The sequence below is a fragment of the Leucoraja erinacea genome, chromosome 31 (assembly GCF_028641065.1).
Source record: "Leucoraja erinacea ecotype New England chromosome 31, Leri_hhj_1, whole genome shotgun sequence".
NCBI lineage: Eukaryota > Metazoa > Chordata > Chondrichthyes > Rajiformes > Rajidae > Leucoraja > Leucoraja erinaceus.
In genome coordinates, this window is record NC_073407.1 from 9,738,545 (window position 1) to 9,863,739 (window position 125,195).

Sequence of the window (125,195 nt, forward strand, 5' to 3'; positions counted from 1 at the left end):
CAAAATACAATAGATATTGCAGATTTATCAGCCTTATAGGCAGATACGAAAGTGGGGTTTAAGAGGCTTTTAAATAGGCACATGGATACGCAGGAAATGAAGGGATATGGATCACGTGCAGGCAGAGGAGATTAGTTTAACTTTCCGTCATGGTCGGCATGAATGTTAGGGGCCAAAGGGCCTGTTCCTGTGCTGTACTGTCCCATGTCTTGTAACATTATTGTATAATATATAGTTTCCAATGTTGCACATTTCCTACTCAACCCCATCCCATATGACATGAATTGAAAGTACTTTTACCCTAAGCTTTGTGTAAGAAAGGCAATGACAGATACACATTTTAATTGACAAATAATTTTATTGTTATGCATGCAAATACATTCAAGTACTGCAAACTGTCCCATCAATCATCTTTCAAACACTGAAATTCATGATACTCTATTCTAGTGTACATCCCAAGCTATTAGCTCTGCAGTTCAGTACTACAGCGAACAAGGTTTTGTACACAGAATGCAAACTTTGCTATCCAGTATCACAAAACTAATCCATTACAGACCCAAATGGCCTAGCATTCATATTCCATTCTATTCCTAAAACAAAAAAATAGGATAATGGATTACCAACAATTTGGAAGTCAAATTGAAATTAACAAATGGAATAGAATTTATTCCCTATTTAATTTACAGAGCATTTTCTTAAAAATTATACATTTTAAATAAGCCAAGTAGGTGTAGTAAAAATGACCATTAAATCCATCTTATTGATGGTGCCTCCTTTATACATGACGGTGTACCATCTTAAATTTCATTTACAATTCAATCGAACAATAGATTTGCAAAGAAAATGTCTAATACAGACGTAAAATATTCACACACCAGCTCCACAATTGGTTGTACAATTGACAAAACAGGCCTCTTTTCCCAACTTTTCCAGCTAAGCAATTTTTCTAAAAAACGTCATTTTGCAGCAAGAAAACTTTTGTCCTCTCATAACTTCCAGGGAAAAGAATATGCAAAACGGCATAAATGCAGACCGCAAATGCTGCAAGCTAACCACAATGCTTCAAGTGGCTGTACAGTGGGCACGTGTAGTACAAAGAAGAACCATGTGTGTTGTATCACAACTACAGTATAATGTACTTTTTTGTGCCCAGCTAAGGAACTGCATGCATTTCCATGCCTTTGATTAACCGAGGCCTTCACTGAATAGGTTAATGGGATATGTGCAGGTGACCAAATTCTTTAAGTAATTCTTGGACCCATGCAGCAGTAACTGCACAGGAGAGAATTCCACCTTCGAAATAAAAACTAACGCTGGTGAACCTCAAAATTATAATTCGTTCTCACTGTTAACGTGCATTATTTGTTTAAAATAAAACAACCAGTTTCCCCAAACCCCTCCAGCAGAACACAACCAAGCTTTATTTTTTTTGGTAAAAGTATGCAACTTTAAACTCGAACAAAAGTTAAAGTACTAATTAATTTGTGTGATATTTATTCACCCTCAATCTTCTGTAGATGTTACTTGTAGTTTTGTAGCATAGAGGGTTATTATTTCCATGAGGACTGCGATTTAAAAAAAAAAAAGCTAGTCAAATAATCCTGGGCTTCTGTTACATCTTGGTCATCTTCAGGTATTAGCAAAACTAGTAACATGTGGAAATACCTCAAAATTAACACAATTTAAGAAGTGATCCATATGTTTAGTCTCTGGATTCCTACAAGTGGTGGTGGTTGTGGTAAAGGGGGAGGGAGGGAAGAATGGGAATGTTGGTGGGAGAGCTCTCATAAAATTAGGTTGTCGAGGAATCAGGTTGTCGTGTTGGTGAAAATGTATCTAACAGGACCAGCTTGCTACCTACCATTCGAGGAATAAAGCAACCATTTCCAATTCACTGATGCCCCTAGGTGGCAGGGAATATGTATTACAGCAATAATTGATTTTTTACTCCAAGGCTAGTTCATTTCTCGAGGAAAATGTGGACCAAAATAACTCCGGCAGGGATAACAAAGCACGTTTAAACCACCCTTGCTTCTATATTTGCGGGTCTATCAGTGATTTGGAGCTTGGCCCATATTTTCCATTACCTATGCCTGAGTTTAGTCCTTCCTGCGAGAAAGCCTCACACACAGAGTTAAAACTTTTATTATTTGTGAAAAATAAATAGATTGCTCAATTAGGCATTTACCTGTTACAGCAACAAAGCAACTATTATTTATAATTAACACATCCATAAGCAATAATCAGTAATGTGTGCAACTCTGGTGGTTACTGAGTATTTGAGTTATGAAGACTTTCAAATCTGTTTATTGATAATGTATCTAGACAGCTAAACTAAAACTGGAAATTTTAGATGAAAATACAACACGTATCACTGGGAAACATTGTTTTTCTTACAGAAAATTTACATTGAATATTGTTCCTATGCTACTTATGTTCATGACTTACACCAGCTGCTAAATGCATGGTGCATGTTTTGGTTTATGTGAATTCACATCATTCTGAGCAGCTTTGGTTGAAAATTAAATGACTGCATTGGAGGAGAGTTTGCAAAATGGTTTGCAGTTGCTTTAGATTGCTTATTATCAGCTATCATGCCAGCATCCAGATCTTAAAATTTCTGCATGTCCAGACGTGGACTAAAACAATATAATCAAAGATTGATATTTCAGACTAAAATAGGTGCATAGATCCCAAAATCTAAGCTTCAGTATAGAATACTGAGCATGGAGGCCCACAAAAAATCTAAATGGACAATATCACTCCTTCATTACAAAAACCGATATAAATCCTATTATAAATAGGAAAAGATTTCATGGTGCTGCCTAATGGAATCATAAACATCAAGCAGCAATCTGTCTCATCACTCTGTGCAATTAACCTCCAGAAAAAAAGTCAACCCTCAGGCAAGTGCACAAAACTTTTCTTTAAAAACTCCGACACTTTGTTGTGGTATTATGTAGCATTTTAACAACTCCGATGACCAAAAACATGATCTTGCAGAAGTTGTTGCCCAGCAGAACACCTCCTTTGCAGCTACCTGGTGAAAATCATGCTTAGTTTAAAATATCCCAGTACGATTTTCAGAACAATCAACTTCACAGAAGTCATCAACAACCAAATCTCAAAATGTAAAAGCAAAAACAGTAGTTCAACAGAGATAGAGACTGGAGGGCACTGTTAAATTAAGCCAATAGCCAACAGCAAACTTGCAGAAAAGAACTTACATGAAACAGCTTTTTTTTATTATTTTTTTAAGTGTAGGAATCGCTAACACACTGCTAACAATTGCTGTTTAATTTGCAATGGTTTGATCCAAAACACACAAAGTTAACAAGATGAACACAGACTAGAAAAATCAAAAGAATTGTTTAAAAAAAAAACTAATCTTTTATCATCTTTTCCAAACAAATGCTCTAGTTACTCCCTCCAAAAAAAAAAATGCTGGTCTTAGTTATGTAAACTAAGCCAATTTAACTTCTCAAAGAACTGGAATATAAATTTAATTATAAAGTAGATCATTTAATGAATAGAGGAGAGCCAGAGAGCTTTTCTGTTTTTCTTCAGTTAAGCAATTACTCAGAAGTGCATGTTTAAAAAAAAGCTATGAAGTTAAAACAAACATAATGCCCTTAACTTCTTAAATCTCACAGCTGCAAATTATTGTAAACAATATTAAAATATTTCCACTGTCAGTGCCCAGGGATTATATAATAAATCCATCACTCTCCCAGAATCCAGTGAACGTGCAAAGTGGCAGAGATAAATTATCCCCAAGTTTAAACAAAACATCATGATTATTGCAGATCGCATCACCTTCAAATACAACTATTACCATTTTTTTGGTATTTACTTTTGATCAAATGGAGGACGTTTACATGAACTGGATTGTGTGAGGCAGGACTTTGGATTGCTCAAATTTATTACAGTACTTTTAGACACTTGTAGCAATATATTGAACCATTATGAAGAAAGTACACAGTGCAAGCCATCAGAAGTTCTTAGGCGAGTTAGGGCAGGAAAGAGGCCAGTAAGTACACTGGCTTATCATTCAGTGCAAACACCACACAATGCAGGAGTTCCAAAATAAAGTCTTCACCTTGCTCAGTGCACACCACATATAGCGTCAGGAAAAATCAGAATCGTTCTGTAAAACAATTAAAAATACTACATATACAACTATGACCTACTCTATCAAAATCACTGTCGTACTTATGAAAACCAATTGTAGAGATGTCTTCTGTCATAATTTAACATTGGCAATCAAGCAACTCTAAATTCATGGCTTATCACAGGGAATTAGTATCTGGGTACTAATTGTTGAGGAATTCAGGAATCAAAACCTCTATAACAACATAAAGGATTGAGGCAGGAACTAATGAGCTGGGAACAATTTGCAATTTTGTCTTTGGTGTGCTTTTGGGGAGAGGGCAGAAGTGGTAGTTCCACTACTTGCTCTTCAGTATCTGCAGCTGGTCAGTGTGCTCCATACAAACTACAAAGTACAGCGATATCAAATTAACTTCCCATTACTACTAATCTTAGCACTAATGGATATATTTGCATTCTATGAGCATGAAGAAATGTCTTTAAGTGTAAAATGACTGATTTCTTTTTATACTTTAGATGCTTAGTGTGAATCATTAGTACAAAGAACGAGGAAAGCATTTGGTCACGAAGCACAAGGCAAAATAATGCAGGTGCTATAAACTTGAAGTACAAACTATATATGTTGGAAAAGCTCAAATCGGTCGGTAATAGTGAAGAGAGCAAGGAGATAACTCAGTTACTGAAAATGTTAATTCTATTTCTCTCTCCACAGATGCATTCTGATCGGAGTATATCCAGCTCGAAGCCATTTAATTACTACTTTAACCAGTGTGTAGTTGATGCTCGGCAGATATTCAGATTCATCCTAAGGCACAACTTGACTATTCAATGTGACTATAACACATTGCTTCAGTATTACCACCCCAATTTTTAACATTTCATGTATAGAAATAACCTAAACACTAAGCTAGAGACATTTCCAGGGTGAATCTTTTGTTCATATTGTAGCCCACAGAATTTATTGGATACTATATTTTGAAACTCTAATTATGCATTTAAAAAAGCTGAAAAGCATCCTCCTTCCACCGTCTAATAAAACAAGTTCTTAATAAAAGTGCAACAATGCCATGAATACATCTTACAATAACAGCTCAAAAATACAGTTTTCCAAGCCATTACCTTCTTACAATTTTGTGTGAATTGTACACAAAGGTTTATAAATAAATTGAAGAGGAGGTAAAATTATGGTTAATTTTCACCAGGTGTGTTGCTGCAATGCCCTGCTGGTCAACAACTGAGTTGTTTACGTTCCACATTAGCCATTGTGAATAAGAACGGCTAGATTAATGCACTGGCTCACAACAGACTCATAAAAGGCTGCATTAAAGCATTAAGTAGAATAATGTCCAAATCCCAAGGTTCACTGGAATTTAAACTAGTGTCTGACTAAAGTTAATTGTACTGTCAAAATGGTTAATGCTAGAGGGCTTTTATAGTATCAAAAAAGTCCACAGGAATTTGATGCCCTCACATTGTTCTTTAAAAAAATACATAATATAATATGTACACAAGAAATGTGTTATATATTATATTATATAGAAAGCAAAATTAATTGCTTTTAGGTGTTGGTGCAAACGCAGACTGCTTCAGCTCCCATTAACTAGAGCCTCGCCATTAGTTGTCACATTCATATCTTCTGCTAGCTTGACTGCAGATGTTTTCAGGGCCAAGTTATTGATGCTGAAGGAAGAAGTCACAGCGGGGGCGGTAATGAAGCCAACCGAGGCTGTGATGGGCTGGTTAAAGCCAGATGTCATAGGCATCATCTTCTGTTCCTCCCTATCATAAAAGGAAAAAATAAATTAAAAAAGCTCATTAAAACAAACAGTGTTGTGTTGATTTAGGATGCTGAACTTGCATTTTTCATCCTCGTCTCTAAAAACAGTAAAACAAACCACACAAGGAAAAACGGAGAACAAGGAGCCGGAAAAGGCCCCTAATTCCTGTCCTGTATTCAACTCCTCATCCATGCCTGTTCCCCATTATCCTCAGTTCCCCAATATTTTTTAATATTTATCTTTCTCCACTTTAATATATTTAATGATCTGGCCTCAATGGCCCTCAGGAAGAGAACTTCAGAAATTTGCAACAGAGAAATTCCTATGTACCTCATTTTTAAATTACGTCCATGAGCGGAAAAGACTGCAAAAGGTTGTGACCACTGCCCTGTCCATCACCGGCTTTGACCTCCCCACCATCGAAGGGATCTATTGAATTCGCTGCCTCAAAAATGCAGCCAACATCATCAAACACCCACACCATCATGGCCGCACACTCATTTCACCATTGCCATCGGGAAGAAGGTACAGGAGCCTGAAAACTGTAATGTCCAAGTTCAGGAACAGCTGCTTCCCTACAGCCATTAGGCTATTAAACACGACAACAAATAAGCTCTGAACTGCAACAGACTATTATTGTTATTGCACTATATTTGTTATTTATTGAGTATGTGTGCATGTGTGTACACACACTGAACTTTATTTCTTCTCCCGTTATTCTGTTGTGCTGCAGCAAGTAAGAATTTCATTGTCCTATCTGGGACATATGACAATAAAACACTCTTGACTCATGACTTGTCTTGATTTGAAGCTACTGGCCTCTTACTTTGAAGCTGTGTTCTCTTGTTTAAAGCCCCCTAGGATCTTTAGATGTTTGAATAAACGTATCCATTATTTTAAATACCGAGGAACACGGGCCCAAAATGTTTAGCCTTTCTTGGTAGGCCAATCTTTGATTCCAGCAATCACAGTGCCCTCTATAATGTTTGGGACAAAGACCCATCATTTATTTATTTATTTGCCTCTGTACTCCACAATTTGAGATTTGTAATAGAAAAAAAAATCACATGTGGTTAAAGTGCACACTGTCAGATTTTATTAAGGCCATTTTCATACATTTTGGTTTCACCATGTAGAAATTACAGCTGTGTTTATACATAGTCCCTCCATTTCAGGGCACCATGATGTTTGGGACACATGGCTTCACAGGTGTTTGTAATTGCTCACGTGTGTTTAATTGCCTTCATAATGCATGTATAAGAGAGCTCTCAACACCTAGTCTTTCCTCCAGTCTTTCCGTCACCTGGAGTACAAAGGCAAATAAACAAATGATGGGTCTTTGTCCCAAACATTGTGGAAGGCACTGTAGCTTAGCAAATCTTCTCCCAATGTTACGCATGCCCAACTTTTGTGTTCTATATATTTGAATGAGCTCCCATAATATTTGATGTACATACACAGAGCTGCCAACTCTCACACATTGAGCGCGAGACTCACGCATTTTGCCCAATTCTCTCGCTCTGTTGTGAGAAATTCTGTGATCAACGAGAATTTCAAAACTAATATCAATTGCTTGTCAAGACAGCAGCATTCTTATTCTCTGTTATTCTCACTTGACCGAACTGTCACACACCTCCAAACCATGTCTCCATGCAAATTTACATTGAAAGACACGGACCCGGCAGAGAATGAGTGTCACCCAGTACAACAGATAAGGCCATGTCGTGCTCCCGGTGTCAGTCGGAATTTAAGGATTTGGGGGAAGCGGCTGACATGAGCGAGGATGAGACGCTGCTGTGCTCTGAGCAACCTGGTCGTGGATGTTGGAGAGCCGAGGCGGAGGGAGAGATGGAAGCAGAAGCAGAGGTGGGGGCAGATGCGGACGGGGAGCCGGGGCTGGCGAGTATTTGCAGGGCTTGCGAATCGCTTGCTGCAGTTCCGGCCATGGAGCAGCCTCAGTGCAAGAGTCCCGGGTCGTCGGAGGCATCGGAAGCTTTGCGCTACGGCCGTGAGAGTCTCTGTGCCAAATTCGCCCTGGTGACCGGCATGGACCAAGTGCACCTCGGTGCATCCTGGAGGACAAACAGTGGCTGCTGTAAGTATGTACCAAGCACTGGGTAGAAGAGGTGGAAGATAATGGCCTTCAAATGGGGTTGGTTGGAGAAAGCATCCTGTTTGCCTGCTAGATTTTTACTTACTGTAGCTGCAGGAAAAAAGTTCCCGATGTTGGGGGAGTTCAGAACCAGGGGTTACAGTTTAAGGATAAGGGGTCGGCCATTTAGGACTGAGATGAGGACAAACTTTTTTCACCCAGAGAGTTGTGAATCTGTGGAATTCTCTGCCACAGAAGGCAGTGGAGGCCAATACACTGGATGTTTTCAAGAGAGAGTTACATTTAGCTCTTGGTGCTAGCGAAATCAAGGGATGCGAGGGAAAAACAGGAAAGAGGTACTGATTTTAGATGAACAGCCATGATCATATTGAATGGCTGTGCTGGCTCGAAGGGCCGAATGGCTTATCCCTGCACCTATTTTCTATGTTTCTATGCTTGAGCATATGGCAATAAAACTTGACCACTTGATTTTGAAGCATTCATGCATGGTGGAGGTATAATGTAGTCATAGAGTGATACAGTGTGAAAACAGGCCTTTAGCCCAACTTGCCCACACCCGCCAACATGTCCCAGCTACGCTACCTGCTTTTGGTCCATATCCTTCCAAACCTGTCCTATCCATGTATCAGTCTAACTGTTTCTTAAATGTTGGGATAGTCCCTGCCTCAACTACCTCCTCTGGCAGCTTGTTCCATACACCCACCACCCTTTGTGTGGAAAAAGTTATCCCTTAAAAATTTACCTCTTAAAATACTTTAAACAAAAAACATTGAAATCACAGTTCTACAATGCATTAAAACATGATTTTAATACATCAACTTTCAAAAAGCACCCCTCCCCCACTCGGTCACTCCACTGCCTCGCCGGGTACCCCCAAGGCCTGTGATCAGTGAGCGCTCAGCCCCCCTACTTTCAAAAATGCTCTGCGGCCCCTGGTTCAGACAGAGAGCACTGCCAGATGTGAGCGGGGAACGGAGGCCAGTTATCCATGATGTCTGGATCCCAATGCTCAGCGCTTTAGTGAGTTGGTTAATGTTATTGATTTGTAATTAGCCTGTTTTGTAATTAGTTGACAAAATCTTGATTTATGAATCCGGAATATCCAGGGGGATGGGATAAGTTTAATATTAAAATGACATGCAAGGTGTCAGGCTGTCTGTCACAACATACAGCCCCGATAACCCATTATTTCCTTCAGTTAAATATTGGTAAGGTAGCACTATTGTCATTTGACACTCAACTATTATGTTTGTTTACCTCACTGACTATTTCTAAGCCCCCCCCACCCCCAAATTCCTTTGACAGGTTGAATAGAAATGTCCCCAATCTCATTATTTTATTAATTGAACACGTAGATGAACACCCTCAAGGAGTGTAATCAGATGGAAACCAATTCAGATGCAATGTTTAAGAGCTTGTTCAAAAAGGGGCATATTTTAAAGGAGTAACAGAGATACTTGCAGGGGAATGTGCGAGGAGGTTATTATTTGTCTTTAGTTTTAGCTTGAACCAGGACATCTGAAGATTCAAAGTTTAATATAGTAATTGTGCTGATACTGACTCCAACCACGAAAAGGCACTGTGCAAGTGCAATAAATGGTGCATGATGTTGTGATCTTCACTTAAGTATCAGAATAAGAGTTAAGCAGATAGTGGGATATGTGTAATCATATTTTGAGTACATGCCCCAAGCTGAGCATTACAAAGCCCCACTGCTCCAGGGAACCAGGTCCATATTGCCTTGAGTTTGAGTGTTGTCTGTGGGGATTTTGCGTTTTCTCTCCACTGTTAATGGGGTTTCCCCTGGGCTTCAGTTTCCTCCCATATCTCAAATATTGTTAGGTTAATTGGTTACTGTAAGTAGCCACTTAGCATTGGCGAATGGCAAAAACAATGAAAAGGAAGTTGACGGACATGGGAAAATGAATGCCATGGTGCGATGGGAAATGAGGGCATGCCATTGACGGGATGGTTCCGTTTCACTGTTGTTGCATATTTTTCTGAATGGTTTTCAGACTTCTCCCATTGTATCCAAAATGTCAAATGTATTTAATGAAATAAAATTGGAAAACGTCATAACTTTTGAGTCTTACTTGATCGCAATTTGCTCTGCAATCCTGCGGCCCTGCTCCTCCTGCTCTTTACCTTGGTGTTTATGATGTCCATTTTCAGACATTACGTCAATAGTCAGATCACCTTGAGAGCCGATAACTAGAACATCCTATGAATACACAGGAACGATGTGGAATTAAGCCTAGTATCAACTTTTATCCAATAAAGTTTTACAGCAACAGATATCACAAAATATTCCAGTCTATCACACAGAAATATTTTTGCTCCAATGTCTTTCACTAAGCTTGCAAGTATAACCTTTTACAAAATGAAAATCATTTGTTGGTCTTCTCCACCAACTCAGGATTCAGAATATATAAACTCATAAAATACAAAATGACGGAGGAACTTGGGTCAGACGGCATTCAGTCTGAAGAAGAGTCTTGACCCAAAACATCATTTGTTCATTGCCCTCCAGGAATCCTGCTTGTCCCACTGAATACCTCCAGAATTGTGTCCTTTGTTCAAGATTCCTGCATTTTGTCTCTTATCTCTATTCAGCAGAACATGTTTGGTTAACGGTGACCCAAAATTCCAAACAGTATGGGATTTATTTGAAAACTTAAGAGTTACTCTGATGGTTCCTTCAAAATTTTGAGCATACTATAATATAAAATACTAGAATGTAAAACATAGAACTACACAGCACAAGAAGAGGTGCTTCTGCTCACAATGACTATGCAGAACATGATGCAAACTTAAACAAATCTCCTTTGCCTACATATGATCCTTATCCCTACTTTCCCTGCATTTCCATGTGTCTGTCTAAAAGCATTTTGTAAACAACCATTTAAAAGCCTTTTAAATGCGACTCTTGTATCTGCCACCATCACCAACCTTGGAAGCTTGTTCCAGATACCTACCATCACTATATAAACAATTTATCCCGTACTGCTCATTTAAACTTTGTCCCTCTCAACTTAAAGCTATGCCCTCTAGTCTTTAACATTTCCATCCTGGGAAAAAAGGTTCTGATTATCTACACCTCTCATCATTTCATATCAGGTCTCCCCTCAGGTATTGGTTTATTATTGTCGTGCACCGAGGTGCAATGAAAAGCTTTGTGTGCTATCCAGTCAAATCATACTATACACAAGTACAATCAAGCCGTAAACATTGACGACTGCATCAGGGCTACCTCCCACACCCATGCAGAACTCATGGACTTCATTAACTTCAATACTAATTTCCATCCTGCACTCAAATTTACTTAGGTCATCTCCGACATCTCCCCATCATTTCTTGATCTCACCGTCTCCATCACACGAGAGATATCTATTATAAACCCTCTGACTCCCACAGCTATCTGGACTACACTTCTTCCCACCCTGCCACCTGTAAAGACTCTATCCCCTATTTCCGACTCCTCCATCTACAATGCATGTGCGCCCGAGATGAGGTGTTTTGCACCAGGATTTCTGACATTTCCTTATTCTTTAGGGATCGGGAGTTCCCCTTGTCCATCATAGATGAGGCCTTCACAAGGGTCTCAGTATTCCGCAGCTCTGCTCTTGCTCCCCCTCCCCCCAGTCACAACAGGGACAGTCCCCCTGAATGCTGTAGATTCAGGTCCCATTTTGTGGATTTAAGTGTAAAGATGTATGTATAACCATATAACAATTACAGCACGGAAACAGGCCATCTCGGCCCTTCTAGTCTGTGCCGAACACGTATTCTCCCCTAGTTCCATCTACCTGCACTCAGACCATAACCCTCCATTCCTTTCCCATTCAAATATAACTATCCAATTTATTTTTAAATGATAAAATCGAACCTGCCTCCACCACCTTCACTGGAAGCTCATTCCACACAGCTACTACTCTCTGAGTAAAGAAGTTCCCCCTCATGTTACCCCTAAACTTCTGTCCCTTAATTCTCATCATGTCCTCTTGTTTGAATCTTCCCTACTCTCGGTGGGAAAAGCTTATCCACGTCAGCTCTGTCTATCCCTCTCATCATTTTAAAGACCTCTATCAAGTCCCCCCTTAACCTTCTGCGCTCCAAAGAATAAAGACCTAACTTGTTCAACCTTTCTCTGTAACTTAGTTGCTGAAACCCAGGCAACATTCTAGTAAATCTCCTCTGTACTCTCTCTATTTTGTTGACATCCTTCCTATAATTAGGCGACCAAAATTGTACACCATGCTCCAGAATTGGCCTCACCAATGCCTTGTACAATTTTAACATTACATCCCAACTTCTATACTCAATGCTCTGATTTATAAAGACCAGCACACCAAAAGCTTTCTTTACCACCCTATCTACATGAGATTCCACCTTCAGGGAACTGTGCACAGTTATTCCTAGATCCCTCTGTTCAACTGCATTCCTCAATTCACTACCATTTACCATGTACGTCCTATTATGATTTGTCCTGCCAAGATGTAGCACCTCACACTTATCAGCATTAAACTCCATCTGCCATCTTTCAGCCCACTCTTCCAACTGGCCTAAATCTCTCTGTAGACTTTGAAAATCTACTTCATTATCCACAATGAAGGCTCACGTGCATTTTCAGTTGAGACTTTAAAGCCACTCCCCCTCTCAGGTGGAAGTAAATTACAGCACAATTTCAATGGAGTGAGATGTTGGGTCAGAATGGGAGGAGGGTGAGGGTATTTCTCTGGTGGGCCGGCCTACGTCTAATCCTTCAATTAGTATCACTAAAGATCACCATGCTGGTTATGACTTTTATACAAATTAACAACTAATTAAAACTGCACTGGCTACTACACTTCACTGGCTGTGAGGCAAGGTGTAACATCATTATTAGGTGCTGTATATTTAACTGCTCCGTTCCTTACCTCTATTCCTTCATCTTGATCCACGTCAGTTTCCAAAGCGGAAAGCTCCAATTCTATATCTTGATCATCTGCAGAAACCTCTGTAAATTCCCTCTATTAGTAAGCAAACAAATTTATGATTGCCTGCCTGGCACCGGCAGGAGAACTGACCACAAGTATTCACATATAGCAAGGTGTGAAATATTTTATAATATGATATTTATCGTGTTTTAATCTTATTAATTATGAGGCATTTAATGTAACAGTATATTTAACCACAAATGTCAGTAGCAGGTATAAAGGTCCTGAAGAAGTGTCACTCCATGGAACACCTTTATTTAAAAGTTGTTGGAATTTAAAAAATTGACTAGATATTTTGTACACTGATCAGATCACATCTGGGCACTAACTTTATCAAGGCCTTGAAATGGCCTCAAATTATGGACAAATGCAGCCTCAAGTTATGGACAAGCTCCAGAAACATTACGAGAGCACCGTGTACAGTCTTGTCGCCGCTACACCAGAAGTGTGATGAAACTGGAGATGGTTCAGGAGAAGAATGACAAGTTATTGTCTGGGCCGGAGAATTTTAGAAATGAGGAAAGATTGACTGGTTGGGAATTGTTTCCTTTGGAATAAAGCAGGCCAAGACAGAAGTGCAAATGCATAAACCAAACTAAGCCGAGACAGAGTGATCAGAGGGTGGGTAAGAACTAGGAGATACAGATAAATGGTGGAAGGATTAGAGGGCAGATGGCAATATTGAATTTGCTTAAAGAGAAAGGGAGGGGGAGGGGGACAGGGGCAGGAACTTATTCCACAAACAGGCGGAAGCGTTAATCTCAAGTGACTGTGGTATTTTAATGCCACAACTACAAATCTACACACTGAAAGTCTAGATGTGGGAAAAGCCTGAATAATATGAATATGACAGTTGAACATCCATTTCTAGGACCATAAACCTCGATGATATATGTACTACGCAAGGTCGACAGCAGATCAAAGATATTTAGGATGATAAAAAGAGGGATATTTTAATCTGGAAAGCTGCATCTGGCCTCTACACAAGGGGTCGTAAATGTAACAGCAAAATTATTTAAACTCCTTTTACTTGCTTCAGCCGCAAGTATGAACATTTCATTTTTATTACGATAATAAATAAACCACTTCCTATTGATTCTCTATGTTCTGGATTACAGCACAAAAGAACAAGTAGAACAAATGTCAGAAGAACAAATTGTTGCTGTCAAGAGTAAATGGTCAAGGGACAAATACATTCACGTCCCTTCTTTGCGTCGTGCAAAGTGTAACAAAGTAAAAATGGAATCAAAATTCTGTAGCAGAGCTTTGTTTGAATGTGTAGAAAGGAACTGCAGATGCTGGTATATATCAAAGATAGGCACAAAGTGCTGGAGTAACTCAACAGGTTAGATGGCATATTTGGAGAAAAAGGATGGGTAATGTTTCAGGTCAGACCCTTCTTCATGCTGGACATTTCGGGTTGGGACCTTTCTTCAAACTGAAGAAGGGTCCCGACCAGAAACATCACCCAGGGGCGTAGCAGTAGAGCTACTGCCTTACAGCGCCAGAGACCTGGGTTAGATCTTGCCTATGGGTGCTTGTCTGTCCAGCGATTGTACGTTCTCCCAGGGACCTGCGTGGGTTTTCTCCGAGATCTTTGGTTTCCTCCCACACTCCAATGGCGTACAGGTTTGCCTTGGTATAAATGTAAAATTGTCCCTAGTGTGTGTAGGGTAGCGTTAATTTGCGGCGATTGCTGGCCAGTGCGGACTCGGTGGGCCGAAGGGCCAGTTTCCGCGTGGTATCTCTAAACTGAAACAAAATCACCCATCCTTTTTTCCCCCAGAGATGCTGCCTGACCCACAGAGTTACTCCAGCACTTTGTGTCTATCTTTGTTAGAATGGTGTGTGCAAAATGGGCCAATAACTTAAAAAAAAACCAGAAATCATTGGATAGTTCTGTTCCACAAGTTGATTGGTCGGTTTACATTTTAGCAATGATGTGCATCAGTCACCGATCCAGGAACTTTTCAGTTATTTCTAAGCAAACACTTTGACCATAAAACTAACTGCATCCAGGAAGAACCATTTACAGTGCCCTCCATAATGTTTGGGACAAAGACCCATCATTTATTTATTTGTCTCTGTACTCCACAATTTGAGATTTGTAATAGAAATCACACGTGGTTAAAGTGCACATTGTCAGATTTTTTTGATTAAAAAAAAAAAAAAATTTAAGAGTATTTTTATACATTTTGGTTTCACCATGTAGAAATTACGGCTGCGTTTATACATCGCCCCCCCCCCCCCATTTCAGGACACCATAATGTTTAGGACACATGGCCTCACAGGTGTTTGTAATTGCTCAGCTGTGTTTAAATGCCTCCTTAATGCAGTTATAAGAGAGCTCTCAGCACCTTGTCTTTCCTCTAGTCTTTCCATCACCTTTGGAAACATTTATTGCTGTTTATCAACATGATGACCAAAGTTGTGCCAATGAAAGTCATATAAGCCATTATGAGACCGAGAAACAAGAATAAAATTGTTAGAGAATCAGCAACACCTTAGGCTTACCAACATCAACTGTTTCGAACATCATTAAGAAGAGAGTACCGGTGAGCTTACAAATCGCCAAGAAATTGGCAGGCCAAGGGAAACCTCCATAGCTGATGACAGAAGAATTCTCTCTATAATAAAGAAAAATCCCCAAACACCTGTCTGACAGATTAGAAACACTCTTCAGGAGTCAGGTGTGGATTTGTCAATGACCACTGTCCGCTGAAGACTTCATGAACAGAAATACAGAGGCTACACTGCAAAATGCAAACCACTAGTTAGCCGCAAAAATAGGATGGCCAGGTTACAATTTGCCAAGAAGTACTTAAAAGAGCAACCACAGTTCTGGAAAAGTGTTTTGTGGACAGATGAGATGAAGACTAACTTATATCAGAGTGACTGCAAGAGCAAATTATGGAGGAGAGAAGGAACTGCCCAAGATCCAAAGCTTACCACCTCATCTGTGAAACACGGTGGTGGGGGTGTTATGGCCTGGGCATGTATGGCTGCTGAAGCTACTGCCTCACTTATCTTCATTGATAATGGTATTAGCATAATGAATTCTGATGTGCTTAGACACATCATATCTGCTCAAGTTCAAACAAATGCCTCAAAATGCATTGGCCGGCAGTTCATTCTACAGCAAGACAATAATCCCAAACATACTGCTCAAGCAACAAAGGAGTTTGTCAACGCTAAAAAATGGCCAATTCTTGAGTGGCCAAGTCAATCACCTGATCTGATTGAACATGCCTTTTATATGCTGAAGAGAAAACTGAAGGGGATTAGCCCCCAAAACAAGCATAAGCTAAAGATGGCTGCAATACAGGCCTGGCAGAGCATCACCAGAGAAGACACCCATCAACTAGTGATGTCCATGAATCGTGGACTTCAAGCAGTCATTGCATGCAAAGGATATGCAACAAAATACTAAACATAACCACTTCCATTTACATGACATTGCTGTGTCCCAAACATTATGGTGCCCTGAAATTGGGGGGGGGGGGGGGGAACAGCCCAATGTATAAACACTGCTGTAATTTCTACATGGTGAAACCAAAATGTATAAAAATACCCTTTATTAAAATCTGACAATGTGCACTTTAACCACATGTGATTTTTCTATTACAAATCTCAAATTGTGGAGTACAGAGGCAAATAAATAAATAATGGACCTTTGTCAGAAACATTCTGGAGGGCAATGTAAGTGGCATTACACATGTACTGTAGAACAGATCATTAAAATGTGATATTTAAAATGAATAGCAAAACAAAGACCACAATTCTCCGGAGGAAAATGATACATTATAAATCCACACAAACATACTTTTTTTGACATAATTATAATGGCAAATTCTTTCCTAATAATGAACACATTTCAAGGAAGTGATTACATCTTAAGAATTTTATGAATAAGGGGTAAGCCATTTAGAACGGAGACGAGGAAACACTTTTGCTCACAGAGAGTTGTGAGTGCGGAATTCTCTGCCTCAGGTGGAGGCCGGTTCTCTGGATACTTTCAAGAGAGAGCTAGATAGGGCTCTTAAAGATAGCGGAGTCAGGGGATATGGGGAGAAGGCAGGAACGGGGTACTGATTGGGGATGATCAGCCATGATCACATTGAACGGCGGTGCTGTCTCGAAGGGACGAATGGCCTACTCCTGCACCTATTGTCTATTGTCTATCTGAAGTTATCCCATGTACAATAATAATTCTAGAATCTAAATTAGCAAGTGATTTCATGCAGAGGAATTCTAAGATGTAAATTTCAAGATCGTGGCTATTACTTCCTTACCTGGTGTAGTTCAACATTTAATTGATCTCCACCATTAGGATGTTGCCTATGGACAGATATATCCATCAATCTGTTCCTGCAAAAGTAAATATCAAATATGAACCAAAGTCTTCAATAATACTAACCAGCTGCATCATATACTGGAGGTACGATGGGTTCAAGAGCATAACACACAATTTTCAACATGACCAAATAAAAAAGGTGCAAAAAACCCATGATCTTCTTAACGTCATGGAGTTCTTGCACAACTCCTAAGTGTAGTGTAGTAGAATTATGGGAAAAGTATTCTGCCCAGCTTCCCGAAGGAAACCTTAAAAGTTGCAAAAATATTTAAGACATACCATTTTATTTCTGAATTTATGTCTTCATTGAAGCATAGAATGGACGTCAAGTTACCAAGTGAATCAATGATTAGTTTCAATACATTGTACAAACTGTTTGATACAAAATTTTGAAAGTTAGTTGTTTCAAATTTGTCAGATTAAAAAACTTTTATTGAGAGGTGCTAATCCATATCACAGAAAGCATACATATACACCACTCAACAATGTTAATTTGTGAAAGAAAACAATATCACAAGGGAAAGCCACAATGCATATATCTGAAAGATCTGTAGTAATGCAATTAATTAAAGCCTGATCAAAATCAGATGAGTATTTTTCCACTTAAGGATACTCCTGTGTGCCACAAACAGCCTGTTTTTTCTATCATGACAGCAAATCATACCCAGACTCTCAATAACAATAAAAGTGGACAATGTCAAAAATATCAACCTAAAAAGACTCTAGTTTATTAATAATTTACTAAATAATAAATACAATTTTTGAGAGCATGATTGATGGATCCCTCACCCACATCTCCATTTTGTTCTCACTTCACCTCCCCTATGACCAAAGGGAGATGGAGCACCATAGGTCTTAATCTTTCAGCCCATGCACCTCTGCATTCAGCACATCATACTTTGATATTTCTGCCAGCTACAACTTGATCCTACCACATCTACCCCTTCCCGCCAATTTCTGCTTTACGCAAGGACTACTCTCACCATAATTACCTGGGTTTCTGATCTTTCCCCTTCCCCAAACACTTCCCTCTGCAACCATAACATGTGTAAAGCTTGACCCACCTCCTCCCTTATCACCATCCAGGGACCCAAACAGCCCTCCAGATGAGGCAGAGATTCATATGCACTTTCTGCAACCTTGTCTTTTGCATTCGGTGCTCTCGACGTGATCTCCTCTACATTGGTGAGTATAAATGTGGATAGGCAAGCGGTTTGCTGAGTACCTGCTCTGTGTCCCCCCATGGACGCCTGGAGCTCCTTGTTTTACACCATTTTAATTCCCCTCCCCATTTCCACACTGACTTGTCTGTCCTCTGCCGTCTCCTATCTAAACGACTAAACGTAAAGTGGAGGATCAGAACCTCATATTCCAGGTCGTTTACAAATCAAAGACATGAACACTGAACTCTCATTTATGGTTCTCTGTCTCTTTTGCTCTCCTAATGTACCCAGATCCTTCCACACACTTTGTTCCAACCTCTGCTTCCCTCTCCCCAGCCGTCTATAGTACAGTTTTTCTCCTCTACCCCACCTCTACCTTCTGCCCATCACCCACACACTCCTCCAAAAAGGTTCCGTCCTCTGTTGTTTGCTTCCATGCTCCATGTCCCTTTCCCATCAGATTCCATCATTCCAAGTCTCTGCCCATCATTCTCATTTGCTAGCTCCATCCTTCCCGACTCTACCTTCCTCTACTCCTTGCCAGCACTTGCCTCCCCCCCCCGCCCACACCAAATTTAATCGGCAATCTACTCTTTCAGTCCAGTTGAAGGATAGCATTAACTGTCTATTTCCCTCCACATATACTGCCTGATTCTTCGAGTTCCTGCAGCAGTTTGTTTTTTACACCATTTTTATGGCAAATTTTCATACAAATTCACACAAATTTACCATCAGATGTGTTCCTCCATTATTTCCAAAGTCATCCAAATTTGTGTGGGTGAAAGTGAGAAAAGAGAAAAAGGAAAAGGGAAAATACCCAATTACTGCTTTCCGTTTTGAAACCACCGATATATTTCAGTGTTTCTTGACAAAGATGCTCATCATTATTCCATCTAGTACCCACACAGGGAGAATAATTACTGCACTATAATTTACATCCAAACCAAAAAGATTGGATGTATAGTATGGAAAATTGTTACAAGTTCTCCTATGCATTATGAATAAGGCTACTTTTTACAATAAGGGTTTTGAAACAAGGCTTTTAGAAGTCAAATAAGTTATTTAAAATGCCTATAAACCTTTTATTAAAAAAGGTGTGGCATTTTAAAAACAAAGTGATCACATATTCATTCACAAGTTAAAGTGGCAATATGAAAGACAAAATAGACATCATTTATATTAACTGTATTTCAGGGTACCTGTTTAAGTATTGACCAGTAGTGGAATTTGATCCATATGAAAGGACTTGAGAACTCCAGCTACTAGAATCAGCGTGACTCACATGCGGACTATAGTCTGTGAAAAAGATGCAAATTTCACCAACATGTACATAGTTTTTTTAATCTATCAGAAATCCATGGTTGACCTCTCAAAACAATGCAATATAAAAAGGGAAAATGTTTGAAATACTCAGCATGCCAAGTCACATTTGTTGGATTTGTTTCAGAACACAAATCAAAAAGCGTAACACAGAAACAGGCCCTTTGGCCCACAATGTCTGTGTCAAACATGATGTCAAATTAAATGAATCTCCTCTCCCTACACGATCTATACCCCTCCATTCTTTGCATAATCTATGTGCCTATCTAGAAGCCTCTTAAAAGCCGCTATTGTATCTGCCTACACAACCATCCCTGCCAGCGTGTTCCAGACACACACACGTCACTCTGTGTAAAAAAGAGTTGCCTGACACATCTCCTTTAAACTATCACCTTAAAGCAATGCTCTCTAGTCTTTGATATTTCCACCCTGGGGAAAAAGGTTCCGATTGCCTACTCTATCTATCTATACCTCGTAATGTTATGTACTTCTCACATCTCTCCTCTTAACCTCTGGTCTTCCAGAGAAAATAATACAAGTCTGTTCAACCTCACATCATAGCTAATATAGCACCCTCCATAATGTTTGGGACAAAGACCAGTCATTTATTCATTTGCCTCTGTGCTCCACAATTTGAGATTTGTAATAGAAAAATATCACATGTGGTTAAAGTGCATATTGTCAGATTTTAATAAAGGCCATTTCAATACATTTTGGTTTCATCATGTACAAATTACAGCTGTGTTTATACATAGTCCCCCCATTTCAGGGCACCATAATGCTTGTGACAAAGCAATGTCATGTAAATGAAAGTAGTCATGTTTAGTATTTTGTAGCATATCCTTTGCATGCAATAACTGCTGAAGTCTGCGATTCATGGACATCACCAGTTGCTGGGTGTCATCTCTGGTGATGCTCTGCCAGACCTGTATTGCAGCCATAATTAGGTTATGCTTGTTTTGGGGGCTAGTCCCCTTCAGTTTTCTCTTCAGCTTATAAAAGACATGCTCAATTGGGTTCAGATCGGGTGATTGACATGGCCACTGAAGAATTCACCATTGTTTAGCTTTGAAAAACTCCTTTGTTGCTTTAGTAGTGTTTGGGATCATTGTCTTGCTGTAGAATGAACCGCCGGCCAATGAGTTTTGAGGCATTTGTTTGAACTTGAGCAGATAGGATGGGTCTATACATTTCAGAATTCATTATGCTATTACCATCAGCAGTTGTATAATCAATCAGTGAGCCAGTACCTTCAGCAGCCATATATGCCCAGGCCATAACACCCCCACCACCGGGTTGCACAGATGAGGTGGTATGCTTTGGATCTTGGGCAGTTCCATCTCTCCTCCATACTTTGCTCTTGCTATCACTCTGATATGTTAATCTTTGTTTCATCTGTCTACAAGATCTTTTTCCAGAACTGTGGTTACTCTTTTAAGCACTTATTGGCAAACCGTAAACTGACAATCCTATTTTTGCGACTAACTAGTGGTTTACATCTTGTAGTGTAGCCTCTGTATTTCTGTTCATGAAGTTTTCTGAGGACTGTGGTCATTGACAAATCCACACTTGACACCTGAAGAGTGTTTCTGATCTGTCGGAGAAGTGTTTGGGGATTCTTCTTTACTAGAGAGAGAATTCTCCTGTCATCAGCTGTGGAGGTTTTCCTTGGCCTGCCAGTTCCTTTGCAATTAGTTAGCTCACCAGTGCTCCCTTTGTTCTTAATGATGTTCCAAACAGTTGATGTTTGGACATTGATCATCTGTGCCACCTGCACTGGCTGTTCAATGTCCAAATGTGCCGACTTAAGACGGTCCATGGTCTAGTCTCGTGCCTACCGCCCATGTTGATTATAAAAGTCGAGGTGCTGTGTTGCAGTACCCGGAAATGTCCCTCGTAAAGGCCTTTGTAGTGGCGTACGGTGAGAATCGCGGTGAAGGAAAACATACTGGCAGTCTGTGAGGGCGGGTGGGATGTACGTGGTGGGATGTACGGCAGGACAGAAGAGAGCGTGCCCACCTTCTCCCGGAGGCGCGTCAGCATGGTTATGAGCGGTTCCCGATGTCATTGTGCCACCGGGATGAAATCCTCTGTGACCGTAAGCAGGGCGCCGTACACCAGCTCGGCTGAGGAAATTGCCAGGTCCTCCTTCGAGGTAGTGGTATGCCCAGCAGGACCCACGGCAACTCGTCCATCCAGTCCGGGCCCGTGAGCCGTGCTGTTAAGGATGCCTTCAGGTGCCGGTGAAAATGCTCCACTATGCCGTTGGCTTGCGGGTGGTAGGCCGTAGTGGGGTTCAGCTGAGCGCCAAGCAGCCGGGCCATTGCTGAGCACAACTCGGAGGTGAACAGCTCACCTCTGTCGGAAGAGGTCCACCAGTGCACCAAAACGGGCGATCCGGTGGGCAGTGAGGGCACGTGCACCCGTTGCAGCGGAGGTATCTGAGAGCGGGATGGCTTCCAGCCATCTCGTGATCGGTCCATAATGTTGAGAAGCTGGGTGACACGATTTTGACATGGATATGGTTGAAATACCGGTGTGGCAGGGCGAAATTCTGCAAGGGCACCTTGATGTGATGCTGAACCTTTGAAGTTTGACAGGGGATGCACGCCCTTGCCCAGTTGCCGACCTGCTTGTGCAACCCATGCCACATGAACTTGATTGGCTGCGACCAGAACCATTGTTGCTCGTACGGATGGGCGAGCCAGACGATGAACCATGTTGAAAATCCGGCGGCGCCAAGCTGTGGGGATGATGGGTCTTGGCTGTCCAGTAGACATGTCGCAAAGGAGTGTGCTGTCAGTGGGCCCGAATCGCACATCCTCAAACAACAGGCCTGAAATGGCAGTGCAGTAGGCGAGCATCTCCTCATTCTCCCGCTGTGCAGCCGCCAGGGCCGTGTAGTTAATGCCTGGGGCCAAAACGTGGATGACATTGATGGTGGTGCGGGACAACGCATCTGCGACATGGTTGCTCTTGCCTGCGATGTGCTGAACGCATGTCGTGTACTCAAGAGATGTGGGCCAAGTGACGCTGCTGCCGAGATGATCAGGATCAGACACCTTTGCAAAGGCAAACGTGAGTGGGTTGTGATCGGTGAAAGAAGTGAAACCCCATAGCGGAAATGCCACATGGCCAGGTAGAACGCATAGAGCACTCGATCAAAAGCGCTGTACTTCTCTCGGGAGGTATCAGGTGACAACTGAAAAAGGCTAGGGGCTGCCAGCTTCCATATTACAGTTGTTCCAGCACTCCGCCCACGGCTGTGCCAGATGCATCAACCATGAGAGTGGTCGGCGCGTTGGCCCGTGGACCAGCATCGTCACCTTTGCCATCACCTCTTTGGCATTGTTGTAAGCGGTCGGGACTGCATCGTCCCGAACAAGGTCTTTCTGCTTGCTGGCCTGGACCTTGAACAGCTGCTGGCACGAAACAGTGATCAAAATTCACCATGCCGACAAACTCTTGAAGTCCCCTCACCGTATAGGGTTTGGGAACCTGGCGAATAGACTCTACCTTGGTCGGGTGCGGGACAGCACCATACTGAGAAAACTGATGGAAGGGAGGCCAAACTGGCACTTAGCAAGATTGATGGCCAGGCCATGCTCGCTGAGCCGCTGGCAGGGCAGCTGGAGGTGTGCACAGTACTCCTGGCGAGAGCAGCTGGCGACGAGGATGTCGTCAAGGTAAACGAACAGGAAATCCAGCCCGCGGCCCACCATGTCCATGAGCCGTTGGAAAGCCTAGGCAGCATTCTTGAGGCCAAAATGCATCCGCAGGAACTCGAAGAGCCCGAAGGGGTGATGATAGCTGCCTTGGGAATGTTATCCAGGTGGATTAGAATTTGATGGTAGCCACGCACCAGGACAATTTTGGAAAATATATCTTGGCACCATCCAAATAGGCCATAAAGTCCTGGATGTGAGGGACAGGGTACCAGATGGCGGTAGTCCCCACAGAGACTCCAGCCCCCAGACGCTTTGGGGACCATGTGAAGCGGAGATGCCCACGGACTGTCTGAGTGGCGCACAATGCCCATTTCCTCCATCCTGCGGAACTCGTCCCTGGTCAGTTGGAGCTTGTCGGGGGCCAGCCTGCGTGCGTGCGTGTGCATGGAGTGGCGGTCTGGTGGTGGGGATATGGTGCTTTACCCCATGCTTGGGGCTGGCCGTTGTGAACTGGGGGGGGGGGGGGGGGGGGGGTTAGGATGTCAGGGAAATCGGCCAAGATTCGGGCGTACTCGTTATCGGAGGGTCACCGAGCCGAGATGCAGCGCAGTCAAGTCAGCGTGGCGCAAGGCAATTGAAGGTCTCAGAATGGACGAGACTTATCCCTTCATGTTGACCAGCAAGGAGTGTGCCCAGAGGAAAAACACCGTCCAGCAGCGGTTGGGCGACGTCAGCGATAGTGAGAGGCCAGATGAAATGACAGGAGTCGAAAGTGAGTGGGATCGTGCAGACTACGTACGTCCTGATGTTGCAGGAGTGTCAGCTCCCGATGGGGGGGGAAAAACGCTGACCTCTGCTCCCGTGTTCACAAGAAAATGCCGCTCTGAATGACGGTCCCAGGTGTAGAGGAGGCGATGCTTCTGGCCGGCCGCAGTAGCCACTACTGGAGGCCGGCTGAGGTGTTTCCCGGATGCGCACAGGGTGGTTGGCATCGGCGGGCCTCAGAACCCCACCTTTGGTGGGAGTACACCACGTACCTTTGCTGGCATCGCTCGTGGCCGGCCTCACTTTGGTGGAGGCTGGGACCAGTCGTTTGAACCCGCCGAGGCACCGCCGACACCCGACCGATGGTGGCGCCACCATGCTGTTTCGCCTGTCACAGCCACCGTCGGTGAAATCCTCATCCGCGAGGAGCAGGCGAACGTCATCAGGCAACTTTGTTCAAATAGGAGGCAGGGCTCGTGGCAGTTCAGCAAGGCGAGCAATTCGTTCATAAGCATGGACGGCTTGCGGTCGCCGATGCCATCCATGTAAAGGAGTTTGGCTGCCCTATCACGGCGGCTGAGACCAAAAGTGCGCAAAAGGTGCATTTTGAGGCCCTCGTACTTGCCTACAGCTGGCGAAGGTAATCGATTAGGTGCCCGGCAGTGTCCTGATCCAGAGCACTGACCACATAGTAGTATTTAGTCGCATCGGCAGTAATCTGTCAAATGGGGAACTGGGCTTCAGCCTGTTCGAGCCTCAGGTGGGGCTGTGATGTCCAGAAAATGGACAGTTTGATGGAAACTGCATTATGCTGGTCTAGATTGTCGGCTGCAAATATGGTAAAATCCAAAATAAGCCGTTTCGGATCATCGGTGTCACCACTGTAGAAGTCCAGGCATTGTGTACACACTGTGTGTCTTTATTAATAGATACATCCCCGGCACTCACGTGCATTCAGTAAATATATTTAACCAAAATCCTTGCTGTAGTTTGTGAGCACACCAGTTAACCTTCAACTCCTTTGTTCTCAAATCTCACCAACCGTCCGCCCCCTTTACCGCGTGATTGGTCGGCACAGATCACGTGAAAGTTCGAGCGCGATAATCAAAGGTTTGAGAACAAATGGCTTGGAGACAAGATGGCGCCACACTCAGTCTCATAATGGCTTCCTTGACTTTCATTGGCACAACTTTCATTGTCCTCATGTTGATAAGCAGCAATAAAAGTTTCCAAAGGTGATGGAAAGACTGGAGGAAAGACTAGGTGCTGAGAGCTCTCTGCATTACCTGCATTAAGGAGGCAATTAAACACACCTGAGCAATTACAAACGCTTATGAAGCCATGTGTCCCAAACATTATGGTGCCCTGAAATGGTGGGGCTATGTATAAACACAGTTGTGATTTCTACATGGTGAAACAAAAATGTATAAAAATACCCTTTAATAAAATCTGACAATGTGTACTTTAACCACATACGATTTTTTGCTATTACAGATCTCAAATTGTGGAGTACAGAGGCAAATAAATAAATGATGGGTCTTTGTCCCAAACATTATGGAGGGCACTGTATACTTGAATCAAGGCAGTATTCTGGTAAATCTCTTCTGCACACTCTCCAAAGCTTCACCTCCTCTGTTTTTCAGTGACCAGAACTGCACACAATACTCCTAACCAGTCCTATTAAAGTTATATCATGACTTCCTGACACATATACTCTATGCCCAGACCAATGAAGGCAAGCATACCATACTCCTCCTCTACCATTATCTATTTATGCTGTTACTTTCAACTGGCCTTTAAATAGAAACATAGAAACATAGAAAGTAGGTGCGAGAGTAGACCACCAGGTCCATCGAGCCCGCACCGCCATTCGCTCATGGCTGAACACTAAACAGACACACTTACCCACAAACAGTAGACACAAGACACAGAACACAAGACACTACCCTCCCCTTTATACCGCTATCACCCCTCTCCACCCCAAGAACCTCGTGATCTCCTGGGGGAGGCAAAAAAACGGATAAAAACCCAGGTCCAATTCGGGAAAAAAATCCGGGAAATTCCTCTCCGACCCCAATCTAGGCGATCGACACTTGTCCAGGAGATCACTCAGGTCTTACTATACTAACCATACCTAGGTCCATATCCCTGCCCTCTCCCCGTAGCCCCTTATCCCCTTGGCAGCTAAAAAACCATCTATTTTAGTCTTAAATATATTTAAAGTTTCTGCTTCCACTGCTCCCTGGGGCAGTGAATTCCATAAATTAACCACCCTCTGGGTGAAGAAGTTCTTCCACATCTCAGTTTTAAAAGAGCTCCCCCTTATTCTGCAACTATGTCCCCTAGTTCTAGTTTCCCCGATCATTGGGAACATCCTCGGTGCATCCACCCGATCAAGGCCCCTCACGATCTTATATGTTTCAATGAGATCGCCTCTCATTCTTCTAAACTCCAAAGAGTAGAGTTCCAGCCTACTTAACCTTTCCTCATATGTCAATCCCCTCATTGCAGGAATTAATCTTGTAAACCTTCGCTGCACTGCCTCCAGGGCTAGTACATCCTTTCTTAAGTATGGACCCCAGAACTGTACACAGTATTCCAAATGTGGTCTCACTAATACTGTGTACAGCTGCAGCAAGACCTCCGTGTTTTTATACTCAATCCCCCTAGCAATAAAGGCCAAAACTCCATTGGCCTTCCTGATTGCTTGCTGCACCTGCATACTAACTTTCAGTGATTCATGTACTAATACCCCTAGATCCCTTTGCGTTGCATTACAACGCAGCTCCTCCTCATTTAGAAAATAACTTGCCCTATCATTTTTTTTCCCCAAAGTGAATGACTTCACATTTATTAGTATTAAATTTCATCTGCCAAGTTGTTGCCCACTCACCTAGCTTATCTATATCCTTTTGCAGACTCTTCCTATCCTCCTCATCCCCTACTTTTCCTCCCATTTTTGTATCGTCCGCAAATTTTGATATATTACACTTGGTTCCCTCCTCCAAATCATTTATATAAATTGTGAACAACTGGGGTCCCAGCACCGACCCTTGCGGAACCCCGCTAGTTACCGGTTGCCATCCCGAGTATGAACCATTTATCCCCACTCTCTGCTTCCTATTTGTTAGCCAATCCTCTACCCATGCTAATATATTACCCCCAATCCCATAATTTTTTATTTTTAGCAATAGTCTCTTATGTGGCACCTTGTCAAAAGCCTTTTGGAAGTCCAAGTATACCACATCCACCGGTTCCCCTTTATCCACCCGGGTTGTTACTTCCTCAAAGAATTCGAGCAGATTCGTTAAACAGGACTTCCCCTTCACAAAACCATGCTGGTTCTGTCCGATGAAGTCATGTTTATCCAAGTGCCCCGTTAGTGTTTCTTTAATAATTGTCTCTAACATTGTTACCCACCTCCGATGTTATACTCTCCGGTCTATAGTTACCCGCCTTCTGTTTACTTCCTTTTTTAAATATAGGTGTTACATTGGCCATTTTCCAATCCACTGGGACCGTTCCTGCCTCCAGGGAGTTTTGGAAAATTATCACCAATGCATCCACAATCCCCACCGCTATCTCCCTCAAGACCCTTGGATGTAATCCATCAGGCCCAGGGGATTTATCCTCCTTCAGTCTCATTAATTTCCCTAATACCACCTCCTTGGTGATCTAAATATAGTATTTAGCTCCTCCATTCCTACCGCCCCCTGTTTATCCAGCGTTGGAATATTTTTTGTGTCTTCTATGGTGAAGACTGATACAAAATACTCGTTTAATGCCTTTGCCATTTCCATGTTCCCCACCAACAACTCTCCAGTCTCACCCTCCAATGGACCAACGTTCACCTTAGCCACCCTTTTTCTTTTTATATAGCTATAAAAACTCTTACTATTAGTTTTTATGTTGTTCGCTAAATTCCTTTCATAGTCTATTTTCCCCGTCTTAATTAATCTCTTAGTTATTTTTTGCTGACCTTTAAATGCTTCCCAATCCACTACCCTCCCACTATCTCTGGCTACCTTATATGCCCTTGCCTTCAGCCGAATACTATCCTTTATAGTTTTACTGAGCCATGGCTGACTGTTCTTACCCTTACCCCTTTTTTTCTTCATAGGAATAAATTTTTCTTGAAGGTTATACAGTATACCCTTAAACGTACACCACTGCTCATGTACCGTCTTATTCTTGAGTCTGCTATCCCAGTCAACTTTGATCAGCTCAGTCCTCATACCTTCATAATCCCCCTTATTTAGACTGAGCACCCTAGCCTGAGTTTCAACCTGCTCCCCTTCTATTTGAATATGGAATTCGACCATATTGTGGTCACTTGTTCCCAACGAGTCCCTAACTATGACATTTTTAATTAATCCTGCTTCATTACACAGGACCAGATCCAAGATTGCCTCCCCCCTTGTCGGTTCTGTGACATACTGTTCTAGGAATCCGTCTCTAATACATTCTATAAACTCTTCCTCTAGTCTACCCTGCCCAGTTTGGTTTGCCCAATTAATATGAAAATTGAAGTCCCCCATGATTACAGCAGTTCCCTTTTTACATGCGTCAACTATTTGCAGATTTATGTTCTGACTAACAGCGTCACAGCTATTTGGAGGTCTATAAATTACACCCACTAGTGTTTTTTCCCCCTTATTATTCTCTATCTGTACCCAAGCTGTTTCACTATCCTGATCCTTCAACGCAATATCCTTCCTCTCTATTGCCGTTATTCCCTCCCTTATTAAAAGGGCCACCCCTCCTCCCTTTCTTTCCTGTCTATCTTTCCTAATTGTCGAGTACCCCTCTATATTTAACTCCCAGTCCTGATCCCCTTGCAGCCATGTCTCCGTAATGGCCACGATATCATAACTATATATACTTAATTGCACCGTTAATTCATTTATCTTATTACGAATACTCCGTGCATTTAGATAAAGCACTTTCAGATGATTTTTACTACCCTTCCTTTCCGTTTTTGCCCCTTTTACATCTAAAGCTTTATCTTCACACATTCTGTCTCCTGTCACATTTTGACTTTCCGCTTCCCCACTGATACCCTGCTCTATTTCCTCTACCCCTGCCGTTATTACCCCCCTTGATACCTCCCCCCCGCTACTTAGTTTAAAGACCTCTCTACTGCCCTAGTTATATGATTTGCCAGGACCCCAGTCCCAGCACCGTTCAGGTGAAGTCCGTCCTTACAGAACAGATCCCCCCTGTCCCAGTACTGGTGCCAGTGGCCCAAGAAACCAAACCCATTATTCCCACACCAGTCTTTGAGCCACGCATTTAGCTTTTTAATTTTACGTACCCTCGCCGATTTGGCCCGTGGCTCAGGTAGCAAATGCCCACATGTCAGATGTGAACTCACCTACCAACAATTGATCCCAATTTACTCTCTCAGTCCTGCCTAATAATGTTGTAATTTGCATTACTCCAATGTAGTACCTTTCCACAAGTTTCATTCAAAGCCATCTTAAAACATATGGAGTTTTAATTTTAGATTTCTAACATCTAGACTTTTTTTAAACTTTCAATATTTCAGACACAGTTTTTGAGATTAAATAAAAGATTATTATTTGTCAATAATTATGTTGTCAGAACTTGAACTGATGGCTTTTTTCTTTTTTTTTTTAATCATTCACCATTTCCAAATAGTATAACTACATTTAAGGAACATAGATGAAAAATGCATTACATGTCCTGGAACCCACAGACTCCAATTGAAATTTGAAAAAGAGTTTATCTATCCTGCCTGGGGTTATTAGCTATTAGGTAAGTCTATTAGCTAACTTAAAAACAATACAGATCGACTCTGCCTCAAAAATAAACAGTTAGATCTGTCAGTATTTATTTTGTTCAAGAACAAAGAACTACTAAAATAAATGTTTTTTAGTAATCACTTGCCTTTTGTGATGTTACTACTTTAGAGATAAATGCACGTTTTAAAACAGTTTTATTGCATTGACCAATTAAGAAACCAGCTTTCTAGAAATAACAGAAATTCCTTTGGACTGAAGACTTAAGAAACCAGCTTTCCAGAAATAACAGAAATTCCTTTATCTGCCTGCAACCTGAATTGAAGAGTTGACATTTATTAAACTATATAATTTTCCTAAAACAATTAACCAAAGCCACAATATAAACATCTTGCAGTTTAGAAATGGGTCTGAGTGATCCAAATTATGCAGTTATCCTTACTTTAGCAGCACATATCCTTTTTTCTTTACCGCCCACTTTAGCTTAAAGTATACCATAATATTTACATTTACAATGTTCTAAATATATTTAGTTGCTTAAAGCAATGATATCTAATAGGAAACACAACTAACCTGTTACACTAATGGGCTTTGTAGCACTTCCTTGGGAAGCTGTAGCCTGGACTGGGTCTGTGTTGTTATAACCTGTGCGGGCAGACCTGGAAATTGCACCCCATTTAGAGATGATCGGTCCGTCACCAAATGGAATTATAGGATCTTCATCCTTTCCCCTTTTTTGAGGGCCAAACATATTTAGACTTCGTTTCACATTAAGGTCCTGAAAGAAGGCAAGAAAGATGTGAAAAATAAAATGTTTAAAATATACAGTTAATAAAAGATTAACAAGGTCGATGACAAATATGTACTTCCAATATGAAGATATTAGTGAATAGGCGACCTTCCCCCACATTACAGCCTTTTAAGAAATGGAAATTCCCCCTTACAGAATACACAGATCACTACCCAATATGCAATAAATGTGCTCTCGTGGAACATGAAAAAACATGTTTTACAAGTGTTTTTTGACAGGTGATGTGGCTTTGTGTAGTACAAAAAAAAACACTTATTTTAAAAAAATCACAGTATGGACCATTTTCAAGGAATACAACCTTCATAATGCAATGGTCACCTGTATGATCAAATTTTAAATCCAATCATTGTTGCTGAAACCTAGATATCTGGATTCTGATCCCCTTCTTCAATTGAAATGATGCCTATGATTCTTGTGCCAAAATTTATGCTCAAAACACAAAACATGTACCATTAGAACACACAAAAAAGCTGCAGAACATTGAACAGTTGATGTGAAATTACTAAAAGGAAACTATGTATGGGTGAGTGGAAGAAAATATATGGAAGGTTATCAAATATTGGTGGAGGCTCACACAAATCAGTATAGATAGATTAGTTGAATGTTTTTATGCTGCAAGTTGTTTACAATACATCAGTGGTTTTCCATAAGGAAATTATGGCATGAAGAGGCATTCTGAATGTAAGATAAATTTACAAGGGAGGTAATAATGACAGGAACTCTCCAGACAACAACCAACCACCTCCTTACAACATATTCTTTCTGGAGCAATGAGGCACCTGAGAGCTGGCCCCTTGCCAATTGCTCAGCTAGATAATATAGAGCAAAGATCAACATTGTAATAAATGGTGTCTGGATCTGTACATAAACTAATAATCATTCCAACCACATTCAGTTCTTTTTTTCACTGTGATAGCAGATAATTAAAAAAAAAAATCAGCTTTCAAAGGCTATTCATAGGACATGATATAATGCAAACTCTGAACACCCAACAGAGTAAGCCAAGGCCCATATAACATGATTTTTAATAACAAAATATATATTAATGAAAGATGATATGGACTCATTGTCAGTCATGTTATTTCATCAAAGGCACTTCCATGCACATGATCTTTACCATCACCTGGAAGGGAAAGATCAGCAGGCACATGGGAATAGCACCCCATTCTGGAATTATAAAGGGACACAGATTTTCAAAGAAATGTCACTGAGAACTTCAAAGAAATGGTTCCTAGTGGACCTACATTTTTCCACAGGTTATAGAAAGCTCAGGAAGCGTAAAAAATTAAATATTAGGGCGGCATAGTAGCGCAGCTGGCAGAGCAGCCTCCTCACAGCGCCAGAGATCCAGATTCAATCCAGACCTCGGGTGTTGTCTGTGTGGAGGTTGCATGTTTTCCCTCGGAATGTGAAGGTTTCAGAATGAATGCCCTGGGTTTCCTCCCACATGTCAAAGGCATGCGAGTTTGTAGGTTAATTGCATTCTGTAAATTGCCCCTGGTGTGCTGGGAGTAGATGCGAAAGTTTGGATAATATAGAACTAGTGTGCACAGATGATTGTTGGTCGTCGAGGAATCGGTGGGCCCAAGGCCCCATTTCCATGCCTTGTCATTAAACTAAATGAAATAGAAGTCTTCCTTTGGTTATTCATTACTTAACACTTGAAACAAAAATATCAGTAAATAACATACAATATACTGAAACTTCGAGAAGCTTGGGAACACCTTCATATAATTATTTCAAGAATCATGAAGAAAATGATCAAATATTAAGTAACTGCTTATTCGAAAACTTGAGAGATTTATACTACTGTAGATCTAAATATCTAATTTACTTAAGACTAGTAAGGTGGCTATTTGATTATTTGATTATGATAGAGCATTCCCTTCGGTCCCAATCTGCTAATTTCTTCCTCTGTAATCCATTACACCCAATACGCATCAACTCTACCAGATATTTCTGCCGTACCCTATAATAGGGCTAATTTACTGTACCATTAACCTATTAATATTTATTTAGCTTGTGGAAGGAAACTGGAGCACGCAGGGGAAGCCAATCATAGGAAGAAGGTTAGAAATCCATAAAAGGACAGTATCAAAGCCAGATTTCTATGGACAATGGTGCACATTGATAAAAGCCATGCAAAAATATTTTATTTTACTTGCATTTACACAAGTATCAATATAAAAATTCTTGAATTGTACTATGTACAATTACATTTCCATCAAATAATACTGAAGGACACAATTACACTAACATACTTTCTTACACATCAACTTGAAATTCTATGCACACATTTCCTTGCTTTGAAAATGAAAGCAGAAAAAATATAAATAGAATTTAATGAAGGACGCATTTTGTTATACTACTTTGGAAATTAATCAAGGTTTCACACTACAGAATCTTGGCAGTAAAATGGTTTCAAGAGCAAAATTAGGGAAGATATTAGTGGTTTCATTTTTCAATCCATTAAGTTTAAAGGAACACTTCAAAATTTGTAGTCACAAGTCATTTAATGTCAATTACAATAATGAAAAAAGATTTTTTGAAAGAGATCAACTGGCTTACCAATATCTCTACGTTGGTGGTTGCCATGACATTCTTGGGATCAGACTCCATTGCACTAATACAAGAACTAATTGTCCCACAGGACCATGGAGAGTAGTGGGACATGTTGTCATCATCAATTTTGGTGCTGACACACAAGTCACTCGTATTCTCAGAGAACTGTTAAAAGACAAGCAAATATATTACTATTCTAATAGGTAATATTTGTAATAATTTACAACTTCACCAAAATTCATTCAGTATGCATGTGTACATAGACACACACTTTGCTAGGGTCCGCATGAAATTTGAATAACTGAATGATAAATGGTTTGGGGTCTATTGAGGAGGGGGGGAGAAAAATGAGGATGGGGACATGTGCTTTAAACTATTAACATATTTTCCTAAAGCAAATGGTAAATATTAAAAAATATACAATTATATTAATATCATCATTAAGAGAATATTCTTAAAAATGTTTTTCTTGAATCAGTCACTGAAATTAGTATAGTAGAAGTATACTTCCATAGTGGTGGCTTTATTTTTAAACAAGCTAAATGTTGGCAAGCCCAAGATGACTAAACACGATAGATCTCAAGTGGTGCTATTGTAGCTGTCATGGAGATAAGCACGTCACACACACTGACTAAATAGCAGAGCATGTGAGAAGCAGGGCACGTTAGGTGAAGCTAATACACATATACTGAAGAGGAAGAAAGCAAAAGGCCAACCCAAATTTAAAATAATATCCTTCTTTCATACTTTACCATTTACAAATGCCGCTAACAATGTTTTATAACTAATTCCACACTCACAGAAAATGCAAAAATACCAATATATTTTTCCTGTTATATTCTTCAACTCAGATCAGCCTCAGAAGATCCAACATTACTGAAGCATATTGGAATTTTATTGCAATCAGCTGAGTAAAACGATATCAGAGAAAGAAAATACAAAAGGTACAAATTACTGGAGTAACTCAGCAGGTCAGGCAGCATTGCAGGAGAACATGGACAGGTAAAATTTCAAACACAAAGTAAGCCTTGCTCTTTAACTACAGCTTTATAATAAGGAGTGTCTGTGGATAAATATTCACAATATTTTGTTTTCTATTACGTGTACAATGTATGCTCAAATTTAATGTTAAATAAATACTGTTCATTGTTGTTTAACAATAGGCTAGTTTCTTGAGCAGATACTTCTGTATTCAAAAAGGTGTCCCAACTAGAAATTAGAATGACAGTGAAACAAGAGCTTTGCTGCTCACTGAAAGAGGAAGCTGAAGCATTCCACCATAATTTGAAGAAACAGTGAACTTCCTAAAAAGATGAAAATACATGATAATGCATAAAACATGTATTTAGTAGGAGTGGATTCTGTAGTAACAATGCAATGTACTATTACTATTTATTTCAAAATTAACAAGTGGTTATTAGACCTAACAAGTAATTGTTACTATTACATAAGAGTCAAAATAAAGGGAAATAATATGGACGTTCTTTATGTTAGGCAATATAAAATGTCAAACCTTTGTGGAAAAGCAAGTTTCATAAGTTCATAAATGATAGGAGCAGAGTTAGTCCATTCGGCCCATCAAGTTACTCCGCCATTCAATCATGGTTGATCTATCTCTCCCATCTAACCCCATTCCTCTGCCTTCTCTCCATAACCTCTGACATCCGTACTAACCAAGAATCTATCTATATCTGCCTTAAAAACATCATCTATAACCTTCTGTGGCAAAGAATTTCACAGACCACTGACTAAAAAAAATAAATCCTCATCTCATCTCCTTCCTAAAGGAACGTCCTTTAATTCTGAGGCTATGACCTCTGGTCCTAGACTCTACCACTGGTGGAAACATCCTCTCCACATCCACTATGCATTTTTAACATTATCACATAAGTTATGCTTTAAAACGTCATGCAATACTATCACAGATCACCTCAAAAGTAAAGAATTACTTGTAATATCGTAGATCGAACAACTTTCTATAGCTAATATTGCACCAAATTCATAAATTTAAACTAAATGCTTATAGCGGATCATTTGCCAAGAGTCACAGAATTGAAGTAGAGCCGAGCTGAATCACTGTACAAATAATCTGGGACAAATACCGTACGTACTCCATTGACACAAGAGCAAAAGCTAGCCTTAATATTTTCATTTGTCATTAATCAATAAAAAGTAAAGAACAGTTGTACCACTGGTGGTGAATCTGTGGAATTTATTGCCACACATGGCTGGGGAGGACAAGTCATTGGGTATTTTAAAAGTAGAGATTGATAGGTTCTCGATTAGTAAGGGCGTCAAAGGTCACGGGGAGAAGGCAGAAGAATGGGGTGGAGAGGGGAAAATAGACCATGATCAAATGGCGCAGACTCGATGAGCCGAATAGCCTAATTCTGTTCCGCTTATGGCCTATGGAGGCAAAGATTTGGTCCATTGACCCTGCCACAGCTCCCAGTACAGCACTCTCATCAATCCTACTAATCCAAAATATTTCTAGAGGCTGCAGAGAGTGGTGGGCTCAGCTAACCCATCACAGGCACGGTCGTTCCCACCATCAAAAACATCTACACGTGGCACTTCCAAAATAAGGCAGCATCGATCATCAAGGATCCCAGCAAACTGGGCCATACCCTCCACTCACTGCTACCATTGGGTCACTAGAGAGGTATGCTGTCACAGCTGTAGATGTGTTGCTTTGGCCATAATGTTTCCAAGCAGCATCTCTAAACTAAACTAAGGTGGAACAGATGCCCAAAATCCAACACCACCAGGTTCAGGAACAGCTACTCTCCTACAACTATCAGGATCTTGAACAAACCTACACAACCCTAATCTTACCTAGACAACAGAACATTATGACCCAAGCTTGCACTACTTTTAGTTTAGTTTTACAGCACGGAAACAGGTCCTTCGGCCCACAGAGTCCGCACCACCCGAGATGCCTGCACATTTGCACCACCCACACACACACACACACACGGGACAATTTACACTTATACCAAGCCAATCAACCTACAAACCTCTACGTCTTTGGAGTGTGGGAGGTAACCGAAGATCTCGGAGAAAACCCACGCAGTTCACGGAGAGAATGTACAAACTGCGTACAGACAAGCACCGTAGTCAGGATTGAACCCAGGTCTCTGGGGTGTAAGGCAGCAACTCTAACGCTGCGCCACCGCTAAGTCTATTAGACTATTTTCTATTATGTTTTTGCACTCATGTCCGTATTTTTACTCAGTTATTTTTCTTTTACAAACATTAAGTAATTTATGTTTAGTTTGTTCGTGCCTGTTAGTCCGATTCTACAGTATATGCATGCGATCCTGCTGCAAGCAAAACTTTTAATGTGCCTGTACCTCACCATACTCGTGCATATGACAAGAAATCAACTTGACTTCATTACTATCATTTTAAACTCCGATTTGACTTGCATACCTCTGAGCTGAAATCCACACTGAACAAGGGGGATGGAGGAGCTGAGGGTTGTGCTACTGTAGACAAAGCAGAAGAGACAAGTGGAGGCTTCTGAGTAGAATATTGAGCCCATTGATCTTGTTTCCGTCTTAACAGGTCATCGAAGCCTGGCTGCTGCATCCGGCTGTACGCTTCCTGCAAGGAAGATACAAGTGACAAATAACCTTTAATTCATAACTTCAAAACTCTAAACACAAGACAATGTATCTTCTTACCAATGCACTTAATTTTTAAACAATATTCAGAATCCAAATGAAATATTGCATAACTTCTCTCCAATTGGCATAATAAGTAAATAAGCATAACCTAACATTAAACATTAAGATTAGGGTTGTGTAGAAACAAGGAACTGTAGATTCTGGTTTACCAACAAAAGTGCTGGAGTAACAGCGGGTAAGGCAGCATCCCTGGAGAACATGGATAGGTGGCATTTCGGGTCTGAACCGTTCAGTCTGAAGAACGGTCCTGATCCAAAACTTCACCTATCCACGTTCTCCAGTGATGCTGCCGCCTGATCCAACATATTGCTCTTAAATTATGAAGCTACTTTATTTTGTTTACCAGTATAGTTGAGTACCATTATAATAGGCTTAACTTGCAAAATAGACTACATCCCATCAAAATGAAACCATTACAATAGCAAATAATTCTTTATTTATTGAAGGATCACAATTGTTGCCGATATGTTAAAAAAAAAAAAGCAAAAATATTCCAAACTATCCTACTCTCTGCATGGCGATGCTCCTCTGTTCATTTGATGGTTGCCCAGCCATAGAACAATATCCATCAAGTGAGCTGTATCGTTCTCGTGGTGGATGCTGGTAGGTGGCTGAAGGTACCACATCCATCGGAGGCAAAGAATTACTCCGCATGACATCATCCCGTGGATACATCTGTGGCCTCCACATGCGTCTGCTATCATAGACTGGGGCATACATTCCAGAAGGGACCGCAGGAACAGAACCATACTGCTGGGGTGGGCCTGTCGGGTAGGGCGAGGATGCTAGTCGTTCTCGTGGTGGATATGCATTGTAGTGGTCCGTGAATGGCACAGTGGGTGGGAGAGGGGATTCTGGCATACTGTTGGGACGTACATAGCGGGGAAGACAAGCAGACACACCAGATGGTAGACCAGTATGTGGAGGGTAATATCCTCCTGTGTGAAATTAAAAGAACAAAGAAAAAGGTACACAAATATCAAGTTAAACTATTTGTCATCTAGAACAGATTATACAACCTTAAGTCAAACATTAGTAAGTGCATTAGAGGTACCGTTGCCCAGCAGATTTGTAATAATCAACTTTCTCAATTTTTTATGCTATGTGGAACATTATGATATAATTTAAAAAAAACACATTATGAATTAAAAGATTGTTTGTTAAGAAATGGCTGCATATTAATCTATAAAATTGATTGTTCTGTATTAAGTGGTGGGAGGGAGTGGAAGCGCCTTCTTTACTTAAAATAAACCATTAATAGGTCCTAAAATCTCAAATTATTTTGCAATTTAAAAGGCTGAGAAATTTAAATTAAATATATTCCTACAAGAAACAAATAGAATAAGGTGATTAAGGTCAAAACTGAACTGACACTTTGAAGTGCGTGATGTGAATAAGTTACTCAGCCTTAATGCCTGCTGCTGAAGAAGGCGGGTAGGCATTGGAGATCTTTTAAATTGCTGGAATACATAATTTTAAAAGATTGAGACCTGTGCATTATTGGTAAAGCCAGCATTTATTGCCCATCTCTAATTGGCATAATGGAGAGCGTGGTGAACCATTACAGTCCTTCTACTGAAGCACTTCCTCACTGTTGTTCAGGAAGGTGTTCCAGAATTTTGAACAAATGACAATGAAGGAGCAGTGATATCTCAGAGTCATGATGTGGTGTTACTTGCAGAGGAACATGTATTTGAACCACTTGTACTTGTTGGTATGCGACTCAAGTTGGAGATGTGCTGTCAAAAATAGTTGGTTAACAAATGCATTTCATTTTGTAAATAATGTACGTTGCAGCTATTATGCATCAGTGGGGGGGGGGGGGGGGCAAAGATAAAGGTTTAGGATAGTGTATGGGTTACCAAATCAAATGGTATTCTTTGTCCTGGGTGGTATTCAGCTTCACAGTTGTTGTGGACTGCACCTACCCAGAAGCTTATAGATGGTGGAAAGGCTTTGTGGTATTAGGAGAAATATTACTTGCCCCAGATACCCAATTTTCTGTGTTTCTGCAGCCAATTTTTTAATGTAGCTGGCTCACTTAGGTTACTGACAGATATTATTGGTGGGAAATCCGGTGATTGCAATGCCTATTAAATGTGCTTGAATTATCCCTGGCAGGTATTGGCAGATGGTGAATCCGCTACCCCTGTTCAGAAAGAAAGGAGTAAGCCAGCCAAGAATTTAAGCTAGTGAAAAATAAAATCACAAAAACTACAGTTGGTGGAAATCTGAAATAACAGAAAACGCTGGAACTTAGTTCTCACGTATTCCTTTGTTCACCCATCCCTCCCTTGTATTCTCTGCCACCAAAATCTAATTTGTTTTCTCATTCCTATTTTTAATAAAGGATCTCAAAACTGAAACGTAATGGTTTATCTTTCCACAAATGATGAGTAAACCGAGCATTTTGCTTTTAAATTAATTCCAGATCTAAGTAAAATTCTTAAGAAATCATAACCTGAGATAAAAAAGGAAATCAGGACCTGTTAACACAACCCTGTTAAAGTTATAATTGTGAAAATTCAATGTCTTTATTCAATGAGTAATTGACTAGATAAATGGCAATGCAGCATCATGGTGATCAAGTTGAGTAACAAAGTTACAGGTAAAGACATATCCACGTTTTCTCCTAATTTAAAGAAAGAGATGTACAGACTAAACCTCAATATCAAAATTTACAGGGGTGCTATAAGATTGCGAAACACCAGGAGTGGCTGTGAAAGAGAAAAGGTTTAGAAATACAAAGTTATGTAGAAATACAAGGTAGTGTGTGCAGTACTGTTCACCACATTATGAGAATTATAGGGTGACACATGTGTACGGTGGTAAAGTTGCTGCCTTAGAATGTCAGAGGCCCGGGTTCGATTCTGACAATGGGTGCTGTTTGAACGGAATTTGTACGTACTCCCTGTGACTGCATGGTTGTTTGCCCACATTCCAAAGACATGTAATTAACCAGGTTTGTAGATTAATTGGCTGTAAATTTCCCCTAGAGTGTAGTAAATAGAACTAGTGCAGGGGTGAATGTTGGTCGACGTGGACTTGGTGTGCCAAAGGGCTTGATTCCACATTGTATCTCTAAATTCAATTAAGGAATGTGGAGGGTTTGGAAAGTATGTAGGAGAGAATTATCATGATTACAGGGTATTAGCCATGAGAGATAGGAGTGTCAGAGGCTGAGAGACGACCTGATAGAAGTATATAAAATTATGAGGTTCATGGATAAAGTAGGTACAGTATTTTTCCCCAGGGTAGAAATGCCAGAGGGCATTAATTTAAGATGAGAGGGGGAATGTTTAAAAGGAGATTTATGACAAAGGGTTTATTTTAAACAATGTCTGAAAAATTCAGATTTAATGGGGCGTTTTATTGACAAAATTTGATAAATACCGTTGAAACAAAAAGTGTAGAAATAGTGGCGGATGAAAGTAGTAGATGGAAGAGAGTAAATTAATTTATCTCTTAAAAAAGGTTTCACGGGCTTGGCAGTATCTTGTTCTACAAGACTTTGTGAGGCCATTCTAAACTGTGTCAGTATAAACAGACATCAGCACAGCCTAGATTTACCAAGCCATCACCGTGGATGGAAGACTATAGATTTTGGTTTGACTTACCTGGTTGTTGGTAAGCAGGCAGTTCATAGGAAACTGTTGCTCTGGGGTCTGGATAGTACAAATCGGGTTGCTGCGAAGGGTACACAGACACTCTTGACACAGATTTTACAGATGGTAGAGCAGTCACATCTGGTCCAATGTGTGATGACATTACAGCTGAAGTAGGGAGCACCTGGTTGAGAAGCGTCTTGGGAGGTGAACCAATTTTACTGGAAAACAAAATTTAATCTCTGATGATGAAATGCAAATTTAATTGGCATCTTCAGGAGCAATGTGCTTACATTGTAAAATATTAGTAATCGAAGTATCTTAAAAAATAAACAAATAAATAATTTGATAACCAAGGAGATAACTACTCACTTACATGGAAAAAATATTATACTCAAAATATCTTTCTGTTGTCTGTCAAGGATGGGAGCAGCCATTATAAAAATATCTACTCATGCTAACTGCTAAGATCCTGTCCTCACACACTAAATTCACTATCAAAAAGGTTCTTCTCAGACAACATTAAATTTAAACCATTCTGTACATCGGTTCGAAGCTTACTGCAATTAAGCCATTCAAACAAGAAATATATCGGCATAAGTTCTAATATTTTCTTTAGTATGCAAATAAATCAGTTGTGGGAATTTAATTTTAAAAAGACCCAGTTTATTTACTAGATATGAAACATAATGAATTGAGACCTCTAGCAACAGATTCAGTGTTCATTACACAAATTATTACACAACACTTTTGTCCCTTTGGATAGTCCCAAGGTTGACTCTTAAATAAATTTTATTTTTAAGTATCCTCATGAACGATTATTAGAAATTAGATTTTTAAGTACACACTGAAGCATTGAACTACATTTCCTCTCTTGAATGCAGCTTTAGAGTTAACCTTAAAATTATCATGGGCAATAATAATTTTCAACAACATTAACATGGCATGTCCTGATCTGCGATTTTTTATGAGTATAAATTTACTGAAAATAACAAAGCTCCCAATTTTACACTGATCCCAATTTATTTTCCCCACATTCCCATTAACTCCCGCCAGATTCTACCTCACCTATACATCAAGGGCAATTTATAGCGGCTAAATAGCTTACCAACCCGTACATCTTTGGGACGTAAGAGGAGACCAGAGTAAATCAAGGAAACCTATACGTTCTCAGAGAGAACATGCAAACTGTGCACAGCCGGCACCCAAGGTCAGAAATCAACAACTGTCACCTATGACTACAGCTTTTACATAGGTCAGCATTACCCGTCCCATACAAATAGTGCACAAATAACACTGATAGGATTGAAAATGGCTGGGACAGGTCTTCTAATTGAGTGATATTTTGTGAAAGATTAAATGACCTGTGCAGAAAACGGAGTTAAAATGAGTGCCAATTTGTAACAATGAATATCAATCCAAAGTTGTATGGATCTCAAATTTTACAAAAGGAAAGTGATATCTTACGTTTCTGGTGGTGAACCAGATAGTGATCCAGGTGTGCTCAGACAGTTTTGTCCAATTTTCTTAGCATTCTCCAAAGAAGCTGAGGTATCTGCACATCGTGGTATTAGTTGTGGTGTAGTACTTTCTGGGCTAATTATCCCATTTGTTGCCTGCACCATTTTCACAGTGGTTTCAGTGGCTCCTGTTACAGAGACTATATTTCCTGCAGATGTTGTGACTATATTGGCAATTCCAACTTTGTTCTGAAGCGCTTGTGATAGAGGGAAGGGCCTGACTGTAGCATTAATCTTCTTATTCCGCATCCGATACCTATTGTAAAGAATACAGCTAAGTTTTCCACCCCTCCGATAAATACAATATATTAAAAATCAACAAAAGATCATTCTTGTACAGGTTTCAAGGCTCAAAAACAGTAAAGCAAAATTAAAATGGACACCACCAACAGGCAAGTCTGGCATTCTGAAATATTTTCCAGCAAGTCTAACATTTTGTAATGAGACAGCTAATCATTTTCCTCTTCATTTCTAACCAGCTAACAAAAAGTTTCAACTTCCAAACTTGAGCCCACTGAAAATGTAACTGCCTGTGTCACAATTTGTATCAAGATCCATTCATGTCAAATCTCTGATTTACATTTGTTCCTCGGTCAACACCCCAATTTCATAATTATCACACGTGTTCAACCTTCTAAACGTTCTGCCTTTGTCTTTTATCATTAATTTCCTCCGATCATATCACCTGTGGAAATTCCTCCTTTACACCCAACATAATGCTCAGTCTCCAATTCCTTTTCTCTATTATTGGTTGCCGTCGCCTCAGCTGCCCAGGCTCCAAGCTCGGGCATCTCGAATGATATTCCTGTGAGCTTCATGCGAACAAGGAATTTCGCTACACTCATGTACATTGACAATAAACTAATCCGAACCTAAATATCTCCACTTGTTTATCATGCTCATCCTTTTCAATGTTCCTTGAAATCTCTCTTCTACAATGTCTTAATGTGCCATTTGAAAGAGTGCTAATTTTTGATCTCTAGTTTTACTTCATTATAAATTATACGTGCCAAACTGTTGTTATATTGCCCTGAAATGCTGAAAGCCATAAAGATATTTGCTTTCACTGACAAAGCTATCTTTAGAATAAACAACGTGATGCAAGACTGACAACATTATTGCTAAAGTATCAAAAGTATTTACTTTGTTTTTTTCTCTCACAGATGCTGCCCAGTGGCAGTTTCAACACGTTTTTTTTTAAGATTTTACAACGTTAGCAGATTTTTACTTACGCATATTTTTTGCCCAAAACCTCAAAATAACTATGCCATAAAGGAAAAACATAACAAGTTAATTTTAACACTTGATTCAAACACATATCATAGCACAAAAACAGGCACTTCACGCCACGATACCCGAGCTGATGCCAATTTAAACTAATCCCATCAGCCTGTGCATGGTCTATATCCCTCCATCCCCTACCTGTTCCTGTACCTGTCTAAATGCTTCCTAAACATTGTTAGCGTATCTACTTCCACCAGCTCTTTAGGCAGTGCATTCCAGGCAATCTGTAATAAACAAAACCCTTTCATCTCACCATAAACCTAGTTTTTGACATTTCTATGTATCCTATCTATGCCTGCAACTTTATATTGGTTATCATGTTACCCCTCAGCCTCTGACACTCCAGAGAAAATGATCCAAGACTGTTCAACCTCTCATTGTGGCCAATACTCTAATCTAGGCAACATCCTGGCGAATCTCTCCTGCACGTTTTTCCAAAGCATCCTTCTTGCTCTATGACGACCAGAACTGCTCACATCACTCCATTTGTGGTCTAACCAAACCTTTATACAAGTACAAGCTCAACATGATTTCCCAACTTTAATACTCGATGCTCTGAATGATGAAGGCAAGTTTGTTGTATGCCTTTATACTACCCCATCTACTCGATTTGCCAGTTTCAGGGAGTAATGGACCTCCATCCCAATATTCTTCTGTACGTCAATGGTCCCAAAGGTTCTGCCATTTGCTGCACACTTTTCTCTTACGCTTAACCTCTCAAAGTGCAACACATCATACAGATTAAACTCTATCTGTCATTTCCCTGCACATATTCCCAATCGATCTATACCCTGGAGTGGCCTTTGACAATCTTCCTCACTATCCATAACTCGGCCAATTTTGGTGGTGCCTGCAAACTTACTAGTCACTGTACCTACATTTTTGGCCTAACATCAACAAATAACAGAGGTTTCAGACTAAACCCCTGTTCAGTCAGATTATCATCCCTCTATCACTAACTTCTGTATTAAGGACAAGCGACATTGCATCTAATCCACTGAGTCTCTATGGATCCCTTTCCACATGCCTTACTCTTCTGGATCAGCCTACCATGAAGTATCTTGTCTTCATAAATTGTCATAAAGCATTCGACCAGATCCACTGCTCTTCCCTCATCATTTTTGCCACCTCATCAAAAAAGCTCACAAGTTTGTAAGACATGACTTCCTGAATCCCTGCACAGACATGCTGACTGGCCACAGATGCGAGTAAATCCCATCCTTAATAATCTACTCAAATAAGTTCCCTACAACTAATTAAAAGCTAACTGTCCTATAGTTTCCAAGATTTTCCTATTTCTCTTCTTAAACAAGAAAACAATATTGACTATTCCCCAACCCTATGGGACATCAGCAGTAGCTAAACAGGATACACAGGACTGTCAAAGCCCCAGCAATCGCTTCTCTCAACAGCCTTTGATGAATCTCAAACATTAGGCACTTATGCTTTTTGTTCATCAAAAGAACCAACATGTCCTCTTTCTTTTACGATCCCTCTGTCTCCATCACAGGGGACAGACTATCGACTAACATCTATTGCAAATCCACTGACTCCCACAACAAAGTTGATTACACCTCTTCCCAACCTGCCTCTTGCAGGGCACATTCCTTTACTCTTAGTTTCTCTGTGTCCACCACATCGGCTTCCAAAATGTGGGTTTCCACTCTAGGACATGTGAGATGTCCTCCTTCAGTAAATGTGGATTCGCCCCTGTTGTTGTGAAGCCCGCATCCACCCCACTCCCTTCACAGGTATTTAATTCTGCAACCATAGGAGATATAACACTTATCCCTTCACCACCCCTCTCGCTTCCTTCCAGGGACCCCAGCAACCCTTCACATGCACCTCCTTCAACCTTATCTATTGCATTTGGTGCTCCCGATGTGGCCTCCTTTACATCGGCGAGACCAAGCTTAGTCTGGGTGACTGCTTCGCCAAACACCTGCTCTCTGTCTGTCAAGGCCTACTAGTGCTCCAGGTGCTAACCATTTTAATTCCCCATCCCATACTGACCTTTGAGTCCTTGGCTTCTTCCATTGCTAGAGTAAGGCTAAATCAACTCCCTCTCCTAATCTATTGTAATTTTCCAGGCTTTCGACTCTTTTTTCCAGTTTTATTCATCGGTCTCAAGAAGAGTCCCGATCTGAAACATCACATGTCCATTTCCTCCATAGTTGCTGCCTGACTCACTCTGTTCCTCCACCAGTTTGTTGTGCACAAGATTCCAGCATCAGCAGTTTTGTTGTGTCTCTCATATAGTACCTTGCCCACTTCCTCTGGTTCCATCCATAAATTTCCTCCTTCATCCCCAAATGATCCTACCCTGTCCCTAGCCATCCTCTTCTTATTAATGTATGTATAAAATGCCTTGGGATGCTCGTTAATCCTACACACCATGGACATTTCATGGTCCCTTTTAGCCCTCTCGATTCCCCATTGTTCTTTCCTGCTCCCTCTCAATTTCTCAAAGGCCCTGTTCACTTTTCAATTTCTTGCATATGCCTCTTTTGAACTAAAGTTATAACATCTCTTGCATCCAATGTTCAGCGAACAATGCCATTATTGCCTTTCAAAGGAAATCCAATCCTGAAGTCTGGTCCTAAATTTTGACCAGATAGCCTTTAAATGACTCCCACGTCACATGTAGACTTGCCCAATAACAATCAGTCCCGATCAATTCTCCCTGGCTCCCCTCTCATTCAGTTGTAATTAGCCTTTCCCCAATTCCCACGGTCCAATGCAGCTGTGACATTCTCCTTAATCAGTCATGCAACTCCCGTTTTGAGTAAGATTTAAAAAAAAAGTGAATTACACGGGAATCTTTATTATTATCCTGTCATTTCTCAAACTTAGCCCAGACACTAGCGTTATTGTGACAGCAATAAAAGTCCTATTTCTTGCAGAGATTACAATATTGGAAAAAATATCCACAATAAAGTGTACATTAGATTGCACATGTCAAAAGAAAATGTGTAACTGTGATACAATTATAGGAGCCTAACGATCCACCCAGTTACGATGTAATTGACGCAAGTGACTAAATATGTAACACTATATTTCTCAGTGCCACAGTTTCCCTACATCAACAAGCACATTTCCCCTAAATTTGAATGGTAGAAGCAGGATTTGAAATGCAAAGATACATTTCTACCAGTATTAATACATAATTAAAAAAACATACTTTTCCAATTCCTCTTGGGAGTGAGCAAAGGTACAATTGGCACCACGAGGACAACCTCCTTGTTGTCGAAGATCTCGGCACATGCTGGTTTTATATTTGCTGTTTGGCTGTGGCTGAAAACAACAAATGAACACTACTTTCATGGCTGTTTAATTCTGACTTTTGCTATAGGTTTTTTAAATTTACTGCGAAAAGTTCTCGATCAATGCTGATTAACAGTTACAGTTTGAAATGTTCACCATGAAATAATGGAAAACTACATCTATCTACAGACGACTGTTGATGTGATACAATTTGTCATTTGTAAGAAAGCAATAGGTTGCAATAAGATTATAAAAATATAATAGAACTGAAAGCAATGAATGTAAAATTTGAGATTTTCCCATGAAATTCAATTTGAAGGCAAAAAACAATTGTGCACATTTTTAAACTGGTTTTGAATAACCAATTCTCTTCAGAATATTGGCCAGCTCTAACTGTTGACAATTATTTGGTTCATTTAAAACATTACTACATTACCCCAAAAAAAAGGCTTACTTGTGGTGCTTCATGACCTTTTTTACTGAAGTTCTGGATGAAATCCACAAGCCCATGAACAACTGTTTTTACAGCCACCATTGAATTCTCTAGTTGTTCCCATGTTGGAGCTGCAGCATCTTGAGAGAAAGACAGATAGCATTTATCCCTCTCTAGTTTCTAAAACAGCATGTTACATTGAAAACTTTGGTATTGTTGCTTCAGATTTATTTGACATTTTATATTGTAAAATGCAGTTCTCCCTTCCCAACTTCATTCTGTTACATTCCCTTTCACCTCAGCCTCTTGTGAATGCAGAAACTCACGCATATCTTGATGCATTCACAGTAATATTTAGATTCGTAGGGGTTCATCTTGAGAAAAATAAAGTGCTAGGGTAACTCAACAGGTCAGATGGCATCAGTGGAGGAAATGGATAGATGACAGTTTGGGTAGGGACTGATTATTAAGACATTTCTTGAACTACATAGCCCAGCTAAACTATGGAGGATTTTTTTCTTCAACGAATAATTCTGATTCCACTGAAAGAATCATGCTCTAAAAGATTAACATTTACTAAAAATTGTGATCCTATTCAGATAAGAAACACAAGTCTTTTGCTATGTTGATACCAGAGGAATCTAAAATACTAAAAAATGTACTGTTTTGAAATAAACAAGTAGATTGTTGGAGCACTGGGCATAGTGTAATCGGGAATAAATTCAGTTAGTTACATCAATAATAAATTCCTTTCATACCTGGGTTTGGATCTATATTTGCTAATAGTTCAAGATGAGATCGAAGCCTGTTCAGATTGGCAGGATCAGTTGTCCGCTGCAGGACAATAGTCAATTCCTGCACACTCTTTGCAAAAGATTCGGGAGACTGGAGCTGCAAAGAAAATAAAGACACTTCAAATAAATAGCTGGCTCTGAAACTTTCCCTCCCAAGTCGTCAGCTGCTGTTTATAATTATACTTCCCATAGGTTCTGCTCCTTCTCCTTCAAATTATCTGCCACCCTCCCACCAAAGCAGCTTTAGCTACTTAGCCTTAATTCTAATAAATAACATCTCAAGTCCTCCATGACTTCTCCAAATGCCTTCAACGTCTCCCAAATCAGAATCTATTTGTTCATATCTCTTGTTACCACTAACGACTTGCTCTATAGTTGTGATAAACATAGAAAATCTCTACTTGACCTTGAGCATCCACAATATTAAAATCACTCTACCGTAGATCAAATTTGGCTGAAAAGTAGAAAGCAAATGGTAATATATCATCAAATTTTGAGCGATTGAAGAGCTTAGAGGTGCAGAACAATCTGGATGGCCTTATGTGTGATTTGTAAAAAGGCTGGTGTACAGAAATAGCAATTAGAAAAATCAACAAAATGTTATTGTTTATTATTAGGGGAACTGAATATAAAAGTAGTGAGGTTATGCTTGTTACATAGGGCAATAATGAAACCATATCAAAAGTACTGACTACAGTATTGGTCTCTTTATGCAAGGCTGTTAATGCATTGGAAGCTGTTCTGACATTTATTAGCTTACTATCTGGAATGGGCAGGCTGTATGAGGAAGAGAGATTGGATGGGCTAGGTTTGTATCAGCCAGAGTGATAGGAAGACTGGACTGTAACACACAGATCCCAAGGGGTATTGCCTGGGTGGATGCGGCCAGCACATTTCCTCGTGTAAAAAATGTAGATTGGGTGTGGGGTGTCACTGTTAACAAACAAGATGTCATCCATTTAAGACAGGTGGAGGTGAAACTCTTTCTCTAAAGGCAGTGGAACCAAGACCTTGGAAAATTTCAAGATATAGTTATACTCAAGGTGTTGGGTGATGATTGGTGTAAAATATTACAGTAGCTAGATGGAATTGCAGTTGAGGTTATGCTCAAATCAGCCATCATCTTATTAAATTGAAGAGCACATTCAAGGGATTGAAAGGCCCGCTCTTGCTTCTAATTCATGTTTGTATTGGCAGCAGCGACTTTTGTTTCCAAAATAAACATGAATCAGGAGCACGTCGGCCTCCTGGAATTTCCTCCTTAAGTTTTGTTGACCAGAAGCCTTGTGAAGCATATTGCCAATAACATGCCAATTTTATATCTAATGTGCTCCCCCCCCCCCCCCCCCCCCCAGTAATACTTACTCATTATGAGTATCAATAAAAAAATAATCTCAAAGTCATGCTTCTATTTCAAATACCTAACAATCAACATACAGGTAATAAAGATACTAGAATGATTCCCACTATAAAATAACACATGTGGACAGTTATTTATTGTTATACTACAGTACTACATTTGGAGTGCAGTTATATAAAGCCGATTAGGGATATCTGTAAATGCAGCTCTTTGCTATTTAAAATGCGGAGTTACTGATAACAATTGATACAAAAACAATTGAGATACTCAGCAGATCAGAGAGCACCTGAAGCGAGAACAAAGCTAAAGATTCCAGTGAATAGCTTTTCAGCGGTTATGCTGATCATTTTGTTTCCCTTCTCACCGAAGCTGCTGTATATACTGTCTACATTATTGGTCATTGATAAAATTAACTATTAAAACTGCATGCAATGTATTTTGTAATTCATATTAATACAAATTTTAACAATTAAATACAGGTATATTCCAACACATCTGATGTCTTCAAGCCCACAAACTCAATTTGTCTAGATCACCATCTTCCACCAGGACATTCCCTCCTAGAATGAATTTTGCCGGATTCGCCTCTACCATTGTTCTCCACCACATGGACAGACTTCTTATGGCACTACTTGCTATGTAGGCACTACTTACTATGTACTTGCTATACATAATGCATGGTTTTGGGAATCTCTCGAGTTCAAGCTATGCCCCTCTCTCAGTAGGACACATGGAACATGCCTCTGATCCCCTCCCTAACCTTTTTGAAATGGAGGACAAAAACAGCGATTTCCAGCAGCAGTGCATTGGAAGATGTTGTCAACTTAGCTGGAAAAATACATCCTTAACAAGGTCCATCATGAACTTGGCATAGGGGAGAAGTATTATAACACTTCGTCCCTTCCTCAAATGTCACCATCTGTTCACCTTATCCAACATCTGTGAGAAGTAATCAACTGTGCTTTTTGCTTCTAAGAAATGTTAGTCTGTTCTCCCAGTTACCCTTCTCTCTTATATTTTGACAATACCAACCCCTCTTAACTTCATCCAAAGACTCTCTCTCACTAGATTCAAGGCCCTCGTCCATGTTTTCCATTTCCTGCACTTACAATTTTTGCCCCAACGCCAACATAAACTGAGGATATGAAAATCCATTAAATATTTACCTCGCACACCACTCCCCACTCCACTTCCAGCAACGTAAAAATAAAGCCCTCCCTCCCTTGCATACCCTGCTTTACTTGTCTACCTTTATCAATGCTGGTGGGAGATGTGCAACATTTGGGTGGAAACCAAAGTAGCTGGTGGAAACCCATGCTGTCATGGAGAGAACAGAAAAACTCCCACAGGCAGCACCAAAGGTCAGAATTGAATCTGGGTCCCTGAAATCGGGAGGCATCAGCAGTAACTGCCGTGCCACCATGCCACTCGTCTGCTGAGCACAATTATATCGATTTTCCCTTAAGTTTCCAAGGTAAAACATAGTATTAGCCACATCTACAACAAACCTTATCAATGATGGACTGCATGTGTGATTTATGTGCCAAGTCTCCATACAAAAGGGAAGACCATTGTTCAGGGGAAATTCGAAGTCCTGCCTCCATGGCAATATGAACAATCTGTGCATCATGCTCCCTGCGCAAAGCTTCATAAGTACGAAATTCTTCTTTCAGTTGCATTAGAGAAGAATCTTCATCCCTTTTTGTAACCTAGAGAGAAACAATCTACAATGAATCATGCCTTTCCACATACATATCCATATGGCAGATGGCAGTTTAATATAGGATATGGCAAGATCATCTAACTTAAACCCAAGGAAGATGGGGCCTAATTTTCTATATGACAAGTAGTTTTCTAAATGAAATTGTGGATGACAGATTAAGGGCTCTAAAGAACAGTTCCGAAAACTAGTGCACAACTTTTAAATGCTATTATTTTTATTAATAAGAATATACCAAACGTAATTGTCCTTTCATCACGATTCTAGCCATATACCCAGGTTCAGTTTCAGATTTAGAATAATTTGGCTTCATGTCTCATCAGAGATCTAGACGCAAAAATCAAAGCAGACGTTCTTATGCAGTGACGACATCACTGGAAATACCGTTGTCTGTGATGGGATGTCAAACCAAAGCCACGTTTGCTCTCTTGGGCTGATTAGTAGACAATTGATCCTCTGCTCAAAATTACTTAAAAGGATTATATATCTATTAACAAATTGTAGAGTTTAATCTGTTCAAATTATCACTCTGATTAGATCCTATTTGGGATTCTGTATCCCTTTCTGGTTGCATGCCTCGTGAAGGTCTTGAAGTAGGTTAAATTACAATCTGCACAGGCTAAATTCCCATTTGCTCCAAATTAGTTGCTTTCTTGAAGTTAATCCATTCTAATGTAGCGGGGACACCAGTATTACTCTATTTACAAGCAAACAAATAAAATAATCCCAAAGTCAAATTTAACATCAGGACATAAGAGAATGAAAAATAAATTCATTTGAAAAAACATGAAAGCAGCAACAGACACATCAGGTGATTTTTCACTAACTTTCAATAAATTCCACTCACAAATGTTTACCTGGTGAAGTCAACAATGTTTAAGTAATTAGTTACCAGAATACATACTAGGTTATGGAGGAATTAAACATTTCAGTGAAAGTCCTTGTTATAAATTAACCATATTGGTTAGCTTTCAGATACTAGCCATCATTTGACAGCAAGTCAAAACCAGATGCCACAACAGTTGAAGGTAGAAGATTTATTCCATAGGAGTCGGGAAAAAGAAAAACATGTAGAATATCATAGCAATGCATGAGAGCATTTCCATATGTTTCTATTGAAAGAGAGAGACCGATACTAAATTGGTCACGAAGAATACATCAAATGCATTGTCCTCGTTGTCACTTCTGGTTATTGCCCCAAAATAAATTCTTGACATGCATGATTTTCCTTTATAAAAATCAATACTGTGCTGGTTATTCTTTGCCTTTCCAATGAAGGTTTATAGAGTCTCCCAAATAAAATAAAAAAATGTGCTTACCAAAGTGAAATTAACTGGCCTAACTTCATTTCTTGAAGGTAATCCATTCTTATGTAGTGGGGACACCAGTATTACTCTATTTACAAGCATTTATCTCTTCCTCCTTTGTGAAACAACTGTCCATTAACACTCTTCTGCCACAAGTACTGTAGCCAGGGAGGAATGAAATTAAAGTGGTCAGAACATCTCCCTAGCTTTTTTAAAACTGCTCCATTCATGCCTGTTGATTTAATTTTCAAAAACATACTGAACCCTTAATCTTACACTATGTTTCTCTCATCCATTATTTCACATTTTCTCTTGTTAATTACAACCCGTGTACCTTCTCCTTCGTTTGAGAACACAGCGCTAAACATTAAGAACCTTACCTACAAACAACATCGCTGCTGTCATTATCTGTTTGGTCCCAGATATGACCTGCTCTTTATTTTAGAAAGATCGGAGGGTTTCCTTTGCCAATATTTTTCCAATGCAGTTTCTTTGCTTTCCTGATTTCCCATTTCTACATTTTCTAGGCTTTCTGCTCTATTCTTCCTTAAGCCATCCTTCCTACAGTTTGATGGTGAGCAAAGGATGCAACATTCAATTTGTGGCTTAATGGTCTAACCAGTGTTTTTTTTTTTTTTTAAATCAAGATAATCTTCCTCCCATTGTACACTGGACTCTTAAAATCCTGGATCCCATTAGCTTTACAACTACTTTCGAAAGATGCACATACATATTCTGCAAACTTGTTAGAACAGTGCCTCTTACTCTATTTTGTCTTTCCTATTTCTTTCAGCTAAACTGGCAGTGCTTTGTCTTAAAAAAGACACATGGATCCATTTGATGCACAAAGCTTTAACAAAATTGTGATTTTACAGAAAACATTCAGCCACAACTGCAATGTATTGACTCAGGCCAGCAAGCATTTCCTCACACGTTGATTCTCTCTGCTTTAGATAGCGGAGAGACAGCAGCAGAGCATGAGGAAGGACCAGATGGTAGATAAACATGCAGCGACCAGCAGCAGCAACCATGGGCTTGTGAATAACTGTAGAGAAGATTACGTGGAATTAGCCATCTCATTGGTGAAGGGCATTTGTGGGTGGATGGAACCTTTTCTCTGGGTTGGATCAGCTCAACCTTGGGGCTGCACTTTCCCCAGGCAAGTGCATGGGAAAGTAAAGTCCCACCCACCATGGCAACACCGGTGAGTGTCACTAATGCAAATCCTAGTTCTTGCCAAGGAATTATGACATAGGGCTGAAAGAGCAACAACTGAATCTCAACTGGAGCTGCAGGACAAAGATGTACAACATATTATTAGAAAGTGGTAAGGTAGATGAAGCTGTTAATCTTCGTCCCCTCCTCTGAAACAATAATTAAGTTAACATTATTTCTCCACAATTTTGCCCATTTTGTCTGCAGCTTCACCTTTACTTTAAGAACTTCTTCCTGCAATTTAAGATTTTATTGATGTTCAAATTCAGTTTGCTAAAATAATTCAAATAATTGACTTAACATTTAAAATTTTTCAAAAATTACATTACACGTGGTAAACAGAATATTTTGCAAACCTGAATGCAATACCTTGAAACATGATGCACGGTACAAGAGTTGTACGACATGACCAATACTAGTTTTGGATGCCTGAGGAAACCGTGGTTCGAGTCTTTGAACAACAAAGAGAACCAGCACTTTCCTGGAGAGTGCTGACCCATCTTCTAATGCAAGCAAGACTAGTTTAAGAGCTTCTTCCTGCATAGCTGATAAAAGAATGGAAAACACAAAGATTATTATTTGGATATTACCAATATGTACATCATAAATGGCAATAGAAAAGGAATAATCCATCAACAGAAACATTAAAAAATGTCATGGGTGGCACAGTGGTGCAATGGGAGAGTAGCTTCCTTACTGCGCCAGGGACCCGGGTTCGATTCTGACTATGTGTGCTGTTGGTATGGTGTGTGCATGTTCTCCCTGTGACCGCATGGGTTTCCTCTGGGTGCTCTGGTTTCCCCCCACATTCCAAGAAAAATGCAGGTTTCTAGGTTAAATGACCTCTGTAAATTGTCCCTAGTGTGTGGGATAGAACTAGTGTACTGTTGCTCATTGGTTGGCATGGACCTGGTGGGCCGAAGGGCCTGTTTCCAAACTATAACTCTTAACTAAACGGTAATCTCCCTCCCACTAAAAAAGCAGTCTGTCCTCAAAAATACTGCAATCCAACAGAAAACTCCCCACAAAACAATCATATGCAGTTAACAAACTTCTGCTACATGTCAAGCAGACATGATGGGCTACAATTTGTGACAAAATAATGGTATTCACCGTGTTTTATGTGTAAACAAAGCAATTTCATGTAAGGGTCATTGCATGATTAAAAGCAAAAATGATCTCTTCAAAATGCAATATCCTGCCACTGGCTTCACAAAAAGGGCAAATTGCTGATCGATTCACAGTGAACATGCTGAGAAAGGTGAAAAGTTACAGCAATTGCATTTTATACAGGTATACATGCCACAACTTTAAAACACAATCTGTGTTTTGCAGTCTTATTTAATCAAATTGGATGCGTGTTCATTGACTCTAAAGGATGTGCTAATGATAAACCACATTTAAAACCCCTCTGTAGCAGAAATAAAATATTTCACACAAGCTTCCTCAATTTTTCAGTTTTAATTACTACCAGACCAAGTGGGACCCGTTGGGCCCCATTCCCCCAATGCAATTATCCACCACTCACCCGTTCCCCCAACGCAACCCATTTCCACCACTCACCAGTTCCCCCAACGCAATATTCCACCACTTACCCATAGCCCCCAACTGCGCAGGCGCGGCTCATTTCCCTTCATCCCCCAGCACTCCCTCCCCCTCCTCTTCACCCTCCCTCTTCTCTCCCTTCTCCTCCTCACCTCAGTCACTCCCTCCATAACCCTTCTCCCCTCCCTACCCCCTTTGAAGTCATTGTGAGGTGGGAGCTGCTGTTTTTTTTTAATGTAAATGAGATCTTATTGTGATGTAATTGTGGGGAGGAGCACTGCTGATGGGCAGTTTTTGTAAATGAGATCCAATTGTGATGTCATAGCTGCTAACTGCCACTGCAGGTTCGTGATTTTTCTCAAAGTGGGGTTTTGTAAAGTTTAAAATGTAAATAACTTGTAAAATATAACATAAATCTGAACAAAACTTGATAAAAACACACCACAGGACAATGGTAAGGTGGTCCAAATATTGTAGCGCTATCATGTGCCTTTTTGGCATAGTTCCGGCAGCACATAGGCAGACACTCACACACACACAGACATAGAAACAAACAAGATGAGAGTTTTAGTAATATATATATATATATATATACTAGACCAAGGGAGACTCATTGGGTCCTTAACAGTCTTAATGTACAAAAGGATCTTGGACACTCAAGTCCACAGCTTGCCAAAAGTAGCACCACAGGTAGATAGAATGGTAAAGAAAGCATATGGCATGCTTGCCTTTGTCAGTTGGGGATTGGGTATAAGAGTCAGGAAGTCATTTTGCAGCTTTATAAAATCGGTCAGGCCACATTTGGACAGCAAACCCGTGTTATAATGGACCACAAAGGAAGGAATGAAGTTTGTTATTGCCGATTGTCCACTATAACCGAGTGCGGGATTAAAGAGTAATAGAGTATCATCGTACAAGTAGTAGAAACAAAGAACTGCAGATGCTGGTTAATACACAAAAACACACAAACTATTGGAGTAAATCAGCAGGTCAGACAGCATCTCTGGAGAACATGGATAGGTGGCGTTTTGGGTCAAAACCCTTCTTCAAACACTTGGTCTAGAACAGAGGTTCAAGAAGGAACTGCAGATGCTGGAAAATCGAAGGTAGACAAAAGTGCTGGAGAAACTTAACGAGTGCGGCAGCATCTATGGAGCGAAGGAAATAGGCAACGTTTTGAGCCAAAACCCTTCTTCAGACTGAGAACAGAACATAGCCTGGAATCCCAGTGAGTTGACGTCCCTGGCCTGCTGGCAGCCGGGGAGAGGCAAGGATCGGCGTAATCATTGGTCGCAGCCCGCGAGCGGCCGGAGTGTAGGTAAGGGTTGGTGGTGGTGGTGGCATCAGGAAGCAACCGAGGAAGCTGTGTGGGCAGTAGTAGGGCAAGCCTGGAAAAAGCTGGCGAGGTGATGCAAGCTGGTGTCTGCAGGCCGGCCCGGCGGTGAAGGTCGGTAGGGCCAGGGTGGCAGTGCGGGGCCGGGTTGGCGTTAGCAGCCGTCCTGGTGGTGAAGTCAGTAGTTCTGTCTGCTACAACCAAAATTAGTTAAAAAGAGGTTTGTAACAATGTGGATTTACTGTATAGTGTGTAGTTGTGAGTTTATGGGGGGATACAGGTTTACCAGGATGCTGCCTTGGGTTAGAGGATTTTAGCTACAAGGTTGAGCAAACTTGGATTGTTTTTTCTGGAATGTCGCAGGCTGAGGGGAGATGTGATATAAACTTATAAAATTATGAGAGGCATAGACAGGCTAGATTCAGAATCTTTTTTCCTGGGAATATAGGGCATAGCATTAAGCAAGAGTAGTAAATTTTAAATTAGATGTGCGGGGCTTTTAAGAAAAAAAACTGTGGCTTTTTGATAGGCACATAGCACACAGGGAATGAAAGGATAATGAGCAGTCAGAATGGATTAATTTAATTTGGCAATGTGGTTGATACAGACATCATGGGCTGAAGCGCCTATTTCTGCATTGTAATGATCCGTGTATATAGTTGTAGGACAGCACAAGGTAAAAAGAATACATTAACATAATTTTGAACAAAGAACGATTAAAAACAAGAGAACATTGTGTTCAGGTGAGAGGAAGGAGTTTTAACAGGGATTTACAAAGCGGATTTGAGGCTAAACTTGTTTATACAATGTAGTTGATATCTGAACTCATTGCCAGAGGAGGTGGTGAGGTCAGATATTATCAATATGTTGAAGAGACATTTAGACTGGAAAATAACTAGCCAAGGCTTAGAAAGATATTGACATAATGCCAGCTAATAGGATTAGTGCAGATGGGCAAAAACGTCTGTATTGACATGCTGGGCCAATGGGCCCATGTCTGTGCTGTGCAACCCTGCAACTCTATAAACAGTAGCATTTTAAACAAATGTTCACTGAAATTACAATTGCCTTCATAATTATCTTTATCCTATTTCTTACCTGGTCCCAAAAATTGGCAACCTCTGGCCCGGACGGCAGCCCACAAATTGGCAGACAGCTGCTGGGGGTTCTGATGCTGCAGAATGAGTTCTGTAACCGTTCTTTCCCCAAGTGATCTTGCTGCCCTCATTGCTCGCACACGTCCTTCCTCCTCTACCAACTGACAGTTAACCAGGGTAACTAGTTTCCGTTGCATTGGTCTGCTCAGTGCACTCTGATTTAAACTTGCAACACCTGAACAGAGCAAAATTACAAAGTATTTACATAAGTATTAAGACTCGTGCATACCCGAACTTCAACTGTTATTGTAATAGAGTATTATACAAGACAAAATAATTCAATTGTCCAAATCTAAGCATTTTCTTATATGAAACCTACAAAACATTAGCCCAATTATGAATTTGAAGCAGCAATCACAAAATATAGTTATATTTGCAGCATAACATACAAAGGGAAGGATTTCCACTAAAATCAGTGTGAAATGTTTAATCAAATTGCTAGACTATACAAGTGGGCATATATAACCATATTTTTTGCTACAAGTGGAATATAAATTCTACAGAAAAAGTATTAGTCAAAAACATTGACACTTACATAAAATTAAATTATAACTGCAAATATCTTGCTTTTTCCTCACTTATTATTATTTCATTTTAAATGAGGCATCACAACATATGCTGACAGCACTGGATGAAAGTATCAGGAAGTCATTAAAAAGGTGTTGCATCTCCTGTTAATGTGTATGGTGGTTTATTCGATGGACTGCAAGGAAATTATTCGAATTGTATTTGAAGGACTGCAAATGGGGATCCTGGTGATCTAAAGTTGGTCACCTAGATCCCTGTTGCCATCATTAGGAAGTTAGAGGGTTTTAAGACAGCCAGAATGTTAGCCCTAAAATACTTTAGTTTTTTTAGATTGAATTGGAAGATAGGATAGTTAGACTTAGGGAATTCAACGGTCTCAATAATTACTGGGTGTGACACTCGTTATACCTGTTGATGATTGAAGTAATAACAGCGGAGAGTGTAACTGCTTTGGAGAGAAGACAAGTTTCATCGATGGGCCAGTATGGTTTTGCAGTGGCTTACGTCAGAGAAATCCAAACTGTAATAGTTGGATTGAGAGGTTTGATAAGTTTTTTTAATCAAACTTTGTTATCAAGAGCGAACGAAGAACGTATCCTGTCACATGTAGTCTTGCTACAGCAAGACTAATAATGAATAAATTCTGTACGCAATATCGTTTGGTAAATGGTGACAAGTGTCAAGCTGGTGTCCTGCAATGAAGATGGTGAGAATAAAGATATACAATCAAATTTTCGGATTCCCTATAACAATGCAGTGCAGTATGACTAGGTTTTTTTTTGTTTAATGGAACTAAGATTCCATGCCCCTCACAATTTTGTACACCTTAAAGTTCACCCTTCAGTCTCCTACACTCCATAGAGGAGTCCCAGCCTATCCAACCTCTCCCTGCAACTTAAGCTTGCAAGCCCAGGTATTATCCTGGTGGATCTCTTCTGCACCTTTCCAATTTAATGACATGCTTGCTCTTGCTGTGCAACCTGAAGTGCGCATTGTACTTCAATTGTAATCTCACCAACTAGTACATCTTCCTGAGGATGTCCCAACCTTTGTACTCAGTACCCTTCCCAATGAAGGCAAGCATGTATTGCCCATCTCTCACCATGTTTCTGATTTGGCTATTATCAGTTATGGAGGAAACAAATGGTAGGTACACGGGGGCCAATGAAATAGACTGTTCTGCACAGATTGGTGCAGTTTCTTCAGAGTTGCTGGTGTTGCACTCATCCACCAATTATAAAGTATTCCATCCCATTGTTTCTGGATCTTGTGGAAGATAGGTAAGCTTTTGGGTGTCCAACGATGACCCCAATAATCTGGATGGTAGGGTCTTGGTAATAGTAATGGCATTGAATGTTATTAATTCATTTTCTAAGTTGAATTGCATGTTATTCAGCAAACATTTTCACGATTAAAAAAGCAGTCAAATTCTAAAGATTCCCTGTCCCTTAGAAGGAAGTAAAACCAAAGGCACTGCCCATTTTCCAAATCTCTTTGGCCACAGAGTATTGGAAGACTGCCAAGTGGTGCCATTCTTTGAAAAATAAACAGTTAATTAGGTCCAATCACCTTAGCAATAGCCAAATTATTGCCTCAGGTTTTCATAAGTTCATAAGTGACAGGAGCAGAATTAGGCCATTCGGCCCATCAAGTCTATAGCGCCACTTAATCATGGCTGATCTATCTTTCCCTCTTACCTCCTTTCTCCTACCTTCTCCCCATAACCCCCGACACCCTTACTAATCAAGATTTTATCTATCTCGGCCTTAAAAATATCCATTGATTTGGCCTCCACAGCCTTCTGTGGCAATGAATTCCACAGATTCACCACCCTGACTAAAAAAATTCCTCCTCATCTCCTTCCTAAAAAAACATCCTTTAATTCTGAGGCTATGACCTCTGGTCCTAGGCACTAATGGAAACATCCTCTCCACATCCACTCTGTACAAGCCTTTCACTATTCGACGTTCCATTGTTTTGCAGGGAAATCTTCTTTAACCATTACTGGGAAATGTTGGCAGCTGGCAAGTTTGTGATTTTCAAAAGAAAAAGGAAATGCCCAAAATCTCAAAACTATTGTAAACAGCAGATTGAATTTGCACACATGTTGGATGCTGGACATCATGGAATCCACTGAGGAAGTAAAAAGTTGAGGTATCCTCCACCACTGATTGAGAATCCATTTGAAATATCCCGTTAATTCAGTCTGATGGTCTTCAGTATTTGTTAATGCAAACAATTAAAAATAACACGTTAGGTTAAAGTGTTGAAGATATTTTTCAAAAATGAATTTTCTTTTTATTTAGTTTCAATGCCACCATCTTCTAATGTTTTTGAGTTTAAATTTTTGACAGCTTTGGACAGCAGAAAGGGAAGTATTTTTGTCAGCAGCCAATTGTTTGTTCTAACTATATTGAGAGGGGAGATTGTTCTAACCTTACCCTGGACTGAATAAATTTACAGTGCGGAAGATCTCATTTCCACACAGGGTTCACCCACCAACTGAAGAATTTATTTCTCTCCATAGCATTCTGTGTGTGGAACCTACATAAGCAAACTACTGACCCAGCAAACTCTGATCCATGGAAAACAAATTCAGAAGGACGGTACAAAAATATTTAGGAAAAACAAAGTTTTTGCTGAGATCAATCAGCATGGATTTGGCGAGGAAAAACCAAGAGACAATGCATCTGTCTGCATTGCAGGATTTCAGTGGCAAAGGTCAATAACTCCAAGTTCAGGCTCATATACATTTCTGATGATCTGTCCTGGTCCCAGCATTTGATTCAATTACAAAGAATGCTCACAAACACCTCTACTTCCTCAGAAGTTTGAGGAGATTTGTCACGTTGCTGAATACTGTTGAACTTCTACAGGTGTACAGTGGAGAACATACCGACGGGTTACATCACAGCTTCATTAGGTAACTCCAATGTTTAAGATTGAAGGCGGCTACATAAAGTGGTGGACATGGTCCAGTACATCACTGGCATTGACTTCCCCACCAAAGGAATCCACAGGAAGTACTGTGCCAAGAAGACAACTAATGTTAAAGATCCAGACCAACCTGGTTACGTTCTCATCTTGTTGCTACCATTGCCTGAGAACTGTTACCTCCAGGTTCTTCCCTTCAACCAGCAGACTCTTTAACAACACTGCACAATACTGCCTCAGCACCAAACTTGGCTTGCACTATCATAATCCGGTTTACCTACATTAATTAATAATATCTGTTGTGTGGTTGCATTTAATATGTCCGTAAAGGTTCAAAGGCCTGCTAATTGTCATGTGTACAAATTAAGGTACAGTGAAACTCAAATTACCATATAGCCATACTAAAAAAAAGCAACAAGACACGACTACATAAAAGTCAACATAAACATCCACCACAGCAGATTCCCCACAGTGATGGAAGGCAATAAAGTCTAATCTTCTTCCTCTTTATTCTCCCGCAGTTGGGGCAGTTGAACCACCCGCAGTCAGAGCGATCGAAGCTCCCGCAGGTGGCGATCAAAGCCCCTGCGTCTCGGTGTTCTAAGCTCCCACGGCTTGGAGCTTCCGAAGTCGGTCTCTAACCATGGACCACAAGCTCCACGATGTGAAAGTCCGCAGGCTCCCGCGGTTGGAGCTCCCAAAATCAGTCTCCAGCAGAGGCCGCCAGCTCCACGATGTTAGGATGGAGATACAATACAGGAAAAAAATTGCATCTCTGTCGAGGTAAGAGATTAAAAAATCGTTTTCCCCAATCTGCCACTCCACACCACATAAAACAAGCTAAAGACATACATTTTACACATACTAAAAACAACAAAGAAGGAGGACTGTTGGCGAGGCGGCCATTGTGGGCACCACCCGATGGTAAAGCTGCAGCAAGTAAGAATCTATGTGTTCCGATCATGGTATATATGACTATTAAACACTCCTGACTTTTAATACATTTGGTGTCGATTTTTAGCAACATATTTGACATAACTGTCATCAGAAGAGTAAAATCCAAGGAAAGGTGAATGGTTGGATTTTAAATCGGCTCAATAGCAACATCGCCAAAAACAGTCATTGCTTTTACGGCTGCAAGTGCACAGTTCTGAGTGGCATGTCCTTTAGTTTTTATGGTGTAGATCAATGGTTTGGACATGAATGCAGGATTGTAGGTAGACAATTCAGAAGTTTGCAATTGTTACCAAAATTAGTAGCATGACAAATAGTGATCAACAAAGTTGTAGTGTGCAAAACAAAAAGACTTCAATGAAACGCTCAGAGGCACTAAAGGAGTGACCAATGAAAGAGGGAGATCGAAATGAAACCCACACGTTTATTTGTTTTATCTAATTGCCCTCATTTGAACAATAATAAAAAAGATTAAATATTTTAAATTGGTTACTTCCATTTTGAAAATAATGGCATTTTGATTACATATTTACAAAATTGATTTTTAAATTGTATCGATGAATCCACTACATACATGAATGTGCTGAATATTTTCCATTTAACTGATTATTCATCTTTCCTAAGGGACACTTCCCTTCTAGATACTCTAGTCTATTCGGCCATCTCCTCCAATACCTACTCCATTTCTCATACAACCATATGTGCAGCAACATCTGCCCTTTTCCACCATTCAAAGACCCAAACACACTTTTCAGATAAATCAACAACATCGGTTTACTACTATCAATTCAATATACTGGATCCAGTGCTCATAATATGGTAAGTCTGTTAACCGGAACTTCCATTTCCTTGTCATTTTAATTTTACATCTGATTTCCATTCCTTCGGTCCTTGGTCACCCTCTATTCAAATACCATGAACAGTACCTCAATTTTTTACTAGCCTTCCAGATTCAATATAGTTCAAAAGTTTACGATTTGCTCTATTTTCCTTTAGTAATTTCTGATAAATATTCCTCCATTTATACCATGCACCCTAATGGCCTTATGATCCTTTACTGATCTCTGTACCACCTTCTTACATCTTGCATGACCATTCCTTTTATCATTTATTATTTTCTTCCATCCAGCCTCTTTAATTTCCCCTTTCCCAGCATCTGTAAACATTTTCATTTCCAACTTTTTCCAGTTTCAATAAATCAGTTTGATTCCTATCAGTGTTTTACACTTCAAAATGTAATGTTTTCCTGCCACCTAAAGATATAAAATGCAAGCGGAGAAGAAATATTACAAGTACCATCTTAACACTACCTACCCTTGCCTCCACTAAGAGGTTTCAAGTAGAGTGCCAGCTCTTCCACACACTTCTTTGCAACCTCGTAATGTTTATTTTCAGCCAAGTTACTCAGGTTCACAGTCTGCTGGTCTGGGACCTAGGTGCAGTCAAAATATTTACAAATATTAAAAAAAATTGGCAAGACAAGTTGTAATTTTTTTTAGCAATGCACATGGAAAAGCATTGGAAATTATCCAACACATCAAAAATTAACAGCAAGAACAATGTTGTTGCCAAAAAGTTTGATTGACAGAAGAATGCATTTATGTATTACTATTAGACTGCAATGGATTGAAGCTACCAAGCTACAGGGCTGAATACAGATCTCCCAAAGTGAATTAATTGGTGTAAAGGCCATGTGATAACTGCAAACCCCCCCCCGTTTTTTTTAAAGAGCAAAAGCAGGATAATACCTCAAACTAATACAACAGTGAATAGAATTCCTGCATTTTGGGTTTATCTGGTTACTGTTCAATTTGATATGATTAAAAAAAAGCAACAACTTCCCCTATATTTGCCTTAATATAGCAAAAGGTCCCTCGGCTTTTCCTGGGAGATTTAACAAACGAAAAATGATGCCAAGCCATAACAGGATACATTCGAACAGTTGACCATAAATTTAAGGGGACAAGATTTTCCTTTAGTTTCTTAGTGGAAGAAAGTGGAAAGATGTTGAAATGAAAGATTGCAGATAGCTTAGAGGGTTACAAGGATAAAAATTACAAATATAGGAAGGGGGCGACATTGAAAATATGGCTAAGGATTTTAAAACCAAATTTTATTTTATCACATAAGATAAACTCAGCGGGACAGCCAGCATCTCTAGTCAATCTCAATCAGTTATAGTTGAAGGGAGCATTAAAATGTGAACAGCAGTTTTGGATAATCTTATTAATAGAGAATAGAATGAGAAATCTTGGCACATGGACAGGATCCCATGTTAATTAATCAAATTTACAGATATTACTCGATAAGAGATCATACTTAAGTTAAATGCTAACTTTTATGACTTGCTCATGATAAAGATATTTATTTAGATTTTCCTGAACAAACAACAAATATCATGGCTCAAAATTTAGCTGATACCCAAACATGAGAAATCTTATAACAAAAATGTCCTCAATAATTTTAATTCCTTGACATTTAAATATTCGTCATGAATATTGAATTATAACATAATAGCAGTCACATGCGGAATGATAATTACTGTAGTGTACAATTTCATTTAGCTTCCCACTTTCGATACAAATACTCTTTATGAAGCACTTTTTTTGCTGACACAAAGCAGGATTTTAAGAAAGACTAATCTGCAATAATGTAATTAGAAATAAAAAGGAGCCTTGAACAAAGTGGTTATTTTAAACAATTGTCGTCATTCTGCATTTCCATTGCAACAAAATCCCCCAACCAGAAATTATTAAACAAGTTCTTTCAACCCTGACAACCCTGGCAAAGGAATTACATCAGTTTGACCTTGTGAACAAGATGACTCTGGATTGGTTATACCATAACAAACATTTATACCCCCACGTGACGCATTGTATTAGGAACATTATTCCCGATCCCAAACATAATAATTTGGTCAACTCCAAATTTGAACAATTATGTATCCGAAGGTTGGTTTAATCAGATAAGTAAAACTATAAACACTTATTTGTAAATAAAAATATTCTCATGTGGAATTTAATGATGCATGAGAGTCTTTAGCTGCAAATGTCAATTCTAAAAGATACATAAAATAACCTGAATAAAACAAAAATGTACCTGTGCGCCAACTAACTGCAGAAGTGCAAAATTCACAGGAAGAACATTGATGTCTGTGTTGATAGCAGTCTGGTCAAAGGGACATGCCTTCCGGTGTAGTTTATTCAGGCAGGTTTTGCAGACAGTATGCCCACAGCCCAAACTAATTGGTTTGTGCACATTCTCATCAAACTCATTGTAGCAGATGGGACAGGAGAGGAATTCTGTCCACTGTGATGCTTGTACAGGCATTCTGAAAGTTGTTCTTGATTTCGTTTCAGTGCTAATGGTTGACTAGCATAGCGCTAGTGGACTGTCAGAGATTTAGACAGCTGTAAGGAAATAAAACAAGCAATTAACAAAAAAATTATACTTGGTATACAATCACCTAAATCTCTCACATGTCATTAATCACTATTTTTTTAATAATCACATTTCATTTATTCATGTATATTTATTCGTATACTAAACTTTAGAAATCTTAGGAACATGGATTTTATAAATGTTAAACATAATCTATAATGGGGCTGATAATTAACATAGGCAATAGTCACTTTTTGAATGCACTAAGAACCTTTCAAAGAACACAAATTAAATTAAATAACCTATCAAAGCCCATTCTTGCATGTAAAAATGGCCCAAGCAACTATTACCCTATATCATGACTGCAGCAGCACCAAATAATTATGTCACTGCCAGCCCACAGGTTTAGCAGCATTGAACCTGGCTATATTTATTTCACAAAGTTTTTGTATAGGGTGATTTCACGAAAGGTCAATGGAGCGTAGATCCGCACCCACGTGACCGAAAATCTGAAGTGGAGTACATGCTATACATCCGGTACATGTTAGTGAATGGGAAAACACGCACTTTCACACCCGTTAAAAACATCGAAAACGGCCAGTTTTTGAGCTGCAATTTACTGTGCCAGTCGGGGTGACCGTGAGGCACAGCTACCTAAATTTACAGTCCAAAAAAAAGATAGAAACTAAGGTAAATTCAAGAGGGAGCTGAAGGTGCAAATCCAGTGGAAATGCTTATCGGACATTTGCCGTGAAGATTTAAAGATCCAAAATATCGGGAATTATCGCGTTTGCTTGCTGCATTTCATCAATAAAGATTAAAAAAGTCAATAATGCCTTACTTTTGATGCCGGGTCCGGGTCTGCATTGGGACCCGGACGCATGTCTGTGAGTGGATGGCGGGCCATATCTATCACGTGTACACATGCATCCTGCCCTGGATGGCAGGCATCAAATCACGTGTTCGCAGGTAGACAAAAATGCTGGAAAAACTCAGCGGGTGAGGCAGCCTCATGCAATCCTTGCATGTCTCAACTGCTGAGTTTCTCCAGCATTTTTGTCTACCTTCGATTTTTCCAGCAACTGCAGTTCTTTCTTAAATGTGTTCACAGAAGGTGCGCAGCCTTGCCGGCGGTTTTGCGCGGGATGTGGCGCAGCCAGAGCTCGGCTGCTACTCGGGGCACCCGACCGCTGCTCGGGGCGCTTGGCGGGCCAGATGATTACGGGGAAAAAAAATCCGCCTGCGGGTCGGATGATTTCGGGTTAAGGGCCCCAGGTTGCCAACCCCTGATCTACTGTACTAATAAATCTTTGCATGTTTAATCAAACAGAGGCCAAATACGAGACACTACATCTTCAAAAAGGTTTTCAGTTCCAGCTTCATGATATCTTGCAGAAAATACACTCAGAATTTTCCAGAAATGCCCTGGCCTACGAAAAGGGCACCAAGTTATCTGCTCCACAACAAAATCACCTATACATTAAATCTACTTTAAGACTTCATTCCATTTGTCTTAACCGAATTCAAAGATGCAAACAATTAAATAAGTTTGTTGGACCACTAATACAATAAAATGTTAGATTTAACTAATAGAGGCTTAATTTAAGATATTGATATGTCAAGAACAAGTAGTGCTGGTGGTTCTATCAAAGAATACGTGGTAACTGACCAATAGTTAGAAACATTTCATGAAACAAAACTACATAATATTTTTAGTGAATTAAAAGAACCATTGGTTCTGCCTTGCATGTTTTTAATAAATATCTACCTAACTGTTTATTGAGATAGTATGTCAATGGATGGTGCTTCATGATTACCCCACTTTCTCAGTAATGCAATGAAGCAGAGCTGAGCTTATTGGAGCTTGTATTCACCATTTCCTGACTGAGATCATCCTAATATTTAGAAATTTGAATGGCTAATTGGATTGGCCTGTGCTTCGGTAAATCTTTACACATGATGAGTACGTAAACATTAAAAAGCTTTAAAAAAAGTGTATAATGTCTTTTTGTTGTTTAAAATAGCATTCCAGGAAAGTGATCAATGGTAATTCTGAGAAAGATTCTTCAGCAGACTAGACAACAAAAATCATTGGATTTTGCAAAATATGAGAACCAGAAGATGAAGCCAGCCAGCAAATTAAATTAACTAAACATTTTTTTAAATTGAATTTGATGAAATGAAGAGTTTGTGGATTGTATCAAAGAAAAACTATGTTAGAAAAAAGGTGAAATTGTTTTGCAATTCTTTATTGTGCATTTTAAAGTTGCAGTAGATGTGTGTAACCTTCATAAAAATCAACTTAGCTAATGCCTGTTTCTTGATATATAGTTTCAATGTACACTTATATGGTGGGAGTATAGCAATTAAATTGCCAGTAATAAACAGGGCACTGGACATCATCTAGCGACCAAAATTTAAAATCCTCTGATGGCAGCTGTGGGATTTATATTCAGTTAATAATCCAGATTTTTAAAGGTCCTTTGTAGTGATGACCACAGAACTACAAACCTGCTATAATACCCCAATTGTTTCACTGGTACCTTCAGGTGAGGGAATTGGGTAACTTTGCCCGATCTATCTCACAATAACTTAGTCCCTTGAGTCCTGGCAACATCTTTGCACATCTTTTCTGCCCTACTTTCAGCTTAACGGCATCTGTCCTATTGTAAAGCTACCAAAACTGAGCACAATACTCCAAATACAGCCTCACCAACATTTTATACAACTGCAACATAACGTCCTAACTTCTATACTCAATCCTTTACTTATGGAAGCCAATATGTCAAAAGTCTTCTTTACCATCTGTGACGCCACTTTCACACAACAATGTACTTGTACACCTCGATCTCTCTGTTCTACAGCCCTACCATTCACAGTGAAAGTCCTACCCTGGTTTGACTTCCCAAATGCAAACCTTGCACATATCCAAATTAAATTCCATTTGACATTTCTGGCCCCACTTATTCAGCTGATCAAGATTTTGCTACAAGTCTTGAAAAACCTTCTTCATTGTATACAATATCATTTATTTTAGTGTCAGCTGTAAACCTTTTAACCATATCTTATACATTCTCATTCAAAAAAGATGTCAAACAACAATGAGTATAATACCAACCCCCAACGCACACGAATCACTGGCTTCCTCTGCGATAACAACATACCAACATCACTCTCTGGTTCCTATTATCAAACCAATTAAGTATCCAGTTGGCTAGCTCTCCCTGAATCCCATGTGCTCTACCCTTACAGAGTAACGTAACACGTGGAACACGTGCTGAAGTACATATAGACCTGAAGTAAATAAAGAGGAAGGAGATTGGACTGTATTGCCTTCCATCACAGTGAGGAATGTGGGGGATCCGCTGTGGTGGATGTTTATGTTAACTTTTATGTAGTTGTGTGGCTTGTTGCTTTTTTTTTACATGGCTGTATTATAATTTGACTTTCACTGTACCTTAATTGGTACATGTGACAATAAACTGATCTTGAAACCTTGACCTCAACAATCTTCCTGGTTACTTTAAAGGAAACCTCAAATTCATGAGACACCAATCCTACACACAAAATAAATAAAGACAACATTCACCAACTTGCAGTCTTCCTCAGCCTTGGCTAACAAATGATGCATATATCTCAGACAGGGCTTCTGGAATTTTTTCTTTAGCTCCCCACAGTGTTCATGTACTTTGTTTTTAAAGGAGGTATCAAAATCCAAATGGTAAAGTTTAGTGTTTACATTCCAAGATACTATTTCAATCCATTTGCTTTGTTCAATTTAACTTAAGTTTTTGGAACCTGGTCAGGCCCCTCTATATATTTTTCAAACATCCAGCACCTCCTATAACGCAGACTTTCCCCAAGTAATTCCCATTGACTTTCCAGAGTTCCTTAGTCTTCATATCTTTGTCCATAGTAAAAGAGGAGGAAATATATTCATTGAGGAACTCTTCTGGAACTCTAAAGATATCTTTGATGTTTGGTCTTTGATGGACTATATTCTTTCCCTAGTTATTCTTTCTCCCTTAATGTACTTTTAAAATCTCTTTGGATTCGGCTTAATCTTTTCTGCCAATGCCACCTCTTGCCCAGTTTTTTGCCCGACCAATTTCATTCTTAAGTATACTCTGGCATCCCTTACACCTCTTCAGGGATTCGCTTGATCCCAGCTAATTGCAATTGACCTGTGCTTGCTTCTTTTTTTCTGACTAGATCCTCAATATCTCTTCATCTTGGGGTCCTTATTCCTGCAGTGTTTGTTCATCAGTCTACCAGGAAATAGCAGACCCTGAACTCTCGCTAGGTAGTTTTTAAAAGCTTCCCATTTGCTGGACATCCCTTTGCCTGCAAACAACTTTGCAAGCACCTGTCAACATTTGCCTTAACCCACGTGGAACTTTAACTTGTGGACCAGTTTTAACCTTTTCCATTGCCATTTTAGAACTAATAGAACTATGGTCACTCGTGCTAAAGTGATCTTCCACTGACACCTAGTCACTTCCCTGCACTAATGTCCCAAGAGCAGGTCAAGTTTTGCCATTTCGCTAGTTGGGTCCTCTAAATATTGCTTCAAACTTTTCTGAACTCATTCAATAAATTCCACCCAACCGAACGGCTCAATCTCCTATTATGCCAATGCTACTATTCTTGCAACATTCTCCCTGCATATTTGTTCCTAATTACGTTTGACAATGTTGGTGTCTATAGTACCATCCCAACAAGTTGTTCATCCCTTTCCTATTTCCCACCTAAAGCCCCACAATCCATTAGTAATTTCACCTCAATCTACTGCAGTGTTGTTCTCCTTAATCATTCAGAAACATTTCCACAGGCACTAAAAAAATCCAATTTATTTACAAACATTATAACTACAAGCATAGGTGAAAACAGTTACGTTTGGCAAATCGCATTTTAAAAAGATCAGAGCATCTGTTTACGCCATCAGGTTCACACTCAAATATTAACTACTCTACAGTTTGTCTATGCTATGACAGTGTTTTTAGACATTGAAATTAAAGGACCCAATAAAAAGAATGATAGAAAAATATTTGAAATTTCAATTAAGCATTTGGAAGTGGGGATGAAGCATTTGGAAGTGGAAACAAAATTTGTACTCTTCAGTCCACAGCAGTTGGAGAACATCTATATTACTAAAACTCTGTTCTTGACCGGTTTTGGCAATCTGTGCTGCGATTTCCGAGAGAACGCCGCCACCTACGGCCGTCATTTTTGGCCACCTCGCTCAGAGCCCCCCTCCGCCGTATGTGTGCTGAGGATTTTTCCCGTCGATGAAATAAGACAGAGATATTAATGTTTTTACTAAATTCCCCATTCTCTCTGCTGCCCCCGCTGGAGGCAGGGGAAGGGACTATAAAACCAGGAAGTGGTGTGCCTCAAATAGTCTCTGCAAGCTGGAGCTCTGTCAATTAGTCTCTGTCACTCTGAGCTCTGAATGACACTGAACAAATGTCTACAGCACTGTGAGTACCCTTAATTTGGTTTGAAAATGAAAATATAGTTAGTTTGAAGTAAAAAAGCACTGCCTGCAAATGGTTGTTTGGGTTGAATTAAAAAGCTCTCTCTCTCTCTCTCTCTCTCTCTCTCTCTCTCTCTCTCTCCCTAGCCATCCCTATCGCTCACTCTTTCTCTCTCTCTCTCTCCTCCCCTCCTCCTCTCCTCTCTCTCCCCCTCACCTCTTTCCCCCCCTCCTCCTCTCTCCCCCCCTCTCTCTCTCCCCCCCTCTCTCTTCCTCCCCCCCTCCCCCTCCCTCCCTCTCCCCCTCTCTCTCCCACTCTCTCTCTCTCCCCTTCTCTCCCCCCTCCCTCTCCCCCCTCTTTTTCCTCCCTTCCATCCCCTCCCCCCCCATCCCTCTCCCCTCCCCTAAAAAACCCCCTCCTCCTCCCACACACCCCTACCCCCTTCCCTCCCCACCTCCCCTCATCTCACCCCCCTCTCCTCTCAGCACACTCTCTCTCTCCCCCCCTCCCCCTCTCTCTCTCTCTCCCCTCCATCACCACATTCTCTCCTATCCACTTTCCTCTCCTTTTTTTTCATTAATACTTTTAACTCTCATCGAAATATCGCGTCTTGCAGACAAAAAAAAAAAGACACACACTTCACACAAATATAATCTCCCCCACATAGCGACTCTAACAGTCTCCCCTCTCCCCATCCTCTCTCTCTCCTCCCCTCCCTCCCCCACCTTTCCCCCCCTCACCCACCCTCCCTCTTACCCTCCTCTCCACCCCCCCATCCCTCTTGCCCTTCTCTGTGTCTCTGTATCTCTCTCTCTGTCTCTGCCCTCACTCTCTAACCCTACCTCCCCCCCCCTCTCCCACTGCAAGTTGGGGGTTATGCGTCAGTAGGTAGGGTGGTTATGGGGTAAAAGGAGCAAATTAATAATATTAATATAATATCAAGGGGGGTAATTAGTGTGAGTGCGGGGGGGGGGGGTAGTTAGTGTGTGACGCTGCATGCCGCCTCCCCCCACCCACAACCGCACGCTGGGGGAACAGACCCAACGGGTCTGCACTTGGACTAGTATATCTATATAAAGGTACTTAATTTCTAGATAGGATACATTTCATATCCAAACAAACCCATACATTAAAAAATTCCTTAATGAAAAGAACATTGTATATTAATAATAATGAACTACTGTGCACCATCTGACACTTTTGCACATTATGATCGGAAGATGCAGAATGGGGAGTATATCAAATTGAATGCGGCATTCTTTGCCTTCAATGTTAACAACAAGGATTTCCACATGATTAAATAATTGCATATATCTACCACACATAGAAGTACAGTTTAGAAGAAAATTTGTAATACATGTCAAATTGATTTCTACACTTATAATTTTAGAGCAGTGTGTAGATTACAAGAACTCAAAAGTGAAATTCTGCATACTCACATGTATATGATTGCATCCATGCACTTTGTTTTTAAAGGAGGTATCAAAATGCCAATGGTAAAGTTTAGTTTTTACATTCCAAGATACGCTTTCAATCCGTTTGCTTTGTTCAATTTAACTTTTGATTTTGGAATCCAACCTCAATTTGTTGATTCCAATATCATAACCACAACATCCAATTTTCCTACTCATTCTTTCTTGAACATGTACTAACTAACACTTTTTCCTCATATTGATAATATTCCTTTTTTCCTCCCCATTAGCCAACATGCGTTTTCCTGAAGTCATTATTTTTGGATCATTTCCAAATTGTGATACTGATCTATATATAAACACACACATGCCAAACAGGTTTTACAGATGCTAGATATTCAAACTAAACCAGTAAATGCTGGATATATGGAATAATCAAACAGCATTCTGTGGAGACAACACAGAATGAGGCTTACAGTACAATGATCTTTCATCTGAACTGATCCGATTTGCCCAGTTCTGATGAAAGGACTATATCCAAAATATTAACTCCTGCTCTCTTCACAGAATGTTGGCCCACTTGCTTACTATTTGTGTAATTTTCATGTTTTTAGTTTGAAACATTCAAATAAAGAAAAATCACTGTTCACAACTTTCCACTCTGACATAATTAAGCGTAGCCCCCCTTCCCCCATTTGGCTAATTCTTTAACAAGCTTCATACACATGATCTCAAACCCATTTTAATACCCCGCCTTGTTTTAATCAAGCTTTCAGTACTACACAATATCAATACATACCAAATCAATAAATAAACATCCACTGTAATTTTCTTTATCAATATTTTCAATTACCCAAATTCTCTTTTGAATTGAGCAAACTCTCCAATCAATGTTTTTGGTTTTAATTAACCCATATTTTGACCTCTAACTACTTACGCACAAACACAATTGGCTAACTAATCTTTTGGAAGCAACATCATCTTCTTGATGAAGAATATTTACTAACCCAGCGATAATCATGACCTTTGCAAGTAACTCTATTTAAGCAACTTTGGATACATCAGAACCTTTTATCTTTTCCATACAAGTTTCCCCAAGAGTTTGTCTTAATATTTATCCTTCACATTTGTTCCAACATTTTATTCTCATTTCACTTTTTTTTTGAGAGAACAATGGCAAAGGGTGCTAGCGGCCAGAAATCAAGAGTACAAATTCTGCCATGATAAACTAAAACAAAATTTTAAAAATCTACCACGCAGGAAACATTACATTCTGAAATTCCAACTGGCTCATTAATGTTCTGAGGGAAGAAATCTTCCTCTAACCTATCAGACTGACGTAGAAGCTATTCCAGTCCCACGCTAGTCAGTAAAGTAACTATCCTCATGGAAAGCATCCACGAACAATAAACAGCACCTTGCCATTGTCAACATAGAAAATATTCCTTGAAAAACGATCGTTGATCACTGCTTTATCACCATTAGAGAATTTCCCATTTCTAAATTTCCCACATCTTTTACTTCTTAATTTATACTTCTTGTTGTTACAAATCCCCCCCCCCCCCCCCGGACTTTCTCTACATTCTCCTTAGTTGTTCCAATTTGATTAGTGTCACCCCACCCCTTTTCTTTACCCTCAGGAAATATATAATTTATTTTTAACTTGGATGAGATTTTTCAATAAATCTGAATTAAATGTCACTTTATTTATCCAATGATTTCTGGATTATTACTTGAAAGTCTAAGAATATATTTGTTTCTACACAAAATATCTTTGAAAATATTACTGTAGTGTATTTTAAAATAAATTATCCTATTGTTACAGGTTTGCACCTTATTGAGAGCCCTTGTACATTTGTTCAGATTAATCTGCAATCTTTCAAAGCTCCATAGCAGTAGCAGTCAATTCTCCACCAGTCATTCCCCTGCTAACTAGCATTCCTTTCTCAATTATTATCTCCAAAAACAGATCATTGGTTATTTAATGAACCTTGGCAATTGAAAAATTGACCATCTTTGCATATGTAACTGATGTGCAGGCGTCTACTTTATTTCATCACATGTTCTCCTGCGATCTTCAACTTTAGATGATAGAAGAATGCTAGATGTGTGTTACAAGCAAATGTAGTCAAAAATCTAATCAACATTATTTTTATATATATAATAAATTAAGTGGAGCATCAACTGAAGGTGTACATAATATATTTTAAACTAATCCCATCCCCGAGACCTAGAATCACATGTCTTAATCCTATTTCTTGGATGCCCAGTCAGTCATAATAACCAAGTTTTATATTACCCAAGGAAATGAGGTTCTGTGATTAAAAAAAAACTGTATATGATCAGATAACGATTGTACTACAACAGATGTGCTTTTGTGAAACTATGTCAGCACCCTCTCCCAGGCCAACATCCCCAAACAGAGGTTGCATTTACACTCCGTGGCTTCCCTTACTGCCTGCCCAACACCAAACTCCTAAAATAGCCACACTACTTGAAAACAATTTCATAGCAAGAGATCACAAGCAGGATAGAGGAAATGAATGAAGGATGTTCTGAAAGCTGCCTGGAAAGAGTACAATATTCCTGTCCATTTATGGGAATTCCAGCATTTGACTGCTTAAAATTCAAGATGGCATGGAACCTCAAAGCTCCTTCATTTGAAGCATAAAAGCCCCATATCTTCAGAAGGAGCCGAGTATTCCCCCAAAACTATCAGCATCTCATCCCCAAAATGTGGTAGATTCTGTACATCCACACATTGGCCACAGCAGTTACATCAGAATCTTTAGAGATTGCCACACTAACAATACAAACAGAAAACTACTTATAAAATAGGGGGGGGAAATGTCAAAATGAATTAACTGATCAGAATCTGCCTGGAACAAATGAAAATGTATAAAAGGAAACATGTATCATTCCTCAAAATCAAATTTGTTGCAAACTTTATTTGAGGTCAATCTCAGAAACAATCAGTCATTTTAAGATGTAAAGAGACATTGCAAGCTTTTAATACAACATGATTTGGCAACAGTCTATTTCATGACTGATATACAAGACAGCAACTATGAAGGGCCTGTTCCACTGCGGGGACCTAATTTGCGAGTTTAGAAGAGTTTAGGAGAGTGTCATGGTCTTGTTGTATCGCCAAAGTAGAACACCTCCTACGACCTCCTTCGACTATGTAGAGAACCTCCTACGAATATGTAGAAGACCTCCAACGACCATGTAGAAGATCTCCTTCGACCATGTTGAAGACTAGATTCGACTATCTACGATTTACTCGCCGATGATCTCTGGAAAATTGGACACCGAATAGTGGAGAGTGCAGACATCCACCTTCGACTATAGAAACACTATCTACGACTACCTTCAATTATCTTCGACTGCCTTCGATTAACATGCCGACCTATTACGACCTACTTCGACTAAACCTACGAGTAAAAAAAAATCAACTTTTTCCATGCGACCAATTTTTACTCGCGGACAATTTTTCAGCATACTAAAAAATACACCTCGACCAAACTGAGGCGGGAACTTCTCTCGAGCATGAAGGAGAGTTACATAGACCTCCTAGGACCACGTGTCGACCATGCTGCGAATTTGAGTCAATCGCAAACTCTTCTAAACTCGCAAATTAGGTCCCCTCAGTGGGACAGGCCCTTAACAGATTCAAAATAATCGAGAGAGAATATGCAGTTGCAATTGTTGTTTGGACTACCAGGAATATAAGTTAGAAGACAAAATATATTAACATTTGTTAACTGGCTAATACCTAATGAATCTAGTAAATTTGCATCATATATATTTGGCAGCATAACTGAAAATATGGAAGACATTTTTTTTTTACACAAAATTAAACAGGTGCTGAGCCAAAAATGAACAAAGATGAGCAGAGATGAAACATCTTATTTAAATCTAGCTTTTGCACAAAAGGTGGCAGTGGTGTGGCAAAGATGTGTGTTAGATGAGATTCAGAGAACAGACAAGATTGCAATGGGTTGGGTTTTATAGCTAGACAAAGATTTAAAAATTAATTGGGAGATATTGCAGATCAACATGAATAGCAGTGAGCAGATTTAACTGAAGACAGAATGTAGTTAACCAAGTTTATGGCTGATGATGACCATGAAAATATTAGTGAAATCAAATTTAGAATCATTAAAGACATTGCCAAAATGGTTTAATGGGGGAATAAAGTAGTAAAGGAGGAATAATCTTTTTGATAGGCACATTTCTAAACCCGCTGCTGGGAAACAATGGGTGTCCAAAACACAGACAAAAACAAAAGTAGGGTTTCTGAAGGAAACCAACAGTCACAACTCTCATCGTCTTTTATAGTTATTCTATAATTAACTCATAGCTAGAGTCCCTTGTTTCCAATCACTGGGCAATTAACACATCTGACTCATTCACACTAACAGAGAAAGTGTCATGATGTGGAGATGGGAAATATCCTCTTGGGATGTTTCTGAAACTAGATTTCAGGTGGTAATTTTCACACAATTATGCCATCAGGCAGGTTTTGAATATATACATGGGGATGGAGGAAAATAAAGGTGCTTGGACATCACCTGGGATTGGGTACAAAGTGGCACTGACCAAGTTTGGACCAGGTCTCCTTCCCATCTCCCTTCATCTGGGTCACAGGGTGCAAAATCTATGAGGAGGAAAGAAACACATTTAAAGAGAAACAAAACAGTGCATGGTTTCAGAGATCCTTTGCTGCACAGTATACTTGCAACATTCAGCATTTCCAAAATTATTTTACTTTCTGCAATAATTTAGAGACATGCCCCTCCATCACCCCTGTATGTAATTAATTAAATTATTCACACCAATAGATGTACGTGGGCCACAGTGGCTGTAATATTATCAGCACATGCAGTTTAAGAAAAAGGAATGACCAAGTACAAACAACTATCAACAGCAAGACGACTCCCAATCATAATACACAACAAACGTGGAAAGCCTTGTTCCAGATCTGGTGCCATCTGCCAAAGCATTAATGCTGAACTGCATTTGGCATTTAGGATGTAGCCACATTAATTTTCCTAATTGTATTTGAAGAATGCCTATGTAAATTAATTAAACATTGAGCCATTGATCATTGAAATAGTAAAACATAATTACTGAAGTACATTATTTCTTTAATGAAACTACTCCGAAGTTGGGTGATGTGAGAAAAAAAATCTATGTTCATTGACCAACTCCCATCTCGATGATTCTGATCAATTCATTCAATAACATCTCACATTAAGAGTAGCTTTCGTCCAACCACAGGAAAGAAATCTCAATTTAATAAAATCAGTTGTATTGATCTTTTTCCCTGCATTACCCCATTGCATCTTCTCTGTAATTACAACAATCTCCATTTCGGCTATACCGCTCTACAATATGTCTACTGTTGCCAAAACTTTTATCCATCCTTTTATAATCGCTAGGACTGACCATTCCAATGAACCACAATGACCTCCCCTGTTAATACTCCAGGTTTTCAAAAACATCCGCTGCCAGTGAACAAAATTGCACATCATGCCTATTAAAAAGATGCCATCCCCTACTTTCATTTGTCCATCTCCGATCTCCGCACAAGATGTGGCTTCCACCCTTCAGTAAAAGTGGTTCCCTCCTGCTGTCATAAATGGATCTCTTACCCATTTCTCCTGTGTCCTAATTTCTGCTCTTGCTCCCCCTCCCCAGATAGAACAAGGATAGAGTTCCCCTGGTCCTTACCCATCACCTCACCAGATGTCGTATCCAACAAATCATTTTGACATTTCGGCCACTTTTGATATGATCCCATCATCTTCCCATCCCCATCCATTTGTTTCTGTGGAGACCTCTCCCTCCTGAAACACCCCCTCCCCAGGTACTTTCCCCTGCAACTGCAGGAGATGTAACACCTGTCCCTACACCTCACATCCACCCAGGGAGCCCAGCAGCCCTCCAAGGCAAGACAGCCCTCCTCAAACCTTATCTACTAAATTTGATATTATTGATGTGGCCTCAGTGGGTGGGACCAAGCGTAGATTAGGTAACCATTTGACAGCACACTTGCATTCAGTCTGCTTAGCCGTGCTGGACTTCCTGGTTGCTAAATATTATGACTCCCCTTCCCATACCAACCTTTCTGTCTTCTATTGCCAGAGTGAGACTGCACTCAAGCTGGAGGAACAGCACTCCATATTTTGTTAGGGTACTTGAGAACCCAACAGTATTTACATTGAATTCTCCAATTTTAGATAACAGACAAACTGAATGCATGAAAAAATATAGAAATAATGATTGGTGAATAGCGCAGTTAAATTTGAAAAACTTAAAATTTCCCCCAAAACTTGAGATTTACAATTTTGAAATCTTAGAGTCATACAGTGTGGAAACAGGCCCTTTGACCCAACTTGCCCACACCAGCCAACATGTCCGAGCTACACTAGTTCCACCTGCCCGCATATGGTTTATATCCTCCAAACCTGTCCTATCCCTGTACCTGTCTAACTATTTCTTAAATGTTGGGATAGTCTCTGCCTCAACTACCTCCTCTGGCAGCTTGTTCCATACACCCACCATCCATTGCGTGAAAAAATCGTTTGGCCAAAAGTACTGGAAAGGACTGTCTGGTGCTTCTATGTCAATACAAGGGTATCAGGTAAAGAGGGGAAAAAAGTATATATTAAGCATTTAGGAAAAATGAAATTGATCATAATTACATTAAAAAAAAATAGATGGCAATCAAGATTTGAGTTAATGTACATTTTTTTTTCTCACATCCAATTTAAGATTAAGACATCCAATTAAAAAAAAAGACATTTCAATATCTACAAAACAACCACAGGCATATTACTTGAGGAACATCACAAGAAAAACATACTGACACGTTTTATGTGATTTACAAATCAACTAAAACTACAAAACAACGATACGAAATTTCTAACGACATATAATGTACAAAAAGTGGGAAGAAAAAATAATTGTTTTAAATGTGAAGGCTATGTGGGAGTGCATTTAGAGAGAAAGACATTAAGTTAGAGGCAAGTAAAATTAAGTTGAGAAAAACTAAGTTACTATTACAGATGATTAACTGTACAGCAGAACCAGCCTGGTTTGATATAGAGGAAGCATGTCACCCAATATTGTCAAATGCCATATGGAATCCTGAAGGCTGACAGCCAGAAGGATATAATTCCCAAGGTCCAATGCATCAGCTTCCACATTCACCGAGCCTTAACTCTTTCTACGGACTCCATCAGACCTGCTGGCCATTTCCAACAGTCTCCTTTTGTGAACACATGATTGCAAACAAAAAATTGGCACTAGTCTCTTCTATTTACTTTGTGATCAAGACTACTTTGTGACTGAACAAATTTTCAATAGGTTCAAGTGAAATTCAATAGTCATAAACTGGTAAACCACTGATTTTCAACTATGCAAATCATTAGGTCGACTTGAAATTATACAAGCCATATCAATGTCAAACCTTTACATTTATAATTGAAGGTTAGTAGCACAATTATTTCATCCACTCATGCTTGGAGCCTAACCATGGTAGAAGAGAGTCAGCTCTGTCAAATTACTTTGGGGAAATCCCAGCCTATGACTCTTTTACCTTGTCGTGGAAACCCTGAAATTGGAAACTTAAATAAAGTATCTTAGGACTCTTTACCTTCCAACTCCACCTGCAACTAATGCCTTAATTATACATTGTTGTGGGGTTGGATAGATATTGACCAGCCTCAGTTCCAGCTTATGCAACACATCCATCAGGACCACCTCAAACACCAAGTGCAAGGAAGCTATGACTATTGAAGTAGCAATCCTTATTACATAATATTTCAGTAGCTGGTGTGCACAATGTTTAGAATCAGCAGTCAGCCTCTGGGGCGTTCTTCAGCAAGCTGCAAAAATTGGGATGGCCTTTCAGTTATGCCGCTTCACTGAATGCAGCCACACAAATTATGTTTCTGTTCCAAATGGGCAGTTATTGGGGAAAAAGCCTTTCTCCATTTCTCCCAAAACATCTCAAAATATAAGAGTGTTTAACTGTCATATGCACTAGTAAGAATGAAATTGTTACTTGCTGTATATGCAATAAATTAACGGCTCTACTAGGTAACCAGACCACATCAGTGCAACCAAAATACATAAACCCTGAGAACATTACACAAGAATTAAGATAACTGCACATCCTACACAAATTAGTCATTTGCAAAAACATGTTTTGCACTGAATAGCAGAAAAAGGAAAAATTGCAGATGCTGGAATCTGAAATAAAAGTATAAATACTGGAAATACTTAACAGGTCAGGCAGCATCTGTGGAAATAGAAATGGGTACATTTCAGATCAAAGCCCATTCATCGAAAGTGCGAAGAAGAAAAAATACTGATTTGTTTTAGTTACAAAGGCTGTGGGAATGTATTTAGAGGGATAGCAAAAAGTCAGGAGCAAATCAAATCAAGCAGAGGAAAACTAACCGATGATTAACCCTTTGCAAAAATGGCCTGAAGTGACCATAGAGGAAGCAAATCTCCTAAAATTGTAGAATGTTATACCGAATCCTGAAGGCTACAACATGCTCCCAGCCAGAAAGAACAAGGACAGAATTCCCCAGGTCCAATACACCAGCTTCCACATTCATCAAGCTTTTCTGCTTTCTATGTACTCCACCAGATCTGCTGGGCATTTCCAAGTCTCCTGTTAGTTTCAATTCTTTATAATAACCAACTTGCATTTCATGTTTTGAACAGGAAGGAACTGCAGATGCTGGTTTAAACCTAAGATAAACACAAACTGCTGGAGTACCTCAGCAGGACAGGTGGCATCTCTGGTGAGAAGGAATGGGTGACGTTTTGGGTCGAGACCCTTCTTCAGACTTGTTTTAATGTCCCTTAGCTTTCTATTTGACTGCTTTCATTAATCAAATATGCATCAATACATCACATGACATCCTGACATTCTCAAATAAGAGATATTAATTTTGCTTGTCCATTCCTACCACACCCTCACAATTTAAAACTTGTTTGCTCACTTTTCCTGTTCTGATGAAGAATCTTGACATGAAAGGCAAACATTTTCTTTCCATAGATGCTGCCCGATTGTAGAGCGTTTCCAGCTTTTCCTATATATTTCATTTATAAATTCCGAACCTGCTTTCCAATATGGTGCAATTTGTAAGAGGGAGAAATAAATAAATAAATAAATAAATATCACTCGACATTCAAACCACATTGCACTAAAAAAAAGCAGAATTTTTATGTAAAGAATTCGTAGGCTATTTATCTACTTCTCGTTTCCCACAAATATCCTTCATATGCTTGTTGAAACAGAAAAAAACAATTTACCATGTCCATTACCAGATTTAAAATTCAATTGATCTAGCAACAATAATCATTCGATGAAGTGTTCCAATTTTTCACCACCCTCTGCACTCCTGAAAGGCCAGTACCCAATTATTTTTGCAATATACCCCTTGTGCCAGAGGAATCACATAGAGGAAATAGTTGCCAACTACCTAGTATCTTGAAAACTTTAACCAAATCTCTTATTGCTTTCTAAATTGCAAGAAAAATAATACTATTTGCAGAATTGCAGAATTTTTGGTGATTCAACCCAAGTATCACCCTCAAAAATCTTCACAGCATTTTCCACAAGTTTCAACTTTAGTCAAACTCTCATGCAAGACTTTACAATATATCTCGAGAAGTCTAATTAAATCAATAGAATCCGTCACCCACTAATTTCATTACTCTGCAAAATGATTGCATCTGATAACTGAAAACTGCAAAATTCATGCAGGCTCCTCATCATCAATTCAGTTTTGCATACCAAATTGACATCAAAATTTTTAAGAATGCCGGGAGAGAGAAAACAGGGAATTATAGACCAGTTAGCCCGAAATCGGCGGTGGGGAAGATGCTGGAGTCAATTATAAAAGATGTGATAGCCGAACATTTGGATAGCAGTAACAGGATCGGTCCAAGTCAGCAAGGATTTACGAAGGGGAAATCATGCTTGACTAATCTTCTAGAATTTTTTGAAGATGTAACTAGGAAAATGGACAAGGGAGTGCTGACATGGATAGAGAAGTGGTTGGCAGACAGGAAACAAAGAGTAGGGATTAACGGGTCTCTTTCAGAATGGCAGGCAGTGACTAGAGTGGTACCTCAAGCTATTTACAATATATATATCAATGATTTGGATGAAGGGATTCAAAGTAACATTAGCAAATTTGCAGATGACACAAAGCTGGGTGACAGTATGAACTGTGAGGAGGATGCTATGAGAATGCAGGGCGAGTTGGACAGGTTGGGGGAATGGGCAGATGCATGGCAGATGCACTTTAATGCGGCTAAATGTGAGGTTATCCACTTTGGTAGCAAAAACAGGTAGGCAGATTACTATCTAAATGGCGTAAAGTTGGGAAAAGAGGAAGTACAACAGGATCTGGGGGTCCTTGTACATCAGTCTATGAAAGTAAGCATGCAGGTACAGCAGGCAGTGAAGAAAGCGAATGGCATGTTGGCCTTTATAACAAGAGGAATCGAATATAGGAGCAAAGAGGTCCTTCTGCAATTACACAGAGCCCTAGTGAGACCACCTCTTGTATTTTGTGCAGTTTTGGTCCCCTAATTTGAGGAAGGCCATTCTTGCTATTGCGGGAGTGCAGCGTAGGTTTACACGGTTAATTCCAGGGATGGCGGGACTATCATATGCTGAGAGAATAGAGCAGCTGGGCTTGTACACTCTGGAGTTTAGAGAGGGGATCTCATTGAAACATATAACATTGTTAAAGGGTTTGAACACTCTAGAGGCAGGAAACATGTTCCCGATGATGGGGGAGTCCAGAACCAGGGGCCACAGTTTAAGAATAAGGAGTAAACCATTCAGAACGGAGACGAGGAAACACTTTTTCTCACAGAGAGTGGTTAGTCTGTGGAATTCTCTGCCTCAGAGGGCGGTGGAGGCGGGTTCTCTAGATGCTTTCATGAGAGAGCTAGATAAGGCTTTTAAAAACAGCCGAGTCAGGGGATATGGGGAGAAGGCAGGAACCGGGTACTGATTGGGGATGATCAGCCATGATCACATTGAATGGCGTTGCTGGCTCGAAGGGCTGAATGGCCTACTCCTGCACCTATTGTCTACTGTCAAATCATTTTGACTGGTTTTTATATGCTAGTTTGCTTCCAGCTAATGGCTCTTCATGCTTAAAAGAACGTTCTGACAAAAGGTGTTTCTATTGTTGCTGTCTGGCCTGTTAAATGCATCCAGCATTTCCTTTTTATTTTTTAATTTCATGTTTCCAGCATCTGCATTAAAAAAAAAAATCAATTACTGTTTAAAAGGTATCTATGGACATCTGACCAACTCTGTTCCACCTTTTAACATTATCAAACAAACACAGCTTCTTCTATCATCCAGCCATATCTACTGCTGTACTCCAAATTAGGTTATTTGTCTTTTGAAGATGGCTTTCTCTTTCTGGATATATCAGAATGCTTTTAAGAGCCTTTTTCAAGTGTGCTATTTTGGTGCCATTTCTGTAGCTTTTTGTTTAACGTGACCCTTGTGGATTAAGCTCTAACACATCGTCATTTACAAATTCTTTGCCACGTGAAGTCAATAAGTCTCCCACGTTATCTTGCTCCACATCAAACCCAACCTCATTCATCAATTTGTCAGTGTCTACTTGAAGAGTTTTCAGGATTGTAAACCCACAAAAGTCATGCTCATTTTATCCGTAACTTATACAACAAAGAATGGTGTATGTTATCGCAAGACACCATGATGAAGTCCATAGCTACATCTGTTATTGCTGTTCAACCCCAGTGACACATCTCCTTACCTGCCGCAGGTAACAAAGCTTAAAAAGAGCAATACAACCGATGGATAAGGGTGCAAACAATGAAGGCATTCAGGAGCAAAACCTTCCAGATCCTCAACATCCAGAACATTGTGTAACAAAGGGAAACAGTGTAATCTTGAACGCAACTGTCATCTTTATTTTGTTGGACTACTATACAAAATGGAAGATTGGCCTTTGACTATCTCTTTAAAGCTCTCATTCTGAGTGGTGCATTAACAGATTCAAGCTTAGTCACACCCGGTAAACAGCAACAATCTTTGATGGCCCTGAAGCTGGAAGCTGCTTTCTCATCCATCAAAGAATGAGAGAACGAGGTCATCCTCTTCCAACAGTCTTTCTATACACATTAAACATTTGTTTAAGAGGGAACTATGTTGGTGATTTGTTTCCACTCATTTCTGAAATTTTCTGCTGCCATCGCTTGTAGATAAACACAATGCAAACCTGCATACAACTAGAAGCTTACAAACCAGAGTGGCCTTAAAAGCATCAGCATTTTCACCAGATCCATCATCCTCTTTATATTCTTTTAAGTATTACCATAATGATTTTGCTTTTTACTGAATCATGAAAACTTACAATATTGATTCTGACCTTCTAACCACGTATTTACCATTCCTTCATTTTCTCCAATATATCTCCAGCGAGAGTATTCTGCTACAAATTTGAGTTTTGTTTCCAACATAGTGCTGAATAGATATGAAGATTGAAATCTCCCCTATAACTGTATAGGGGTCTATTTCCATTCGTAGTCTTTTTCAAAAGTGGTTGGGTAAGGCATGGCTGGTAATCGGTAAATACAGATGAAGGAAGTTTTTGATAGGCAAAGTTTTTGGTGGTTGGACAAAGACTAGAGATGGAAAAAAGGTACAAGGCCAAAGGATTGAAAAATTGAAGCCGTTTAAGATGAGGAGGGGGGGGGGGGAGATAGTTTCAAGTCTAGGTAGAGGACAGCAAGGGAAGGGGGGCTTGGAAGAGGTTATCTAAAGTTGGAGAATTCAATGTTCATACCACTGGGTTGTAAGTTACCCAAGCAGAATACAAGGTGCTGTTCCTCCAGTTTTTATGTGGCCCCATTCTGGCAATGGAGGAGATTGAGAAGGGAAGTTAAAATGGTTAGTAACTGGGAGATCTCGTAGCACAAATGTTCAGCGAAATGGTCATCGAGCCTACGTTTGTTCTTGCCAATGTACGGAGGCCACAGCAGGAACAGATGCAGTGGATGAGGTTAGAGGAGGTGCACGTGAACTTCTGTCTCACCTCAAAGGACTGCTGGGGTCCCTGGATGGAAACGAGGGAGGGGGGATAAGGGAAAGGTGTTACATCACCTGCATTTGCAAGGGAAAGTGCCTGGAGAGTGGGTGGCTTGGGTGGGAATGGAGGAGTAAATCAAGGACTTGCAGAGGGTGCAGTCTCTGCAGAAGGCAGAAAGGGCTGGAGAAGGGAAGATGGTGGGATCACATCGGAGGTGACGGAAATGATATGTCGGATGCGGAGGATGATGGGGTGAAGGATAAGGACTAAGGAAACTATTTGAACAAGTAATAACAGTTAGAGTAAATAAAAAATGGTGGGAACTGGTTCAAGTTCCTATGCAACTGCAGAAGGTCCAATATCTGTCCTTTCTGCAAGCAACAGTGTTCTTCCACATTGCACTGTGGTCTGAATTTATGCATCTGCCAAATGCATCATCGCATATCCTCAGGTTCCAGTTCCATTTGCCATTTTTCTGTCCAACTGTGGTCCTGTGGTCTAAAGATTTCTTCCTCACCATTAAATCACACGACCAATTTCTGCCTGCAAAATTCTTTATCATGCCGACATTAGATCTAAATCATTTAAGCAGCAAGGGACCAACTGTAAGCCCCATGGAACCCCACTAGATTTTTGGATAAACTGCTGTCAAAATAAAAAAAGCTTTCATCCTTATTAACACATCACGTGTGCCACCAGGGGGGAGAGAACTTTGGACCACTGCTACACACCGTTCAGGAAAGGCTACAAGGCCGTTTCACTCCCTCCCCTAGGAAAATCTGATCACGCTGCTATTTTCCTGTTGCCGGAGTATAAACAGAGGATAGTTCGGGAAGCGGTAGAGACGAGGGACGTAAAGCGGTGGTCCGACCAGTCAGAGGCCATGCTGCAAGATGCACTGAGTGATGTCGACTGGAATATGTTCGAAGCAAGTTCCAGTGACGTCAGTGAGTTCGCGGAAGCAGTCATGGACTTCATCGCAACAATAACCGACAACATCATCCCCACGGTAAGGGTAAGCACCTTCCCGAACCAAAAACCCTGGGTAGACAGATCTGTTCGTGTGGCCTTGAATGCTCGTACCGCTGCCTACAACTCGGGCTTGGCATCAGGAAACATGGACGTCTACAAGGCAGAGTCCTACCGAATGCGAAGGGCGGTGAAGGACGCAAAGAGAAGGTACAGGGACAAGATGGAGTTACAGATGGAGCAGCAGGACACCAGAAGCCTGTGGCAGGGGCTACGGATTGTAACCAACTACCGAAGCACTGCTCCCTCATCCGCATGTGCCGGCACCTCCCTAGCTGACGACCTGAACTCCTTCTACGCTCGTTTCGAGAGGGGCAACACCACTCCAGGTCTGCCGACTATCGACAATACCGACAGCGGTATTTACCGGCTGGCTACCGAAGCTGAAGGGAGGAATATGCACACATTCTCGCTGTCCGAGCACGACGTGAGGAGGGCACTGACACGGGTGAACACAAGAAAAGCTGCAGGCCCCGATGGCATCCCGGGGCGAGTACTCAAGTCCTGTGCTACGCAGCTAGCTCCAGTGCTCACTACATTATTCAACCTCTCCCTGGACAAGTCCGTGGTCCCTGCCTGCTTCAAAAAATCCATCATCGTACCGGTACCAAAAAATGCCTCCCCAGCCTGCCTGAATGACTACCGTCCGGTGGCCCTTACCTCGGTAGTCATGAAATGCTTTGAGAGGCTGGTGAAGAATCACATCTGCGCCTTCCTCCCTCAGAACATGGACCCGTTGCAGTTTGCATACCGTCCGAACAGGTCCACGGACGATGCGGTCTCCCAGGTCTTGCACACCGCTCTCTCCCATCTGGACAGCCAGAAGGGGGGCTACGTGAGGATGCTGTTCATAGACTACAGTTCAGCTTTCAACACGATAGTCCCCACCAGACTGGCCGGGAAGCTACTGGAATTGGGGCTCAACACCTCCCTGTGTGCCTGGGTCCTGGACTTTCTCACCGCCAGGCCCCAGGTAGTCAAGATGGGAGGGAATACATCGAAGTCCCTCACCCTGAGCACAGGATCGCCCCAGGGTTGCGTCCTCAGCCCCCTATTGTACTCCCTGTACACACATGACTGTGTGGCTAGGTTCAGCTCCAATTCAATAATTAAGTTTGCTGATGACACTGTGGTGGTGGGCCTGATCTCAGACAATGATGAGAGGGCCTACCGGGAGGAGGTGGCTGATCTAGCACTCTGGTGCCAGGAGAACAGCCTCCTCTTGAACATCAAAAAAACGAAGGAGCTGATCATCGACTTTAGGAGGGCACATCATCCGAGGACGTACACTCCATTGAGTATAAATGGGGATCCTGTGGATAGGGTGAACTGTTTTAAATATCTGGGAGTCCACATCTCCGAGGATATGACATGGTCATCACACGCCTCAGCACTGGTGAGTAAGGCAAGGCAGCGCCTTTACCACCTCAGGCAATTGAGGAAATTCAGAGTGTCTCCGAGGATCCTCCAGTGCTTCTACGCAGCGGCAGTGGAAAGCATCTTGTCCGGGAACATTACCATCTGGTTTGGGAATTGCTCTGCCAAGGACAAGAAGGCTCTGCAGAGAGTAGTGCGTTCGGCCGAACACACTATGGGAACTTCACTCACCCCCCTGCAGGAACTATACAACAGGAGGTGCAACTCCAGAGCAAACAAAATCATGAGAGACCTCTTCCACCCCTGCAACAGACTGTTCCAGCCGCTACGGTCAGGCAAACGCCTCCGTTGCCATGCAGTGAGAACGGAGAGGTTGAGAAGGAGTTTCTTCCCAGAGGCAATTCGGACTGTAAACGCCTTTCTCACCAGGGACTAACTGTACAGAACGTTTTTCCTTCTATTATTTATTATGTAAAATAATATGTGTGTTTATGATTGTGTTTATAATTTGTTTGGTTGTTTTGTTGTTCCGCGAGCATTGCCACTTTCATTTCACTGCACATCTCGTATGTGTATGTGACAAATAAACTTGACTTGATTTGACTTGACTTGACTTGACAAGTTGAGGAAACAGTTATACCATTGATATTGGAAATTAATGCTAAAGTGACCCAAGAGTATGAAGCTGCCATTTGTCCCCCTTCTGCCATTCAATGCGAATTGCTGACTCTTTACCTCAGCAGCACTTTCCCACACTAGTACTATTTCCCCTGGTTCTCACAACATCTAAAAGTCTATTGCTCTCCGCTTCAAATATACCGAGTAACAGCCTCCTGGGGTATGCAATTTATAAAGATTCCCTACCTTCTGGATGAAGAAATTGCTTACAATTGATAGTCAATCTATTATTTTCAAGCCATTCACCTGGTTTCAGACAACCAAACCTGAATAAAAACTGCACATCTATCGTGTCAGTCTGCTCAAGAATTTCAATGTGACCTCTTTTCATATCTCCATAAGTCAAGAGCGCAGGCCTGATCAAGTCATATGACAAACAAGTCATTCCAGCAATCAATCTGGCAAATCTTTGCTGCTTTTTCCTATTGCATATCCTTGGATACAGAGACTAGACACTGTCACCAGACAGCATTGAAGAGTCTACATGCTGTATGATGCTAAAACTTCTGGAACAATTCATCCTCCAAGCAAAAAAAAACACATCGCCCCTTAAGGATTTGGCCATTTCAATTATATCACTTGACAATCCTCTAAACTCTAGCAAACATAGCCCAGTCCACTCAATGTCGCTTCATTAAGCCAATTCAGCCTACAAATGGACCACAGGCTGAAAAAAATGAGAAGGAGATGTTGAAATTGAGGTGATCTCCTAGACATCTACAAAAATAACACCAACTAGTGAAGGATTTGTAACAGAAATAGATCTAACCACAGACTTGCATTGAAATAAAAATAAAAATCAAGATCATGAATATAGGAGGAAATAAAACAGGCTATGTCAACAATTCCCACAGGATGACAAAGACAATTATAAAAATCCATGCATCTGCCTTGGCAACAGGAGATAAAATCTAATAGGAATCATTCCAAAATTAGAAATTCTCCTGTAACGCGCTCACCAAAAATTGTGGATTGACTGTACATTGCCAAGAGTTTATAAAAATATTGCACACAATTTAACAATTCTATAATTATGGGCAAATTGTTATTTAAGAAATTAGTTCACAAGTAGTAAAATGGAAAGACTTTGACAAATGCATGCTGACTTTACTGCAGAAAAATTATGTTACAAAATTCTTCACACGCTGAATGGTAAATCACAGAATACACTTGAAGTTGCATGCATGGTGTATAGAGGAAAAAAAGGTTGAGTGGTCTGATGCCCCAAACTTTGTCCTGCCTTATGTTATAAAGTGTATGGGGTTGAGATGAAATAAATTGGACTCTAAATCTAACCCAATTAATCTCAACTAATTTGCAGCATTCAAACATTACTGTTGAAAGATAGAAGAGTACAGCATAAGAACAGCTCCTTCAGCCAACAATGTCTGTGCCGAACACAATGCCATGATTAACTAATCTCAGGGGTGGAAGATTGCAACCTTCACGTGTTCCGCCCTGTTTCGACGAATGCAATCAACCCGGTGTGCACAATCAAATAAGATCAAATAGAACAAGTTGTCCTACAACTTTAGGCTGTGCACGCCATACGCAAGAAGAAGAACTAATCTCAACTGCCGGCACATGTTCCATTTCTCTGCATTAGGGTAAACAAATGAATTATTATTAAACACACTAAGAAACAACAATTAAGCATTTACAGCAAACAGAAGCTCACAGAATGATATTATAATGCACTGCTTGGCTATTGTCCAGTTTTATGGTCCACCTTCTGAATTTGGAATGCAAAACTTGCATTTAAGTTTATTAAGAAGATATTGCACAGTCCACTGTGTTTGGGGCAATTTCTGTCAGAGAACAAACAAACTAACCAGTACAAACATAAAGCAGTCAAAGTGAAGACACTGCATAATATGGCCAATAATAAGACTACTACAAATCCGTACAAACTACATATACATCTGTGTTTGGTTTTAAATTACAACCTGCAATATATTATTGATCTTAATCTGTGTAACAGTAAACAGACTACAGGTTGATTTCAACGCCATTTGAAGAGAAAAGATATCCTAACATCTATTCAACATTTGTTGTAACTACAAATATATGGAAACAAGTTACCACGATCAAGATCATATGTGATGCTCCTCACTATCTACCCTCGCATTGCCTCCGTGGTCTTGATTTTTTGTTGTACATGGAAATGGACTGCTTTATCATCTGCTGAGACAATGTGAATGAAATTCATCTCCACAATCATCAGTAAACATTCCCACTCCTGAATTCAGTCACAAGATCATGTGAAGAATTGTTCAGCTAGAACAGTTGAAGAGCGAGGATATGTTAAAGCTGAAACAATTATCACAGTTGCTCTCTTTTGTACTAGGTTTGATTTCAGCCAGTGGAAAGATTTCCCCTCAATTCCCATCAACTTCAGGTATATTCTTTCAGCTCCATGATGCCATTGTAGAATGCACTCTAACATCAAAGACAATTACTTTCACCATGTCTCCACAATGATAAGGGCTGGAGAGATCAGTGAGGATTTAAAGAAAAACACAAAATGGAATTGTCAGGCTACAATGCAATTACATGCATTAACAGGCAGTATTTAGTCTAATACAAGGTTCCTAGAAGAACCTTAAAGCAAAAATAACGGGTAGTAATTGCACAGGAGGTATGGATTAGGTGTCTGACAACAATGTGGAAACCAGATTTACTGGTTTTGCTCAGCTGCTCATTGAATTCAACAAAGCAGAAGACAACGGAAACATGTGCTAAATTTGTGACCAATTTTAAACAGAGACTTTATAGCTGTGTAAGAAGGATGCTGGTTTAAACCGAAGATAGATACAAAAAGCTGGAGTAACTCAGCGGGCAGGCAGCATCTCTGGAGAGAAGGAATGGGTGACATTTTGGGTCGAGACCCTTCTTCAGACTGGCTAGGGATAAGGAAAACGGGAGATATAGATGATGTTGTGGAGAGATAATGAACCATTGTTGTAAAAAAGTAACAATAATAAAGGTAAAAGGCCATTGTAAGCTCAGTGGCCTTTTCTCTCTCTCTAGCCTTCCCCCCCACTCAATTCACACTAGCTTCTCCCTACAAACAGCTTACAATGGCCTGTTTCCTTTATCGTTACTTTTGCATATCTTTCATTCATTGTTCTTCATCCCTCCACATCACCATCTATATCTCTTGTTTCCCTTATCCCTAACCAGTCTGAAATATCCCTAACCAGTGAAATAGCAGCCCGCTATTAAGAGACAGTAGTAGTACTGAACAAGTTTGAAATGTCATTTTACCTTCCTCACTATTTTCAAATTTCCATATTCTGTCAACCCTTACAAAATGATGGCATCAAAGCCGTGGATATCCAGAAAGTCATTAGAAATCTGTAGCCAAAGAAATGTTATGGCCAGGGATGATGGAAAGAAAAGTAGGAGGAAAGAAAAATACAGAAAGAGAAAGAAAAAGGACAGGGACATAGAAATAACTGAGAAGTGCAAACAACATTAGTCAAAATGGAAATTTACCAATCTGGTTAATTCACATGATAAAACACCAGAATTGATTTTCTGAAAAGGCAATTCTTTCAAAAAAGTTTTATTTCTGATCTTACATGCCGTTATCTCCCATGCCGATGACAGAAGAAAGGAAAATAAAATGAAGTAATTTGGAGGGGGAAAAATTAAAGATTGCTCACCTAGTGATTACATACAAACAAAATAAAATACAACTATTTCCAAATATTTTAAAGTCTGGTCTTAAGTAATCAACAAGACAGATTTGATGAAGCAGTCAAACAAAATGATGCCAATTCTTTCCATATGGTTGACATTGTGGTCTATGCTCACAGCTGCAGTGATAATGAAACTCTAGTTCATTGTTGCAGGCTTTCATAGTTAAGATTTCCTTCATTAAATAGCATTAATGCCCAAACTGATATCATTGGTATCATTTATAAATTAAGTTCACAATTCTTACCACACATTAGTTCAAGCTGCAAAACAGAATGTTGTGTAATCAGCTCAAGTGAAAAAGCAAGTCAAAGGGTCTAGAGTACAGCTGGCCCATACCGACCAAGTTGCCTCATCTACACTAGTCACACCTGCCTGCGTTTGGCCAATATCTCTCTAAACCTTTCCTATCTGTGTACCTATCCAAATGTTATAGTTTAAATGTTATCGTTTTTGCCTCAACTACCCTCACTGGCAGCTCATTCCACACACCCACTACCCTCTGCATGATAAAGTTGCGCCTCAAATTCCCATTAAGTGTTTCCCCTCTCACCTTAAACCTATGTCCTCTGGTTCTTGATTTCCTACTCTGTGTAAAAGGCTCTGGTGCATCTACCCTATCTATTCCCCGCATGATCTAATACACCTCCATAAGAAGATCTCTCATCCTCCTACCCTCCAAGGAATACAGTCCCAGTCTGCCCAACCTCTCCCTATCGCTCAGGCACTCAAGTCTTGGCAACATCCTCAAATCTTCTCTGCACCCTTTCCAGCTTAACAACATATTTCCTAAAGCAGGGTGATCAAAACTGAACACAATACTGTGACCTCACCAGCACCTTGTACAGCTGTAGCACAACATCCCAAATTCTATACTCAATACCCAGACCAAAGAAGACCTATGTAACAAAAGCTTTTTGATCGCTCTATCTACTGTTACCCCACATTCAAAGATGTACCTACACTCTTAGATCCTTCTGCTCTACAACATACCTCAGAGACCTGTCATTTACTGTGAAGATCCTGCCCTCGTTAAGACTTTGCAAAATGCAGCAACTCATATTTATCTGCATTAAGCACCATTAAACATTCCTCTGCTCACTTGATCAAGATCCTGCTGTGACCTTTGCTAACCATAAACTTACTAAACCGTTCTTCTATGTTCTCAGCCAAATTGTTGATATAAACCACAAACATCAATGGGCCCAGCACCGATCTCCAAGGCACACCACTAGACACAGGGCCCAATCCAAAAAACAACCTTCCACCATCACTCTCTGCTTCCTTTCATGAAGTTGATTGTCTATCCAATCAGAGCAGCCTACCATGAATAGCCTTGTCAAATGCCTTGCTGCAATCCATATAGACAATGTCTACAGCTCTGCCCTCAACATCTCTCTTTGTTACATCTTCAAAAAGCTCAGATTTGTGAGACACTATCTCCCACAAACAAAACCACGCTGGCTAACCTTAGTCATCCTTTGTCTATCTAAATGCATATACATCTTATCCCTCAGAATACTCTCTAGTAAGTTTCTGACCAAAGATGTTAGGTTCATTGTCCTACAGTTGCCAGGCTTTTTCTTGTAGCCCGTCTCAAATAGAGGCACAACATTTGTCACAATCCAGTCTTCCAGCACCTCACCTGAATCCAATGGTAACTCATATCTCAGCTAGGACACCTGCAATTCCTTCTCTAACTTCCCACCGTGTTCTCAGATATTTATGATCAGGCCTGGGAGATTTGTCTAACTTCATACACGTTAGGACTCTCAGCACCTCCTCGACCGTAATACTGACCGCCTCAAGTTCCCTTGTCTTCATGTCTTCCCCAATGGGAAAAAACAGGAGAAACACTCATTGAGGGCCTTGCCCATCTCCTGTGGCTCAAAACAGAGTTGACCACTTTGTTTTTTTAAGGTGCCTTATTCTGTCGCTGGCTATGCTTTGTCCTCTTAATGTACTTAGGAAAATCTCTTTGGATTAGTCTTAATATTATTTGTCAGAACTATCTCTTACCACCTTTTTGCCCTCCTGATTTCCTTATTTAACATGCTTCTCAGTTCCCAAAACTCCTCCAGTGATACACTTGATCCCAACTGCCTATGCATCCTCCTTTTTCTTGACCAAAACCTCAATTTCTCTCATCATCCAAGCTTCCTTACGCCCACCTGCCTTGGCCTTCATCTAACACAAACATGCATGCCCTGAACTCACACTTTTAAAAACATCCCATTTTCTGGATGTTCTTTTCCCTGCAAACCACCCACTCCAATCAATTTGAGCGAGCTCCTGTCTAATACCAAAGTTGGCCTTGCCCCAGTTTAATATTTTAATTCAAGTCCCGCCCTGTCTTTATCCATAACCATCCTAAAGTTAATAGTGCTAATTGTTAACTAAAAAATCTCCCATTACAACACACCAATAGCCAAGCTACCCAACTATAAAAGGTCATATGCATGTGCGCGCCAACACACTACACAAAGCAAGTTTTCAAAGTCCTTAGCTTGAGAAAACACGTTACTTACAATAAGCAACAATATTTTAGAGCAATGTCATGTCTCAGCTGCAAAGAGGTTGTGTTAAATGGTTAGTGATTCATCTAGCAACAAAAAAAAGTTAAGGGAAAAACAAACAGCCAGCTAAAAGTGGCATGCGTCCAATGGCATTTGTTTACTGATATAGCAATTTGCGACTTAAATGTTTGATGTGATTACTACATCCGCCATCTGCAAAAGCTAGAACCTGTAGTCCAAATTCCTGTTGTCACTTTGATAAAATCAGAAGCAAAATTTTCCAAATCATAATGAATGTGATCAATTTAAAATATCAATCACATTCTATGTGGTTATACTTTCAGATGAATGCAATATCCTTGTTGCAGCGAATTGGACAAAAAGCAGGTTTCACAAAAAAAAACATTAAAACTAAGCATATTTTCCACACAAACGCTTTATGTATTCTAGTTTCAGAGGACTAATTCAAAATCTTACTTCAACAAATTAATGCTTTCCATATCCCATTTTTTTAAATAGGCAATATCTAGCATAGGATTTCCCCATGCTGAACACTCGTCTAAACACTCAAAAATCAATAGTTTCACAATTCTACATATTTCTGTTTCACATCACATCGGCAATTATGCTCTCAAAACCAATATCAGATTTTTGGAGAAAAAAATCTCATGTCCTGCCAAAAACTAGAATCTTTCCTGGATGAAGATTCACACCAATTATTTTGCTGGAGTTCATCCAAACCCCCTTTCTTTGAAACTTTGTGAACCAGAAACGTCAACTACTGGCAACTGCAACAGCAATCAACTCTGCACATACCCGATGAAGGGTCTCGACCCGAAACATCACCCATTCTTTCTCTCCAGAGATGCTGCCTGTCCCGCTGAGTTAGTCCAGCATTATGTGTCTACACAAAATGTATATATACATTTCCAGAGTTCACTAGAAGCTAGAGAAGATGACCTTTTTTTTCTTGCCTGGCTTAGGAAGCAGAGAGCAAATCAGTGACCCAAATATTTCCAGCTCAGTGTTGGCAGATATCAGGTGGCTTGTTGCCGAGACTCACCCCCTGCAAACTTTAAATATTTTGACAGTAGGCGGTTAGTGATTATGAATGATTACAGAAGGGGCACAGTGGAACTCTACCTTCTTTCAAAATCTGTGAAGCTTTTCAGAATTTTTTAACGTCTTTGAATTTCAGAGAAATCTTAAAACCATTAAAATTGCAGTCACTGAAATTTAAATAAAAGTGTTCCTTTAAAATATTAAGAAAATATATCCTCCCAATCTCGAGAGCAGGAATCCCCATTTAAATGAATTTAGACTTAATCCAGGTCAAATTTAATTAGAATTGGACAGGCAGATTTCCCAACACCAGCACTTTGAACAGAAGGGCAGTGGAATGTAGTTACTCGCCCCAACAACGTCAGGTACATCTGTACCAATGGTCACCACCGCTAATGTCAGAACGGCCTTCCTGAGTGTGAACCTGCAAAAAGAGACTGCCCAAATTAATCCACCATTTATATCGTCTGAACCAGTTCGTAGGAATATTCAGACACATGTAACTTCCTCCTATTCCAATCTGGTGTTTCCCACATGCTTTAACGAGGTCAATAGCACCCAATGTCAAAGAAAAATAAAGCAATGTGCCATAATGCTACCGTTTGGTGGCTCTGACATTCACCATCATGAAATGCTTTGAGAGGCTAATGATGTCACACATGAATTCCAGCATCCCAGAAAACTTTGATCCATTACCACTGCAACACATCCGGGGCAAACAACATCTCCTACACTCATTCCCCTTTCATCTGGATACCAATAACATCTACAGCAAATTCTTATTTATTGATAATAGTTCTGCATTCAAAAGCATTATTCCAATCAAATTCCTGGATGTAGGACTTGGCATAACCCTCTACAACTGGATCCTTGACTTCCTGACCATAAACCGTAATCTGTAAGGAAAGGCAACAAACCAACCTCCATGATAACTTATAACTCCTTACTGTATCCCCTGTATGCTCACGGCTGTGCAGCCAAATTCTGCTACAGCTCCATTTACAAGATAACATCACCAAACTAAGACATGATAGAGTACATGAAGGACCTAGAGACCTAGAACTTAGTGGCATGGTGTCAACAGAACAACATGTCAGCAATACGAAGGAGCTCGTCCTCAACTTCAGGGAGGTTGAATATACACCCCAATCTGCAACAATGTTCTGAGGTAGAGATGTCAAGAGTTTCAAATTTCTAGGTGTAAATATCACCAACAATTTGTCTTGGTCCAACTAAATTGACGCTACAGTCAAGCACACCAATGACTATTTCCTCTGAAGGCCAATGAAATGTGACACAACTGCTACGACCATTACGAATTTCTATAGATACACCATATGCTTCTTATTGGGATGCTTCACACCTTGGTACACACTATATACCACACCCTTTTATTTTCACTTTTGCACAAAATTACATACTCGCACATGGATAGCAAGCAAAATAAAGTGTTTCTATTGTATCTTGGTAACGTGACAACAACAAACCTGTACCATCTGTTACTCTCACCAAATCCAGGAGTTACTCATGTGGCAAGCAGGTGAATATCAGCAGTTATTATCTCAACCATTGACTCAACTATTATCTCCTCAATCAGCATGATTTGACCTAACAAAATGACAATGCCAATTTTATCAGATTACAGTCCATAGCTTTCTGCATCAAAGGAAATTTGCATCATCCAAGAAAACCTATTTTAATGCAACACAGAACTTTAATGTTAGGAAGTGCAATCCTCAGATGTGGTCCTATATCAAAACTAACCCATCTGTTCAACAAAAATCAGAATTTCATCAAACCTAATCAAAAGAATATTGAGATTTATTGTTATTGCAGTCTGTGGCTCTTACAACAAAAATATCTTCCTCATTTAAGTGACTGCATTTTAAACCAATGCAATAGTGACTACAGTTCAAAATAATGCAATGTGAAGCATTTGAATATTTCTGAACAGTTATTATGGAGGCTCTTTCCAACTTGAACTTCAACGAACTCTTCAAGGGGGCAGGAAAGAAAAAGTTTCAAATATATAGGTACAATATTAACAATTTGAAATTGCCATGTGATTATTTCACCATCTGCTACATTCATCACCTGATTTGCAGAAGCTCAGAAAAACAACATGTCCCCTGAGGTTATCAGCAAACTACATACCAGCAGCAGTTTCTGTGCAGGTTTTACCTCTATGTACTGCAAATATAATCGTTCATTACTGATGCAACACTTTACAACGTAAACTAGAATGCACAAAAGGTAGTTACGCACACAATAATCATACTCTATTGCATTTAAAGTCTCTTCCTTACAGTGTTAACCTATAGCAGTCTGGCACTTCTAGTTTGCATTTAAATTAATTTATTCTTAAAGAATATTGATTCACTATCACCCTCAACATGGTTTTCTACTTTCCACATCAACCAGACATGCACGTTTGCTCCAGTGTCACAGATGATAACTGCCTTCAAATATGCTGCTAAATTGACAACATGTTATGTTTTGGTATGGTGAAGAACAAAGGTGGAGAGAAGGGAGGATTATACAAAGATTTGCTTCATATTTAATATTATCCACAGGAAATTCCCATCTACATTTCTCCAGCATCAGCGGATGACACTGGGATGAGTATAATGAATTCCTTTCACTAGTTGTGAGATATTGAGAACAGTACAAGGATCATGGACATTTCTTTTGCAAATAACTCAAATTCAGAACCTTCCTAGTCTACGGAAATATCCAAGTTTGTACTTTTACTGCACTCACCATTGAAGCCAATAAGGGCGATAACCCTGTATGACTACATCTTTGTTTAAATTGCAAACAAATATTGGGTCAGTAGCATCTGAGGATAAATACTGAAGGAATGAAGTTTAAGTTTTTTGGTGAAGGTAATGTCACACCAGTGTTATTAGTCTGAGAGTACATTTTCTACACTAGCTTTTTTTTTCAAACAAGGGTCAAAACCAAATATTTTCACCTAAATCAAAGTAAAATAAATATGCAAATACAAATTTAAAGCAATCCCAGTCAAATAAACCTGATAAGAAAATTTATTTTGTAAACATTTCTGAAATATTGTTGCCCTGTTTCAGTTAGTTCAAAGTTGCCATGCTGCAACTTTAAAAATTATCAAGAGACCTACAATATTTAAAATTTGTTTCTAAATAATTGTCACCAGAATGGCACCAAATCATTGGTTAAATAGAATTCACACCACTCTAACAGTTAAAGAACCAAATGTCCCAAGATAACAAAGAAGCAAAACAAGAGCTTGCAAAGTTAAAATAGGAAAAAAATTATGTTTCTGATATGGAGAGTAGTTAGTGCAAGGCAGATTCTGGAAAACAAGCTAAATGCAGCAGACTGAGGGGAATGAAGTCTGGCCAGGAAGAGATACAATGCCAAAAAAATAGAAATGTAAAGCAAAGGTCAGTGGTAAGTGAATGGGGTAATAGAAATGACAAAAGACAAATAAATGAATAAGCAGCCAGTGAGAAGATAGTGTTTGACAGAAATTTGTGTAATGGTTTTAGAGGACAGTAGATTGAGAGTTGATACAGAGGTACTGCTAGGAGCAGAGATTATATTGTAATGATGAGAACACACAGGTAAAATGAAGAGGGTTTTGTTCAGCTAAATGTCATGCACAGGAAAACCTTGTTCAGAAGGTGGATATTCTCAAATGGGATATTCACCCTTGGGATTCCTATATACATCACTGCTACACATAATTCACCAAGAGAACCATCATGTATCTGCTTCATACTGTAGTATTCAGAGAACCAAATATATATTTTAAAATTGAAATCAAGATGCTGATGTTTAGATTAGGCAGCACAGAGAGAAAAAACAAATATTTCAGTATTTGCAGAGAGTTAATATTTCAGGTTGAATAGATCATCAACCAGAAGCATTAAGTATATTCTATTCTATATTTGCTTCCAATCTGCAGAACACTGTTTCTAAACCTTTTCAATTACAAACACAGAACCAATGAAAGTTTTTTTAATTGTATTTTAATCCTTGAAGTCCCAATTTGTTTACTCTCCCTTCAGTGATTCCCTGTTATGTGCAATAAAACACATAAATATTATTATTTTCATTCCAAAATATTTTGTATATGAAAATCTCAATATAGTAGAGTTTAATTCATCCTTCTCCTACCCACACCATAAATTGCCATCTCTAACAAAGCAGTCATCACCTGTTTTACAAGATCAGAAATCTGCTCGAGAAAATATCTCTCCTACAATTTGCTTCGCCTAGTGGCACCAAACGTTGATCATCTTTTAAATGCATAAAGCCAAAATATGCAAAGTAAAATCACAGGAATCGTGTGGCAGCTGAAACCAACGGGTGAAGTGTTTAATTCTACACCCTACGCGTTTTTGCATGTTGAAGCTGGGAAGGGTGGGACTGACCAAATCCTGATTTAGCTCAGAAAGCAGACTGTGTGGTCAGTGCAAAACTCACCGCGGCCGAGCATGCCCTCCCCCCCTCCCAGATTTAAAGGGAACTCTGACACTCCGCGAATGACAACCTGATTGCAGACTTTTGTGCGCGGTTGTTGCGCAATTTTTACGTGTTCAATGGAAACTAATTGCGACAAGAGTGGGGCGACGTGCTGGTTGTGGAATGATAGGCGAACCCCATGGGGGTACGGGGTACGGATCGTCAAGGAGGGGTCCCCAGGGGCTCCAGGGATACCTCCCATTCACCCAAATCAGCGCCGACAGCAAGGTCTCACATAGATATAGAGGGATGCCCACCGTCCACATTGAAAGATAAATAAACATAAATCCCCCTCTCCTCCTGTCAGGGAGCAGTAGCAGCAGCAGCGCACCCTCGGAGCGCTGACACTTGGGGAAAACATGGCGATTACACTTGTCATCGCGCTTGGGGAAAGGCAGCACCCTGGGCGGAAGAGCAGGGGCGCTCCGCCACCAACCTCTTTCCTCACCCCTTGCATCCCTTGAAACGCATCTCTCCCCTCTCAGTGCTAAAGATTTATATAACAACAACAAACATAAGAGCAGGTTTTATAAACGCGCCGTCTGAGATGCGATTCTCAGCCTGACCTGACATAGTCCAGCGTCCCGCCCTCCCCACCACGAGTGACAACGGGCTGCACCAATCGGAGGCCGGTTCCGCGTGATTGATGTGCCCGGTGGCCAAAGGGCGGAGAGGGCGGGCCATCGGGGGGCGGGACACGGGCTGTCTTTGACAGCTGCTGGCGGCCCGGGGGGGGGGGGGGGGGGAGAGAAAACTCTTTACCTTTTCTGTAGGCACTAAGGAGGAGTAACATCCATCTTTCCATCGAAGAAAGAAAAAACTTTTAATAAGTTAACTTCACAGAAGCAATTAATAAATACATGTAAACAGCGGCTTAACCGCGGGTCATAAAAGCCGTTGGAAGGTCGAGTCGTTGGCGGTGCAGCTCAGCTCCGACATTTTGCTCCGTGTCGCGGCGACTCCCCGTTAAAGGAGCCCTCACAGGAAGACCGCCTCGCTGCCTTCTCCCCGCCTATCCCTCCGCCAACCGTCCCTCTCCCACGCTAACTCCCGCTTGCCCGAAAGCCAGACCGATTCTACTGCTTGACCTGCTGCCTGCGGAGGCGATGGCCGCCGACTTTTGAGATGACATGAGGTGTTTCTCACCGTCCTCTTCCTCGGAGGGTGCGCACTACCTTCTGTGCGGTGGAAGGATTCGGCGGCGGCAGCGGCGGCCGGAATGGGGCGAAGGCTGAGTCGCTGGTGGAGAAGGTGAGTGGGGCTGGCGGCGGATCGCGGCCCCTGGGCGCAACTAGCATCCAATTCCACGTCCCTCGGGAGCGAACACACCTGTGGCGACCTTTGTTTCTAAGGAAGTTAATGCTTGTTTGGGATCATCTCCCCTCCATCCCCGAACTGGACACGGATCGTGGATGGAGGGTCCGGGGTGTGTAGAATGCATGGATCTGGGAGGAGATGTATGGATCTGGGGTAGGGAGGGTTGAATGGATCCGGGGTAGGAGATATATGGATCCAGGACGGGGGATCTGGGGAGAGGGCGGATGTATGGATCTGGGATTGGGGTGAATGTGTGGATCCAGGGGTTCAGTGGATGTATGGATCCGGGGTGGGAGGATGGAGTGTGTTGATCCAGGCGGGGGCGGGGGGATGTATGGATCCGGAGAGGGATGAACGTATTGAACTCTCGGATGCACAGATCCCTGGCGGCTGAGGAATGCAAGGATCCCGGGAGAAGGTTACACAAACCCAGTGGAAGATGCACGAACACCAGCGGACAAGAAGCCCAAGGAGGATGATTAAGTGCACCAAATCAGGTTGTGGGAGTAGAATCAACAAACCTAGCAGGATTATGGGGGTGTATTACACAGGCCAGGGTGTTGGGGGTATACTAAACCTGGGGCTGGGGGTAATGCCTGTACATAGCCTGGGAGCTGTGCAGCTGGTATATTTAGACCCTGGATGGAGTAATATACAGAAACCTAGTGGGGGTACACCAATCTGTGTACACAACCCGTAGATGATGGGGTGGGCAGTTTACATGATCTTGGGTGGGTTACGTTGAACTCTGAGATCAAGGTGCTGTACCTGAACTGGGAGAGAGGGGAATACACTCATGCAGCTGTGGTTTTACATTATCCCTGGTGTGCACGGTGTAAATTAACCCAGGTAAGTGTTGAACATATACCCTAGAACAATGGGTTGGTGGATGCATGTTTGGAAGAAATCTGGAGCAAGCATGCTAGAGATGCAGGTGCTATAGGAATAATGTGCTATAGGAAACAGAAGGGATGGAGGACATGTTGCACACGTAGTGGGGAGGGGGAGATGTGTAAGAGCAATTTTGCTATTGATGGTTCGCAGTCAAATGTTTCTGCTGGTAAGGGAGGAATTGTTGGATACTAGATCACAGGAGACGTTCAGATAGTTGATTTTCGGCTTGTGACATGTGGCTTGGGCAGATGATCAGTGGAGGGTTGAACAGACAAATTGCCATAAGCACAGAGATGCAACAGGTAGAGCTGCTGCCTCCAGCAACCTGGGTTCATTCCTGTTCTCCAGTGCTGTCTGTGAGTTTACATATTCTCTCTCTGACTGCATGTATTTTCTCCAAATGTTACAAATCTCAAGGATTTATGGGTTAGTAGCTAATTGCTTGTGAATAACTACGTGTAGGTGGATTGTAGGTGATTCAGGATGGAATTGAGCATTTGAGAGATAATAGATTGCAGGGTAACAGGTGGGGAAGTGGGACTTGTGAGAATGCTCCTGAGAGTTAGCATAGACCAAATGTCCTGTCTGGCTTCCTGACTAGAAAATATGCCATGAAATAAATGTTAATGCGGACTTGTGGCTGGTATTGGTAAATCTGAAAGAAACGTATATGAACCTCTAGAGTTTAGAATAATGAGAGGTGATAGGTGGGAGATTGCAACCTTCACGAGGTCCGCCCTGTTTCGACGAATGCAATCAACTCAAATAAGATCAAACAGAACAAGTTATCCTACAACTTTAGGCTGTGCACGCCATACGCAAAAAGAAGAGGTGATAATCTGAGAAGCTTTGATAAAGGTATACTGAAAGATCATTTCTTTTAGCTGGAGAATGTAAATCCACTGGACATAGTCTTGGGGAAAGAAGTCAAGCCATTTAGTGCCAAGATGAATTGAATTGAATACCTTTATTGTCATTCAGACCTCACGGTCTGAACAAAATTTTGTGCCTGCAGTCATACATACAATCATACAATAATAAACAACACTAAACACAAATTAACATCCACCACAGTGTATCGTCCAAGCACCTCCTCACTGTGGTGGAGGCAAAAATCTTAGGGCTGCAGTCTCTTCCCTCCTCTTCTCCCTCTGCGCTGAGGCGATTCCCCACCGGGCGATGGCACAACAGTCCCGCGGCTCACCGAACCCCGCAAACGGGCCGGCTCAATCCATTTCATTTGAGGTCTGTACCAGAGAGGATGGCAGGTCAGATAGTATCACTGAGGAACATGGATAGATGTCCTTTTGGATCCAACCCAAATTATTAAATTATCACCTATCCATGTTTGTAAACCAGCATCTGTGGTTCCTTGTATTTATACTTTTCCAGTACTCTAGCATTCATTGTCCTACCGAAAGCTCTAATTAAACACAACTCCTCTGTGGTGTGTTTGATCTGATGACTATCTCCTGAGAAATGGCTTGCTAATAATAATTTCAAGATCCTTTATTATGTTTGAATCGATGCAGTCAATGTAATTTGCAAATATCATATTAATTAGCTTTTGAACAAAGGGATATGGGGATCAGGCAGGAAAGTCAATGTAAATTAGGAGACCATCCATAATCTAGTTGAATGATGCAGGAGGTTGGAATGGCTGAATGACCCATTTCAGTTTCTATTTCTTGTATTCTACCAAGGAAGCATAATCATCAAAACAATATGCACAGAAGTTGCAGAGTAATAATGAATTCCAACGTTCTACATCTTACTTTGAACTCTACCTCATCGGTTATTCCATTAATGTACTTTAACATTCTAATTTGAGGAAGGACATTCTTGCTATTGAGGGAGTGCAGCGTAGGTTCATGATGGCGGGACTGTCATAACCATATAACAATTAACAATTACAGCACGGGATGGCGGGAGTCCGTCCGTCATATGATGAAAGAATGGAGCGACTGGGCTTGTATTCACTGGAATTTAAGATGAGAGGGGATCTTATAGAAACATATAAAATTATAAAGGATTGGACACGCTGGATGCAGGAAACATGTTCCCGATGTCGGGGGAGTCCAGAACCAGAGGCCACAGTTTAAGAATAGGGGGTAGGCCATTTAGAACTGAGATGAGGAAAAATTATTTCACCCAGAGAGTTGTGGATTTGTGGAATTCTCTGCCTCAGAAGGCAGTGGAGGCCGATTCACTGAATGCATTCAAAAGAGAGTTAGGGCTAGTGGAATCAAGGGATATGGGGAGAAGGCAGGAACGGGGTACTGATTGTGGATGATCAGCCATGATCACATTGAATGGCGATGCTGGCCAAATGGCCTACTCCTGCACCTATTATCTATGTATCTATGTAACATTCTTTAGCATTACAATCTTGCTGTTTGATATTTATTGTTGTATTTATCATTACCTTCTGTATACTGTTTACTCTCTTTTTTATGTGCACCCTGGAATATATGACAATAAACTAATTTATGGTCTACTTTTGCATGTTAATTTATGGTGATTATTGTTATTAAATTACAAACAGTCCTTTTTAAATATTGCAGCATTGTTGGGATTATTGACTGCCCATATTTCGGCAGTCAATTTGCAGAGAAGGGAAATGTTTGAATAAAATCAGTAAAACTTTATTATATACTCAGAAGTTTGCAATTTTTTACAGCAGTTTATTTTCTGAATAATAATTACATCACTAAATAAACCTGCATATTGTTAATCTACGATAAGACATTGCGTGCACAGCTTTGTTGGTCTACACTAGCACCTGGTGCCGATATGAAAGCAAAATACAACACGGATAATATTCAAAGAGCATATACCCACAAGGAAAGGTTTCGCAACAGCAGTCGTGTGGAGTTCAAAAATAGTGAAGAACATTCAAGTTCAGCTGTTGCACTGGTCTCTCATGATATAATTATACAAAGTTAACCAAAAGGAGATGTACACCATTAAACATCATGCTACAAACTATATATTCTGGTAAAATCTCAATGGAAAACTGCAAATGTAATATCTCAATGAAGGAAAGAAGCAAGAAGCTATCATCAAATTTGTCTGACATCTGTCTTTATTTGGGAAGTCGTAGCAGGATATTAAAATAAAATGATATGGGAATCATATTTGATTATTCATTAATTTCTTCAAGGATTAGCAGGATGAATAAAGGTGAACCAGTAATGTCATGTATTTGGATTTCTAAAACCTATTTAAGAAAGTGTCACTTAAAAGACTACAGCATACATAAGACCTTATAGAATTGGGGGTAATGCAGTGGTATTGAAAGTATTGGCTAACATTTGGATAAATGTGTCATTTTCAAGTTGGAAAGCTGTAATCAGCAGAGTGCCCCTGCGATTATTGTTAATAATCTGAGTTAGTCCAGCAATTTGTGTTGTTTTAGTGTACACAAGCATCTGCAGTTCTTTGGTTCTTGCAAACGGGTTCGACATATGATGCACAAATGAAGAGCAGTAAGCACTGATGGTACAGGTAGCACCAGAAGCAGCTGCCCTTATACCAAGGTCTTCTCGTAGCTCTCTTAATAAGCACAAAGAGGGGGACAAGAAGGGCCCAACAATAAGACCTTCAAAAAGTCAATATGTAATCCTGCCATTGTCTCACGACCTTTGATGAAAAAGTGGAGGACTTTGTCAGGGCCTTGTACACAATATCCTGTGCTCTGCCTTGGAGAGCATGCCACCTCCAGTGATAACACAGTAAGCTTCTCACCGTTCCTTCATGTATTTCACAATATCTTGTAAAAAGCATTCTGAAAATCCAAGCACATTCGAGAATATAATAAATATTTTCAAAAAAATGCAACCAATTTATTAAGACATTAATTTCTCTGGAACCCACACTGAGATTCTGTAATATCCTGAATTTTGCTGCATTAGTCATCGCAAGCCTATAGCAGAGTAAATTGGACAGCAGTCTATAACAACTGCACATGTGATTAAATGTCTAAACCTGGAAATTGTTATAGCTACCACACAGATCCACTAGTGCGCTGTTTGAAGATTTTATGGTGAAGCCAATGTAACAATGTAAACTTGCACTGCTTGCTTATAATACCCCACATATTTTCATTTATTCATCTTCAATAGATGTAAATACAGAAACTCTCCTGTATTTACATCTATCATATCTAATTTTTTCTTCCAATTTTGACACTATTTCTGTAGTTTTAGGTATTCATTTACAACCTCATCCTATTACTGCAATTTTTGGGCTACCAATGTTAGATTCTACTTATTGTCCCATTCTGCCCATCGGCTGATTGCTTTTACTACATTAATTGCCAGAAGATCTATTTTATTAAAATGAAAGACTCTAATCCTCCTACCACATTTCATTGGTACTCTGAAACGATATCATGTTTAAATTTAGAAAAAATTAGGAGTGACATTGTTGAACTCTTGGTTAAATTTGATAGAACTTGGGGAAGATTTATTCAACATTTTCACACAATATAAATTGTCCCCTCTCCAACCGTTATAATAATTATTTTACCTTTATACGGTGAAACGGACTTGACGACAAACAGGGCATTAAATTGTTGAAATTCTTTGTAGCCCAGATTCTGTTTTGCTTTTTTTTAGTTTAGGGGGTTTTGTTTTTTTGTTTTTTTTCTCTTTTTCACTTTTTGTTTTTATATATAGAAGTTCTCTTTTAAACACTTAACTATATTTACATAGAGACCGGGAGGTCTATACCCAATGCATATTTTGACACTGGACTCATACTTAGGTTATATTTGTTATTAATGTAATCCTGATCCCTATGTATCAATATCACTTTTATGTTTATCATTATTGTTTTTTTTGTGTTTTTTTGTTTTTGAAAAAAGAAAAAAAAAGATTTTAAAAGGAAGAAAGAAAGATGTAAATACAGGAATTCTCTACCCAAAAGTAATATGGGTCAGTTGCAAAAAAAACAAGGAACTGCAGATGCTGGTTTACAAAACAAGGTGGAGAGTACTATAGTAGCTCAGGGGGTCAAGCAGCATCTCAGGAGAACAAGGATAGGCGACATTTCGGATCGATACCAGACTGAGCCACATTCACACATGGGCCACATTTACTAGAACGCAAATGGCAGTTCAAGAAAGAGATTAATCACCTCTGGGGCAGTTAAAGATGGGTAGTAAATGTTGCCCATATCAACAACACCTGCATCCCAAAACAATGAATGATTTTTTCTTTAAACTAAAATTTGGGGTTAGTACATTCCAGTGTTAGTATTTAAATGCATAATATATAATTCCAGTTGAATAGTGTTTCTGGCTTTGAGGGATCAGTTTAGTAATTGTGTATTCACTTACCCCTTAGATGAAGATTAATCTTGATGTATTTTTCAAAATGTTTTTTTGTACCTGGCTTTCTCTCTTGATTTTATTTCTCTTGGAGTTAATTTAGTTTTCTGTGTATGATTTAAATGTGATTTATATTTTGTGGTTTGCCATTTTTGTATCTCGGCAATAACACTCCAAAGTTATTAAGGTAGTTGAAGAACTTTCTGTTCTTTTCCTGTTAACAGATGCCTCCGGTCGTGTATAGGAAAATTCACTGAAATCTGCAGCACATTAGTTGAAATGTCCACTCAGTAGTCCAAATAAAATACTCTTTAGTCAAAGGATACTCCTTCACCTCAGAGCCAAATACTGCTGTTGCCTTCCACTGACATGCTCATAATCCTAGTTAAACTCATGAGCCTGGCATTTTCTGACTGACATTTTTTTAATACTGGTATTGGCCGTATTTGCCTTGAATGGAAAAATTACCATGTGGCTGATTTTCACATAAGAGCTACTTCTGTACGGAGTCTCAGCTTATTTGTATGTTTTATAAAGTAATTAGCGGATAATTCCAGGATTGCCAGATTTTATTATATTCCTATCTGTGATAACATAAAAGGCTTAAAGTAACATTGAAATAATATTTTGGATAATAAATTCATTTTCCTCTTTTCTTTTCCTCTGTTATTGTCATATGTACCAAGCTACAGTGAAAGCTTTGCATGCTCTCCAGTCAAATCATGCCACACATGAGTACATTCAAGTCATTAACAAGTATGACAGGCACTTGCAAAGAGAATGGAGATTTAAAAGAGTGCGATGATTGTAGTGGATGATAGCAGATCCTCTTCTGGGACCATCACACAAAGAACATCGCGCTTCGACACATCTTGGATAAAGACATTGAGGACTGCAGCAATTTTAATGGTGTGATTCTGTTTTGTTTTTTTAAAGTGTGAGTCTTGCATCCCTTTCACACATTTTGAAACTTCCAAAAAAGATTCTATAGACTTGATGTGATCACAATTGGAGGAAACAGGGGAACAGGCTTACATGGCACGCCAGTGCCAAGGAAGGGTGGTCCTCTGATTTTTCCAGCTGCTCTGGAAAGAAATAATTAGGTTTCCACAATACCTCCAAGGACTGTTCAAAATGCAACTCTGTAATGAGAGACTGTAGACCGATGTCTGTGTGACAGCAATTCTACAGTCTTCAAAACAATCTTCAAAATGATTTCACGAGTTAAAATAATAAATCAATACAATATGCCTTTATTGCAAAATATTGTAAAACAGCACAAAGTACATTGTGAGATCTGCTAATGTAAAACGAAATTAAACTATTATGGGAGAATGAGATAAGTAGAAGTACTAAGGCACTACCTTGTGTAAGAACAAGGTAGTCAAGGGACAAAATGCTTACCTTGGCCATCTTCACTTTCAATAAGAAAACCTGCTCATTATTACCATGTTGTTTGTTGGAGCTACAAACAAATTGAGTCAAGCAACCGACTTTACAATGGTAAATATGCATTAAAGGTACCTCATCGGCTAAAGGGTACTATGGGACATCCTAACATACGATACATACCAACATAAGATTGATTCAAGTGTAGTGTTTAACTTGTTTGGTAGGGCGGTGGGAACAGAGTTGTAGTTATAGAACACCGTACACAACCTCTGGCCTCAAAACAAATACACTGATAGAAGGCAATTCTTTGGAACTGGTGCAGTATGCAGATCATATGATTTTTGACTCTAGATAACATTGTTTTGATATTGCTATTTTTATTATAATTTTTATATCCTTCTATATCTCCAAGTTTGGTTTCTGCCCTGACAACGTTGAAAATCTATTTGTGCAATGCGGTCCCAAAGCCAAGTGTTCACTTTTTCCAGATTACATAATTCCCGAATTAACCTAGCATCACATGGGTCCTATTAGCCTGCTTCACATGCTGTGCTATTACCTAGATATAGTTGCCTCTGTTTTTCACTCTGTCTCTCAGTTGCCTTGGATCTGTCAGAATTAACTCCAGAGCTTTTGAAATCCCCTATGATTAGATTACAACTCCCTGCAGCTCTCTCGCTTGCTTAAATAACTCATTATGTGTTTGTTGGTCTTCAGCTGCCAGTTACCCATTATTACTTACTTCTCCTTGCTATTAATTTTGACACAAATTGCTGCTGTCATCTCTCATTCCATTGTTAGTAAAACCCTTTTGAGATTGTTTATGTCATTCTAAACCAATAATAGTACTTCTCTGCAATGTTTAATATGTCTGTCTGTACAAAACTTTTTATAGCCCTTTTGTTCCTCAGAGGTCTCTTCATGAATATATGTGAAATTACTATTACAGTCTCCAATTATTTCACTTCCAAGCCTTGGCATTAGCATAATGGTATAAAACCTTTGATATAGCCTGCATACATTTTGGAAATGTCGAATTCAAAAGATTGATCAGGAAAATTAAAGACACAGTGATTCAAGAAAATGTGCCCAGTCGAAGGGCCGAATGGCCTACTCCTGCACCTATTTTTTATGTAGCTTCTGCGCCTTAATTTCAATGACTTGATGAACCAGCCTCATCCCACCTTCCTGCATGAGATCTATAGTACAGTGGTTCACATCTAACCTCTTCAAATACACGCCTAAAGGGTATTTTTCTAAATGTGCAAAGGTTTTTTTTTGTCTCTACCATCTTCTCAGGCAGCGAGTTCTAGGCACCTAGCAACCATTAGGCTAAAAAAAAAATCTCCCCTGCAATCTTCCAAACAATTACATTGAATCTATTCCCTGTGGTTTTTGAACCTTCTGCTAAGGTGTTTAATACCTTAAAACAAAATGAAAGAGAAGGCAGCGAGAAAATAATTCCATAGAGATACATGGCACAGTCTGAAAATGGGAGCCAGTCTTTCAGCAATGAAATTAGAAAACATACCTGTAGAGTGATGGAGATTGGAACTCACTTTTGCAAATGGCAATTGATGATAGGTCACATTAATTTTACGTCTAAAATTGATAGATTTTATTAACCAATTTATTAAGGGAAATTGGACAAAGGCTAAAAATCATAGTTGGATTCTACGTCATTCATAATCTCATTGAATGGTGGACAAGTTCATGGAGCCAAATGGCTTCTTTCTGAACCCGTGTCCTACGTTTTTTTTTAAGAAGCTAAAAAAGATTTAAGAAGATTAAAAAATATAACCACCGAATTGGCAGAAAATTGTTCATAATCAGTTTTGAAAGGGCGTTCTAGGAGATGAGTGGGGGAGAGAAGGAAGTGGGATTCCTGGCGGAGAATTAAAGCTCCTGTTTGACAGGAAGGCAGCTGCATTCGAATTCTGTTGCATCACCATTAGGCCACATTTACAAAGAGTTACCCTGGCCATCAGGGAAATATATAAACAACTTCCTGAGTCTAGAAAGTGTACAGCACATTTTTGTAAATTTAGTTCTGTTTCATTTCTCCATCATCTTAATGTTCAATGGTGGATTGCTTGATAGCACACACATGCCATGTGTATGTATCAAACAAATGGCAGTTTAAAAATAATTAAAGCATATTGGGGGTTTTTCTTTCTTTTTAAATCTTTTTATTCTTTTTTTTCAAAAGCAAAAACAAGACAACAAAAAAATAATGAGAAACATAACAATGATATTGATACATAGGGATCAGGGTTACATTAATAACAGGTATAAACTAAATATGAGTCCAGTGTCAAAATACGCATTGAATATAGACCTCCCGGTCTCTATGTAAATATAGTTAAGTGTTTAAAAGAGAACATATGTATAAAAACAAAAAGATAAAAAGAAAGAGAAAAAAAAAGAGAAAAAACCCCCTAAACTTAAACAAAAAAGCTAAACAGAATCTGGGCTGCCAAGAATTTAAACTATTTAAGTCCCTGTTGTCGTCAAGTCCGTTCCACCCTATAATGGTAAAATAATTATTATAACAGTTGGAGAGGGGACAATTGATGTTGTATGAAAATGTTGAATAAATCTTCCCCAAATCCTATCAAATTTAACCAAGGGTTCAACAATGTCACTCCTAATTTTTTCTAAATTTAAACATGATATCATTTCAGAGTACCAATGGAGAGTGGTCGGAGGATTAGAGTATTTCAATTTAAATAAAATAGATCTTCTGGCAATTAATGTTGTAAAAGCAATCAGCCAATGGACGGAATGGGACAGATGAATAGAATTTAACATTGGTAGCCCAAAAATTGCAGTAATTGGATGAGGTTGCAAATCAATACCTAAAACTACAGAAATAGTATCAAAAATTTGTTTCCAATATTTTTCCAAAAGTGGACAGGATCAAAACATATGAGTCTATGAGGCCACTTCAGAATTACATCTGTCACAGGTAGGATTTATATGACCATAAAAACGACCTAACATGTCTTTTGACATATGAGCTCTGTGAACCACCTTGAATTGTATCAAAGCATGTCTTGCACACATTCAGGAAGTATTAACTAATTGAAGAATCCTCTCCCATTTCTCTATAGATAAAGACATTTGAAGTTCTCTTTCCCAGTCATTCTTAATTTCATCAAATGTATCTTTTTTAAATTTCAAAATCAACATAAATAGTCGTTATTAAATCCTTCTGATAAGGGTTCAAATGTAAAAAAAAAATCCCGATTTCAGCTTGATGTGGTAATGGATAAAAGGGTAGAGTAGCCCTCAAAAAATGTCAATATTTGTAAATATCTAAAGAAATGTGAGAGGTAGATTATATTTATTGTTGTTCAAAAGACACAAAACAACCATCCAAAAACAAATCACAAAAAGCTACTAATCCCTTCCTCTTCCAAAACAGAAAGGCTTGATCAGTACTAGAAGGCTGGAAGAAAAAAAATTAGATATGATAGGACTCGATAAGATAAAATCATTCAAGCCAAAAAACGTACGAAATTGAGACCATATTCGGAGTGTATGTCTTATTATTGGATTAGTCGTATATTTATTCAATCTCGTAATTGTAAAAGGTAACAAGGCCCCTAGAATAGAAGTCAATGATAGCCGTTGCATAGAATCACGTTCAAGATTTATCCATCCAGGGCATTGGGTATCTTCTAAATCTTTTGTCCAAAACATTAGATAGCGAGCATAAAATGGTAGAGTCTAAGGTTTGGCAGTGCCAAACCACCGTCTTTTTTTAAAATTTCTGTAAGTATTTTTTACTTAGTCTGGAATTTTTATTCTGCCATATATATGAAGGAATTTTGGAGTCAATAATATCAAAGAAAGATTTAGCAATAAAAATTGGTATCGTCTGAAATAAATACAAAAATGTAGGTAAAATAAACATTTTAATAGCATTGATTCGACCTATTAAAGATAAGGACATTGGTGACCATTTAGTGAACTGTTGTTTGATATGGTCAATTAGAGGCATAAAATTGGCTTAAATAAATCCTTGTGTTTCTTGGTAATCTTAATGCCTAAATAAGTAAAACATTCGATAGTCAATCTAAATGGAAACTGTCCATAATTCGAAACTAGATTGTTTAATGGAAAAAGCTCACTCTTACTAAGATTTAGTTTATAACCAGAAAAACGACTAAATTGATTAAGTATAGCTACTATTGCCGGAATAGATTTCTCAGGGTTTGAGATGAATAATAACAGATCATCTGCATAAAGAGATAGTTTATGTGTCTTATTCCCATGGACAATACCAAAAATATTAGGGGATTCCCTAATAGCGGTGGCCAAAGGTTCCAAAGCGATATCAAACAGTAAAGGACTTAAAGGACAGCCCTGTTTACTACCTCGAAAGAGCCTGAAAAAAGGTGATATCTGGTTATTGGTAAGTACTGAAGCCTAATGTATTTTGGTCCAATCTTAAATTTTTCAAGTGTATTGAATAAGTATTCCCATACTACTCTATCAAACGCCTTCTCAGCATCAAGTTTTATTTGACGCTGTATATACAATATTCATTAATCTCCTAATGTTAAAGTATGAATAACGATTTTTAATGAAACCTGTCTGATCTTCAGAAATAATTTGCGGTAAAATATTTTCCAAGCTAATATCTTGGAAAGAATTATGGAATCTACATTTCAGATTCAGATTCAATTTTAATTGTCAGTGTACAGTACAGAGACAACAAAATGCATTTAACAGTCATATAGGTCTATATGATGTCACTTCAGTAGGATCTTTATCTTTTTTAAGAATTAAATAAATTGACGCTTCATAAAAGGATTGTGGTAATCTATTCATTAAAAAGGCTTCCTTAAAAACCTCGCAGAGCCAGGGAGACAGTAAACTTGAGAAATACTTTAAAAATTCCACTGTAAACCCATCTAAACCAGGAGCTTTACCAGAATTCATCGAAAGGGTTGCTTTCTGTATTTCTTCCTCCGTGATGGATTCATCTAACAACAGAGACTCATTGTGTGGTAAATTTGGCAAGTTCTGTTTCCTTTAAAAACTCATGCATTATATTGGAATCAGTAGGAAATTCTGATAGGTTTAGGGAGGTATAAAATTCCTGAAAGGATTTATTAATTTCATCATGGTCTACAGTCAATGTACCATCCCGTTTACTCACTCTAGTAATCTGATGTTTGGCTGACACAGCTTTCAACTGATTGGCGAGTGATTTACCAGATTTATCGCCATGTATATAAAATTGACTTTTGGTTTTAAGTAACTGATTCTCAATCGGTGATACCAATAACAAATCATGTCTCAATTGAAGTTCAACTCTATCTTATAGAGCTCTAGACCAGGAGCTTTTGAATATTTTTTTATCAATTTCTTTAATCTCATCAGCCAATATACGTATTTCATTTTGAGTTTGTTTTTTTTTTTAATCCCGCGGAGTATGAAATAATTTGTCCACAAATATATGCCTTAAAAGCATCCCAGGCTACACCATTGGATATTTCTTCAGTAGAATTTGTTAAGAAGAAAAAAGCAATCTGATCTTTAATAAAATTAACTAAATTTAGATCTTGAAGCAAAGTAGTATTAAATCGCCATTGTTTACCACTAAACTTGGAATCAGGTAGTTTAATTGATAATTAAATGGTGCATGATCAGAAATAGCAATTGCATCGTACTCACATGCAGTGACCGATGAAACTAGCCGAGAATATATTATAAAGTAGTCAATCCTAGAGTAACTATGATATACATGAGAGAAAAAAGAAAATTCTTTGTCATTTGGGTGTAGGAATCTCCGGACTTCTAACATTCCAGAGCCAAGTAGAAAAGAATTGATAAAACTAGCTGATTTATTTGGAAGCACCTGATCAGATGCAGATCTGTCCATCGTGGGGTTCAAACAGCAGTTAAAATCTCCACCCATTATTAAAAGATGTTCATTTAAATTAGGAAAGGATGCGATTAACTGTGTAAAAAAATCAGGGTGATCAATATTAGGTGCATAAACATTCACCATAACAACTTTTTGGTTATGAAGAACACCAGTAGCCTTCAAAAATCTACCATATGGATCAGAAATTGTTTCATAATGAACAAACAAAATTGAGGAGTCAATACAAACAGTGACTAAATATAGTGACTCCTTTCACCTTAGCTTGTGAATTTGAATGAAACTGCTGTCCTCTCCAAAACTTTAAAAAAATCGTTGATTGTCATCTTTCCTTACATGAGTTTCCTGAACAAAGATAATCTGGGCATTTAGTCTACGAAGCACTTTAAAAAAATTCCTCTTAATGGGATGATTCAAACCATTCACATTCCATGAAAGGAAGTTAATAATTTTATCTATATTGTTGTAAAAATCTTAAAAAAAAGCATCGTTCATGATACTGTCTAAGGCGGAGCCAGAAGTGATCATTTCCATTTTTTACATGATTTTTCCTGCAAAGCCCAAAGACCAGTAGACATCTGTACGCATTCCCTTACTTCCATCTATGAATGACAGCACTTAAAAAAAAATTCCTCTTAAATGGGATGATTCAAACCTTTCACATTCCATGAAAGGAAGTTAATAACTTTATCTATATTGTTTGTAAAAATCATGTGGAATGTGATATATTGTTAAAATATGAACAATAAATCTCCAATTGTAACTTAATCAACTATCAGTAGCTCCCCATCGTGGCTTCACCCCCATAAGCCTCCAGAAAGCTGAAAGCGTCTTGAGGATTGTTAAAAAAATCAATTGTTACCATTACGCAGTCTAGCTGGATAAAGCAAGGCAACTGTTTCTTAAACAACTCAGACATTACATTATGGAAAGACTTTCACAATTCCAAAAGCTCACTGCTGTAATCAGGAACAAACCGAAACTTGCATCCTTCATATTCAACCATGCCCAACTTTTTTGCTGCTTGGACGATATTCTCCTTCATCTGCAAGAAGTGAAACCGAATGATCAAATGACTCAGTTTATCTTGAAGACGAAATTTCTTCCCGATCCTGTGTGCGTTATCCAAAATTGGAAGATTTTCATAGTGCTCGGTGTTCAAAGTCTCCTTTATCATTTTAGAGGCATATTTTATAACATTATCCCCTTCTTGACCTTTGGGCAAACCAACAATTCGCAAATTCAGTCAATGGCTTCTGTTTTCCATATTTTTAATCTTGTATTGCTGGAGTGCCTGTGTATTTTCATTCATTTTCCATTCCAGTTTTTCAATCTTCAAATCTCTTTCCTGGCCCAAGGTTCGCAATTGTTGGCTGAGGAAGATGTGATAATGAAAGGATAAATGGATACGAACAGAGGAACTGGCAGGTTGACTAGGGTGTGGGAGGGAAGGAGAGAGAGGGAATGCAGGGGTTATTTAAAATTAGAGAAATCAATATTCATACCTCTGGATTCTAAGCTGCCAAACAAAATATGAGGTGCTATTCCTCCAATTTTCATGACAGAGAGTGGAGGAGGCCCAGGACAGAAAGGTAGTTATGGGAACATAGAAACATAGAAATTAGGTGGAGGAGTAGGCCATTCGGCCCTTCGAGCCTGCACCGCCATTCAATATGATCATGGCTGATCATCCAACTCAGTATCCCGTACCTGCCTTCTCTCCATACCCTCTGATCCCCTTAGCCACAAGGGCCACATCTAACTCCCTCTTATAGCCAATGAACTGGCCTCGACTACCCTCTGTGGCAGAGAGTTCCAGAGATTCACCACTCTCTGTGTGAAAAAAGTTCTTCTCATCTCGGTTTTAAAGGATTTCCTCCTTATCCTTAAGCTGTGACCCCTTGTCCTGGACTTCCCCAACATCGGGAGCAATCTTCCTGCATCTAGCCTGTCCAACCCCTTAAGAATTTTGTAATGAGAAGGGAAGTTAAAATGTTTGGCAACCGGTTGATCGCGTAGGCCAAGGCGGACTGAGCAGGTGTTCAGCGAAACGATCTGTGCGTTGGACCCAGGACAGGTCATCCGAGATGTTAATGCCCAGGATCTTGAATCTCCATGACTGACCCACCAATGAAAACTGGCATGTGGTCTCCTGCTTACCTCTTTCTGAGGTCAACAATTAGCTCCTTGGTTTTGTTGGCACGGAGAGAGAGGTGGGTGTCGTGGTGTCACCACTCAATCAGGTGCCTTTTCTCTCTCCTGAGGGAGATAAAACGCAAAGGCTTCATAGTAAAGAGGTTTAGACAAATAGTTATGGATATCATCATTGTTTATGTGTAACCATCGTGGGAATTTAAAATGAACTACTCATCAATTAAAAAAACTACTGACATCTAATAAAAAAAATTCTAAAATATATTACTGATAAGAATCTTAAATATAGTATGGTTTAAATAGCGGATATCTAACTATATCCTCCGGAAACCATTCTTTGGCCACCTTTAGTTTGACATTCCCAAATAACTATACTTAGGAAGTTCTTCAGGAAGCCATTGTTTACAGAAGCATGAACATGTAATATCATTCCACAACAAATTGAAATAAAGTTTTTTTTTTAAACTAGAACTAGAAATGATACATTTGAAGCAAACAATTCTGAAAAGCGCACTGGTTCCATGTGAAATCTGTAAACTTGAAGTACAGTTTTAACGCTGCTTTTCCTTTCCTGTGCACTTTGTTTCTACAGTTGACCTTCATTGCCAGATATTAATCCCTATAAATAATATTTCCAACAAATATTCCACAATCCACAAATGATATTTCCCGCATATGTCACTGCAAGAATATTGAATGGTACAATTAAAACAGCAAGCTCTCCTTGTATAAAGCTCTAACCATAAGAAGGGATAGCATATTCTGTATTGTTCAGATATTAAGGTGACAATTGTGACCGTCTTTAGGAAATGTTCTTTCCCTAACAGAAGCTGCATGTTATAACTTTATTCAAGAATATTCTGATTACGCGGCTCATCAAAGATAGGTACCATAACAGGACTAGAGGTGTGCAGCAGGTAGTGCTGCTGCCTCACAACTCCAACAACTACGGGTCAATCCTGACCTCCACAACTATCAGCAAGTCCATACCGGCCATCAACCCCCAATTTCTTTAGTAATCTATCATCAATCCCATGTCATTCCACCTCACATATCGCCTTTGCAATTAGGTTCTTTGTTCCATGTTTGGGCCACCGTCGTAATCAAGGTCTAGAGCCAAGTGGAGCTGACAAAACCTAAACTGGGCATAATTAAACAGGAGGTTGGTGAGTAATTGCCACTTGATAATGTTGCCGACAACACTTTCCATCACTCTGCTGATGATTGAGAATAGACTAATTGGATATGCCGTCTTTTGTGAATAGGGCATACATAGTTAACATAGAAACATAGAAATTAGGTGCAGCAGTAGGCCATTCAGCCCTTCGAGACTGCACCGCCATTCAATATGATCATGGCTGATCATCCAACTCAGTATCCCGTACCTGCCTTCTCTCCATGCTCCCTGATCCCTTTAGCCACAAGGGCCACATCTAACTCCCTCTTAAATATAGCTAATGAACTAGCCTCAACTACCTTCTGTGGCAGAGAATTCCAGAGTTTCACCACTCTCTGTGTGAAAAATGTTTTTCTCATCTCGGTCCTAAAAGATTTTCCCCTTTATCCTTAAACTGTGACCCCTCGTTCTGGACTTCCCCAACATCGGGAACAATCTTCCTGCATCTAGCCTGTCCAACCCCTTAAGAATTTTGTAAGTTTCTATAAGATCCCCCCTCAATCTTCTAAATTCTAACGAATACAAGCCAAAGTTAACTTTTCTTTGTCAGACAGATGCTAGATGGTTGTAAGTGAACTGGAACAGCTTGGCTAGAGCAACAACTTGTTCTGGAAGACGAGTCCTCTACTGGGATGTTTGGTTTTGTAGCCTTTGCCACATCTGCTCTCAGCATTTCCGCATAACCGATGCACCATACAAAGCATACTATCGAGTTGCATCACAGCTTGGCTTGGGAACAGCTCTACCCAAGGCTGCACGAAGTTGTGGAGAGTTGTAGATGTAGCCCAGCCCATCACACACACCAGACTTCCACCATTGACTAACGCTGCCTAGGAAGTACCACCACAATCAAAGAATTGTCCCACCTTGCGTTTTCCTTCGTCTCCCTGCTCCCCTACAGCAGAAGGTGCAGAAATTTGAAAGTGCACACCACCAAACTCAGGAACATCCTATGGCATCTGAATGGTCCTTCCATTACCTATAGTCCAATTCATTTCTACTCCATTGCAGACTTTGGACTTTGTCTATGGAACTGGTGTGCTACAATAATGAGAACTATATTCTGCACTCCGTATCTCCCCCTTTGCTTTATATCCATAGTACCTGAGTTTGACTTGATTGTATTTTTCTAGAGCATATCTGATCTGTTTGGATAACACGCAAAACAAAGCTTTGCACTGTATCTCGGAGTGTGTAAGATCGCTGGTCGGCGTGGACTCGAAGTGCCTGCTTCCGCGCTGCATCTCTAAACAGCTTCTTCCCCTCAGTTATCACACTTCGGAACAGTCTTCCATAAGCTAGGGCACAGTCCAGATTCTCAAACTTACTTCATTGCGGACATGGGACGTTTGTCTCTAGAACTGTTGTGCGACAATGCTGAAAGCTGGGCGAATGGGATGGGATGAGAATGGCGGGCGGCACAGTGGCAGAGCGGATTTCGATCCTGACAGTGTTTTGTACAGAGTTTAAACGTTCTCACTGTGACAATGTGGTTTTACTCCAGGTGCCTCCCACTTTCCAAAGATTTAAAGATTAGTAGGTTAGTGTGTAAATTATCTAGTGATCACTGGTCGGCGCGGACTTGGTGGACCCGTTTCCACTCTGTACCTCGTCTAAAGGCTATATTCTGGGACTGTTCCCTTTGCTCTACCTATTCTACGTGTTTGGCTTGATTGTGTTCATGTAAGGTGTCATTTGAATTGATTGGATAGCATGCAGACAAAATCTTTTTACTGTGGACGCTGGAATCTTACGTAGACACAAAGTGGTGGAATAACTCAGTGGGTCAGGCAACTCATCTGGAGGACATGGATAGAAGAGATTTCGAGTCGGGGCCCTTCTCCATGCTGATTGTAGTAGGGGAAAGCTGGAAGGGGTGTCAAAGTTCCAACCCGAAACGACACCCATCCATGTTCTCCAGCAGTTACTCCAGCACTTTGTGTCTTCCCCGACAAGTGATAGGCGTTTACCTCTGTATAGGGAGGTTTCACGGCAGTCGGGTCACGACCCATGACCCGTACTGTTGCGACGCTACTCCAAATGGATTACACGCAGGTAGGCACTTACCATTGTTTCCAGCGTAGCGGGCCCGTTAAAACCCGCTGAAATGGTCATTTTTTGCGCTGTAAATAATTATGGAAATCGGGATAAGCGTGAGAGACATTCAGCATACTTCATAATTCCAAATGTGAGGAGAAACGACGGTAGATAGAAACGAGAGCTGAAGGGGACAACAACAGCCAGAGTGCTTGGCGAACATTGGCCGTTTGCTCACTGCATTTCATCAAGTAAGGCGTTATTTGTGTTTTTTCTTGATTCCTTTGGCATCTAAAAAGTTTCAGAAGTGATAAATCTGGCTGTAATTTTTTTTAATCGCCCATAGTTCTCGTGGGTTTTTACATACGAAATGAAAACGCACCTGAAGAAAAATTTACAGCCAGATTTATCACTTCTGAGAATTTTTAGGTACCAAAGGAATCAAGAAAAAACACAAATAATGCCTTACTTGATGAAATGCAGTGAGCAAACGCGATAATTCCCAATATTTTCAATGTTTACCAAGCACTTTAGCTGCTGTAGTCCCTTCAGTTCTCGCTTCTCTATACCTTCATTTCGCTTCACTTTTCGAATTCTGAAGTTGGGTACATGTCTCTCACACTTACCCCGACTCTCACAATTTTTTTTTTCAGCGCAAAAATTCAACATTTTAGCGGTTTTTAACAGGTAGGAAAGTACGCGTTTCTAGCATTAATAACATTTACCGGAAGTGACGGATGTCTTCCAGTTGGATTTAGCGGCTCCGTGCGTCGAGCCCTATGACCCAGTGACCTTCCGTGCAACCCCCCTATACACAACAATAAACCTAAACCCTAAAATCTGACTTTGACATATTATTTCCGCAAAGCGTTTCACCTTATCGACTACAACCCATTCCAATAATCACCTGCCCACCTCAAAGCACAGAGGGTTTTGGGGACATTGTCTCAACGCATTGTACAATGGTGTTTGTTCAGCTGTAGTCAGCTCCTTCAGATCAAATGTCTACAGCATGTGTGCGGGATGCTTTGCGCAGTAAATACACAGCTCATTAAGTTCATTTACAAAGCAGTTTATTTTTTAAGTGAACTTGTTTTCCAGTGAATAAGATTTGAATACTGCTATTGTAAAAAAAATCCCGTAATTGCAGTTATGTTACACCAGGAATGTGTAAACCAGGTATTACAGAAAAGAGGACTTTTATTGTTGTCAGTGCATCTATTAGAGTTAACTGCTATGATAAAACAAATAGAAAAAGCTATAATTGATTTATTCACATAACATATGCAAAAAAATAAAAAAATAAAATCTTTTAACATTTGTGTATACATGGTACCATAAGGAAACTACTTTTTCAAACTTTAAGTACTGAATGTGCCTCAACACAATTTTGACCATATTTTTGATATAGTATTTTTTGTTTTATGATTTGAAAAATAAAGGTTACAAGTAACTTTAATCCTTTACAGACTTTCCTTTTATTGTTTTCCAGCCAGAGGTTGGAGCCGGTCGGAGTTCAGCTATCTATGAACATTGTACTCCAGAAAACCTCCAGTTAAAGTATAAAAATTGTAAAGTGGTTGAGGATACAGCTGTTCAAGCTTATTAATGCAGCTGAAAACTAAATCAATACGACTCTGCAAAAGGACAACTAGATATTTTCAAAGTATATGTACTACTCGTCTATTCAAGAATGACAGCAAAGACAGTCAATGATTTCAAGTACCTTGTATCAAGAAAGTCATACACCTCTAGAGAATGTCATCACCTTAAATGCATACATCTGCAATTCTTAATCCGGAAGGTAGTATTTTAAAAATATCAAAACTGTCTGATCTGATAGATGACTGCAGGACATGGAATAAGTCCTAAAATCACAGCTTAGAAATTTCTCACTAACTTAAAAAAAATTAGGCCAAATGCTGTACACCCAAAATTAGCTTTTATCAACAGGTCAAGTGTCAAGTATGCCAATTAATGAGGTATTTAACCTGCACACTATAACCAGTCAACATGCGGTGACAGGGAGGGGCAGGAGATGACTCCGATAATCTCCTTCCTTCCTGGTGCCTTCACTCTGAGAAATATTACATAATCATGAGTAAAAACATATTTGACGATCTGGCCAACCATTCTATGATAAAGCAGATTTGATGTCCAAAAAAATCTATCCTGGGATCTAAGAAGGGATACACCACAGATTTAATTTTCCTCCAACTGTTTGGCTGTGAACATTATTCACTTTTACCTGGCCTTAGTTAACATTGCATTAACATAGTTAGCAAAGCTGGCTCATTCAATTCCCACATCTGCAGTCTCGCATACCCATTCTTGGTGAAAACATAATGATTTCACAGCTGAGAAATATGTTGCCTTATTCTAAAGCTACATAATTAAAAGTACACGTATAAATATATATGTCACAAATACTGTTCCAGATGAGGTATATGCTATTGTGCTAGGAACCCAAAAAACTAATTCCAGGACCAATAGGGTCAGGATACTGAAATAACGGTAGTCAGTTCTTATTGTGACATTGCATACAGTACTAGAAAGATGCATACAAACTATTAAAAACAATTAATTGCTGATAAAAATAGAACACACCTTTAACAGTTTCAAAACTTCAACAGAAGTTTTTTTGGGGACTAGAAGCAACATTATTATAAGATCCAAAATGGTACTCCTTTAAATGATATTTAAATTTAAGTACACATTAAAATCAACCTGAAACCATTAATAGGTGAACTGAATTTGTAACTTGTAACTTACACACCTACTAAATATTAATCGTGACAGACATTTTGACAAACTATAAATACAATTACAGTGGAATCTTCATTATCCACAATTATTTTGGTGAAATAGACCCTGTCAGATCAGTTTGTGGCTTTAATCAGCTAACACCTTTTCTTCCTTCTTCAGTTCCGTGCCTAAGGTATTGCAATACTAATGTATGGAAAGTGAAAGGTACCTGTAGGGCCAATTGATACTCCTTCCTTATCCCTGCAAGAGGAGTCTCCAAAACGTTACACGCACAAATGGTGATCAGGAAGTCGGGGGGGGGACCTGAGGGAGGGAGGGATTCCTTCAGGCTGATGAATGATATCTTCATATTGACTTCATCTGTCAGCTATTTGAAAAATAATCTCCTCCATTGTACATAGATTCTACTTCCCCTTCAAGGCATCTAAACTATTCACGTCATCTACTTCGTACAGGAGTGATTTTTAGGTGATGAAGTTTCCTCTGAATTTCCCAATTTGAGAACTTATATGGTGATAGCCTCTTTAATTTTGCAATTCCCCTCGAGTCAAAAACACATTCTCTGGTCTATCAAGCCTTTTATGATTAAGGTAAACTCTTTGTCTCTTTCATGAGAAATGACCCAAGGTGTGCATTCTTTCCCGAAGGATACAAGCTCTTAGTTCTGGTATTTTTTTTACAAAGTATTTCTGAACCCTCTACCGATCGACTATATCCTTTCTGCAAAACAACCAAAACTCTAAGTAACACTTCCAATGCGACCAAATCAAGGTCAGTAAAATTTTAATACAGCATCTCTATTTCAACTGTGGACAAACTGACCTGTGTCAGAGCTTCCCATGATATGCATCCCAAATTCTCTTGCTCCACTCCTCCAGTTAAGAATCTAATTCTCAAATATTGATGTGTTGAACTTAATTTGCCCAATATAGATTCTGCTAATTAATTGGTCATGTAACTTGTTAGTTTTATCGTTGTTTATTATACTAGTTAGGAGTCAGCACAAATTTAGAAATTATGTTACTTTGTCTAAACAGTGGAAGTCTAAACCGGTCCCAACCTGAAATGCTGCTTGCCCATTTCCATCCACAGGTGCCGCCTGACCCGCTGAGTTCCATCAGCATTTAATTTTGCACAAGATTTCAGCAACTGCACTACCTTGTGTCTCCCCTCACCCTTGATAATCCACTTCTCTCCTTCTGCTAGTCTAAACAGTAATCTTGTATCTCCTCTCTCTGCTGGCAAGCTATTCCCTCTGCTAATCATCCAAACTTGGCATGACCTAACTAAATAATCCATTACGTGGCATCATATTGAAGACCTCATTGAAATCCAGATATTTTACATCACTTTTACCTACTTTCTAAATTACTTCTTCAAAGAGATCAATGAGGTTGGTCAAGCAATGCTCACCTTTATAAATTCATTTTGACTATTCATTACTTTTAATTTCTGGTGCTTTTTTCGAAGTTTTTTGGTAAAATTCCATTACTTTTTCTACTACCAATGTTAAGATATCTGTCATGTACTATCTTCCTTCTGATCTGTGTCATGTCATTAGCTATCAGCTAGTCCTTTGGCACTAGATTTGTTTAATTAATTACAATACGTAATTCTTCTGATTCTGTTGAAATACATTGATGCAACTGTACCCTGCAGGGGCTTTATCCTCAAGTATGACTCATTTAAACATTCCCCCCTGTAACTTGCATCATTGTAATCTAATTTTCTGCTGTCATGACTGATCTCCTGGTAAATACCGAAGCAAAGTAATCAACTGTTTCTATTCCCACATATGTTGCCGGGTTTGCTGAGATTTAAGGTCATAAGGAATAAGAGTGGAATTAGGCCATTCAGCCCATCAAATCTACTCCACAATTCAAACATGGCTGATCTATCTCTCCCTCCTAACCCCATTCTCCTGCCTTATCCCCATAACCTGACA

General features: G+C 39.8%; 1 protein-coding gene across 6 annotated transcripts; it reads right to left on the bottom strand.

The window, feature by feature from the left end:
• Positions 1 to 338: 338 nt before the first annotated feature.
• On the bottom strand, positions 339 to 101,437 carry rc3h2 (ring finger and CCCH-type domains 2). 6 transcript variants are annotated; one of them, XM_055659885.1, is made up of 21 exons: positions 101,045 to 101,437; positions 76,897 to 76,954; positions 65,124 to 65,434; positions 63,339 to 63,456; positions 57,550 to 57,783; positions 53,943 to 54,118; positions 50,840 to 51,040; positions 47,936 to 48,068; positions 47,199 to 47,317; positions 46,662 to 46,774; positions 42,144 to 42,452; positions 40,689 to 40,897; positions 37,579 to 38,009; positions 36,815 to 36,988; positions 33,389 to 33,547; positions 30,583 to 30,787; positions 19,694 to 19,790; positions 17,270 to 17,345; positions 12,918 to 13,010; positions 10,095 to 10,222; positions 339 to 5,889 (listed from the first exon to the last, which is right to left on the bottom strand). In XM_055659885.1, the coding sequence occupies exons 3-21, from the start codon at positions 65,352 to 65,354 to the stop codon at positions 5,697 to 5,699; spliced, it is 3,399 nt and encodes a 1,132-aa protein (XP_055515860.1). In that variant the 5' UTR covers positions 65,355 to 65,434; positions 76,897 to 76,954; positions 101,045 to 101,437; the 3' UTR covers positions 339 to 5,696. The 6 variants fall into 6 exon arrangements, 5 of the variants coding, with proteins under 5 accessions (XP_055515860.1, XP_055515859.1, XP_055515861.1 ...); XM_055659884.1 differs by having other exon boundaries at positions 76,869 to 76,954; XM_055659887.1 differs by having other exon boundaries at positions 5,730 to 5,889; positions 10,147 to 10,222; positions 76,869 to 76,954.
• Positions 101,438 to 125,195: the final 23,758 nt, after the last annotated feature.

Bases quoted from the DNA above. Each gene is read 5' to 3' on its own strand.
- rc3h2 (XM_055659886.1), bottom strand. From the start codon at position 65,354: ATGCCTGTACAAGCATCACAGTGGACAGAATTCCTCTCCTGTCCCATC. The intron at 19,791-30,582 runs GTTAGTTGTGTT...TCTTTTTCACAG, and splicing joins AAAGCCCATTAGTGTAACAG to ACTATAGTCCGCATGTGAGT. The intron at 10,223-12,917 runs GTAAGGAACGGA...GTGTATTCATAG, and splicing joins ATCAAGATGAAGGAATAGAG to GATGTTCTAGTTATCGGCTC.